At 47.1% G+C, this 133,276-nt stretch overlaps 2 protein-coding genes across 2 annotated transcripts; one reads left to right on the forward strand and one right to left on the reverse strand.

Moving 5' to 3' along the window:
• The first annotated feature begins 21,011 nt into the window (after positions 1 to 21,011).
• crip1 (cysteine rich protein 1) lies at positions 21,012 to 35,233 on the forward strand. Its single transcript, XM_033026624.1, has 5 exons — positions 21,012 to 21,243; positions 30,813 to 30,907; positions 33,000 to 33,057; positions 33,799 to 33,845; positions 34,764 to 35,233. The coding sequence occupies exons 1-4, from the start codon at positions 21,204 to 21,206 to the stop codon at positions 33,834 to 33,836; spliced, it is 231 nt and encodes a 76-aa protein (XP_032882515.1). The 5' UTR covers positions 21,012 to 21,203; the 3' UTR covers positions 33,837 to 33,845; positions 34,764 to 35,233.
• Positions 35,234 to 36,886: 1,653 nt separating this feature from the next.
• Positions 36,887 to 82,173, reverse strand: LOC116976739 (cysteine-rich protein 2-like). Its single transcript, XM_033026625.1, has 8 exons — positions 82,013 to 82,173; positions 50,003 to 50,097; positions 44,771 to 44,828; positions 44,242 to 44,385; positions 43,484 to 43,552; positions 42,342 to 42,436; positions 39,525 to 39,582; positions 36,887 to 37,591 (listed from the first exon to the last, which is right to left on the reverse strand). Exons 1-8 carry the CDS (start codon positions 82,053 to 82,055, stop codon positions 37,527 to 37,529), a joined length of 627 nt encoding a protein of 208 aa, XP_032882516.1. The 5' UTR covers positions 82,056 to 82,173; the 3' UTR covers positions 36,887 to 37,526.
• Positions 82,174 to 133,276: the final 51,103 nt, after the last annotated feature.

Genomic DNA, 133,276 nt, shown 5'->3' on the forward strand with positions numbered 1-133,276 from the left:
ACACAATTAGAAAATAATTCAAATACACTGTAGTGCAAGAAGTGCTGCATTGTATTCTTTTTCCAAGGTAAAAATAAGTCTGGTTTAAAAGTGGAAAGTGTTTGGGGAGATATGGGCCAAACGCAGGCAAATGGGATTGGCTGGTTGAGTTGGGCCGAAGGGCTGGTTTCCATGCTGTGTTACTCCATGACACTAATGGGGCTTTTTCACGGGGCGAGTTGACGCAAGATGTCACCAGAGTGAAGTGGTCGTGGTCCAGCACGAGTCTCGCACGATATAACAGGGGGTAGATAAAGAGTTCCCACGGTACTCGGCATTTCTGTTATTTGTGCGAGTGACTTGTCCGTCTCCCGAGCTTTCGCGTTAAATCTTGAATGAACATCGTGAACTACACGTGACACAAATGATGTAACTTTTTTTTCACACACTATAAATATCCTCCCTTGGTTGAATTGGCTCATTTGGAGACATGTTTTACTGTGTATGTGGGAGACACAGATGGACTGAGCACAGTACCTCGGTCTTACTGTGTGTGGGAGAGGGGGAGAAAGAGACGTACACTCACAGAGGCAGAGTCTCTCAGCCTGTGTAAGAGGGAGGGAGAGAGAGAGAGAGGCACACACAAGGTGGATGTGAAATCTCACCTGCCTGTTTCAGTGACAGACACCCGCCGCCAGTAAATGAAGACACCCCCATCTGTCTCCCCCTCCTCTCCCTCGACTATAATCTTTAAAAGGGACTTTAAAAGGGACTTTACTGAAAGGTTACGCATTTATCGACCACAGGCAGCATATCAGAAGGGTCTCGATATCTCTGGAGAAAAAGAATAGGCGATTCGAATCGGAACCCTTCTTCAGACATCCTAATCGGAATTGAGTCTGAAGATGTGTCTCATCCCGAAACATCAGCTATTTTTCTCCAGAGATGCTGCTTGACTCGCTGAGTTACTCCAGCGTTTTGTGTCTGTCTTCGGTTTAAACCAGCATGTGCAGTTCACTCCTTACACGGGTCTCTGGAGAACATTGATTGTTAGCGTTCCGGACCCTGCTTCGGAAAGGCATCGATCGCTAGTCGGCGAGGACTCCGACCTGTATCTCTCAAAGAAGTACATGTGAAAAATTTCTCACGGACCATAAAAATGCGTAACCTTTCAGTAAAGTCCCTTTTAAAGTCCCTTTTAAAGATTATAGTTATTTTCTTGAATCTCATTAACATAACTCATGAATAAGTTGATGTCCATATGCGGATGCAAATCTTTATTTTTATTTATTTTTTAAATTCAATCCCACAGAAGACAATTTTTACTCACCTTCTGTCCCCTCTGTCCAGCTTCCGGGTTCACCGTTCGCAGGAGTTCCCACGGTACCCGCAAGAGTTATTACGGATATCGCACTGGCCACTACGTTCATATAATGTTGCAATGTTCAACCACAAGTGTACAAGTCACTCTTGGAGAAATTCAAACTTTCTTGAATTTTCTCCCGAGTGACCAAGACACACGATTACCTGCCGTTAGCGCTACGGTGGTCCACGGTGGTCCACGAATGCCATACTGTTATCTCACGAGGTTCCCACGATGTTAAACTCTGGTTAACTCTTGCGTCAAGTCGCCCCGTGAAAAGGCCGCTTAACACACAACATCTTTGATGCAGCAGTGTCTAGTCAGCAGCCTGCGCAATGACACTATCCAGTGGTAACAATGCAAGAAGATTTATCTTCTCAGATTCCATGTTAAGAGTACTCCGCTCTCATCGCCAGTCTGATGGCATCGCCATCACCAGGGCATTATGTTTTCCCTCCTTTGGGTAGATTTTCCCTTACATTGTGGCGTGCCCTGCCTGCTCTGATTTTACTTCCATAAATAGTTTGTTGATGAGTAGGCAGACAATAAAAGGCAATAAAACTCTGGAGATCTCACATTGTCCAATGTTCATAAGTTCATGTGATTAGAGCAGAATTAGGCCATTTGGCTTGTCAAGTCTATTCTGCCATTCAATCATGGCTGATCTATCTCTCCCTCTCAAACCCATTCTCCTGCCTTCTCCCCACAACCCCTGACACCCGTACTAATCAAGAATCTATCTATGCCTTAAACATATCCATTGGCCGCCTCCACAGCCTTCTATGGCAAAGAATTCCACAGATTCACCAACCTCTGACTGAAGAATATCTCTAATCTCCCCTCCCCTGTCTCTCAGTCTGAAGAAGGGTCTCGACCTGAAACGACACCCGTTCCTTCCCTCCAGAGATGCTGCCTCTCCCGCTGAGTTACTCCAGCATTTTGTGACTATAACCAGTTTTCATGCATGGGGCAGCGGCGGTGAGAGTCAACAGCTTCAAAGTCCAGAGGTTGCATATCTCTGAAGAGCAGTCCTGGGCCCAGCATCAGGGTGCACTCACAAACAAACCAACATGTCACCGAATTCCCTATTGAACTTCTGCAATTCTAGTCGCACCACTGCAGGAAGGATGTGGAGGCTTTGGAAAAGGGTGCGGAGGAGGTTTACCAGAATGATGCCTGGATCAGGGAGTATTCCCTTCAGGGAGAGGCTGCACAGACTTGGATTTTTTCTCTTAAAATGCCACTGGCTGCAGGGAGACTTGAAAGATTACGAGAGGTGTGGATCAGTTACAGTCACAAACTCTCCCATAATGTAAACATAAAATACTGGAGAGCATAGCTTTAAGGTGAGAAGGACACAGTTTCAAGGCATGTTTTGACACAGTGGTAAGTGCTTGGAACATGTTGCTGGGGGCAGTGGTTGAGTCATATGCAATAGTGACATTTAAGAGACTTTTAAATAACCATGTGGATATGCAGGGAAAGGAGGGATATGGATTATGTGCAGGCATGGGCGGAAATCCCAGGGGGACAAGGGGGGGACACACGTCCCCCCCATGTTTTGAGTGGTGGGGGACAATCCCCCCATGTTTTGAAGTCCGGATTTTGAATTTCCGTGAAAAAAAAATCATTTAAAAAGCTCAACTTTCCGTGAGACAGTGGGGGTGGGACTGATGATCGATGGCGCCGATTGGACAAGAGAGACGTCGGTCAGCAGGCAGAGGGGGGGGGGGCAGGACATGATGATTTAGCGCGATGATTGGAGGAAGGAGATGTAGGTCAGAGGCGGATGTAGGGGGGTGGGACTGAGGATAGAGTACGTTGATTGGAGGAGGGAAACATCCTGGTGGAGCAAAGATCATAGAGCGGAGCTTGAATCGGCCCGTTTCCGGGGCCTTTCATCGCCCGGCGTGGCTTAAAACCGGCCGCGGGATCTTCCACCGCCCCGCAGTCAAATTGCTGCGTCGAGGCGATCGAGGCTCTCAATGTTGAAGCCCCTGCTGGGGCGATGGAAGATCCCGCAGCCGGCTTTAAGCCGTGCCGGGCGATGAAAGGCCCCGCAAACGGGCCGCTTCAAGTCCCACGATTCGGGGCGGACGAAGCTGCTGTTCCTGGAGTTCGGAGTCGGTCACCAACCAGGTCAGCTCCCGATGTTACCGTCCACAGGGCCCATGGCGTGCGTGCATGCGGCCACCAAGGAATTGTGTCCCCCCCCCCATGTTTTGATAGTGATTTCTGTCCCTGCAGGCAGACACGATTTGGTCTTGGCATCATGTTCAATACAGATATTGTGGTCGAACGGCCTGTTCCTGTGCTGCACTGTTCAATGTTCTCTGTTCTAGGCATATAGTAGAGAGCACACAGACTGGTTGCATCACGGGTAATGACCTCCCCTCCATTGAAATGATTGACGGGAAACATTGCCTCAAAAAGGCAGCTAATATCATCAAAGACGTACATCACCCTGCCCATGCTCTCATCTCACTCCCGCCATTGGGAAGAAGGTACAGGACCCTGAGAACACTGACCACCAGGTACAGTGGTGCAGCGGTAGAGTTGCTGCCTTACAGCGCGTGCAGCGCCGGAGACCCGGGTTCGATGCCGACTATGGGTGTTGTCTGTACGGAGTTTGTACATTCTCCCCGTGACCTGCGTGGGTTTTCTCCGAGATCTTTGGTTTCCTCCCACACTCCAAAGGCGTACAGGTTTGTAGGTGAATTGGCTTGGTATAAGTGTAAATTGTTCCTCGCGTGTGTAGGACAGTGTTAATGTGTGGGGATCGCTGGTCGCCGCGGACTCGGTGGGCCGATGGGCATGTTTCTGTGCTGTATCTCTAAACTAAAAACCACTTCTTCCCAGTAAGAGTCAGGTTCTTGAAACTTCAGCACAACACAAAGAACAACCCTACCTCAGCAGTGATTTACAATCGACATTGTTTCGGTTACTCAAAGTACTTCAGTTGCCACTGTTTTGGTCTGGTTGCCTAGCATAACTAATAATTAATTTTATTATTAATGATTATGTGCTTATTTGTTGCGTTATTGCGTTAATATGTCCGTAAAGCTGCAGAAAGCAAGTATTGCATTGTTCCATTCTCGTACTTGAGGCAATTAAACACTCTTGACTCTTGACGAGAGATGAATTTGTGGAATCATTGGGCTCCTACATTGCTTAACATCACCCAGCCCAATACATCACCCAGAGGAACTCATTGCCACGGAAGGCTGTGGAGGCCAAGTCAATGGATATTTTTAAGGCAGGTATAGATAGATCCTTGATTAGTATGGGTGTCAGGGGTTATGGGGAGAAGGCAGGAGAATGGGCTTAGGAGAGATAGATGGAAACATAGAAATATAGAAAATAGGTGTGGGAGTAGGCCATTCAGCCCTTTGAGCCAGCACTGCCATTAGATATGATCATGGCTGATCATCCAAATCAGCCATGATTGAATGGAGGAGCAGACTTGATGGGCTAATTCTGATCTAATTCTGCTCCTATCACTTATGATCTTATGACTCCTGACAGTCACGTCATTGTATGAGGCTAGGGGCCATCCATCCATGATCACACCAGCATTCCACAGCCACGACGGGAGGCTCCACTGGGTCGATCAGGGAATGAGTGAGGGTTCAGAACAAGAGGCTCCATTACAATGTCAAGACAGACACAAAAATCTGGAGTAACTCAGCGGGACAGGCAGCATCTCTGGAGAGAAGGAATGGGTGATGTTTCAGGTCGAGACCCTTCTGCAGACTCGACCCGAAACGTCACCCATTCCTGCTCTCCAGAGATGCTGCCTGACCCGCTGAGTTCCTCCAGCTTTTTGTGTCTATCTTCGGTTTAAACCAGCATCTGTAGTTCCTTCCTACACAATGTCAAGAGAGCCAAGAATGGACAGTTCTCCCGTACACTGTCTTGGTATCTGCAGGCAGACGTTATAGAGGTCTCTGCTTCTTTTTAACATGAGGTTGATCAGATGAGATAGTATTCCTGAGAAACCTTCTATCTCCAACATGAAGCAGTCACCAATTGGGAGTTTGGAGTCAATTCTTTACACCAGAGAGTGGCAGAGGTGGGAGCTCTCATCCCACCGAGGGACATGTCCCACCTCCTTACACTCTGGAGGGAATAACACCCCCCCCCCCCCCGCCCCCCCCGAATCGCCAGTCTGATGAAGTGTCTCGACCCGAAGCGTTCCCCCATTCCTTCTCTCCAGAGATGCTGCCTGTCTCGCTGAGTTACTCCAGCACTTCGTGTCTATCCCCGAATTCCTGATTGGTGACTGGTACCGGTATTTTCAGAAGCACTGTCTCACATTACCTGATCAAAGGCAATGTTAATAAAGGGAGTGCCCCTTAATCTGGCTCTGCTCTACCCTCCCCTTCCGCATGGGCAGTTTGAACTCTTAACCCTGTGGCAGAGGAGTGACTAGAATTAGTGGACCTCGGTGACTGTCGGTCACGGATTCACTGGGAAATACAGCATGGAAAGCGACCCTTTGGCCCACCGAGCCCACGCCGACCATCAAATACCCATTTGCACTAATCCCGGGTTAATCCCTTTTCTTATGTTCCCGCACATCTCCACCAAGTCCCCCCAAAGTCCACCCCTCACCTACACGTTGAGGGCAAGTTACATCAACCCGCATGTTCTTTGGGATGTGGGGGGGGGGGGGGGGGGGGGGGGAGTGAAGGGAAACCCACGCAGTCACAGGAACTTCCAAACTCCCCCCATGTTAAACAAATCTGGAATAGCGTGGACGGACCATTGGGTTGAGATGCAACACATGTGGGTCTCTGAAGGAAGGAACTGCTGATGCTGGTTTAAACCGAAGATAGACACAAAAAGCTGGAGTAACTCAGCGGGACAGGCAGCATCTTTAGAGAGAAGGAATGGGTGACGTTTCAGGTCAAGACCCTTCTTCAGACCTGTCTTGAGCCTGAAACGTCACCCATTCCTTCTCTCCAGCATTGTGTGTAGTCTACATGTGGGTCTCTGAAGCTCCTGGGTTGATGAGATCTACCTTCCTTATCAGATTAATTAAACTGACCGCTACAGAAGCCAAAGCAATGGCTCCCATAAATGCAGATCACCATTACAATGAACAGAACATTTGGTGGCCTCCTCCATTGTTGGAGTGAGGCTAATCGCAAATTGGAGGGAACAGCATCTCCTATTTCGCTTGGGCAGCTTACACCCCAGCGGTAAGAATATTGACTTTGCTAACTTCAAGTAACTTCTGCACTTCCTTCCCCACCCACGTTGCACCAGGTTTCCATTCTCACCCAGCAAACAGCTAGCAAGGGCCTGTTTCCCTTATCATTGTTACCTTTTTGCATACGTTTCATTCATTTGTTCTATGTCTCTCTACAGCACCGTCTATATCTCTCGTTTACCTCTCCCTTGACTCTCAGTCTGAAGAGGGGTCTCGACCCGAAACGTCACCCATTCCTTCTCTCCAGAGATGCTGTTTGTCCCGCTGAGCTGGTGTCTATACTCTGTGGTGAAAGCTCGGCCAAGCTGGCCATTCATGGGTGGTGGCGACAGGGAGCTAAGGGGTCATTTCTGGGCTTGTGTCCGCACCCAGATGTCCATGGAGAGGGAGCTCACAGTGTCCATGGCCAGTTTGGCCACTTTCCTTCATCACTGGTAGACACAGAGCTGGAATGCTTCATAGATAAGAGTTAAAAATGTTTTGGGTTGATACTTGTTTACATGTATACCCTTGATTTTGGACTGATATCTCCTTAGAATAGTGTTTTAGTTGTCATTAAGGAATAGATTGGGTAGATGCAAGTATCTCTTGCCTGGCGTAGGTGAATCGAGGACAAACGGACATAGGGGAAAAGATTTAATAGGAATCTGAGGGGTACCTTTTTCACACAAAAGGGTGTATGGAACAAGCTGCCAGTGGAGGTAGTTGAGGCAGGGACTATCCCAACGTTTAAGAAACAGTTAGACATGCAATTGGATAGGACAGGTTTGGAGGGATATGGGCCAAATGCAGGCAGGTGGGACTAGTATAGCTGGGACATGTTGGCTAGTGTGGGCAAGTTGGGCCGAAGGTTCTGTTTCCACACTGTATCATTCTATCTAGTACCTGTAATAACCGTGTTGAAGGGCCAGAGAGCACGTCAGCTTGTTGTCGCCAACTTACTTGCCAAGCATCTGTCTCCAATTAGATGGCTCCACGCCCCTGCGCTTTAAATCTATGGGCCGATCCTCAAAGACTCTTTGAAGTGCATGCACATATTTGTCAGGATACCCAGTGTTTTGTTGCCATGGTAACCGGGCGAGGCATAAACAACTGGCTTCAGATATTTACTTTGGGTGGCAACCTTGGGACCATTAACAAACTGCAGTTTTAACCCTGCAAGGACCCTTCAGTAACAGGAGGCAGTACGGTGGCGCAGCGGTAGAGCTACTGGCGTACGGTGCCAAAGATCCGTGTTTGATCCTGGCCACAGGTGCTGTCTGTTCTTTACTGTGCCAGAGACCCGGGTTCGATCTTGACTACGACTGCTGTCTGTACGGAGTTTGTACGTTCCCCCCATGACCTGCGTGGGTTTTCCCCGAGATCTTCGGTTTCCTCCCACACCCCAAAGACGTAAAGGTTTGTAGGCTAATTGGCTTGGTATAAATGTGAATTGTCCCTAGTGTGTGTAGGGTAATGTTAATGTGCTGGGATCGCTGGTCGGTGTGGACTCGGTGGGCCAAAGGGCCTGTTTCCACGCTGTATCTCTGAACTAAGCTAAACTAAAAGACTACAGAGAAATGTCAGAATGGCTATGGTGATTTTTTTAAACCAAGAAACCTAGCAAGAAATCCACACAACCCTCTGCCTTCTGTCAGTAAACCAGTTCCTAATCCATACCAGCAAGTCATTGATAACATCTTAATTTGGTTTAATTTAGAGTCCGCACCGACCAGCAATCCCCACACATTAACAATACCCTACACACTCGAGGGACAACTTTACATCTATACATTTATTCCAAGCCAATTAACTTACAAACCTGCACGTCTTTGGAGTGTGGGAGTAAACCGAAGATCTTGGAGAAAACTCACGTACGTCACGGGGAGAACGTACAAACTCCGTACAGGCAAGCACCCTTAGTCAGGATCGATCCCAGGTCTCTGGCGCTTTAAGTACCGCTACGCCACCATGCCACCCCGACCAGCCCACCGTGGGTAATCTTCTGGACCAACCTGCCATGGCGGACTTTATCATATGCCTCACAATAATCCATTGTCCGACCCTCTTGGATGAGAGACTGGAGATTACCTGAAATACATTATTGTAGAGAATGTGTGGCTAGGTAAGTACTTGAATCACCCAGACATGCAAAGCCACGGGCCAAGAACTGGGAGATAGGATTAATATGATAGGTTTGCATTGGTCAACATGAATGTGGTGGGCCGAATGGCCTGTTTCCACACTGTATGACAAAATAACATAATCCTACGAGGAAGAAGAACCTCGTTAAGTTGGTCCTAAATTGCCAACCCCACTCTTCATTCAGGAGTAACTATAGAGAGGACTGTGATTTCACCGAGGCAGCAATCCCTGCAGTACTCAGGGAGCTCGTCATGGGTTTGGTTTGTTGACTTAACATTTTTCACAAAGTCCTGGGGTGTGTCTCTACGTACATAGCAAGCAAAACAGTCAATCGTTCAGAGCCTTTTATTGTTACTTTAAATAAATGTTCCGTGTAACAAATCTCAGTCAACAGCAAACGAAAGAGGAACTCAATAAACCGCCACTCATGAGATCACTGTTCATTTTAAGATAGACACAGAATGCTGGGATAACTCAACAGGACAGGCAACATCTCTGGAGAGAAGGAACGGGTGACATTTCGGGTCAAGAACCTTCTTCAGACTGAAGAAGTAATTCAGCCAATCTTTCTATCAAGAGATGTCGCCTATCCTGCTGAGTTTCCCCAGCATTTTGTGCCTATCTTAGAAATTAACAGCGGGACACTGATTTACTCCAGCATTTTGTGTCTATCTTTGGTTTAAAGCAGCATCTGCAGTTACTTCCTGCGCATTTCACTGTTAATTCTTCTCAATTCAGCCCCGTCTAGATCACCCTTTCCCGAAAGACAAAGACAATCTCCAATGTCCAGGAATCAGCTAACCATTGCTGCTAATGCCAGATTCTGCACCGTTTCCAAGGCACTTCATTTAGTCAGGTACAGACACTGCATGTACACTGGGTGTGATCCCACCCATGCTCTGTCCAGCTGCAGCCAGATGTTGCAATAGTCCACCCATGCCCTTGACAGTGACTGTCATCGGTCTGGACACCAACAGGGGGCGCTGACCTGTGCGCGGCTGCCCAGCCTGCAGCTGTCTGTCTTTTCATCTTTTTTTTATTTTTAGTTAGTTAAAGTGTTTTTGTTTCTGGAGTTCTAGACTTTTTTATGTGGGGGGTGGGGGGGGGGCGGAAGGGGGAAACTGCCTTTCAGGGTCCCTACCTGGTCGGAGAGGCAGCTTTTCTCCGGGCTGGAGCTTCGACCCGTCCTCGCGGCCTACCAGCGGGCCTGGAGCGGCGTTTCCTGTCGGGCACTGCCCAGAACCACGGCTTCGGCAGCGGCACAGCGCTGGAGCGCTATCGTGGAGCGGGCGATGCCTTGTCCGGGTCGCCGCGCTGGAGCTCCGGTGAGCTGAAGACCGCCGAGTAAAACATCGCGGAGCTGCTGGTCTGTGGAGCGGCCAGCTGCGGGCGGCGGTGCCGAACTGTACACCAGGAGCCTGGGATCTCTAGATGAGATCGCCAGTTGTGGAGCTCACTGGAGGCCTTGTTGGCTTCGGAAGCCGCGGCCTCCAGTACGGAAGCGGCCGTTCCAGGGTTCCCAGGCCGCTGCGAGGATTCTCCCGACGCCGGAGCAACATCACCCGGCGAGAACGGCCAGGAACATCGGGCCTCCGTAGAGGCAACTGTGGAGGCCTCAATGGGCCCGACTATGGGTGAACTGGGGTTGGGGACTGGACCTTGTGCCTTCCCTCATGGTGGGAGCCATTGTGGGGGGATGTTCTTTATGTTTAAATCTCTTATTAATGTTATGTCTGTATTCTTTCTTTATGTGCTGCATTGGCAAGAAGCATTTCACTACACCTAGGTGTATGTGACTAATAAATAACCTTTGAACTTTGAACTTTGAGAAGCTGCAGATGCTGGAACCGTGTGTAAACACAAAATGCTGCAATGCTTTAGTTTAGTTTATTGTCACGTGTACCGAGGTACAGTGAATAGCTTTTGTTGCGTGCCATCCAGTCAGCGGAAAGACAATACATGATTACAATCGAGTCATTTACAGTGTATAGATACATGATAAAGGAATAACGTTTAGGGCAAGGTAAAGCCAGCAAAGTCAGATCAAGGATAGTCCGAGGGTCACCAAAGAGGTAGATAGTAGTTCAGCACTGCTCTCTGGTTGTGGTAGGATGATTCACTCTACACAAGATTAGCTCACCAGGTCAGGTGGTATTTCTGGAGGACATGGATGGGCAACATTTCAGGTCGGGGCCTTTCTTCCGTTGGCCTCTTTTAGCATCTGTTTCTCCAGTGTAGAAGAGACCGCATTGTGAACACCAAGTGCAATAGACTAGATTGGACGAAGTGTCCAAGTGTCCTGTCCCACTGACACGACTTTTCAGCGACTGTTTTCGACCTTCAAGCTCGAGGGCACTCGCCTGATAAAAACCTCGAGCTGGATCGACCGTCAGCGATGAAATTGCAAGCTGGATCAATCGCAACACACACACACACACACACACACACACACACACACACACACACACACACACACACACACACACACACACACACACACACACACACAAATACACACACACACACACACACACACACACACACACACACACACCAAGCCAATTAACCGACAAACCTGTACATTTTTGGAGTGTCAGAGGAAACCGAAGATCTCGGAGAAGACCCACGCAGATGTAAATTCCATGCAGACAGCACCCGATCAGGATCGAACCGGGGTCTCTGGCTCTGTAAGGCAGCAGCTCTACTGCTGCGCCACCGTGCCTGCCGCCTGATGAGGTTCCCACTGTAAGTGGCAGAAACCTGTCCTCCAGGGGTGACTTTGCTCTGGGGATTTGGCCCGAGTTATCACAATCTCCTTCAGGAACAACCAGTGTGGGCTTAAGGCGGCCCATGCCGGATTACGGTTCCTCTCCTTCCCCTCCAGTGCACGGGGTTGGCAAGGGAGAACACCACTGTTCTCCCGCAGAGGCGGCACTGGTCACGAGCCATGGGAGAATGAAGGAATGAATGAATGATACTTTATTGTCACATGTGACAAGTCACAGTGATATTCATTGTTTTGGTGCCCAAGGTATACAAAGAGTTGCCATGTAAAGGGCACCAAAAGTTACAAAGTACCCCGCGCCAGGCCTCCTTTGTTCTCAACCCCACCTCATGGTGGACCCCCCGCCCCCCACATCAGGTCCTCCTTTGTTTAGTTTAGTTTTGTTCAGTTTAGTTTAGAGATACAGCGCGGAAACAGGCGCGTCAGCCCACCGAGTCAGCACTGACCAGCAATCCCCGCACATTTACACCATCCTACAAGTGACAATTTTACACGTATGCCAAGCCAATTAACCAACATACCAATATGTCTTTGGAGTTTGGGAGGAATCTGAAGATCTCGGAGAAAACCCACGCGGCCACGGGGAGAACGCACAAACTCCGTACAGACAGCACCCATAGTTGGGATCGAACCTAGGTCTCTGGCACTGTGAGCGCTGTAAGGCAGCAACACTACTGCTGTGCCACCGTGCTGGAGGATTGTTCTCTCCCATCCCCCCACGCCAGTTCCTCCTCCTTGCCTGTGTCACCTGTCCCTTTCAAACACCACACCACTCAGAAGTGGGCCATTCTGCCCATTGCTCCCCTGATTGATCTGTGAACAGTCCTGGCCCACTCACCCACCTCCAACCGCCTTGCCCTGCTGTCTCCCGGCTATGACCCAGTTCCCTTTGGAAGAGTCCGATGGGCAGTCTGTCTCAGCACACCATCCCACGAGCAAAAATTCCTCCCCTGACCTCTTGCTGGTGACCCAGGCAGTGAAAATATTTGCTGCTCATATACTCAGCTTAAGCGGTTCCTGATGCTGCTATCCTGTGAACCGGCCCAGTACCTTGGGGATTAGGCATGGAGTCACCACTGGAGCTTTGTTTGATTGGCATGGTATAGAATGCTCCAGACCTGGTATAGAACGCTCCAGGCATGGTATTGAATGCTCCAGCCCTGGTATAGAACGCTCCAGGCATGGTATAGAATGCTCCAGGCATGGTATAGAATGCTCCAGGCATGGTATAGAATGCTCCAGGCATGGTATTGAACGCTCCAGGCATGGTATAGAATGCTCCAGGCATGGTATAGAATGCTCCAAGCCTGGTATAGAACGCTCCAGCCCTGGTATAGAACGCTCCAGGCCTGGTATAGAACGCTTCAGACCTGGTATAGAACGCTCCAGGCCTGGTATAGAATGCTCCAGGCCTGGTATAGAATGCTCCAGGCCTGGTATAGAACGCTCCAGACCTGGTATAGAACGCTCCTAGGTGAGGACAGCACCACTGACTCCATGGAAGGGACTGTTCACTAGATAGGTTGCAGCATTAAGGATGGGGCCATCCATGGATCCCAGCTAGGGATCTGGTCCCAGGGTCACAGTAGGGCCCACTCATGGGTGCCCCTGAGTGACGTGGTGGCAGGTCCTGGGGAAGGGAGCTTCGACTGATAAAGGGGTCAACCCTAGACTAGGATAGGATAGTCCGAGGGTCACCAAAGTAGAGAGCAGTCCTGAACTACTATCTACCTCATTGGTGACCCTCGGACTATCTGTGATCAGATTTTGCTGGCTTTACCTTGCACTATACATTATTCCCATATAATGTATCTTATACACTGTAAATGGCTGGAGTGTCAACATGTTTTGTCTTTCTGCTGATTGGTTAGCGCACAACAAAAGCTTTTCATTGTACATCGGTACACGTGACAATAAACTGTAACTGTAGATTTGGTGAAGGGAGAGCGGACTGGGTGCTGGGTGACGTTCGATCTGCTGGACTTGGTGGGACATCATGGCACTAACAAAGCCCATGTGAGATGATTGATCCTTCCCTGTAGGAGAGGATGTCTTGTATGAATTTGTCCACTGCTTGAACGAGAACAAGCAAAAAATCGTGTCAAGTGCCCCTTGAATGAGTTCAGCCCCCCACACCCGCCCCTATATCTCTGTTCCCATGTAGTTACTGTTGGGCAAGATTGGGGTGGTTGGGGTTGAGGTTGGTGGGTGGGCACACCCCACTCCACTACAGATGCAGGCAGGTGAGAAGGGGCAAGGCCAGGGCTCACGACAGCCAGTGTGGCCCCATCCCATCTCAGCGCAAGATTACAGACTAATCCTTCTGTTAATAATCAGTAGCAGTGAAGAACGCTCCGGGTGCGCAGGGGGTAGAGCCGCTGGGGGGGGGGGGGGGGGCTAAAGGGAACATCTGAAGATTTTGTTATGTTGAAATACAGCCACTAGGGGCACCGCATGAAGGCTGCCTCTGTCTACAGTCTGTCCATGTTTTCCATCTTTTTTTTATTTTTTAGTTTGTTTAAAAGTATGTTGAGGAGTTTTCTTTAGTTTTACTATGTGGGGGTGGGGGTGGGGGGGGGGGGGGGGGTAGGGTAAGGTGGAAACCATCTCCCAGTCACCTCCTGGCGAGGATGCGACTATTCTCCGAGTCACGTCCTCGCCCCCTTCCTCGCGGCCTACCAACTGGATTGGCGCGGTCTTTCCTGCCGGAGACCGGGGACCGGACCAGAGCTTCAGCAGCGGCGGCGCAGCGCTGGATACATCGCGGAGCGGGCGATGCCTCACCTGGGATCGCCGTTTGAAGCTCTGGAGTGCTGGGCCTGTTGCTTCAACATCGCGGTGCCTTAGGACCCTTTGCAGAGGGCCGCCAGCATGGGTCTCCGCTCGGCGCGGCCTATGGACTTCGGGAGCAGCGGACTCCGGTAGAAAGTGGCCGATTCGGAAGTCCAAGCAACTGAGGTTATTCTCCCGTTCCGACGTCGGAATTCCATCAACCCGGTGAGAAGGCCTGAACATCGGGCCACCCGTAGCGGCGACTGCGGGGGGCTCGGGAGGCCCCGACCACGGATGTACATCAAAGAACATCAAAGAGGAGGATGACTGAACTTTGGGCCTTCCCTCACGGTGGGAAAATTTGATTCCGCTGTGTGGGGATGTTTATGTTAAAATACTATCATGTTTTTTTTTTAAATTATTCGTATGGCAGTATGGTGACCCCAAATTTCACTGTACCAATTGGTGCATGTGAATCTCTTGAATCTCTCTCTTGAATACAGTCCGAAGCAGAGAGATACTGTGCACTCCACGGCCCAGCGCCCAGTCTCCAGCATCCCTGGTATGCTCTACAGGGCCAGAGAACGGAGGAGACAAGAGAATGCAGATGCCCGAATCCAGAGCAAAAAACAACCTGCTGGTCAGGCAGCATCTGTGGAGATAGAAGGACAGTCAACGTTTCAGGTTGAAGCCCTGCATCAGGATTGTCCCTCTGCCACCGCGGATGCTGCTCGACCTGCTGAGTTCCTCCAGCAGATTGTCCTTTAAGGCCCTGTCCCACTATGGCGACCATATTGGCGAGTTTAGGAGACTGTCATGGTCTTGTTGAATCGCCGAAAAGTTGGCATCTGGGTAGAAGACCTCCTACAACTATGGAGAAGACTAGCTTTGAATATCCATTGAAACGAGCTAAGGCGATATACTAAAGGGGCTGTCCCACTTGGCGACCTAATTGGCGAGTTTAGGAGAATTTGCAAAAATGTCACGTTGTAGACCTCCTTCGACTATGTAGAAGACCTCCTTCGACCTCCTTCGACTATGTTGAAAACTATCTTCAACTAGCTTCGTGAAAATTGGACACCGAACAGTGGAGAGTGAAGACGACCTCCTTCGACCTCCCTTTGACTACCTTCGATTACCTACGACTGACATGCCGACCTACTACTACCTACTACGACTAAACCTACGAGTAAATGAAGTATCGATTTTTTCCATGGCGACCTTTTTTTACTTGCGGGCATTTTTCAGCATGCTGTAAAATACGCCGCAACCTAGCTGAGGCCTCGAGCACGCGGGCACTACTCTCAAGCATGAAGGAGAGTTACAAAGGCCTCCTAGGACCTCGTGTCGACCATGCTGCGAGTATAAGGGCAAACTCGCCAGAACTCACGGATTAGGTCGCCCCTTTATCTACGACTGTCTTGACTACGTTCAATTACCTACAATAACCCACAATAACATGCCAACCTGCTACGACCTACTTCGACTAAACCTACGACTACAAATGTATCGATTTTCTCCCTGCCGACCAAATTTTGGTTGCAGAAACATTTTCAACATGTTGAAAAATGTTCCGCGACCATACTGAGGCTGCGAGTAGAAGCCACTATGCGGGAACTACTCTCGACCATGAAGGAGACTCACCAGAGACCAACTATGAGCATGTGTCGACCATGTTGCGAGCTTGTGGCGAGCGCAGAGTCTCCTAAACTCGCCAATAAGCTCACCATAGTGGGACAGGCCCTTTAATGTTCCAGGAAACACTGGGGAGAGTGAATGCTCACAGACTTTTTCCTCGTGCTCGAGTCAAGAGTCAAGAGTGTTTGCTCGTCATGTCCAAAAACGGAACAATGACATTTTTAGTTTGCAAACACACAACTCAATAGAAAACATGATCAAATAACAAATAACAGACACAAAATGCTGGAGTAACTCAGCGGGATAGACAGCAACTCTGGAGAGAAGGAATGGGTGACGTTTTGGCTTGCGACCCTACTTCAGGTCTGAAGAATGGTCATGACCCTAATTGTCACCCATTCTTTCTCTCCAGAGATGCTGCGTGAACCGCTGTGTTACTCCAGCATTTTCTGTCTTTCTTCGGTATAAAACCAGCATCTGCAGTTCCTTCCTACACAATCAGCTCCTAGTTTTACTGACGTTCAGAACAAGGTTGTAGTCCCGGCACCATTTCTGTGCAGGCACTCCCCGACTTATGTAATAGGTGAGATACGTAAACTCGCACTTATGTAAACAATTCACAATAGGTGGTCCTGTTTGCTGAATGACCTGTGTTGTTGCAACTCTCTGATCTTCCAGCAACACTGGGAAGTGAGACAAGGGTGGTGGTGGCGAGCAATTCCCAGCTGAGTTGCTAACATCTTCCACAAGGTGCAGCATGCAACAAGCCCTTCTTCACCAGAAGCTCCCTGTCTGGTTGACGTGGCTGTTGTTGGGGCTTATGCTGTAGGGACAGTTTGAATGGAGTACCATGGCGGCACAGCGGTAGAGTTGCTGCCTTGCAGTGCTTGCATGCCAGAGACCCGGGTTCGATCCCGACTACAGGTGCTATCTGTACCAAGTTTGTACGTTCTCCTCATGACCAGCGTTGGTTTTCACCCAGGTCTTTGGTTTCCGATCTTCGGTTTCCACACACTCTAAAGATGTACAGGTTTGTTGGTTAATTGGCTTGGTACAAATGTAAATTTGTCCCCAGTGTGTGTAGGATAGTGTTAATGTGCGGGGATCGCTGGTCGGTGCGGACTCGGTGGGCTGAAGGGCCTTTTTCCGCGCTGTATTTCTGAACTAAAAAACTAGAGCCAACCCCCACAAAATTCATGACTATGAACTCATAGGCTTTGTAAGAACCAATGTGGCAGGCCAGAGACCCGTTCAATCCGAGTAATGTCTTTGTGGAATTTGCATGTTTCCCTGTGCCCCTGTGGGTTTTCCCTGGGTGCTATGGTTTCCTACACACCCTAAAGTAGTGCGGGTCGGTGCCCCCGTGTGTAGGTGAGTGTAGAATCTGGGGGGAATTGATAGAGGTGTGGAAAATGTGGTCCCACAACACTCTGTGTTTCAGTGTCGATCTCACCCGATTATTCAAAGCTGCCTGTCAGACTGAGCACACACGCACACACACACACTGATGCGCACACACACACAAACACACACAAACAAAACTGACTATCACTAGACCAAAGACCAGCCCTCAGTGAGACACACCTATTCCCTGCAGAGTATTGTCAGGTGAAAAAACACTTAGAAATAGCACGTCAGCAGCCTTTGGAAGCACTAAAGCTAGGTATAGTGGACACAAGATAAGAAAGACAAGTCATCATCAGTAGGCTGGTGTCAATGGGTTCACTTTCAAGGTGACAGTCAGGGAAGGCGGGGACTGTATTGAGATCAGCAGCAAACACTGGGCCAAGTGTCACAAGAGACTGCAGCCACTGAGCTCTGGAGCAGAAAAGGGAGATCTGGTGTGTGTGATAGACCGGGCTACATCTACAACTCTCTGTAATCTCTTGCTATGTTGGGCAGAGCTGTTCCCAAACCAAGCTGAGATGCACCCCGACAGTATACGTTCTATGGTGCGCCTGTAGATGTTTGTGAAAGTCTCGGGTGACTTGCTGAATTTCCATAGCCTCCTCAGGAAGTAGAGGCATTGATGTGCCTTCTCAGCTGTTGTATTAATGTGGTTGGTCCATGATAGATCATTGGTAATATTGATGCTAGGGAGCTTGAAGTACTCAACCATTTCTACATATGCTGACTGGGGCATTACTCCAACATGCTTCCTGAAGTTAATATCTAGCTGCTTCATCTTGCTGACGTTGCAGGATAGTTTATTGTCCTGACACCATGTTACACAGTTTTCTATCTCCTTCCTGTACTCTCTCTCATCATTGTTTGTAATTCGACCCACCACAGCGGTAACGTCTGCAAACGTAGATGGAATTAGAGCTGAAATTGGCCGTACAGTTGTGAGTGTACAAGGAGTGGTGTACTGGGGACTGGGAGTGCAACCTTGCGGAGCTACAATGCTGGGAGTCATTGTGGAGGAGGTGTTGTCACCTATCTTCACTGATTGAGGTGTGTGGGTCAGGAAATGAAGGATCCCGTGGCAGAGCGGGTGATTCCTTGGTCCCCGAGTTTGGAGATGAATTTGAATGTGATTATGGTGTTGAAGGTATAGCTGGAGTTGTTAAATAGGAGTATAAGGTGGGAGTCCTTGTGGTCAAGGTGTTCCAGAGATGTTTAGAGCCAGGGGGACAGTGTCTGCTGTGGACCTGTTGCAATGGTAAGCAAACTGCTGTGGATCCAGGCTGGTTGGAAGGCTGGAGTTGATGTGCTCTATTAACAGTCTCTCAAAGCACTTCATGATGGTGGATGTCAGAGCCAACCTTCCCTTGCCAAAATCAATGATTAGTTCCTTGGTTTTGGTTGAGAGGTTATGGTTGTGGGCTGTTCTATCTCTCTCCTGCAACCTGACTCTTCACCACATGTGATTCAGCCAACAGCAGTGGTTTATCGGTGATTTATTGGAAGCTGTCTTTGGAGCTGTGCTTAGCCACACAGAGTGTAGAGCAGAGGGCCCAACCGATCAAGATCCTGCTGCAATCTTTTACCATCATCTTCGCTACCTACCACACCACCCACACCAGTGTCATCTGTAAACCAACCATCCACCATCACCCTCTGCTTCCTTTCACAAAGCCAATGTTCCATCCAGTCAGCTAGCTCTCCTTGGATGTAATGCGATCTAACCTTCCAGAGCAGCCCACCATGCAGAACCTTGTCAAATAACTTGCTGAAATCCAGAGATACGACGTCTATAGTTGTGCCCTCATCAATCTTTTTGGTTACATCTTCAAAAAATCAATCAAATTTGGGAGACACAATCTCCCACGTATAAAACGATACTATCCCTAATCAGCCCTTGTCTATCTGAGTGCATATGTATCTTATCACTCAGAATACTCTCCAACTACAGATGTTAGACTCACTGGTCTGTAGTTCCCAGGCTTTTCCTTGCAACCCTTCTTAAATAGAGGCACAATATTTGCCTCCCTCCAGTCATCCAGCACTTCACCTGTATTTAATGAAGACTCATAAATATCAACCTAGCAATTTCTTCTTTGCTGCTCCTCCTGTTTTTTTGTGTTCTTGTATTGTACTCAAAAAGGCTGCCAGCATCATCAAGGACCCACACCATCCTGGCCACTCACTCATCTCCTCGCTGCCTTCAGGTAGAAGGTACAGGAGCCTGAAATCTGCAACATCCAGGTTCAGGAATAGCTGCTTCTCCACAGCCATCAGGCTATTAAACTCAACTCAAATACAAGTTAAGACCGGTTAAGAAAGGGGGAACGGATGGAAAGAAAGCCTGATTCAAAGAGGAAGCGGGTTTTTAAGATGTTATATTTCATGCATCAATAATCGATGCAGCCGAGCATTTCCTGCAGTCGTTAATGTCGTTAGTTGGTAGTTGGTCAAAGCACATGCATGGCTGCATGTATGTTTACTGTCCCTGCAGGGGAGGTGACTTGTATAATTTTCCACACTCCCGACATTGCTGCATGCTTTCTCTGTGCTGTGAGCTCACTTGTGCTGTGAGCTCTAGGCCTGTGTATCCCGAGTCCTGTTCATCTGCACTGAGCTGCCTCTGAAAGGCATCTTCGGTGCGCTCTGGGGGTGGGTGGATGAGAAGGCCTCTCTTAACCACTGCCTAACTCACATGGGTACAGCTTTCCCATTGCTGTACCTCACTCCTAGAGTGGTCTGTTCAAAGATACACAGGTTTGTAGGTTAAACAAAACTCTGAACTTTAATAGCCCATTGCACATTATCTGATTATTTATGTGTGTGTGTATATATATTGATTGGTATATGATCTGTTCTGTATGTATTTATATTCTACTATATTCTGTTGTGTTGAAGCAAAGCAAGAATTACATTGTCCTATCTGGGACACATGACAATAAACTCTCTTGAATCTTGAATCAATTTCAATTCCCATCAATGGTTAGAGCCCCTTATCTAATTTCCCTTTTTAAATTTGGCTGTGGGTTTCTATTTTCATTTCCTTTGCAATTTATTTTGCATTTAACCTGACTTCTCGTGACAATCTGGTTTCGGGAGGGCTGTACAAAGTTCTTTGGTAACCTATTTTAAATAAAGCGAGCCGTGTGAACAAAGTTAACATTCAGCAGCCAGCAATGATGCCAGCAATATTACTCTTCCTCTGCCTTGAAATAGTGAGGTTACTTTTGCTACTATCCAATTTCTGAGATGAATTTGAAAATGTAATAAAATCTTGGCAATGGGCAGCTCTGCATCTATTACTCACGTTGCAGTGAGGAAGAGAAATCCAGTATTGGGGCCCAGTGATACTAAAGTGATAGCAATACAATTACCGGGATAATATGGGAGCTGGGAGCTAACTCGCAGCTAGTGGCGTGCCATTGTCTACAGCTTCTTTCTTGCACCTGCTGTCCATATTCATCTTTGTCAATGTTCTCAACATTTTACTTAATTGGCATGACTTCATTTCCGCACTTTCCACAATCGGTGATGGTTTCTAACCACCTTTCTGAAAGAGTGCCCTTTATTCCTGAGTTTCCCTTTCCCCTGACTCTCAGTCTGCAAAAGGGTCTCCACCGCTCTCTCTTGTTCGGAGCCAGTGTCTGTTGAACGCGGCCAGTATTGTGCTGGTAAACAGCTTCTACCGGCCGCAGCTTCACAAACCACTTCCTCCAACAACGCCCTCGGGCCGTGAGCCGGTCTCTGAGGAGTGGCTGGTTCTCTGTGCGTTGCAGGGACAGGCTCCACACACACACTGACAACATGTGTGCACTTGTCCCTGCCCACTATATAAACGCGGAGCCCGAGCGGCAGGTACTTTTGGAGAGAGACAGTGTGTGAGTTCGTTCCAGGCATAGGACAGCGCAGATTGTGGACCAAATATGCCCAAGTGCCCTAAGTGCTCTAAAGAAGTGTACTTTGGTAAGCAGACCCGCCTATCCTGCACGACTTCCATCAGTTCAAACTCAAATGTATGAATATGCTTCACCTTTCTTTCCAAAGCGTCTCAGTAGCATTTCTACATAACTTGTTATAACATCTCTCTTCGGTGTAATGTCTCTTCGGCGGTATCTGTTTATTTATAAATACATGAATAAACTTGCCTGTTAGAAGTTGTTTACTAGACCAATACATGTATTTATAAATATATTTATCATAAATGTATTTATTTAATTTATAAATGAATGTTCAATGTATGCATTTATTTTTGTTCAGAATTGCGTTTCTATGTTGTAAGTATCCAGATTGGTTTTCTGATTTATGGTGCTGCAATCTTTGTATTTTTATTTTTATTTAATGCGTTAATGGTTTAGGATGGGGATTAGTTGTTTCTCCGGCTGTTTGAGTAGTGGAGTTTTTTTTAACTGTGGTATCGTTTGCATTGCTGTTTGTCGATTAAAATCTCGCCTCGCATCGGTTTCGTGTTAAATGTATGAACGGGTGCTGCAGATTCAGTTGTTGTTTGTAGATCCTTATCCACTTTGTCGGGCGGGGCCTGCCGCCCACGTTTAACCGAACAAAGATAGTATCGAACTTGGACGTAAATGGTAATACAATCAAAAGAGTGAGGGGAAATTCACATAACTGAAAACAAGAGACAAGAGCGTTTTATGGTCATATGTCCCAGATAGAACAATAAAATTCTTGTGTAGGAAGGAACTACGGATGCTGCTTTAAACCTGAAATGCTGGAGTTACTCAGCAGCATCTCTGGAGAGAAGGAATGGGTGACGTTTTGGGTCGAGACCATTTTTCAGTGAGGCAAAGATAGACACAAAAAGCTAGAGTAGCTCAGAGGGACAGGCAGCATCTCTGAAGAGAAGGAATGGGTGACGTTTCGGTCGAGACCCTTCTTCAGTGAGGCAAACCTTCTTCAGAGTCTGGAGAAGTGTCTAAACCCAAAACGTCACCTATTCCTTCTCTCCAGAAATGCTGTCTGATATGCTGAGATACTCCAACTTTGTGCGCCAATCTTCACAATAAAATTCTTACTTGCAGTAGCACAACAGAATATGTAAATGCAGTACACAATATAATAAACGAGAAAAAAAGTGCAGTGTATGTGTGTGTGTATATATACACATAAAACAAACAATAATAGTGCAAAAAGACACATCCAATGCCTCCCAATATGTATTTCCAGGCTGTACTGTTTAATATCCTGATGGCTGTAGGGAATAAGCTGTTTGTGAACCTGGACGTTACAGTTTTCAGGCTCCTATATCTTCTTCTGGATGGCAGGGGTGAAATGATGGTGTGTGTCTCTGATGATGCTGGCTGCCTTTTTGAGGCAGCGACTCCTGTAAATCCCTTCGATGGTGGAGGGGTCAGAGCCGGTGATGGACTGGGCAGTGTTCACCAGTTTTTGCAGTCTTCTTCACTCCTGAGCATTCAAGTTACCAAACCAGGCCATGATGCAACCAGTCAATATGCTCTCTACTGTACACCTGTAGAAGTTCAAGAGAGTCTTCTCTGACATACCGAATCTCTGCAATCTTCTCAGGAAGTAGAGGCATTGGTGTACTTAATTTATAATTATATCAGTGTGCTGGGTCCAGGAAAGATCTTCATAAATATACATTCTTAAGAAATATGCATGCCCAGGAATTTGAAACAACAAAGAATTACTGAAAATGGGGAGGAAAAATTGTATATATGACTGACCGTTAACCAAGAACGTTCAAGTTTCCATAGACACTTTTTTTAATATAAAGACAATTTGATTGTTGGTTCTAGACAAACAAGTCTGGGAAATAAATAAAGGAAAACAAGATAACAGCTAAATTCAACAGGCTAAATGCGAGCAACATTCAGTAGATATCTTTAAGGCAGAGATAGATAGATTATTGATTAGTACGGGTGTCAAAGGTTATGGAGAGAAGGGGTTAGCAGGAAGAGATAGTTCAGGCATGATTGAATGACGGAGTAAATGATGGGCCGAATGGCCCAAATCTACTATCACTTATCTTATGATTCCTGGACCATTTCCAAATTGACAGGGTGGGGAATTGGGGGGCAGTGCAATCATCAGGTCATTAGCATTGAAGACACACCCTGACAAGTCATTGTGTCTGGGTGAACTTCAGACCTTACAAGTGGCGGCTAGTGTTCGAGATAGATGGTGTGTTTATATATCCCCAAATTTCCCAGATTCTGGGAAGGGCCCATTAAATTGGAAAATCTGTGAAAGCAAGTCCTTTGTTCAAAAAGGGAGGGAAAACTCCAGGCCAGTTAAAGGGCCTGTTCCACTTTTTTTAGGCGACTAGGCTGTCGCCGGGGTGTTGCCAGTATGGTCGTGAGTAGTCTCCTCATTCGCCCAAAGAGTCGTAGCATTTTTCTGGTCGCCGCTGGGTTTGAGATGTTCAAAAAATTTCGGCGACAGTGGGCTTGAAGCCAATGAGCGTAGCTTGACTTCTCCTGACGTAGGTGCTGTCGTAGGTTGTTGCCAGAATGACGTAGGTTGTTGCTGGTGCTGACTTCGATGAATTCCATTGGCGACTACCTACGTCAACTGGTGACAGGTACTACCTGAGGAGATGGTAGTACCTGTCTTCTCTGGCAGCTTGTTCCGTACGCCCACCACCCTTTGTGTGAAAATGTTACCCCTCAGATTCATACCTCTATGTTCCAAAGAATTAGGTGTTCCCCTCATTCCCCTATGTTCCCCTCTTCTTCTCTAGATGAGGCTCTCACCAGGGTCTCTTCTATACCCCGTAACTCTGCTCTCACTCTCCATCTCCCGCGGGATCCCACCACTGGCCACATTTCCCATCTCCTCCCCTTTTGGCTTTCCGCAGAGACCGCTCCCTCTGTAACTCCCTGGTCAATTCGTCCCTTCCCACCCAAACCACCCCCTCTCCTGGCACTTTCCCTTGCAACCGCAGGAAATGCTACACTAGACGCTTTACTTTCCCGCTTGACTCCATCCAAGGAACTAAGCAGTCTTTCCAGGTGAGGCAGAGGTTCACCTGCACCTCCTCCAACCATCTTTGCATCTGCTGCTACAGGTGTCAGCTGCTCTACATCGGTGAGACCAAGCATAGGCTTGGCCCAACACCTCTGCTCGGATCTTTTTTATATCAAAATATACTTTATTTGAGAAATAAGTATATACAATACATGATCCATATAAAACTCCCCATCCGAAATTCTCAGAGGCTATACATACATTCAATACAGGTTCACAATAACCAACCTGATCTCCCGGTGGCTCAGCACTTCAACTCCCCTTCCCATTCCGAATCCGACCTTTCTGCCCTGGGCCTCCTCCATAGCCAGAGTGAGGCCCACCGCAAATTGGAAAAGCAGCACCTCATATTTTGCTTGGGTAGTTTACACCCCAGCGGTATTAACATTGACTTCTCCAATTTCAGGTAGTCCCTGCTTTCTCCCTCTTTCCCCTCCCCTTCCCAGCTCTCCCACAGCCCATTGTCTCTGCCTCTTCCTTTCTTCTTCCCGCCCCACTCCCCCCCCCCCCAATAGTCTGAAGAAGGGTCTCGACCCGAAACGTTGCCTATTTCCTTCGCTCCATAGATGCTGCCTCGCCCGCTGAGTTTCTCCAGCATTTTTGACTACCTTCAATTTTCCAGCATCTGCAGTTCCTTCTTAAACAAGTTCTTAGGCATGTTTTTTTTTTAATGATCTGAATGGTGAGCTCCAATGTAGACGAGTGTGTGAATTATGCAGAAGGTCTGTGGGCACTGCAAGTCACTGGGAAACTTGACACAGTGTTGTTGCTTGTTGCTAGGGAAACTGAATGCAAAAGAAAGGAGACAGACACAAAAAGCTGGAGTAACTCAGTGGGTCAGACAGCATCTCTGGAGAAAAGGAATAGGTGACGTTTTGGGTCGAGACCCTTCTCCTGAGATGCTGCATGTCCGGCTGAGTTACTCCAGCTTTTTTGTGTCTATCTTCGGTTTAAACCAGCATCTGCAGTCCCTTCCTACACAAAAGAAAGGAGGTCTGGCTTCATGAAGGACCACTTCAGGACCAATCCCCGTATTGGTCTCTGCAATTGGGAAAGAATATGAATGTTTTGGAAGTAATGAACAGGCTGCTTTAAAGGAAGGGTCAGATAGGCCAGACTTGTGTGGCTGGTTTAGCAGAACGAAGGAAGATTTAATTGCAACAGAAGGGGCCTGGAGGTAGTTTGTGTGAAGAGGATGTAAATATACTGTGGGAGAATCTAAAACTGGGGGGGGTCACTTAAAAAAAAAAAAAACATGGTGCAGAATTTAATATAGAAATGTAGATGCAGAAGTAGGTATTTCAGCCCTTCGAGCCAGCATCGCCATTCAATATGATCATGGCTGATCATCTAATAACAGTACCCCATTCCTGCATTTTCCCCCATATCCCTTGATTCCTTTAGCCCTAAGAGCTAAATCTAACTCTCTTGAAAACATCCAGTGAATTGGCCTCCACTGCCTTCTGTGGCAGAGAATTCCACAGATTCATAACTCTCCGGGTGAAAATACTTTTCCTCATGTAAGCTTCACCACCGGCCCTTAATGGCCGCCTCGTCAGCAGTCTGTCTTGTCCCTTCTCTGTTTTTATTATTTTAATGTATGTCTTGAATGTTTGTTTTAATGTCTCTCTGTATGTTTTATGTGTGGGGGATCGGGGGAAACCTTCATCAGTCACTTACCTCAATGGAGATGCAATTTTTGTCCGTGTCGCATCTTCGCCCCCCCCCCCCACCTTTGCAGCCTACAATGTGGAGTGGTGCAGCCTTTCCTGGAGACCGGCTCGGAGCTTCAAGCAGCGGGTGCGGTGCGGACTAACCATCGCGGAGCCTGGGATGTTTTGGCGATGATCGCCAGTGTTGAAGCTCCGACCGCGGGGCCTGTAGACTATTTTATTTATTTATTTTTTTTTTTAATTAGAAGTACAGTAAATTACATTAATACACATCACATATATCTTATTACATTTGTTGTACCACTTCATTTTTTGAGCTTTAAAAAAGGTAGAAATAAAAGAAGTAAGGAAAGTGAGCAAGAGTCGTGAAGGCGCAGGAAAGTGTTGGGAGAAGAAAGCCCCTTAGGGAAGAAATTAGAGAAGGAAGTAAAGAAAGGAAATAAGACCCTAGAAAGAAAAGAAAAAAGGAAAAAAAAAAAGGAAAAACAATCGCTCTATTGTAACACAAAACTCTGCAAAAAAGGATATACCAACCGTGTTTTTATTTAAAATTTATTTTAGACCCCCCGTTACCAGATCCTGGTACCATTTATATTTTAAATTACTATTACACCTTATGCTTGTAATAGTTCCATAAATACAGACCACGTCTTTTGGAAGTGGTCTGCTTTGCCTGCTAGGAGGAGTCTCATCTCTTCCAAGTGTAGTGTTTCGAACATGTTTGAAATCCACATTTTTATTGTTGGTATTGGAGCATTTTTCCAAAATTTGAGTATAAGCTTTTTTCCCATTATTAGCCCGTAATTAAATAAGTTCTTTTGAAACACATTTAATTCGGGGTTACCTTCCGATATTCCAAAAATGATCCATTCTGCTTTTGGTACAAGTTTTATTTTAAATAATTTTGTGAAGATTTCACATATTTCGTTCCAGAATTTTTGAATTTTTATACAGAAAACAAAAGAGTGCGCTATGTTAACTTCTTGTGACTGACATTTATCACAAATGGGTGAGATATTGGGGAAAAGTTTATTTATTTTAGTTTTTGAATAATATAGTCTATGTAATGTTTTATATTGGATTAGAGTATGTCGTACGTTGATCGAGCATTTATGCACATATAGTAAGTGTTTATCCCAGCTCTCTTTTGAAATTTTTATAGCTAGTTCTTGTTCCCAGTCTCTTCTAATACCATCGGTTGTAGGTATTTCTATATTTAAAATAATGTTATATAAGTATGATATTAGATTTGCTGATTCAGCCTTTGTCTTCATGGCTTCATCCAATAAGTCTGGGGGCATGTTATGATAGTCTTTTGTGTATTTTTTCAGATAGTCACGGATTTGAAGATATTTAAAATATTGATTCTTTTTCAAATTATATTTGTTGTAATTGTTGAAATGATAATAATTTTCCTAATTCATACAAGTCTCCGAGCGTTTTGATTCCCATTCTTTCCCATTGTGTAAATGATTTATCTATAATTGAGGGTTTAAACAGGCCTGTGGACTTTAACACCATGAAGCAGCGGTCTCCAGTAAGAAGTGGCCGACTCGGGAGTGTTCCGATCCGTCCCGCCACCGGAGTTTCGATCATCCCGACGAGAGGGCTTGAACAGCGGACCATCAGCAATGGCACCATTCAAAGGCCCCGGCCACGGGTGAACAAAGGAGGAAGATGACTGAACTTTATTGCCTTCCATCACAGTGAGGAATGTGGATTCCACTGTGGTGGATGTTTATGCTAAACTTTATTTTATGTGGCTGTGTGTATTTTGCTTTTTTCTTGGTATGGCTGTATGGTAAGTCAAATTTCACTGTACCTTAATTGGTATATGTGACAATTAAATTGAATCTTGATATCTTGACTGCAGTGGGCTGCCACAATGCACAGTTAGACTAGCTTTACACCAGAGACAGACACAAAATGTTGGAGTAACTCAGCGGGACAGGCAGCATCTCTGCAGAGAAGGAATGGGTGACGTTTCGGGTCGAGACCCTTCTTCAAACTGAGTCAGGGGAGAGGGAGACAAGAGATATGGAAGGGTAAGGTGTGAAAACGAAGGACCAAAGGGGACAAAGATTAAGGAAAGTGTAGAATAGATTCTTGATGGCTTGGAGAAGGTGACAATGAGGTGTCCAAACATAAAATGTAATCAGGAAGACAGTCAAAAAACTGGTTGGAGAACTGGGATGGGGAGGGATGGAGAGAGGGGGAAAGCAAGGTTTACTTGAAGTTAGAGAAGTCAATGTTTATACCGCTGGGGTGTAAGCTGCCCAACTGAAATATGAGGTGCTGTTCCTCCAATTTGTGATGGGCCTCACTCTGACAATGGAGGAGGCCCAGGACAGAAAGGTCAGTGTGGGAATGGGAGGGGGAGTTAAAGTGTTTGGCAATGAGGAGATCAGGTAGGTCTAGGACCATGTGGCTCAGGGGTCACTTGTCCTGGAACTTGTGGTGTCTGACAATGCATAACCATGCAGTGGTATTAACATTGGTCTACAGCGCCTGGATCGAACCTGGGTCTCTGGCGCTGTAAGTGCTGTAAGGCAGCAACTCTACCACTGCGCCACCATGCCGTCCCTAATATATTACGGTGTTACGGCTACAGAGAAAGTGCAGAGATTTTAAAAAGTGCAAGGGCCACAATGAGGTAGATCGGAAGGTCGGAGATACATCCCTTATTTTATGGAACATCCGTTAACAGTGGACAAGGACTTGTGCTTGAGTCTGATGGTACATGCTTTTTTAGCTTCTGCCTTAACAAGCTGCTTTTAGGAAGAACCTTGGATAGGCATGTTAGGAAAATGATGAAATTTGGATTTAAACCTGCAAACTTTTGAAATCAATGTTAAGTTTTTTTACACTGAACATTTTTCTTGTTCATTATTTTGTTTACGGTGTTCTATGTTTACATGTGATTAAGCAAGATAAGCGCCTGTCCCATTTTCACGCCCTAATTCACGACCTCTGCCGAGTTTTCCCTTGACTCATACTTGCAGCATGGTCGTCACGAGGCCGTGATGGTAGTCGTAGGTACTCGTGGCATCAAGTAGGTCGGGGCGTTTTTCTAGCCTGATGAAAAATGTCCACGAGTAAAAAAGGTTGTGAATTAGGTTGTGAAAGTGGGACAGGCCCTTAAGAATGTCATTATTCTATCTGAGATGTATAACAATAAAACACTCTTGAAACGCCAGAAGACCCATTTTTTATTTTAAAACACAATTTAAGACCGGTTAAGAAAGGAGAAACGGAAGGAAAGAAAGCCTGATTCAAAGAGGAAGCGGGTTTTTAAGATGTTATATTTCATGCATCAATAATCGATGCAGCCGAGCATTTCCTGCAGTCGTTAATGTCGTTAGTTGGTCAAAGCACACGCATGGCTGCATGTATGTTTACTGTCCCTGCAGGGGAGGTGACTTGTATAATTTTCCACACTCCCGACATTGCTGCATGCTTTCTCTGTGCTGTGAGCTCACTTGTGCTGTGAGCTCTAGGCCTGTGTATCCCGAGTCCTGTTCATCTGCACTGAGCTGCCTCTGAAAGGCATCTTCGGTGCGCTCTGGGGGTGGGTGGATGAGAAGGCCTCTCTTAACCACTGCCTAGCTTGCATGGGTACAGCTTTCCCATTGCTGTACCTCACTCCTAGAGTGGTCTGTTCATAGACTGCGAGCGCGGCGTTGCACTTGGTCTAGTAAATTATAAAAGTGGGCTTGTCTGTATGGAGTTTGTACGTTCTCCCTGTGACCTGCGTGGGTTTTCTCTGGGTGCTCCTGTTTTCTCCCACATTCAAAGACACACAGGTTTGTAGGTTAATTGGCTCTGTGTAATGTAAATTGCCCCTAGTGTGTGTGGGATAGTGTTAGTGTGCGGGGTGATTGCTGGTTTTTGCAGACTCGGTGGGCCGAAGGGCCTGTTTCCACGGTGTATCGCTAAACTAAACTACTGTGCTACAGCTGTTGGTCAGGAAATCTCTCCCACTCCTTGTCCACCGATCTCCCATTTCGCTTTGCTTTAGTTTAGTTTAGAGATACAGCGTGGAAACAGGCCCTTCGGCCCACCGGGCCCATGCCAACCAGCGATCCCTGCACATTAACACTATCCTACGCCCACTAGGGACAATTATAAAAAAAATACAAAACCATTTACGAAGCCAATTAACCTACAAACCTGTACATCTTTGGGGTGTGGGAGAAAACCGAAGATCTCGGAGAAAACCCACGCGGTCACAGGGAGAACATACAAACTCCGCACAGACAGCACCCATAGATGGGATCAAACATGGGCCTTCAGTGCTGAAATCGCTATAAGGCAGCAACTCTACCGCTGCGCCACCGTGCCGCCTCTGGTCTCCGAAGATAGACACAAAATGCTGGAGTAACTCAGCGGGACAGGCAGCATCTCTGGAGAGAAGGAATTGGTGACATTTTTGGTCATGACCCTTCTTCTCAGTCACGGCTGGGGGACACGAGATATGGAGGGATAAGGTGTGAAAAAGACAGATCAAAGCAGACGATGTTCAAGTAAATGTAGAATGGTTCATTGTTGGCTGAGGGGAAGGTGGCAGAGACATACAATCATTAAAATTACTGATGACTGATTATAGGCAGAGACCCCGTGTTTAAGAAAGAACTGCAGATGCTGGAAAAATCGAAGGTAGACAAAATGCTGGAGAAACTCAGCGGGCAAGGCAGCATCTATGGAGCGAAGGAAGAGGTGATGTTTCCGGTCGAGACCCTTGTTGTTCAGCTCGGTGTGGGTTACTTTGGGCTTGGATGCCAGTTCCAGTTCTGAGGGTGGATGGTGATCTTGTGTACAGTGTTCCCTAAACATTGTGCTTATCTCTTGCAGCCGAGAAGGTGACGGCCCTGAACAAAGATTGGCATCGCGCATGCCTGAAGTGTGAAAAATGCAGCAAAACCTTGCCTTCTGGCTCCATCTCCGAGGTCAGCTGTTCTCTCATATATTATAAACGTTTTCATTATTTCCTTGTGACATAAACAAGGCGATTCATCCATTATCAATTCTGCACTGGCTCTCAAATCCCTTCAAAGTAGGGCAGCACGGTGGTGTGGCGGTAAGCTACTGCCTTAAATTGCCAGCGACCCGGCTTCAATCTTGACTAAGGAGGCTTGTCTGTACATTCTCCCCATGAATTGCGTGGGTTTTCTCCGGGTGCTGCAGTTTCCTCCCACATTACAGACGTTCGAGTAGGCTAATTGTCTTGGTAAAATGTAAATTGTCCCTAGTGTGTGCAGGGTAGTGTTAATGTGCGGGGACCGTCGGTCGGTTCAGACTCGGTGGACCTAAGGGCCTGTTTCCGTGCTGTATCTCTACATTAAACTAAATCTCCGCCTCACCTTAAACATGCATTCTTGTGTCAGATCACGCCTACCATGGGATACGGACTCTGGCAATCAACCTTTTCCTTGTCACCCATAACTTTCTAAACCTTTATCACGTAACCTCTCAGCCTCCATCACCGGGAATACAGCGGGATGGGTGTAAACTGTGGTTGATGGTTGGCATGGAAGGTGGGCTGAAGGGCCTGTTTCTGTGCTGTCTGACTCTCTGAAGGTCATACGTGATAGGAGCAGAATTAGGCCATTTGTCCCATCAAGTCTACTCTGCCATTCAATCATGGCTGATCTACCTCTCCCTCCTAACCCCATTCTCCTGCCTTCTCCCCATAACCCCTGACACAAACTCTATTTATCCCAAGAGAGAAATTGGTCTGCCAACAGTCATAAAACACAAGATACATGAAACATGAAATTAAAGTGATGAGTGTAATGTCCAGGATTGGGGATGTGCAATGATATGGGAGGGGTCAGTCTGCCCCACGACAGAAGGGTGAGGGGTTGTACAGTTTGATGGGGATTAGTAAACCCGCACTAATCCTGGGAGAGGGGGAATCGTCCACCCTCTGGGAGAAGCCGCGATGGTTCTGTGGAATACAATACAATACAATTTATTGTCATTTGAGCCTCAGTGAGGCTCAAACGAAATTCTGTTTCCACAGCCATACAAACAAAGACAATTTCCTAGACATACACACAATTTGATTCACACAAACATCCATCACAGTGAACCCACTGTGATGGAAGGCAAAGTCTTTTTTCTCCCCTGTTCTCCATGTCTCTCCCGATATCCAAGCCCCAGGCGGGCGTTGCTAAGTCCCACGGCCATTTTAGGCCGTGCCGGGCGATTTTCGGCCCCGCTCCCGGTCTAAAAATCACAATGTTGGAGCCCCCGGCGGGCGCTGGAATGTCCCACGGCCATGAAGCCGTGCCGGGCGATGTAGGTCCCCGCTCCGGGTCGTTCCAACCCCGCGACACGGGCTGGAGAAGTCGCGTTGCGGGAGCTCCGGGAAGCGGTCTCTCTCTCTCCCCCCGGACCCGCGAGCTCCCGATGTCCCAGTCCACCGGACCTGCGGCTGCGTTGCTGGAGCCTCCGAGCCCCAGGAGTCGAGTCGCAGCAGCGAGTCACCACCGCTCCCCACGCTCCGAGGCCGGCCAGCCCCACGATGGTGAGTAGTCCGCAGCTCCGCAGTCTCCCGAGCCCCCGGGTCGTTCAGGTTGGAGGCTCCACGGTGCTAGGCCCCAACGACAACGGAGACCCGACAGGGAAAAGGTCGGGTCTCCCGTACAGGGAAGAGATTTTAAACGGTTTCCCCCTGCCCCGCCCCCCACATGTACACATTTAAAACTAGTATTAAAAAAAACACCAACACTACATTTAACTAGACAAAAAATAAAAAAAGACAGATAGGCTGTAGGGGCCGCTGCAACGGGTGAGTCCACGGGAATCCGCCCTTGTTCAGCCGAACAACCTTTCCCCTGGGTGAGTGTTCAGCCGAACAACCTTTCCACTCAGTGCCGGGGTTCAGTGAGTGTGTTCCTCGATGTGCGCGTTAGACCTTCACGCCGCCCCCCCACCCCCCACCACCGGCGCGGCCTTGAGTTTGCCAGTCAGGAGCCCTCGACCTCTGTGCTTCTGGGAGATATCTGTGGCTGATTCCTCCTGTTGTTCTTGCAGCATGATGGGAAGCCGTACTGTACCAAACCCTGCCACCAGGCACTCTTCGGACCCAAAGGTAAGGCCTTTACTCAAACTCTAGCCTGGGAGAGAAGTTTGCAGCGAAGATAGACACAGAAAGCAGGAGTAACTCAGCGGGACAGGCAGCATCTCTGGATGGAAGGAAAGGGTGGCATTTTGGGGTCGAGACTCTTCTTGCATTTAGTGTAAGAGTCAGGAAGTCAAGAAGCGGCTTTATAGGACATTGGTTAGACCACATTTGGAGAATCGTGCAGTTCTGGTCGCCTCATTACACAAAGGATGAAAACTCTTTAGAGAGGGTACCGAGGAGATTTACCAGAATACTGCCTGGATTAGATAGAGTGTACAGATGCTGGTTTACACCGAAGATAGAGACAAAATGCCGGAGCAACTCAGCGGGACAAGCAGGAGAGAAGGAATGGGTGATGTTTTGGGTCGAGACCCTTCTTCAGATGGAGTCAAGGGAAAGGGAAACGAGAGACATGGAGAGATATAGCATACTGACGGAAAGATATGCAAAAAAGTAACGATGATAAAGAAAATAGGCCATTTTTAGCAGCATCTCTGGAGAGAAGGAATGGGTGACGTTTTTGGTTGACTCAAAACATCACCCATTCCTTCTCTCCAGAGATGCTGCCTGTCCCACTGTGTTACTCCAGCATTTTGCGTCTACTGGATTAGAGAGTATTAACTGTAAGGATAGTTTGGTCTAATTTTGGGGAAAGTAGATGAGCAGCCTCCCCACTCCCCATTGACGAACCTTCCTCTCTTTTTGCAGGGTTTGGACATGGAGGGGTAGACAGCCACAAGTACTAATGAACACAGGTGCGTGGAGCCTGGGCCCTCTTTCCCTGCTCTATGGCTCTAGTGGTCAGGCAGCATCTGTGGAGAGAGGACCAGCCAACATTTCAAGTCATTGGCATTTTCTGTATTGATGTTGGGTGTTTTGCAACTGTGGGATTCTGCCTTCTGTTGGCAAGGTGGGAAGATTAAGGCAATAGGTGGATGTGGGCCAGGGGCAGAGAAGGCCTGAAACAGGAGAGCTGTTTGAGGCTTGTGCTGCACAACGTTCACTCCTTGGGCCGCTGTGTGTGTGGAACTCCCCACCAGCAGCGGAGAGGGTTTGCTGACAACACGGGAGGATGACCACTGCAGTCCCTGCTCACTCTACAGCTGTCACTGCAGAGTCGTGCAGGGCTAGGTCCAAGGTTCCCCCAGTTGCCAAACACTTTAACTCCCCCTCCCATTCCCACACTGACATTTCTGTCCTGGGCCTCCTCCACTGTCAGTGAGGCCCAGTGCAAATTGGAGGAACAGCACCTCATATTTCACTTGGGCAACTTACACCCAGGCAGTGTAAGGCAGGAATATTGACTTCTCTAACTACAAGTAACCTTGGCGCCCCCCCTCTCTCTCTCTCTCTCTCTCTCTCTCTCTCTCCATCCCTTCCCCACCCAAGTCGTACCAGCTTCAAAGCTATCTTGTTGCGTTTCACTATCTGTAACTTGTTTTCATCTACCACGCAGCTCATGATCATCTGTTTCCTTTATCATTGTTACTTTTTTGCCCATCTTTCATTCATTTGTTCTATATCTACATCGTTTCCCTTTCCACTGACTCTCAGTCTGAAGAAGTGTCTCAACCAGACACGTCACCCATTCCTTCTCTCCAGAGATGCTGCCTGTCCCGCTGAGTTACTCCAGCATGTTGTGTCTGTCTTAATCGGACTCTTCTCCTTCCCAGATTCCCAGCTTGTGCTGAGTCCGGGGCGGAGGAGGAAGAGGAGGAAAGTGCGTTTTGGAACAATTACCTGCATTCAAGTTTTTCCCAGTCTCTGCAATCATGCAGTAATTCAGTGCAATAGGATTTCTGAAGAAAATGAACCAAAGTCCCGAGCAGAACCAAGACTCAGCAGTTTGACATTTCTTGGGGAGAGGGTGTGTGGGTGGATGGGGGCGGAAAACTATTATTTTCTGTCCATCTAGCCGTGATTATTGTGAACCTTGATAGAAATTTGTCCCGTTCTCCCCCCCCCCCCCCAAACCCCCGACCTTTCTGGACTCCAGCAGGCTTTCGGAACCCACTGTCAGTTAGCTGATGAAAGCACATTTCTGTGGCAAATGTCTACAAACTTAATTGTACAGTACTGATAAACTTCCATTAATTTGCTTGTTTTCACGTAAAACAAAAATAAAGCATCATGTTAAACCTGATGTAGTTTGTGCCTACGATCCCACTGTTCAATGGACCTTACAAGCCTGATTGCATTTCATCATCCACTGCCTCATTTATCTGATATTTCTTCCACTCACTGGCTTGCCTGCCAAATTTTTTCTAAATCAAAAACTCAACAGCCAGTGGAACTCAGTGGGTCAGGCAGCATCTCTGGAGAACATTCATGGGCCAGAAGGGTCCCAACCTATAAAGTCACCCATCCATATTCTCCTGAGATTCTGCCTGACCCACTGAGTTATTCCAGTACTTTGTCTTTTTTTTGGTTAACTAGCACCTGCAGTTCCTCCTGTCAGCTGGAGGAACTCAGCAGGTCAGACAGCATCTGTGGAGGGAAATGGGAAGGGGATGTTTTAGGTTGAGATTCATCTTCGGACTGATGGAGTTATGGGGGTTAGCTGGCACAGAGAGATGAAGGGAGGGGGTGGACCAAGTGGTTCTATGATTAATTGGAACATGCAGAAGTACAAACACACGGTGAAATTATTTTCTTACAAACATTCCAGTAGAGTATTGCCGAACCCAAGCACATCCCCGATTAGCAAATAGTCCATTGATCCAGTGTGCTAGAGACGCCATGTATTGGTGCCATTTTCAGAGTCCAGTCTGTGCTCTAGGTATTATGAGTGGTGCCCATTCCAGACAAACCCCAGCTGCTGCAGGGCCTCCAGCCGTCACCTTGTACGTGCGAGTCTACCCGTGAACCCGCGTCCCTCTCCTTGCCCGTCCACCTTTGTTCACCGGAGGTGCCTCCTGCAGCTGACCTCCAGGGTGCGGTCAGCCAGACCCTGGTTCCCTCACCTCCCCTCCTGCCTTGCTGGTCGCATCGGTTATTGTCACTGGCTCCATCTGCCCGGTCGCTGGCACCACTCGGCTCTGAGGGCTTCCCTTCCCAGGCTGCCGGGCGGTACGGTGGTGCAGAGGTAGACCTACTGCCTTACCGCGCCAGAGACCCGGGTTCGATACTGACTACGGGTGTTGTCTGTACAAAGTTTGTACGTTCACCCCGTGACTGCGCGGATTTTCTCAGATCTTCCGATTCCCCCAACACTCCATAGATGTACAGGTTTGTAGGTTAATTGGCTAGGTATAAATGTAAAAATTGTCCCGAGTGTAGGATAGTGCTAATGTGCGGGGACTGTTGGTCGGCACGGACTCTGGGCTGAAGGGCCTGTTTCGGCGCTGTATCTCGAAACTATACTAAATTGTGTCCGGTTCGACAGCTTCCCCCTGCAGGGCAGGTGTGTGGAGATGACAAAAGGGCTGCATTCGGTGGAATCCGATAAGGAAGGTGAGGAATAAAATGTACATGGACACAAAAAGCTGAAGTAACTCAGCGGGACAGGCAGTATCTGTTGAGAGAAGGAGTGACGTTTTGGTTCGAGACCCTTCTTCAGACTAACCAGGGGGAGGGATGGCATTGGGGAAGGGTAAAAATGGGGCACCCATTCCTTCTCTCCAGAGATGCTGCCTGTCCTGCTATGTTACGCCAGCGTTTTGTGTCTACCTTTGTCTACAGTTCTTTCTACACATGCTGTCTGACCCGCTCAGTTACTCCAGCTTCTTGTGTCTACACATGACCACCACAATCAGTTTCCCCCGCCCTGAGATTAAATGAATACAACAAAGACATCTCCAGAAATGTTTGGCATTATTTATTCTCAGTAAAAGATAACCCAATGAACTCTCATTAAATGCATATCAGGAGGAAGCTTCATTTTGTGGCTACATTTACAAAAGACGCATTCTTAAAGCTGAACTTTGCTGAATATAATACTGTAATTAGAGGCCCAGCGTTTCACGAGGGAGGGTGAAGACGCGTGGTGAGGGGTGATGAGGTTATACAGCTCTTCACAAGGAGAGGAGGACGCGTCTCGCCCTGGGAGAGGCATTGCACGCAGATCAATACAAGGTCACTGGCAGGCCAGTGTTACTGGGAGGGAGACACGTACCGATCCACCATCTTCACAAGGCACTGCCTTAGGCTTCCCACCAATCTCCACTGCAAGACCTTCAGGAAAATCCTTTAACACTTTCACCCGTGAAAGATCAGAGTCCAGTGATGGGGGAAGCAGTGACCCACCTCCTTCCCCCCCCCCCCCCACATACATTAAATACTAGTCAGTCAACGCACACTACAGTTCAAACTACAATTAATACCTGGGGTGGGCCTAGTTCAGGATTTCTAAGCTACTGCTGCCATGTGCCGCGAGCGAGCGTAGTGTCTGTGCATCAGCAATACTGGGCGGATTGGCCCAGGATCGGCCGTCCTTGTCACTGCTCCCCTGCCGCATCCACCTTCTCGTAGATGTAGCTGCCGACCACTCCGGTGTTGACACCTGTAATGACAGCGAGGACGTGAATGAGGGACAATGAAAGGCTACGACAATGCTACGACTCTCATTCTCAGTGCCCCTGAGCATACCATGTCCTCTTTACAACTCCAACTACATGTGTTGCCACTTTAAGCGAGCTCTGGACTTGTAGACTTGATGGGCTGATTGGCCTAATTCTGCTCCTATTACTTATGAACTTATGACACAGCCAGCAACATGGGCGGAAATCCTGGGGGGGGGGGGGGGTGGAGGATCCCACATCCCAAAGAGGTGAGGGACAATCCCCCCCCCCCATGGTTTGCAATCCAGACTTTATCTGACGCTTTCTAAGGGCTGAATCGACCCGTTCGTCGGGCCTTTCGGCGCCCGGCACGGCTTAAAATCAACCTGTTGCATCAAGGCGATCGAGGCTCCCGGTTGAAGCCCCCGCCAGCCGATGAAAAGCCCCGTGAACGGGCCGATTCAAGCCCCACGATTCGGGGCGGACGAAGCTGCTGTTGCTGGAGTTCGGAGTCGGTCACCAACTAGGTCAGCTCCTGATGTTACCGTCCACAGGGGCCCACGGCTGAAGCCTCGCGTGTGTGCACAAGCGTGGCCGCCAGGAAATTGTGTCCCCCCCCATGTTTTGATAGCGATTTCCGTGCCTGCCGAGCAGAGCTGGTTCAGTGCTGAGCTTGGGTGCTGTCTGTGTGGAGTTTGCATGCTCTCCACTGTGACTTTGTGTGGAATTCTCCCAGATGCTCCCACATCCCAAAGACATGCAGGAAGGTAGGTCTGAAAATGGCCCCTCGTGTACAAAACGCAGTAGAATCTGGGGGGAAGTTGATGTGAATATGGAGTCAATAAATTGGGATTAATACAGGATTAGAATAAATGGGTGTTTGATGGTCAGCACAGAGGGCCTGTACCTGTAGTCCATCATTTTACGACTTGATAATTCTATGTGAGAACAGATAATGGACAGAGTAAAGTTCTGTGGGTGGGCAGGATGTGCCACTTTTCAATTCACTGATGGGCAAGGTAGAAAACTAATGCAAACTAGCTGGACTTTATAAACCAGGACAATGGAGGGCAGAAGCAGAAAGGAAGATTACGTGATGTCCTCATGCCATAGTATGTGTCTGTTCACCATATTATAGGGTAGTGCGACAGGTCCAAAGAGGGTGCAGAACACACTCAGTGGAGGGATAGTACATTTCAGGAACAAAAGGGGGAGGGAGAGGGTAGAAGCCAGGAGAACCTACACATGCCCTTAGAACAGCAGGGCAGCGCTGTGGCGCAGCAGTAGAGTTGCTGCCTCACAGTGCCAGAGACCCGACTACAGGTGCTTGTCTGTACGGAGTTTGTGCGTTCTCCCCGTGACCTGCGTGGGTTTCTCCCCGTGACCGGCATCTCCGGTTTCCTTCCACACTGCATAGATGTACAGGTTTGTAGGCTAATTAGCTTGGTATAATTGTAAATTATTTCTAGTGTGTGTGTGTAAGACAGTCTTAATGTGCGGGAATCACTGGTCGGCGCGGACTCGGTGAGCTGAATGGCCTGTTTCCGAGCTGTATCGCTAAACTAAACTAAATTAAACAGCAGGAGAGAGGGGACTTAATCTCAGTGTTCCCAAGCACAGGAGAACTACAGGAAACAGTTGTTGCTGGAGAGGTGGAGGGATCCACAAGGCATAGGTTTAATAGGGAGCCAGGTGGTTGGGTGCAGCGAGCGGTCCCGATCTTGATCCTGACTGAAGCAGAAACAGCAGCAAACTCGGAAGGACTGGTTATCACCGGAGGAAGAATAAAAGATCTGGAGAATGAGACTAGATGGGGCTTCCAGCAAGGGATCGAGGGGCCAGGTGTCTTTCTTTTTTGCTGCAATGGAATAGATTGCACGTTAAGACTGCAGGGAAAATCTTGCCCCAGCGGTCTCTGGCAACTTGATCACTTACCCTTTGGTCCAAACAGGATTCCGTAGCAGGGCTTGTGACAGTAAGGCTGTCCGTCGTGCTGAGGGAAGACAACGGAAGACTGGCGTCAGTAAACAGCTAAACTGGCAGCTCCATTATAGGCACAGTGGTGCAGCGGGTCAGAGCGGCTGCCTCACAGCACCAAAGACCAGATTCAATCCCAACCTTTGGCGGGTTTGCACATTCGCCTTCACAGCGAGCTGGCACCCTCATCCCAAAGACATGTGGGTTAATTGGCTGTTGTAAACTGTCCCTGGTGTGTGGGTGAAGGATAGAATCTGGGGAGGGGGGTTGATGGGAGTGTGAGGAGAAGCAAAATTGGCGTGTTGATGATGTCGGCACGACCGCATTGGGCCGAAGAGCCTGTTGCTGTGCTGTACGGCTCTGTGACTGACTATCACGGAACCTAATCATCGCATCCTGTGTGTAGTCCAGCTGTTAATTTCCATTTGCTACGTGCCAGTGGGCATCCGGTGTGAAAGGGGCAGGCATACGAGGTGTACGCATGCTCGAACTGCGCACACACACACACACACACACACAGGGAGGCAAAGAGCTCCACCTGGTGGCATCAATTATATAACATGGTCTGACACAGGAGGGCTCAGTGCCATTATCAAGGACGAGTCAGACCCTGGCCACCCCTCTGCTCTTCCATCAGGCAATAGGTATAGAAGTGTGAAAACACAAAACTCCTGATCCCAGCTGGTATCAGGCAACTGAACCTTCCTACCACACCCAGAGAGTAGTCCTGAACTACTATCTACCTCATTGGTGACCCTTGGACTATCCATGATCTAACTTTGCTGGCTTTACCTTGCAACATACGTTATTCCCTTATCATGTATCTATACACATGATAATGTCACGATATGTCTGGCTGAATTGGAATCACGTGTTGTCTTTCCGCTGACTGGTTAGCACGCAGCAAAAGCTTTTCACTGTACCTCGGTACATGTGACAATAAACTAAACTGATTGCCACACCCCCGGCCCAGGCACCTGCAACAAAGCTCAGGCTATGGGAGCTATCTGAGGCAGGGCATTTTTATAGCCTGCTCTGTGATTAAGGAGGGCCAGCGGATTATAGACATACGGCATGCAAACAGATCCTTTGGCCCATCTCCTCCATGCTGACTAAGATGCAGTCTAACCCTATCCTGTTTAACCCACGTTTGGTCCATATCCCTTTCCTATTCATGTATCCGTTCCAATATAATTTAAAGCTGTATATGACCTACCTCTACCACTGGCTGCTTATTCCCTGTACTCACCACAGACAAAGTAGTTGAGCCAGGTATAAAAATTACATTTAAAAGAACATTTGAACAAGTGCATGGATAGTGAGGGTCTAGAGATATGAGCCAAATGTGAGTAGCTTAGATTGGACACCTTGGTCAGCATGAACAAATTTGGCCAAAGAGACTGGACTACAGTGATCGCAACATTTACTGAAGTGTGGATGGCCGTTGGCTCGCTAGAAGCGCATCCGCCCATTGACAGGCCTTGTTTTTGGTCCAGCTAGCCCCCTCCTCACCTGGCAAACCAGGTGGGGGAGACGGTTTAATCGCGACTATCCGACCATGGAGCAGGTAGCACGGGATTACATGGTACCCATGGCGGGGGGAACTTCCCCTAACCTGACATGAGAATGGCCGGGGAATGGAGTTGACTGAAAAAGAGCTGGAGTCTGCACTAAGTGCGTGGAATGTCTCTGTGTCTGTTCACCAAGAGACTGTAGGTTGGGGTCCGCTGGATGGAAACTGGCATTAAGATGAAAAGAGGTGCTGTGTGATTTATGTTATGCACATTAAATTAATGAACATTAACAGATCCATGAATTATATTCGGGTTGTTGGACTGACTGAGTTGTCTCGTTTACAGAAGAGCTTTCCACAAATTAAGACGGCTGTCATGTGGAGCAGGAAGCTTAATTCTCCTCAGTATTTCCACAATCGGCAGCCAGACTCAAGTTTGGAACTGCTGAATGCAAATAAATGGATTTATTGAACACTTAGTCCTGCCAGCAGCACATGCAGGAAAGAACTACAGATGCTGGTTTACACTGTGGACACAAAATGCTGAAGTAACACAGCACAACAGGCAGCATCTCTGGAGAGAAGGAATGGGTGGGTGACGTTTCAGGTCGAGACCCTTCTTCGGACTGGGAGTCAGGAGAGAGGGAGACTAGAGTTATGGAGGGGTAAGGTGTGAAAATAACGGCTCCATAAAACAACGCATCATCAAAGCAACCAATGATTAAGGAAATGCAGAATGGTTCATTGTTGGCTGAGGGGAAGGTGACAACAAGGCATACACTCAGCATAATTAATCAGGACAGTGAAACTAGTCGGAGAACTAGGGTAGGGAGGGACAGAGTGACAATAGACAATAGGTGCAGGAGTAGGCCATTCGAGCCAGCACCGCCATTCAATGTGATCATGGCTGATCATCCCCAATCAGTACCACGTTCCTGCCTTCTCCCCATATCCCCTGACTCCGCTATTTTTAAGAGCCCTATCTAGCTCTCTCTTGAAAGCATCCAGAGAACCCGCCTCCACCGCCCTCTGAGGCAGAGAATTCCACAGACTCGCCACTCTCTTTCAGAAAAAGTGTTTACTCGTCTCCGTTCTAAATGGCTTACTCTTTATTCTTAAACTGTGGCCTCTGGTTATGAACTCCCCCGACATCGGGAACATGTTTCCTGCCTCTAGCGTGTCCAAGCCCTTAACAATCTTGTGAGAGTGAGAGGGAAGACAAGGGTTACGAAGTTAGAAAAATCAATATTCATATCACTCACCTCTGCATGTCCACCTGGATTCAGAGTCTTATTGCAGCGTTCACATCGCAGGCAGGGCCGGTGCCAGTCTTTGCCCAGGGACGTCACCTTCTCAGCTGTGGATGGTAAGCAAAAGCAGTTTTTTACACAGCCCATTGCATACTATTTCAGCCACATTCACATTTTGTCTACTGTTACGAGGTACAGTGAAAAGCTTTTGTTGCGTGCTAACCAGTCAGCGGAAAGACATTACATGATTACAATCTAGTCATTCACAGTGTATAGATACATGATAAAGGAACAATGTTTAGTGCAAGGTAAAGCCGGCAAAGTCCGATCAAGTCCGAGGGTCACCAATGAGGTTAATAGTAGTTCAGCTGTGCTCTGTGGTTGTGGCAGGATGGTTCATTTGCCTGATAACAGCTGGGAAGAAACTGTCCTTGATTCTGGAGGTGTGCGTTTTCACACTTCTATACCTTTTGCCTGATGGGAGAGGGGAGAAGAGGGAGTGGCCAGGGTGCGACTCGTCCTTGAATATGCTGCCGGCCTTGCCGAGGCAGCGCGAGGTATAAACTGAGTCAATGGAAGGGAGGTTGGTTTGTGTGATGGTCTGGGCTGCGTCCACGATTCGCTGCAATTTCTTGTGGTTTTGGATGGAGCTTTTCCTAAACCAAGCTGTGATGCATCCTGATAAAATGTTTTCTACGGTACATGTGTAGAATTTGGTGAGGGTTGTTGGGGACATGCCAAACTTCCTAAGCCTTCTAAGGAAGTAGAAGCAAGGGGTCAAGCAAGGACCTAGACCAAGACTGGCCAAAGGGACTCACCGAATAGTGAAAGGCTTGGATAGAGTGGATGTGGAGAGGATGTTTCCATTAGTGGGAGAGTCTAGGGCCAGAGGTCAGAGCCCTAGAATTATAGGGTTCGGAGTGAGAGATAGATCCACTATAATTGAATGGCAGAGTCGACTTGATGGGCCGAATGGCCTAATTCTGCTCCGATCACTTAAGACCTCATATATCAGAGGACAAGGTCGTAAACATGGCTCCAGGGAGACCAAGCTGCCCGCCTGGTGCGAGATTCTCCTCAGTCCTGCCCAGATCATCTCTCAGGCTCTCCCCGGAATTCTACACTGTGCCGCCTGCACTGCGTGGTGGACTCACCAAAATAAACCTTCTTCTCACACCTGGGGCAGATGTTGGGCTCGCCAGCAAATGTGGTCATGCTTGAGGCTGCAGAGAGTTGGAAGAACCATGTTAGTCTCACTGTCGGCCAAAGTCACACAACATACAACAGTATAGCACAAGAAAGGGACAGGCAGCATCTCTGGAGAGAAGGAATGGGTGACGTTTTGGGTCGAGCCACTTCCCACTTCTTCAGACTGTAAAAGTCTTGTGTCTAAAGAAGGGTCTCGATCCGAAACGTCACCCAATCCTTCTCTCGGGAGATGCTGCCTGTTCTGCTGAGTTACTCCAGCGCTTTGTGTCTATCTTCGGTTTAACATCTGCAGTTCCTTCCTACACAAGAAAGGGACCTTCGGCCCCCAATGTCTGTGCCAAACATGACAAGGCTATCACTTATCTACCTGTACATGACTCATATCCCACCATTCCCTGCATATCCATGTGCCCCTGCCTACCCTCATTTAGCTTTGCCACGTGTACCGTGGTATTGTTCCTACTAGGGGAGAGGAATGAAAGTGACTGGACAAGGACTACATGAAGTGGAGGGTCATAACTTTGTACACTGAGTGGGTGAGATTGGGTATTCCCAGAAGAAACCCACGCCGTCACAAGGAGGACATGCAAACTCCACAGAGACAGCACCCGGGTGATTGTGGTGTGACTCTACTGGGGAGGATGGCGAGGGGTTGGTGTTGGGGGAGAGTTTAATGACCGGATCCCAGACCCTGCTCACTCACCTTTGCTCGGACCCCGTCCTGGTGCTATGGTTTTCGGCACAGTTGCCTTTGGCACGGAGTCTCCGGGAGCTGCCACGGGCTGTGTGCTGGATGCCAGAACAGGCTGGTCGTAGATGTAGGAGCCAAAACCACCAATGTTCACACCTAGAAACAGGAGGCAACGGTCTGTGGCTAGAACATAGCCAACGAAAGGGGGAGAATGGGGGAAGGGGGAGAATGAGGGTCAGGGAGAAGGGGTTGTCATAGGAGGAGGGGCAAAGGGTTTGGTGGAGAAGGGGGGGCCAAGGAGTCAGGGGGGCCAAGGGGTCGGGGGGGGCCAAGGGTCGGGGGGGGCAAAGTGGTCGGGGGGTTCTAGGGGCCGGGGGGGGCCTAGCGGTCGGGGGGGCCTAGGGGGGCCTAGGGGTCGGGCCTAGAGGTCGGGGAGGCCAAGGGGTCGGGGGGGCAAGGGGTCGTGGGGGCCAAGGGGTCACTAGAAGGTCTTTCTGTACAGACCTCGAGGGGCTCTGGTGGAGTTACAGCTCCCACTCACCTTTTGGCCCGAACAACGTGGCGTAGCACGGCTTGTGGCAGTAGGGCTTGTCGTCGTGCTGTGGGGCAAACACACAGTGTGAGAAGCTAATGATTCCTCCCGGCAGTACAGCCCCTCCACCCACGGACAACCCTACCCCCTCTACCCACAACCAATCCCACCCCTCCACGTTCGGCCTCACCCCCCCCCCCCCCCACCTACCCGCTCCACTCACAGCTGGGCCCCAGCTTCCTCCATCCACCACCTGCCCCACCCCATTTCTGGCCCCACCGCACCCTCCACCCACCCACTCACTGCCACCCTACCCACCCCAACCCTCCGTTCCAACTATCGGCCACCCGTCCTGCCCCTCCTCCCCTCCCACTGCTGGCTTCACACCCTCGCTACTCCATCATTCCACCTGCTATCTTCAATGTAAACCAGCACATGCAGTTCCTTCCGACAAATTCCCTGCCCTTCATGTTCATGGTGGCAGGTTTGTGAGATGTGGGGGTAGCCATGTTGTATGTGGGTGAGTAACTGCGGTGCATTCTGTAGAAGGTGCCCACTGCGCCACTAGTGCGAGCATGAATGTCAGGTCAGTAGAAGTGGGGTGCCAAGTCTCTGCCAGATACCCTCCCTTCCCCAAGGAAGGGGGTCAAGAGGAGAGACGGCCAGAGGGAAAGGGGGGGAGGGGGAAGGCTGCTTTATCCTGATGGTGTTGGGCTTCGCGAGAGCCGTTAGATCAGGCAAGTGAAAACCATTTGCTCCTCTGAATGTGAAACAGTCCTTCAAGAATACAGCAAGACCCAAACTAGGCATGGGCTGAGTGATGCCACAGGTAACATTTCAAGTCTAGATATTGTCATATGCACAAAGTTCAGGTACAATGAGAACCTTGCTTGTAGCAGCGCACATGAATACTGACTTAGGCAAAACATAAAAACAAATTATACATAAATTGCACTCATAATCTTGAAAAGAAAGAAGGCTGTGCAAAAAAAAAAACGTCATGAGTTAGACAATTAGAAAAACAAAAAGTCCATCGTAGTGCAAGAGGAGGTCTGCAGTGTTCCATTGCTGAGGTAGGATTAGGGTTGTGTGGGCTGTTCAGAGCCTGATAGTTGTAAGAAAACAGCAATTCCTGAACCCGGTAGTGTGACACTTCAGGCTTCTGTATCTCCTGCCCAAAAGTAGCAGTGAGAAGAGGGCATGGCCCAAATGGTGGGGATCCTTGATGATAAATGATGCCTTCATGGAAGGGAGGGCTGGGTCGAGTCCGCCACTCTCTGCAGCATCTTGCATTGCTGTGCATTGGAATTGTCGAACCAGGACATGATGCAACAAGCCAGATACCTTCTACAGTACACCTGTAGAGGTTTGTTAGAGTATTCGGTGACATGCTGAATCTCTTTAAACTTCTAAGAATCGGGACGTGGTAGGGTAGCTACCTTCAGTTTAGTTTAGTTTATTGTCACGTGTCTTAAGGTACAGTGAAAAGCTTTTGTTGTGTGCTATCCAGGCAGCAGAAAACAATGAATGATTACAATCGAGCCATTTACTGTGTATAGATACATGATAAGGGAATAATGTTTAGTTCAAGGTAAAGCCAGCAAAGTCCGATCAAGGATAGTCAGAGGGTCACGAAAGAGGTAGTTGTAGTCAGCACTGCTCTCCGATTGTGGCAGGGTGCGCCAGTTGCCTGATAACAGCTGGCATGTTATCTATGGATGTTAACGTCTTAGAATTTCAAACTGCTAACTTTGCCACGTTTATACCACAAAAGTTTCAAACAATGACCACCTGCATCAAGGAGAGTCCGATCACCCTCTCTGGAGACCATCGTAACATTCCCCACCATTAATATTCTGTGAGACAATTGGACTCCCCTTACAAATGGCTCCAGGAGCAGGTCACCAGCAGAGGGTGTCACAAGACATGAAATGGGGGAAGTAACAGAACAATAAAACTGCAAATGTGTTGCAGCTACTTACAGACATGCAAGCCCAGCTGTTACTTTGAACCATAGATTGGAGGTTTACCTTGCTCATGTGCAGATTATCAGACCTCGCTGAACACAGTCAATGCTGTTTACTTCAAACACCTGTCATAGATAGACACAAAATGCAGGAGTAACTCAGCAGGACAGGCAGCATCTCTGGAGAGAAGGGTCGAGACTCAAAACCTCACCTCTTCCTTCTCTCCAGAGAGGCTCCTGTCCCACTGAGATACTCCAGCATTTTGTGTCTATCTTCGGTGTAAACCAGCATCTGGAGTTCCTTCTTTAAACATTGAATCATAGAGCTGTACAGCACACAAACAGGTCCTTCAGCCCACCTTGCCCATGCTGACCAAGCTGGCATTTTAGTCTGGTCCTATTCACGGAGAGGATCAATCGGTGACCTGCTCCATGGGGAGGGGACAAGGCCGGTGGTCTATTCCCCAGGGATGGGAGTCGGATCCAAGATACACTCCACGAAGAGGAGATAGGATCAGTGATCCATTCAAGGGGGAGGGAATAGGAACAGTGATCAAGTCACCTCGAAACGGATCAGCCCAGTGATCCGCTCAAGAAGATAGGATCTAACCAGTGATCCATTCCACACGGAGGGAATTAAACCCGTGATCCAGACCGTGGAGAGAGGTTCACACTGGTGATGCTCTCCAAGGGAAGCAGTGGTCTATCTGATAACGCGGTGATCTACTCCTTGGGTAGGGACAAATTGCCGATCCACTCTGGTGATCCATTCCAGCGAGTAGGGACAAATTAGTGATCCACTCCGCAGAACTGAGAACTCACCAGCAATTAGTGAGTAGTGATGTGTTTACGGCAGGAACTGCTCACATGAACTTTTTGCAACTAAACAGTTGGCAAGTGGGAAGTGCAGGCATGAACCGAGTTACCAAGGCAGGAGGTGCCTGGAGCCCCGCAGCAGGCAGAATATCCACCCCGCTGGTCTTCCAAACCGTCACACATGCACGGGATGGACATGTCGGCCATAGGAAACGCAATTGGGAGCTGCAGAATCGTTGGTAGGTATCTGGAGAGGGGTGATGTGGATAGACACAAAATGCTGGAGTAACTTAACGGGGCACACAGCATCTCTGAAGAGAAGGAATGGGTGACGTTTCAGGTCGAGACCCTTCTTCAGGCTGGGGAGTCTAGAGATATGGTAGGGCAAGGTGTGTTGTTTTCACACTTTACTCTTCCATATCTCTCGTTTCCCTTTCCTCCCGACTCGTAGTCTGAAGAAGGGTCTTGACCTGAAATGTCACCCGTTCCTTCTCTCCAGAGATGCTGCCTGTCTCATTGTGTTGTCCAGCATTTTGTGTCTATCTTCGGTGGAAACCAGCATCTGCAGTTCCTTCCCACCCAAAATCAAAAGATGCTGAGCCCAATTGCAAAAGGCTCCCTCGCTGTGGGACCTGCTAACAGAGAAGCGGGAGGCGAGAGGGAATGGTGCCCCCTTGCAGAAATGCAGGTGGTGAATGGGCTGCCCATACATCACACTGCACCAGGGCAGCGCCAAGGAAAGCACATGCAGGGAACACTGGTATCGTGGAGAGGGGCAACACCGTGGCGCAGCAGGTAGAGCCACAGCTTCACCGCTCCAGGGACCCGAGTAAAATTCTGACTCCGGGGGATTTCTCCGAGTGTCCTGCTTCTTCTGCCTCCTACCTCCCAACAGGTTAATCTTTTGCTGCGAGTTTCCCCCATTCTGTAGGTGGGCGATGGAAACCAGGGGGGGTGCGAAGAAGACAGGTGAATGTAATATGGGTGTAAATGGGGGGGCTTGCTGGACGACTTGGACACGGCAGGCCAAAGGACCAATTTCTATGCTGCAGGACTCTGTGACTATGACCGTCCAAAAATCAAGGCAGTTCTCCCAAACATCAATCCTCCCTTTCATCCTCAACATTAGGAGAGGTGGATGGTGCTGAGCTTGGGAACAGTCTGTTCCCACCCAGACTCCACAGCTGGCTGGGTTTAGGTACCAGTTGTTCCTATCTCCACCACATCTGGCTGGGCTCAGGAGCCAGCTGTTGCTGACCAACTCTGCAGCTGCAAACAGAAGCAGGCAAGCTGGCAGCTGTATCTGCCACATGGACACGTCCAGTCCGTGTGGTACAGAAAGCTGCAGTGTTCAGGATGTGCACGTGCCGGCCTCATGGTGCAGCGATTAGTGCCGCTGATTAACAGCACCAGAGACCCAGGTTCCAATCGGACCTCAAGAGGTCTATGTGGTTTGCATGGTCTATCTGTGATATGGCATGTTGGCCTTCACAACAAGAGGTATAGGAGCAAAGAGGTCCTTCTGTAGTTGTACAGGCCCCCTCGTGAGACCACACCTGGAGTATTGTGTGCAGTTTTGGTCTCCAAATCTGAAGGACATTCTTGCTATTGAGGGAGTGCAGCGCAGGTTCACGAGCTTAATTCCCGGGATGGCGGGACTGTCATATGTTGATAGAATGGAGCGACTGAGCTTGTATTCACTGGAGTTTAGAAGGATGAGAGAGGATCTTATTGATACATATAAGATTAATAAGGGATTGAACACACTAGAGGCAGGAAACATGTTCCTGATGTTGGGGGATCCAGAACCTTAGTTTAAGAATAAGGGGCCACAGTTTAAGAATAAGGGGTAGGCCATTTAGAACGGAGATGAGGAAAAACTTTTTCACCCAGAGAGTTGTGAATCTGTGGAATTCTCTGCCTCAGAATGCTGTGGAGGCCAATTCTCTGGATGCTTTAAAGAGAGAGTTAGATAGAGCTATTAAAGATCGCAGTCAAGGGATATGGGGAGAAGGCAGGAACAGGGGGGGGGGGGGGGAGATACTGATTGTGGATGACCAGCCATGATCACAGTGAATGGCGGTGCTGGCTCGAAGGGCCGAATGGCCTACTACTGCACCTATTGTCTATTGTGACACACCTGGGTTTCCTACAGGCGTTTCAGTCACCTCCCATATCCTAAAGACGTGCGGGGCCGGTGGGTTATAAAGCTGCTATACTGTGTCTAATGTGGGTGGGTAAGGGGTGGGATCTGAGGAAGTAGATAAAATGCGAGAGGGAAGTAAATGGGTAATGGGACCAAAGGAGGAGCTGCAAGATCCAGCACAATGGGCTGACTGGCCTCATACACTGAGAGGAGATGGGTGTGAATGAGGGTTGCTGAGTGAGTGGTGTTGAGGGGAGGTGCTCCATCGCCAGCCCCCCTCTACCAGACCTGCGGCTCGGCGGAGTGTACTCACCGCGGCATGGCTGCCCGGTGATAGGATCTTGTTGCAGCGCTCACACTTCAGGCAGAACTTGTGCCAGTCCCGGCCCAGCGACGTTACCTTCTCGGCTGCAACAAGATAAGTGCCAGTCAATGAGAAGCTTACCCACTTCCAAAATAAATCTTTCACAAAAATATGCCTTGAAAGCCCAAGAAGATAGACACAAAATGCAGGAATAACTCAGCGGAACACGCAGCATCTCTGGATAGATGGAATGGGTGACGTTTCAGGCCAAGACCCTTCTTCAGACCCTCCTTCTGAAGAAGGGTCTCGACCCGAAACGTCACCCAACCCTTCTCTCCAGAGATGCTGCCTGACTCACTGAGTTACTCCAGCATTTTATGTCTATCTTCGGTGTAAACTAGCATCTGTAGTTCCTTCCTACACACCTAGAAAACACAATGGTGTTAGCACCTCCTCCTGTACCCTCTAAACTCATACGAAGCATAGATGAAGCGAGAGTCACAGCCCTTACCCGCATAGTAGGGAAGTCTAAAACTAGACGGCAGGGGATTGAGGGGATAGGGGAAAGATTTAAACGGGGTCTGAGGGGGGAAACTTTTCCACAAATGGATACTTGGATGGGAAAGGTTCAGAGGGACATGGATCAGGCACGGAGAATGGAACGAGCTCAGTTAAGGGCCTGTCCCACTTACGCGACTTTTTCGGCGACTGTCATAGGTCATTAATGGTTGCCAACATTTTTCGACATGTTGAAAATCCAGTGGCGACCAGAATAAGGTACGACTCTTTGGGCGACTACTCACGACCATACAGGCCACATGTCCGATGAACATCAACTGAATTTAAATGACATATAGTTGCCCTGGTGGAATCTGAACTCAACTCTCTGTACAGTTCACGCCAAACCTCCCATGTAGCAGCCCTGTGATTTAATTGCTGTGGATAGGATGTGTTTGGAGGGACATGGGCCAAACATAGGCAGGTGGGACTAGTGTAGCTGGGACAAGTTGTGGGTAAGTTGGGCCGAAGGTTGACACTGCAACAACTGACCATCAGTACCCACAGAATCTAATTACCCTTGACCCCTGAGGGACTGACAAACAAGGCCCAACACTTTACCCAAGGCTCAACAGTTGTACATGGCAACCAGCTGCATATATTAGTTGATGGGTTGTGACTGGAACTAGGAAGAGAACTCTCCTGATTTCTCTACCTTCATCACCCTTGCATTCCCTTTCTCTCCATCCATCCCCACCCTGGTTGTACTAGTTTCACTGTCGCCCTGGTAAGTTTCATTGCATGTGTAACTCATTTTCACAAAGCCCACAAGTAACAATAGCCTTTTTCCTTTATTGTCGTTTGTTCTATATCTCTCTATATCACCGTGTATATCTCTCATTTTCTTTTCCCCCGATTCTCAGTCTGAAGAAGGGACTCTACCCGAAACGTCACCCATTCCTTCTCTCCATAGCTGCTGCCTGACCTGCTGAGTTACTCCAGTTTTTTGTATCTATTTTCTGTTTAAACCGGCATCTGCAGTTCCTTCCTACATACGAGAAGTCTCCTACTCTCCCCATCGGGACAGGGATTGTTTTGCAGCTTGGGCCTTGATTTAATGTGCCTCCCCATCGGAGCACCATCTACTGATGAGGCAGAACATCTAGAATAGAAAGCGATGATGGGTGGTCTTCACCCTGTCCCAAAATCATCGGTAGCAGATTTATTTCAAACCGGCACAAAATGTCTTTCTATGTATAGAAGTATGGAAAAAAGGACTTTCAGTCATATTGTGGACATCCTTGGACTCAAAATAAGGCAGGTGCAACAGGACAAGGGAATGCACAATAACTGCAGTGTGGAGAGGCAGAGAGAGGGAGCATGGAGAGTGGGTGTGCTGATCATTAAACGGAGCAGTAGTTTTACGGAAACAGTGCAGTAATAGAGTCGGCACCGACCATCGACCCCCGCACATTAACACTACCCTACAGATACAAAGGACAATATTAAATTTACACCAACCCAATTAACCTGCAAACCTGTACGTCTTTGGAGTGTGTGAGGAAACCGATCTCGGTGAAAACCCTAACAGGTCACGGGGAGAACGTACAAAACGGTGTAGAGACAGCACCCGTAGTCAGGATCGAACACGGGTCTCCGGCGCTGCAAGTCAAGTCAAGTCAAGTCAAGTCAAGTTTATTTGTCACATACACATACGAAATGTGCAGTGAAATGAAAGTGGCAATGCTCGCGGACTTTTGTGCAAAAGACAAACAACCAAACAAATTATAAACACGATCATAACACACATATTCTTTTACATAATAAATAATGGAAGGAAATACATTCAGTAGAGTTAGTCCCTGGTGAGATAGGCGTTTACAGTCCGAATGGCCTCTGGAAAGAAACTCCTTCTCAACCTCTCCGTTCTCACCGCATGGCAACGGAGGCGTTTGCCTGACCGTAGCAGCTGGAACAGTCCGTTGCAAGGGTGGAAGGGGTCTCCCATGATTTTATTTGCTCTGGAGTTGCACCTCCTGTTGTATAGTTCCTGCAGGGGGGCGAGTGAAGTTCCCATAGTGCGTTCGGCCGTTCCTGCACTACTCTCTGCAGAGCCTTCTTGTCCTTGGCAGAGCAATTCCCAAACCAGATGGTAATATTTCCGGACAAGATGCTTTCCACCGCCGCTGCGTAGAAGCGTAGATGGAGGATCCTCGGAGACACTCTGAATTTCCTCAATTGCCTGAGGTGGTAAAGGCACTGCCTTGCCTTACTCACGAGTGCTGAGGCGTGTGATGCCCATGTCATATCCTCGGAGATGTGGACTCCCAGATATTTAAAACAGTTCACCCTATCCACAGGATCCCCATTTATCCTCAATGGAGTGTACGTCCTCGGATGATGTGCCCTCCTAAAGTCCATGATCAGCTCCTTCGTTTTTTTTATGTTCAAGAGGAGGCTGTTATCCTGGCACCAGAGTGCTGTAAGGCTGCAAATCTACCGCTGTGCCACCCTATGACTAATCCCCAGTACTAATCACTAATGTGGTTTACAAAATGGGATGGAATTCTTTCCTTTATTATTGAAGGGGCAGAATCTATAGGTCATCCCTGGGTTATGAACACCCCATACACACGAGCATTTGGGAGACCGGCGGGATGGAGGAGAATGGATTTGTCGGCTGCTGTGTGGCTGCAGGCATCTTCTGCTGGGTGGGAGCATTCGGGCGTGTCTTCTTTCCCCAAACCCTCCCTCACCCTTCTCTGAGCCGCCACAACCAGGGGGTGGGTTGAGGCTGCTGTTCCCAGGGCTGCTCGCTCTCCCGTCACAGCTGTGTCCGTAGTCCTCTCCCACAGAGTGTGGGGAGGTAGCGCAGTGCACAGAGTGCTAGAAACATGACACTCTTCTGGTCCAGGGCAGCACCAAAGACTGGAGCCTTGGGCACATTCCATGGGTTAGAGCCCAGATATTTGTTAACTAGGGTATGAGGTTCAGCGGAGACCAGGCCCACAGATCGGGGAGCCTTCCAGCAGGAAAAGGTCTGCGGGATGTGGAGGACTCAGGGCCAACTTCTGATGTGACGCTTTCTTTCTTTCTCCAAAGCAGAGGGAGGAGGTTGCAGCTCAGATACAGAGGGGAGAACATCTGCTATTCCCAGCCTTCCGCAATAACCTTTGTTTAGAAACTAAACCTCAGCCAGGATGTAGTCACTCATCGTCTCAAATAGCAGCAGACAAACTTTGCAAAAAGAACGGCGAGGAATAATGGAAGGAAATGCTGGGCAAGGCCAGAGTTCACCGCTCCAGACTCCATTGTTCCTGGACCAATACTCAGGAGAGGTCACATGCTCCCCTCTGGGTTAAGGGGGGGGGGGGGGGGGAGGAACGGTGGAGGTGGAGGCGGAGGAGGAACCTCAGCTCCTCTCTGATCCCTCAGTTCAGTTTATTGTCACGTGTGCCGAGGTACAGTGAAAAGCTTTTGTTGCATGCTAACCAGTCAGCAGAAAGACAAAACATGATTACAATTGAGCTATTTAAATGTCATAGTTAATATAAGAAATGTTGCCGTAGGAATAGAGATTTAAGAGTGCAGAGCGATTGTAATAAGTGTTTGTAGATCTGCTTCAGTGGCCAGCAGGCAAATAGTCGCCTGGGTTGGGTGTCATCTTGGATATGTTATGAGCTTACTTCAAATCTTAAACCCCAGATTCTGAGCCTCTGTTGAGCAAGAAAGACATAGCTTACATACTGTCTCAGCGCCTCATTATTTACAGAACTTAGAATGGTACAGCAGCGGAACAGGCCCTTCAGCCCACCGTCCTGTCAGCACATGGTCCCTATCGTACCTGCTTCTCTCACCTCCCCTGCATCGTGTTCTTTGCATCCACCACACTGTGTAAAAATAATCTTCCCTAAAGTTTTTCCCCTCCAGTATTTGACATTTCCTCCCTTGGAAAAAGTATCTGTCAACCCTTATCTATGCCTCTTATATACTTCTATCAGGACTTCCCTCAATCTCACACGCGGAAGAAATAATCCAACTTTGCCCAATCACTCCTTATAACTAATACTTGATAATCAAGACATCCAAGCCATTTACTGCACAGGCTTCCACTGTTCTAAGAAAATAACCCCACCTACATATCTGTATGCAGTTTGTACATTTTCACAGTGGGTTTTCTACGGGTGCTCTGGTTTCCTCCCACACTTCAAAGTCGTACAGTTTTGTAGATTCAGACACGGACCAGTCGGATCGAGGGTCTCGACCGGACCCAAAATGTCACCCATTCATTCTCTCCAAAGATGCTGCCTGTCCCGCTGAGTTACTCCAGCTTTTTGTGTCTATCTCAGGTTTGTACATTAAATGGCTTCTGTATATTGTAATTTATCCCCAGTGTAGGATGTAGGATACTGCTAGTGTACAAGGTGATCGCTGGTCAGCATGGACTCGGTGGGCCAAAGGGCCTGTTTCCGTGCTGTATCTCTAAAGTCTAAATCTCCACAGAGCTACAATTTTCAAGTTCCGGCAACATCATCTTTCATCTGCCCTACCCCCTCGCCAGTGCAGCAACGTCTCTCCTGTGATGTAGTGATGAAAACTGTTCACAGGACTCAAACCATGACCTATCTAGTTCTTTATACAGTATACAGATTATGTATACTCTGTGTACAGATCTAGTATAACCTTGCTGCTCTTATATTCTAGACCTCGGCTAATAAAGCACTTTCCCACAGCCTTTTAGCCTTCATTATCTGCTACCTTTTAGCCTTCATATCTGCTACATTTAAGTGTGGACATACGCAAGTTCACTCTGAACGTCCATAGATCCCAACACCTCTCCCATTTCTTATGTCGATCCATCTCCTTGTTGTGCGTCCCCATGTGTTTGCCTCAGACTACCCTGGATTAAATCTCACTTCTCATTGTCAGCTTGCCTGACCTGACCAGCTGAATCTCCCTGCAGCCTACAAAGCCTCCCTCTACACTGGCAACCTCACCAGAACATCTGTATGATCTGTGAATTCCACATAATATTCCCCTACATTTTGGTCCAAATCATTAATATTCACCATAAAAGCAGAGGACATGGTACTGTGATACCCCACCAGTAATAGTTTCCAATCACAAAAACACTCCTCAACCATCATCCTGTGCTTTCTGCCACTGAGTCAGTCTTGGGTACAATGAGCCACTCACCCTTGGATTCCACACCCTTTCACTTCTCTGACCTGTTTGACACACTGGGCCTTGATGAACACCTTGCAAAAACCCACATCATGCACTGCCTCACTTAGCTCTTTGAGGTAACAGGGGAGTCGATCAGATTCACCTGCATTTCTCTCAGTGAAGGGTTATACTGCTCCCGAGAACATAGTCCAGTAATTGGCCCAACTCTGGTGTGTACTCTCCTCCCTCTCTCCTTGCACAACAGTACAAGGCCAATTCTCCACCACCACTCCTGTAGCCGGAAGGAATTGAATCTGTAGTCAGAGCTTTAGTGATTTCCTCCATGCTTTCTATAACACCCTGGGATATATTTCACCTGAGCCTGGCACAGATCCCCTTTCACAGATACAGAATCCCTCCTGTTTTACCGTGTTTAGCTGGTCCAATATTTCATGCTTATCCTACTGAGCTGTAACACTGACATTACCCCGCTCTCCTGCATAGACAGCCACAAAGTGTACTTTGAAAGCTTCATAGGTAGACAAAAGTGCTGGAGAAACTCAGCGGGTGCAACAGCATCTATGGAGCGAAGGAAATAGGCAACGTTTAGGGCCGAAACCCGAAGGAAATAGGCAACGTTTCGGGCCGAAACAGAGTATGAAAGCTTCATACTCCTCACAGGGTGACCATATCTGGACCCTTATAACTTAGCTAATTGTCACTTGTACCGAGGTGCAGCTAACGGCTTTTGTTGCGTGTTATCCAGTCAGCAGAAAGACCATACACGATGCCAATCGAGTCATTCTGTGTATAGATACATAAGGGAATAATGCTTAGTGCAAGATAAAGCCTGCAAAGTCCAATCATGGATTGTCTGAGGGCCATAATTGAGAGCCTTTGGGACCTACGCTTTCCCAAGCATTTCTCTCGCTCTTGACAAGCTTATAAAACCATTCAAGATTTCCTTTGAATTTATTTGCCCGTGTATAATTTTTTAAGTCGTGGACCTTTAAAGAATTCAACATTGTTGAAGTAATGACATAAACCGCAGCCAGGCCTTTCAACTCTTAACAAAAGGATAATGTGGCCTCCTGTTCACTGGATAAATGGAACAACTGGACGGCAGCAGCTGCTTCGTTTTAGTTTATTTTAGTTTGGAGATACAGCATGGAAACAGGCCCTTCGGCCCACCGAATCCGCAACGACCAGCCATTCCCACACTAACACTATCCTACACACACCAGGGACAATCTTATTTTATACCAAGCCAATTGACCTACAAACCTGTACGTCTTGAGTGTGGGAGAAAACCGAAGATCTTGGAGAAAACCAACGCAGGGAGAACGTACAAAACTCTGTACAGACAAGCACCCGTAGTCAGGATCGAACCCGGGTCTCTGGCGCTGTAATGCAGTAGCACTACCACTGTGCCACCCTTCAGACAGGGCTTCAGACTAGTGAGCACACCCGTTCTCTGCTGGGATCAGGGGAGGAGAGGTCAGGACCTCCCTTTACCTGCATCCATCACGGGCTCAGAATGCCTCAATCTTCGACAGATATCTGCTAGCTGGGCTCTGCAAACCCAGCCCTCCCTCAAACCTCCTCCACCTCCCAGCCCCGGGTTCAGGGCTAAGGGGAGCATAAGCAAGGGCAAGCCCACCCCAGGTCTGACTCCTGTCATCGTGCACTGAGGGCTTTGGAATTATGGAAGAGCTTCATGGGATCTGTACAGCCTCCAGCACAGGGAAACCAGGAGTTTGAGTAAACGGTGAATCTCTCCCACTAGATTAATGGAAGAGGACTGCGTCGATGGGAATGCTGCATAAACCCATAAAACAGAAACAGGAACACAATTAGAATTGATCTCGGGCAAATGGGCATTCTGGTGAACATGGATGGTGTTGAATGGGATAGTGGAGGATGGAGTTAAAGGGAAACGGTTTCTTAAATGTGTGAGCATAGAGACAGAGGGGTGTAAAATGAGGATAAAAGCAATAGGTAGCAAGGTGAAAAGTAAAAGTGGCAGGCCGGCAAATCCAGGGCAAAAATCAAAAAGGGCCACTTTTCAACATAATAGTATAAGCGGTAAGAGTGTTGTAAAAACAAGCCTGAAGGCTTTGTGTCTCAATGCAAGGAGCATTCGTAATAAGGTGGATGAGTTGAATGTGCAGATAGCTATTAATGACTATGATATAGTTGGGTTCATGGAGACATGGCTCCAGGGTGACCAAGGCTGGGAGCTGAACATCCAGGGATATTCAATATTCAGGAGGGATAGACAGAAAGGGAAAGGAGGTGGGGTAGCGTTGCTGGTTAGAGAGCAGATTAACGCAATAGAAAGGAAGGACATTAGCTTTGAGGATGTGGAATCGATATGGGTAGAGCTGCGAAACACTAAGGGGCAGAAAACGCTAGTGGGAGTTGTGTACAGGCCATCTAACAGTAGTAGTGGAGTTGGGGATGGCATCAAACAGGAAATTAGAAATGCGTGCAACAAAGGTAAAACAGTTATAATGGGTGACTTCAATCTACATATAGATTGGGTGAATCAAATTGGCAAGGGTGCTGAGGAAGAGGATTTCTTGGAATGTATGCGGGATAGTTTTCTAAACCAACATGTAGAGGAACCAACGAGAGAGCAGGCTATTCTAGACTGGGTATTGAGTAATGAGGAAGGGTTAGTTAGCAGTCTTGTTGTGCGTGGCCCCTTGGGCAAGAGTGACCATAATATGGTTGAGTTCTTCATTAGGATGGAGAGTGACATCGTTAATTCAGAAACAAGGGTCCTGAACTTAAAGAAAGGTAACTTTGAGGGTATGAGACGTGAATTGGCCAAGATAGACTGGCGATTGATTCTTAATGGGTTGACGGTGGATATGCAATGGAAGGCATTTAAAGACTGCATGGATGAACTACAACAATTGTTCATCCCAGTTTGGCAAAAAAATAAATCAGGGAAGGTAGTGCATCCGTGGATAACAAGGGAAATCAGGGATAGTATCAAAACAAAAGATGAAGCGTACAAATTAGCCAGAAAAAGCAGCCTACCAGAGGACTGGGAGAAATTCAGAGACCAGCAGAGGAGGACAAAGGGCTTAATTAGCAAAGGGAAAATAGATTATGAAAGAAAACTGGCAGGGAACATAAAAACTGACTGCAAAAGCTTTTATAGATATGTGAAGAGAAAAAGATTAGTTAAAACAAATGTAGGTCCCTTGCAGTCAGAAACGGGTGAATTGATCATGGGGAACAAGGACATGGCAGACCAATTGAATAACTACTTTGGTTCTGTCTTCACTAAGGAAGACATAAAAAATCTGCCGGAAATAGCAGGGGACCGGGGGTCAAATGAGATGGAGGAACTGAGTGAAATCCAGGTTAGCCGGGAAGTGGTGTTAGGTAAATTGAATGGATTAGAGGCCGATAAATCCACAGGGCCAGATAGGCTGCATGCTACTTAAGGAAGTAGCCCCAGAAATAGTGGATGCATTAGTGATAATTTTTCAAAACTCTTTAGATTCTGGAGTAGTTCCTGAGGATTGGAAGGTAGCTAATGTAACACCACTTTTTAAAAAGGGAGGGGGAGAGAAAACGGGGAATTACAGACCAGTTAGTCTAACGTCGGTAGTGGGGAAACTGCTAGAATCAGTTATTAAAGATGGGATAGCAGCACATTTGGAAAGTGGTGAAATTATTGGACAAAGTCAGCATGGATTTATGAAGGGTAAATCATGTCTGACGAACCTTATAGAATTTTTTGAGGATGTAACTATGGTGGATAAGGGAGAACCAGTGGATGTGTTATATCTGGACTTTCAGAAGGCTTTCGACAAGGTCCCACATAAGAGATTAGTATACAAACTTAAAGCACACGGTATTGGGGGTTCAGTATTGATGTGGATAGAGAACTGGCTGGCAGACAGGAAGCAAAGAGTAGGAGTAAACGGGTCCTTTTCACAATGGCAGGCAGTGACTAGTGGGGTACCGCAAGGCTCAGTTCTGGGACCCCAGCTATTTACGATATATATTAATGATTTGGACGAGGGAATTGAATGCAACATCTCCAAGTTTGGGGATGGCACAAAGCTGGGGGGCAGTGTTAGCTGTGAGGAGGATGCTAAGAGGCTGCAAGGTGACTTGGATAGGCTGGGTGAGTGGGCAAATGCATGGCAGATGCAGTATAATGTGGATAAATGTGAGGTTATCTACTTTGGTGGCAAAAACAGGAAAGTAGATTATTATCTGAATGGTGGTCGATTAGGAAAGGGGGAGATGCAACGAGACCTGGGTGTCATGGTACACCAGTCATTAAAAGTAGGCATGCAGGTGCAGCAGGCAGTGAAGAAGGCGAATGGTATGTTAGCATTCATAGCAAAAGGATTTGAGTATAGGAGCAGGGAGGTTCTACTGCAGTTGTACAGGGTCTTGGTGAGACCACACCTGGAGTATTGCGTACAGTTTTGGTCTCCTAATCTGAGGAAAGACATTCTTGCCATAGAGGGAGTACAGAGAAGGTTAACCAGACTGATTCCTGGGATGTCAGGACTTTCATATAATAATAATAATAATAATAATGGATGGGATTTATATAGCGCCTTTCTAATACTCAAGGCGCTTTACATCGCATTATTCATTCACTCCTCAGTCACACTCGGTGGTGGTAAGCTACTTCTGTAGCCACAGCTGCCCTGGGGCAGACTGACGGAAGCGTGGCTGCCAATCTGCGCCTACGGGGCCCCTCCGATCACCACCAATCACTCACACACATTCACATACAGGCAAAGGTGGGTGAAGTGTCTTGCCCAAGGACACAACGACAGTATGCACTCCAAGCGGGATTCGAACCGGCTACCTTCCGGTTGCCAGCCGAACACTTAGCCTATTGATCTCACGTTTGAAGCAGTGGGTGGGTATCAGGGGCATAGCACTGGAGTGGTTCAGGTCGTACCTGGCTGATCGAACTTTCTGTGTCAGCCTTGGGGACTCTGTATCCTCCTCTGCTCCTCTCTCGTGTGGGGTCCCACAGGGCTCAGTTCTTGGCCCTCTCCTCTTTTCTCTCTATTTGCTCCCACTTGGTTCCATACTTAGGAAACATGAAATTTAATTCCACTTTTATGCAGACGACAGTCAGATTTATGTGCCTCTTAAAAAGAAGGATGAACACTCTGTCGGACTGTTACTTGAGTGTCTCAACGACATAAAGGCCTGGATGGCTCTGAACCTTTTAAAATTTAATGATAAAAAGATGGAAGTAATGGTTTTTGGTGGCACCACTGGGGCCCCCCCTGTAGATCTGGGCTCCCTGGCCCAGTATAACAAACCAAGCATCACAAACCTAGGGGTTAAATTGGACCCTGAGCTTAAATTTGACAGTCAGATTAAGGCTGTTGTTAAATCAAGCTTTTTCCATTTGAGGCAGCTGGCCAAAATAAAGCCAATTCTGTCAAGGCAGCACTTTGAGACGGTAATCCACGCCTTTGTTACCACTCGGCTGGATTACTGCAATGCACTGTATGTGGGGGTTAGTGGGTCCTCCATCGCCCGTCTCCAGATGGTACAGAATGCAGCTGTACGTCTTTTAACTGGCACACGTAAACATGAGCACATTTCGCACATTTTAGCCTCACTCCACTGGTTGCCTATTCAGTTTAGGATCCATTTTAAAGTTCTTTTATTTGCTTTTAAATCCCTAAATGGTCTTGCCCCGCCCTACCTATCTGAGCTTCTACACCCTTATACACCTGCCCGCTCTCTCAGGTCAGATAATCAGCTGCTCCTGAGTGGGCCAAAAACTAAGCGGAAGCTCAGAGGGGACCGTGCCTTTGCTGTGTCGGCACCCAAATTATGGAACGATCTGCCTCTCCACATTAAACAGGCCTCTTCTTTGTCTCTTTTTAAATCTCTTCTTAAGACCCATCTCTTCTCCGTGGCCTTTGATACCCAGTAAGATGTCGACTTTATTTGCTTGGTTTGGTTTCTTATTTTGATTGCTTTGTTGCGTGGTTATTGTTTTTTGCTCATGTTTTATGTCTTTTGATTTATTGTTGTACTTCATATGTGATTTATGCGCCTTATGTGAGCTGTTATGTTATGTTCTGTTATGTTGTCTGTTTATGATGTCTTGTTTGTTCTTCTGTACAGCACTTTGGTCAACATTGGTTGTCTTAAAGTGCTTAACAAATAAAGTTGGATTGGATTGGATTGGATTGTGCCATCTGTCGTCCCAAATGAAGAAAGACTGGATAGACTCGGTTTGTACTCGCTAGAATTTAGAAGATTGAGGGGGGATCTTATAGAAACTTACAAAATTCTTAAGGGGTTGGACAGGATAGATGCAGGAAGATTGTTCCCGATGTTGGGGAAGTCCAGAACAAGGGGTCACAGTTTAAGGATAAGGGGGAAATCTTTTAGGACCGAGATGAGGAAAACTTTTTTCACACAGAGAGTGGTGAATCTCTGGAATTCTCTGCCGCAGAAGGTAGTTGAGGCCAGTTCATTGGCTATATTTAAGAGGGAGTTAGATGTGGCCCTTGTGGCTAAAGGGATCAGGGGGTATGGAGAGAAGGCAGGTACAGGATACTGAGTTGAATGATCAGCCATGATCATATTGAAGGGCCGAATGGCCTACTCCTGCACCTATTTTCTGTTTCTATCAGACTGGAGGGCCTGTTTCAGTGCTATATGACTCTAGAGGGGCCCATTCACTGTTCAGTAAAGGTCCTGTCCCACTCGCGCATCATCATGCATCCGCACAGCCGACAGGAGCGCGTGACGTCATTTGAAGATGGACACAAAATGCAGGAGTAACTCAGCGGGATCGGCAGCATCTCTGGAGAGAAGGAATGGATGATGTTTCGGGATGAGACTCTTCTTCAGTCTGAAGCAGGGTCTCGACCCGAAACGTGAGCCCCAGGCCGAGTTCAGCAATCGTTTGCCTGCTTCTGTTGAAGGCGAGACGTTGCGTCATGCCAGGGTCTTGGGCCTGTCCCACTTTGGCCGTCAGTTACGTAACAGGCCGGTGGCGCGCAAAGATTTTGTTCAGGACGATGTCCACACTCCTCGGCACCACTCCATGCGCCCGTCCCGTGCCACCCACGCAGTACCCACACGCTAGCAGGTCGCGTAAATGGCGCTCGAATGACAGCCAAGTGGGACAGGCCCTTAAGACAATGACTGATCTTCTACCTCTTGAACTAAGCCCATGTCTCGATTCCTTTCACATCCAAAAACTTGCAGGAAAGGCAGGAGAGGGTTAAAAGAGACAGAGAGGGTGAGGAGGAGAGGGATAGACAAGTGTGGTGCTAACTGCTTCTATACCATGAGCTCCTTCTGTCAGCTGCTGCCCGACACAGCGGGAGACGGCTCCAAGCTAGAGCACACACCCTGGTGGCCACACACAGCCTTCCCCCAGCAACAGGTGTCCAGTCTTCTCAGACCTCCGGGCAGCTCCCCACCCACCCACGGGCACAGCAGGCAGCAACTCAATCCCCCTGGTGCCAGGGTCCTGTGCCAGACAGGGGCTGGGGAGGAACTGGGAAAATGCAGGACTCCCTAAGTCACGCTTGCTCACAGAAATAGCCCAACCCAATGAGACAGACTACTGTGTAGGAAGGAACTGCAGATGCTAGTTTACACTGAAGATACACAAAATGCTGGAGTAACTCAGCAGGCCAGGCAGCATCTCTGGATAGAAGGAACAGGTGATGTTTCAAATTGAGACCCTTCTTCAGGCAACTGGTGTGAAGAAGTGCAGAGAGAGCAGACTGTCGAGAGCAGCCTCCTACAGCTACCAATTATTCGCCCATCTCTTCCCTCAGCACGTGCAGGTCCGGTCCCACTGTCAGAGGGCATGATTACTCTGGACAGCGAGAAGAGGAGTGACCAGGATGTTGCCAGGGACAGAGTGGTTCATGTACATAAGTTAATTCTTGATAGGAGCATAATTAGTACATTCGGCCCATCAAGTCAACTCCGCCATGGCTGATCTCTCTCCTAACCACATTCTCCTGCCTTGTCCCCATAATCCCCAACACCCATACTAATCAAGAATCTATCTATCTCTGCCTTAAAAATATCCATTGACTTGGCCTCCACAGCCTGTGGCAATGAATTCCACAGAGTCACCACCCTCTGCCTAAAGAAATTCCTCCTCATCTCCTTCCCAACGGAATGTTGGGGGCCGTGGTGGGCTGACTTGTTTTTCCCCAGTAAAACGTTTGCCAAACGGAGTGCCAGATGGAGGGATACAAAATCTGAGGGGCATCGACAGGTTAGATCGAAGGAAACTTTTCCCATTAACAACTGTTTAGAGCAAGAGGGCATAGTTCAGGGAAGGAGAAAGATGTTTAGATGGGATCTGAGGAAGAATTATTTCACCTCAAAGTTGTTGGGATCTCAACACACTACCAAGAGTAACAGAGATGCTCATAACTCATTAAATATAAATATGAGAAAAGAACAAGTTAATTCCAAACTGTGAGGTGGTGAGGGTAGTGATGGCGGATGCTGTTTAATGTAGGTAAATGTGAGGTTATCCACTTTGGTAGCAAAAACAGAAAGGCAGATTATTATCTAAATGGTGTCAAGTTGGGAATAGGGGAATACAACGGGATCTGGGAGTCCTTATTCATCAGTCAATGAAAGTAAGCAAATAGGTCCTTCTGGAGTTGTATAGGGCCCTAGTGAGACCACACCTGGAATATTGTGTGCAGTTTTGGTCCCCTAATTTGAGGAAAGACATTGAGGGAGTGCAACATAGGTTCACAAGGTTAATTCCCGGGATGGTGGGATATTATGCTGAGAGAATGGAGCGGCTGGGCTTGTATACTGGGATTTAGAAGGATGAGAGGGAATCTTATTGAAACATGAGATTATTAAGGGTTTGGACACACTAGAGGCAGGAAACATGTTCCCGATGTTGGGGGCGTCCAGAACCAGGGGCCACAGTTTAAGAATAAGGGACAAGGCATTTAGAACGGATATGAGGAAAAGCTTTTTCACACAAAGAGTTGTGAGTGTGGAATTCTCTGCCTCAGGGGGCAGTGGGGGCTGGTTCTCTGGATACTTTCAAGAGAGCTTGATCGGGCTCTTAAAGATAGAGGAATCAGGGGATATGGGGAGAAGGCAGGAACGGAGTACTGATTGTGGATGATCAGCCATATCACATTGAAGGGCCGAATGGCACCTATTGTCTATTGGTTTAACCAAGTCCGTGTCAGGTTAAGCCTGAGGTTAGTCATGGCGGCCTGCCCTGCACCTGACATTCATCAGTGAAGGGGTAAGTTTCCTCGATATTCCTGCAGTGCGGTGCAAAGTGTTCTCTCCTGCACAGCTCCCTCATCTCATTTCTCATCTGCGCCAGCTATCAATAGCACCCACCCACGGTATCGCACACCAGAACAATATCACTTTGACAGGGATTGGGGTGGGAACCTTCCCTTGGCACCCTGTACCACTGCTTCATTATTTACACTGCTTTTCCTCAGCGCCAGGGCGGAGAAGGCTCTCAGCAGCATATTGTTTCAATCTACGTAATCCCATCTCCTCTCTCACACAAAGTGCTCTTTAATCAGCAGTCAGTAACCAGGCCCTGCTGCATTGTGTTTCCAAGTCTTACTCCCTAATCCCAAACTGGAGTCAAACAAAGGTCTAGGAATTTCAACACCAAGGCAGTGCCCAAAGTACAAGCGCTGTCATGGAACTTATTCGGCTTTTGATCAGACACAATCTTATTGAATGGCACAGCAAGGCAGGGGGACAAGGAGACTTTATCCTGACATTAATCCGTACTGTGTTGTGTGGCACTACTTCAGACTAGATCCAGCAGGTCAGAGTGTTACATCTATGAGGCATCATCAGCAGGAAGAATGTACACAGGCAGATTAGGTAACCTCAAGTCCTGGTAATGCTCTCAGTCCATGACTACACAAGCCAAGGGACCAACCCTGCATAATGAAGCGGATTTGATAAATCAACTTGAGGTTAAGGAGCCATTAGGAGGTAGTGACCATACTGTGGTAAGTTTTAATCTACAATTTGAGAAGAAGAAGGGTAAATTGGAAGTGTCAGTATTACAGTTGAACAAAGGGGACTATGGAGCCACGAGGGAGGAGCTGGCCAAAGTTGACTGGAAAGATACCTTAGCAGGGATGACAGTGGAACAACAATGGCATGTATTTCTGGGAAACATACAGAAGATGCAGGATCAGTTCATTCCAAAGAGGAAGAAAGATTCCAAGGGGAATAAGGGGCTGACAAGGGAAGTCAGGGACAGTATCAAAATAAACGAGAAGTAGTACAACATAGCAAAGAAGAGCGGAAAGCCAGAGGATTGGGTAATGTTTAAAGAGCGACAGAAGATAACTAAAAAGGCAATACGGGGAGAAAAGATGAGGTACGAAGGTAAGCTAGCCAAGATATAAAGGAGGATAGTAAAAGCTTCTTGAGGTATGTGAAGAGGAAAACATTAGTTAAGACAATAGTTGGACCCTTGAAGACTGAAAAAGATGAATTTATTGTGGGAACAAGGAAATGGCAGATGAGTTGAACAGGTACTTTGGATCCGTCTTCACTAAGTAGGACACAAACAATCTTCCTGGTGTACTAGTGGCTAGGGGATCTGGGGTGCTGGAGGAACTGAGAGCAGTGCATATAGCCCACTTCCCACTGTGGTACTTAGGAGCTACAGAACCAGCTTCACCTCTGACCAAGGTGTACAATGTAGTTATAGCACTGGGATCAACCCAACATTGCTTCACAAAAAGCAGGATGCCCACTCTCATGCTTCAAAGTGATGGAAGCCATTGTCAGCAGTGCATTCAAGTGACACTCACCAACAGCCTGCTCACCAATGTAAAGTTTGGGTTTGCCAGGACCACCTCCAACAAGTGAGTCTAACGTCATCATTCAATGGCATTACAATCACAGACGTATGAAAACCAGACCTTCAGCTCACCAAATCCATGCGAACCAGTGAGCATCCATTTACACTAGTCCAGCACTACTCCCATTTTATTGCTCCCACATTCCCATCAATTCCCTCCAGATTCTACCACTCATCTGCACACAAAGGCAAATTAAGTTATCACACCACACCTTCTTGGGATCTGGGAGGAAACTAGAGCACCGAGAGGAAACCTATGCAGTGACACGGAGAACATGCATAATCCATAAAGATGGCATCCGAGGTCAGGATTGAACCTGTGTCTTTGGAGCTATGAGGCCTCTACCAACAGCGCCACTCCATCACCCATCAGCAACTCATTTACCAGTGCGTTAGGGATCACTAACTAGAAACTCAACTGGATGGCTGTATAAATACTGTTGCTACAAAATCATCAAGATCAGGAGCTTGGTATCCCACATTGCAAATCTCACCTCCTGATACACCAAAGCCTTGCCACCATCTACAACGCAGATATCATGAGTGTGCTCCACTACTCCCCTCTTGACTGGGTGACTGCAGCTCCAGCATCTCAAGGAGCTCAACATCATCCAGGGATCACAACATTGGCACCCCGTCCATCACGGACACATTCAATCCCATCAATAGCGCAGTGACCGCAGTGTACACCAGCTACAAAATGTATTGCAATTGCTTGACCAGGCTATCACAACAGCACCTCTACTGGCAAGAAGGTCAAATGCAGCTTGTGAAGACCATCACCTCCCTCAAGTCACACACCTTTCTGACCAGTCCTTCATTATTGTTGGGTCTCAGTCGTGGAACTCCCTCCGCAACAGTGCTGTCACTTTCACCAGAAAGACAGCAGCCGTTGAATAAGGCAGCTTAACTTTCAGAAGACCATTTTGGCATTGGCAATAAATGATAGCCTTGCAAACAGTACAGGACCACAAACTATGGACGGATATGGTCCATGAGAAATCCTGAAACAGCATTTCTGTCCTGACCCTTATCTTACACACGGGTTGGGTGAATATTCCAAAGTGTGCTCCTCCCAGTCTTGGCCATTTCTTGTACAGTACATGCCTTAGACCAGTGGTTCCCAACCTTTTTTTAGTTCATGGCTCCCTTGGGCTCTATAATTTTTCTGTGCCCCCCCCCCATGACATTATTAGCGGAAAAAAAGTGGCTCCCTTCATTGAACCTGTGGCCCCCTAAATCCCCAAATTTTTCTGTGGCCCCCCCTGAAATGTGCCATGGCCCCAGATTGGGAATCACTGCCTTAGACTATTCTCAAACCCTTTAAAAACAAAGACAGAAAAACAGGAAAACCCAATCGTGTTTGACCCCAAATGAGGTACAACCTGCAGCCCTTTTGGTACAATGTGTAAAAGATCATAATTTAACCAGCTCACCAAGGAGTCAAATAAATAACTGGAAAACCATCTGATATGGACTGAAGTTGGCACCATGCCACACATATCAAATTCAGTGAATAAAGAAATCTACTGAGCCATGGTATCATACCATAACCTGTGATTAAGGAGGGGATCTCCAAGGAACAGAGTGAATAGTGGCATCGAGCCCAGAGATTTAGCTGCCAGTTTCATCATCCAGTGTGGTATACACTTACCAATGGAAAGGTGATTCACCTTGTCCATCGAAGTTAGCTCTGCTCACCCTAAACACCCTACCCCTCTCCATCGCCAGTTCTGCTGTTGCTTGACAACCAAGTCCTTCCCAATTGAAGCCAAGGAAAGAATTATACATCTGATCTCTCTCAAAAAGTGGGATATGGGCAGGCCAAGTGAATGGATAAGTGCTTGGCTGATGGAATCTCGTGTAGATAAATGTCGGGCCGCCGACTATTCTGGAATAAAAATAGAAAACTGAATTTTTTTTTAACAGCGAGGCCTAGGTGAACATACAGCAAGTCACTGAGTTAATATGCTGTTACAAAGGGCGATTATAAATGCAAACAATACGTATACCTTTATTGCAAAGAACATTTGAATGAAAGAGTAAAGTTGCTTTACTAACCACATTGAGATGAGATCTGGAAAATTGTGTCCAGGTTTGGATGTAAGGAAGGATATACTGTGATGATAAAAGGTGTACAGTGAATGGATTCCCAGTAGAGTGGCTCTGCTATACAAGCATAGTGACAGCAGACTGGCGCCGTACTATCTAGAAGAATGAGATGATCTCATCGAAATGTTCCAAATTCTTACAAGTCTTGCATAGGGTATGTACAGGGATGATGTTTCCCCTGGCTGGGGTATCTTGCACCCAATACCTGGTCGGAGTCTCAGAATAAGTGGTCGGCCATTCAAGAAAGATGAGAAGAAACCCCTTCTTCCATAGGGTGATGAATGCTTGGCATTCTCTGCCTGGAGGTTTGTGAAGGTTCAAATTCTGTGTGTATTTGAAGCACATTTCATACAAAGAGAACGTTGAGGATCGAGATGGGGTGAAAGGCACGTTGAGGGAAAAGAACAGCCAGCTCGCTGAATGAAACAGCTCACTCCTGCTGCTCCCCCCCTCTGACAGGGCACTTCAGTATTGATTCCACTGGGTCTTCCCCATCCCAATCTCTTAACCAGGTTACCCCAACTACCCCGTAGACACAAAAAGCTGAGTAACTCAGCGGGACATGCAACATCTCTGGAGAGAAGGAATGAGTGACGTTTTGAGTCGAGCCACTTCTTCAGACTGAACGGTCTCGACCCGAAACGTCACCCATTCCTTTTCTCCAGAGATGCTGCCTGTCCCGCTGAGTTACTCCGTCTTTTTGTGTATCTTCGGTTTAAACCAGCATCTGCAGTTTCTTCCTACACAAACCCAAACTACCCGCACTGATACACTAATCCTCACGCCCCCCCCCTCCTCTCTGAACCCCCCCCCCCCCCGCCACCCCCCCCCGCAGTACCTCGCCTCAACCTCCATCCACTCTGATCCCAACCTCCACCCATGTCGTGTCTTGAACACTCCCCTGTTCCCCCCTGACCTCCCCCTTTCCAATATGCAACGGTCTGTCCTCAACAGAGGCTTCACCCACTTTCCCCTCCACCTCCACGAGTTCTGGGTCCGCCACAACTTGGAGCTTTTCTTCCGTTGCCACCATGCTTTTTTCTATGGGAAGGATCCTCACCACCCAGTGATGACCTCTTTTCCCGTCTCCACCGGTCCCTCTCCTCTTGGACTCTCCCGGATAGCCTTCTACCCTCTTTATACCTTTCTATTTCTAACTGCCTGCGTGAAATCAACCATCTCAAATTTTCCACTCCCCTTATCTACTCTAACCTCATCCCCTCTGAAAGTACAGCTAGCAGAGCTGGTCCTCACCCTCAACTTCTCCTTCGACTCTTCCTACTTCCTCTAAATCCAAGGCGTAGCCATGGGCACTTGTATGGGCCCCAGCTATGCCTGCCTCTTTGTAGGGCACGTTGAATAATCTGTTCCAGGTTTTTTAATGCTAATCTTTGCTGCTTGTAATTATTTAAAGACAAAAATGGCAGATGACACAGATTCACCACCCTCTGACTGAAGAAATTCCTCCTTATCTCCTTCATCAAAGAACATCCTTTAATTCTGAGGCTAAGACCTCCAGTGTTAGACTCTGGCCCTAGTCTCTCCCACTAATGGAAACATCCTCTCTACACCCACACTATTCAAGCCTTTCACTATTCTGTACATTTCAATGAGGTCCCCCCTCATTCTGCTAAACTCCAGCAAGTACAGGCCCAGTGCCGTCAAATACTCGTCATATGTTAACCTACATTTTCCTGGGACTGCTCCCAGAGATGGGCACGGTGAGCTTGGCAGGGTTCTGAGATGTGTGTTGAGGAGTCCATGCAGGGGAAAGAAGCGGGGATTTGAGGGGGATGTTTTTGTTTCCTCCTCCCCTCTCACAGAGGCTGGCTGTAGTTTGGAATATAGTTTGGTGAGGTGATGAAGGCAACATTTAAGAAGCATCTAGACAAGTACTTGAATTACCAAGACAAGGAGGTATATGGATCTAATGCGGGTAATTGGAATTAGTGTAGGTACTTAAAAGGATGGCACGGATAAGGAGGGCCAAGTGGCCTGTTTTGTTTAGATGACTCAAAGTGGAGAGGATTCCAGCTCCGGGACAGACTGGCAATAGAAAGACAGCTGAAGAAGGATCTCAACCCAAAACATCACCCATCCCCTCACTCCAGAGATGCTGCCTGTCCTGCTGAGTTACTCGAGCATTTTGTATCTATCTGTGGTTTAAACCAGCATCTGCAGTTCCTTCCGACACAATGGAAAGACATTTTTCTGCATTGGGCAAGCGGCTGGACATAAAGAAGAGCCTGGGATGCCTTTCCTCTCTGAAGGTAACCTGCTGCTCTCAAGCAATGGCTACATTGGGATCTGCTCCCACCAGAAGGTGATAGCGACATTCCGCCCACTTGGCACTTCCAATACTCTTGCCAAACGGTTTAGCAAAGTGTGGAATGGTGACAGTAGCAGAGACCAAGGGAGTTAAAACATCAGGGTTAAGATTGACTAACCTGATAAAGCATTAGCCAGGTGAGCACTACCCTCAACATCTGTGCCCCTGGTTAAGAACATTAACCCAGGAAGCAGGAGTAGGATAATTGGCCTCTCAATCATGTTACATCCTTCAAGAAATAGACTGATTCTACCCCAAATAAGTTTTCCTGCTCTCGCCACCATATCCTTCAATTCCCCCAATATCCAGAAAACAATACAATCACAGGGAAAATGTACAAATTCCACACATATTCAGCATGTGAGGTCACGATTGAACCCGAGTCTCTGATACTGTGAGGCTGCAGATCTACCAGCTGCATCACTGTGCTACTATCGTCAATGTCAGCAAGACAAAGGACATAGTAATCGGCTTCAGGAAGCGAAGTGGTACACATCCCCAGTTTGCATAGACGGTGCCGAAGTAGAGAAGGTTGAAAACTTCAAACTCTTAGTAGTCCATTTCACCAACAATTTCTCCTGGATCGCCCATATTGAAGCAATGACCAAGAAAGCATACCAACGTCTCTACTTCCTTAGAAGGCTTAGGAAGTTCGACATGTCCCCTACAACTCTCACCAACGTCTACAGATGCACCATAGAAAGCATTTTATCTAGATGCATCACAGCTTGCTTTGGGAACAGCACCATCCAAGACCGCAAGAAATTGGAGGGAATTGTAAACGCATTTACACTGCCACTGCAAGGCCAGCAGCATAATCAAGGAAGAGTCCCACCCTGGCCACTCCCTCTTCTTCCCTCTCCAATCGGGCAAAAGGTATAGAAGTGTGAAAACGCACACCTCCAGACTCAGGAACAGTTTCTTCCCAGCTATTATCAGACAACTGAATCATCCTACCACAACCAGAGAGTGGTACTGATCTACTATCTACCTCTTTGGTGACCTTCGAACTATCTTTGATCGGACTTTGCTGGCTTTACCTTGAACTAAACATTATTATCTTATCATGTAACAATACACTGTGAATGGCTCAATTGTAATTCTGCTGACTGGATAGCACGCAACAAAAGCTTTTCACTATACCTTGGTACACATGACAATAAACTAAACTGAAACTGGGTGGAAAAATATCACCCCGGCTGATTACTAAATAATATGGTGATCATGAGAGGGAACATCCTCTAAAAGAACTGCAGATGCTGGTTTTAAACCAAATTTAGACATAAAATGCTGGAGTAACTCAGCGGGTCAGGCAACATTTCTATTCCTTTTCTTCAGGGATGCTGCCTGACCCGCTGAGTCTGTCCTCTAAATCTAATCTGTTGGACCCTGCAAAAATTGTGTAACTTCAACAAGATGCAGACTCTGTAGAACACAGCTCCAGTCTACTTTATCACTCCTTGCATGGTAAAGCCTGGAACCAGACTGGTAATTTTTCACTGCATTGCCTCTACAGCAAATATATCCTTTTCTAGGAAAGGAGATTAAGCTCTTGGTGCTGACTCACTAAGGTCCTGTATATGTGCAGTAGGGCCAATATACCATTTCACTCAAAGATAGACACAAGCTGCTGGAGTAACCTCATGGGACAGGCAGCATCTCTGGAGAGAATGAATGGGTGATGTTTTGGGCCGAGACTCTTCTTCAGACTGAGTCAGGAAAGAGGGCATCTAGAGATATAGAAGGGTACAAAGGCCATGTAAGGTGTGAAAAGGACAGATCAAAGCAGACAATACTCAAGGAAATGTACAATGCTCCATTGATGGTTGAGGGGAAGATAACGAGGAACAGACGTGGCTGTGGTAGCGAGTCTGGATAAAAACATGGTGGTAGAGCTGAAGAGCAGCTTTTGACTCTCTGGTGGCTTGCTTTCAGTGACTATTCAAACTAAACCAAAGTCCCTTTGTATAATACCTGATTCTCACCATTAAATTGAGAAACGAGAACACGCCTAAAGAGGGAACCATGCCGATCCCGGCCCCTGCTCGCCCCAAGGACCGGAGAGAGTCGAACAAAGGATCGGTGAACGCACCGGTTACAGGGGGCAGTGCAATGCCTCGACAGTGGAGTGGGCCGCTGGTGGCCCTACAACAGCCTGGGGCTCAGCTGGACCAGGTAATGCTCGAAGAGGCCTAGCACATGCACCAGCCACCGCCTGCAATGGCACAGAGCGGCGGAGGACACCAACGGCTACACTTGGCCAGACCGACCCTGCAATAACGCCAGGACAATGGGCCTTGATGGCCAGGTTAACAATTCTATACCTATGACAACCTGAACTTGAAAATTGTGCCAAATCTGCCGATTCTGTATATTGTCCCAGTGTACTACCACTATACACTTGTACCATATCTGAGATGCTTATCCAAGATGTATCTAAGTGCTTATGATGTGACAAATAAAGTAGCAAATAAATAATTCTTCTGTGGATAGGCAAAAAGGACAGCTTCACAAGAATATCAGTCCTCCCTTGCCCTCCACCAGCAGACCAGCCAGTGTAGTGCAGACTTAAAGGGCCAAATGGCCTCATCATCCCTGTCCTCAATTCTCTGCTTGTAGCATATTGAGTGCACTCAGTCTGTCTTGAGTGCAAGAGCCAAATTGTTGGCCTAACCTTTCCTTGCAGATGCAAATGGACCTGCAGTGCCATTCCAGCCATACCCTGAGCTGTATTAAGATGGCATTTAATAAGGAAAACATAACTGACAGAATGGAGGGAAAAAATTCAACTCCTGCAGATGCTTGACACAGGAAGCTTAGCGAGCCTCAGCAACGCCAAGCTGTTTCAGCAGTATTTATAATGTCCAACACCCCAGCAACGAGACACCGAAAGTTCATCCCTCTTCCTGCACAATGCCGTCTTGTGTATTCCTTCCCACTGGAAACTGAGATGGAAGCAGAGATTCCCAGTGGAATAATGAAAAGCACGCCAGCTCCAGTCACGAGGGGAGCACATGACAGGTGGGTGATGAAAGCCCCCTTGTATACTTCCCTGCCAATCTGGCAGCCTGCCCCGCACACACTCCCCACCCTCAGCATCTCAGCAGCCACGCCAGAGTCAGTTTATACGCAAAACCCAATACTTCTGTGGGGAAACTCTGGCAAGTTAATTCATAAAATAACCATTCCTTAAAATTAACACTTCACACTTTCCCCTTCTTTGTAACTTTTCTCTGACCCAGAGATTCTGTTTCAAATAGGGCGCTCATTGTAAAAGCCTTGGAGAGCACAGTTTGCTTAGGGCACAGTGATGTAACATGTTAATCCTGAAAACCAATCAAGTACCAACAACATCAGCCATACTAAACTGTGAACAACGCTGCACTCACATACATCGGTGGATTATTAATTTAATATTCTGTCTACATGATACGTCAGCACACTTCTTCTGTCCCACTCAAGGGAGGCGCAGCAGCAGAGCTACTGCCTTTCAGCACCAGAGATCCGGGTTTGATCCCGACTACAGGTGCTGTCTGTACGGAGTTTGTGACCGTGGGGGTTTTCTCAGAGATCTTTGGTTTCCTCCCACATTCCAAAGACATACAGGTTTGTAGGTTAATTCGCTTGGTATTAATGTAAATTATAGTGTACGTGGGATTGTGTTTGTGCGCGGGGATCGCTGGTCGCTGCTGACTCGGTGGGCCGAAGGGCCGTTTCCGCGCTGTATCTCTAAACTAAAAAAAACTAAAACTAACTTGTCAATGACTTTCTGCTTAGCTTCCTGATTTATCCAATCATTATAAAAATAGAGATGACGAGATTAACTAAATATTCAGAGTTTCCAATGGTATTTATAATCCACTGGACCAGGCATAATCCGTTTCCTGCATTACAGTGTGTCTGCCCCAGAAATACATAATTGTCTGTGAATCCCTTTGGGACCTTCTGGGTCAAAAGACTTGGTAAAAATACAAATTCTGTCTTCCTCTGGTGGTCTGTTCCAACAGGAGCTACTGCTCTCACAGTTTTCGATGTAAGGGGAGAACTGTCTCTGCACTTGGATACGATCACGGGGAAAGAGCTTCTGAAACAAGCTTATGCTTCACGTCCTCGAATATCAGTGCTGTTGTGTGGCATAACTCAGCTCCGACACTCCCCAGCTACAATAAAAGAGCTTGAGAACATGCCAAACTGTGATTTACAGGTCATCCACCTGTAATTGTATCCTGGTTTTCCTCTCAACGATGCTGCCTGATCTGAGTAGTTTCTGCGGTATATTATTTCAGACTTCCAGCACATGCTGACTGCATCTCACAGTTCCATTATGTTGTGGTTGCTGGTTACATTTCCTTCTAACGGCCCTCATTCATCGCCTCTACTTACACTCAAGTTCCATTATGATTAATTCGAGGGCACCCAAAACAATTACATCATCTCACAGCCTTGATTTCCACCCTAACTACAGACATTCCCTCAGTTCACTCCGTCCCTCCCTCTGTAACTCCCACTTTACACGTCCACCTTTGCTTTTTCATAGCATCCCACTGGACTTCAGGATACCCTAATCTATTTGCAAGTAATGAAGGATCTCAATACAACTCTTGTTTTAACATAGAAAAGCCACTTCAGTCAGCATACACTCTCATCAGAAGCAGTGGCAGGTAACTGATACTGGTTACAGGATTAATCAGCACTAAGACTGGGAAGAGGTTCCTACTCTTCCTTTAATTAACTTTTACTTTAGTTTAAAATGCAGCATGGAAACAGGCTCTTTGGCCCACCGGGTCCATGCCAACCATCGACATTTCAGGTCGAGACCCATCTTCAGACCCCGACCCGAAACGTCACCCATTCCTTCGCTCCAGTCATGCTGCCTGTCCTGATGACTTACTCCAGCATTTTGTGCCCATCTCCAGTGTATACCAGCATGTGCAGTTCTTTCCTATACACAATGCCAACCATCGATCTAGTTCTATATTATTCCAGGTACACAAAATTGCTGGAGGAACTCAGCGGGTGCAGCAGCATCTATGGAGCGAAGGAAATAGGCGACGTTTCGGGCCGAAACCCTTCTTCAGACTGATGGGGGGTGGGGAAAGAAAGAAGGAAAAAGGGAGGAGGAGGAGCCCGAGGGCGGGCGGATGGGAGGGTGGGAGGAGACAGCTAGAGGGTGAAGGAAGGGGAGGGGACAGCACAGGCTAGCCAAATTGGGGGAATTCAATGTTGATGCCATAAGGGCGCAAGGACCCCAGACGGAATATGAGGTGCTGTTCCTCCAATTTCCGCTGTTGCTCACTCTGGCAATGGAGGAGACCCAGGACAGAGAGGTCGGATTGGGAATGGGAGGGGGAGTTGAAGTGCTGAGCCACCGGGAGGTCAGGTAGGTTAAGGCGGACTGAGCGGAGGTGTTCGGCGAAACGGTCGCCCAACCTACGCTTGGTCTCACCGATGTAAATTAGCTGACATCTAGAGCAGCGGATGCAGTAGATGAGGTTGGAGGAGATACAGGTGAACCTTTGTCGCACCTGGAACGACTGCTTGGGACCTTGAATGGAGTCGAGGGGGGAGGTGAAGGGACAGGTGTTGCATTTCTTGCGGTTGCAACGGAAAGTGCCCAGGGAGGGGGTGGTGCGGGAGGGAAGGGAAGAATTGACGAGGGAGTTGCGGAGGGAGCGGTCTTTGCGGAAGGCAGACATGGGGGGAGATGGGAAGATGTGGCGAGTGGTGGGGTCACGTTGGAGGTGGCGGAAATGGCGGAGGATTATGTGTTGTGACTTTTTACCCACTTTCTCATCCTATCCCTACACATAAGGAGCATTTTTTTTTTACAGAATCCAGTTAATGTCTTTGGGATGTGGGAGGATACCAGAGCACCCAGAGGAAGCCCATGCATTCATAGTGAGAACATTCAAATGCACGCAGATAGCACCGAAGGTCAGAATTGAACCCAGGTCTCTGTTGCTGTGAATAGACATAAAATGCTGGAGTAATTCAGTGGGATAGGCAACATATCTGGAGCAGGAATGGGTGACGTTTTGGGTCGAGATCCGTCTTCAAACTGAGAGTCAGGGGAGAGGGAAATGAGAGATATAGACAGATATAGAACAAATGAATGAAAGATATGTAAAAAGCAACAATGATCAAGGAAACAGTCCACAGCCAACAATGGTCTATTTCCTTGATCATTGTTACTTTTTGACATATCTTTCATTCATTTGTTCTAAATCTCTCTTTATCACAGTCTATATCTCGCGTTTCTCTTTCCCCTGATTCACAGTCTGAAGGGATTTGACCCAAAACAACACATATTCCTTTTCTCCAGAGCTGCTGCATGACCCGCTGAGTTACTCCAGCTTTTTGTGTCTATCTTTGGTTTAAACCAGATCTGCAGTTCCTTCCTACACATAAACCCTCTGGCTTCTGTTCAGGAATACTACTACTACATCAAAACCATCTGGGTTATATGGTTAATTCCTTGGTTTAAATTTTCGCAGTACAGGTGCCTATGGGAATAGGAGTTGTAAATGAACACGTGGAAGAACAGGTTGCAGGGATATAAACCCGGCAGGGGGATAGGATTGCTCTGTGACTAGATGGGCTGAATGATCTCATTCCTTGCCAGCAGAAAGCACGAGCGAACGTTTATGAAGTTCACTCACAAAGGTGACTGCTGATTAACAGCGACAAGCTGTACCAAACTGCAGCAGCAGCAGCTCAGTGGGACTGCAGAAACCCCATCACCACCAAGGTGTCCAACCCTCCCAGATGCTGCGTGTGATTTACAGCCCAAACAAAGCTGATTTCACAGGCCAATGAAGCAGGAGGCCAACTTCATCTTGAAACTCTGCCACACCTAAGCTGAGGCCCTGTCTGGATTTAAAACACAGGTTTAACCCCTCGAGTGCAACAACACTAATAATCTTTCCTTTTCTTTTCAAAAGGACCTGTTTTTCTTTGGCAGTTACACGCAGTAGAATTGCTCTGTTCTGGTAAAAGTGATTGCAGCTGTGTTCTAGCTGTGAGTGTAGTTCCAGCTGATTGACTGGCAAGGATAAGCAACACTCAGTAAAATAAAATTCTCCGTTTATCACCTAGGATTAATGGCTTTCATTCTATTCGCCATGGAACAGCTCCTGCCCTCAGTCAGCTCCCCTTCCCACCATTCACAACCCTCCTGGGATTTCCCTGTTAATATTCTCACACTCACAAGTAACAATACTTTCCTGGGAGCCAGATGAAAATTGACCTCCCTTCACGAGTAATCAAAGAGTCTCACAGCAGAAGGAAACAGCACCAGTGAATGGATTACTCTGATGGATACGCAGACTAAATGGACAAGCAATCCATAAAATACAGTGACTCCACTATAAATGTTATTTGCTCCGCCGGCACTTATCACGATTGAATAGTCAATGAATTCACAACTTTCCAAGTCAGAGGCAAAAACCTTTCAAGTGCGTCAGGGAGATAAGTTCATGTTCATAAGTTCTAGGAGCAGAATAAGGCCATTTGGCCCATCAAGTCCACTCCACCATTCAATCATGGTTGATCGATCTTTCCCCTACCCCCCACCCACCCCCCCCAAACTCCATTCACCCCACAACCCCCGACACCCATAGTAATCAAAAATCTGTCAATCTCCTTGGAGATCCACCTTCTCCCTTCAAAAAGCGTCACCCCTGAGTAAATGGTCGGTTTCTTGTGGCTGAGAGCGATGAGTTAGTGTCATTGTGATACAGTGTGGAAACAGGCCCTTCGGCCCAGCTTTCCCACACTGGCCAACATGTCCCAGCTAGACTAGTCCCACCTGCCCACATTTGGCCCATATCATTCCAAACCTGTCCTATGCACCTATCTGTCTAACTGTTTCTTAAACATTGGGATAGTCCCAGCCTCAATACCCCCTCTGGCAGTTTGTTCCATATACCCACCACCCTATGTGAAAAATATACCCCTCATATTCCTATTAAATCTTTTCCCCTCCACCTTAAACCATTGTCCTCTGGTCCTCGAATCACCTACTCTGGGCAAGAGACTGTGCATCTACCCGATCTATTCCTCTCATGATTTTATATATCTCTACAAGATTACCCCACATCGTCCTGCGCTCCAATGAATAGAGTCCCAGCCTAATCAACCTCTCTCTAGAGCTCCGACTCTCTAGTCCTGGCAACATCCTTGTAAATCTTCTCTATACCCTTTCCAGCTTGCAGTGCTGTGGCCAAGTCTTGTAACCACAGTCAGTGCCCAAGGTTTGGGTCCATCTTACACTCTTTCTGCCATCTCGTTTAAATGCAGCGACCACATTTGAACTGTTACCTGATGATGTCAACCAGTTGCAGCGAATGAGCTGCAGCAGAAGGGGCTTGAGGGAGGAAAGACCTGTGGTGTGCACTGGGATTGGTGATCTGGAGTCACCTGAATCTGCAACATCCACCACAGCTCCGTCCCAGCTGCATTCCAACATTCAAGTAATGTGGGACGACTGAGTCCCGACCTGAAACATCACACATTCCTTCTCTCCAGAGATGCTACCTGTCCCACTGAGTTACTCCAGCATTTTGTGTCTCTACCAGTAGTATGAAATGTATACACATTCTGGCTGATAACTGCTTTGTCCAAAAAGCATCCTGTGCCCCGGTTAACCCACTGCTTCCTCCAGGGTTCCCCATCTCTGCGTTTTATCATTACTTCTATCTGGTAGTTTGCTGCAGTCCTTTAACAGTGGCAGGATCTGACAGTCCTACGCATAGCATCACAAATCGTAGCTCATAAAAAAATGCCAAGTTGGCACATTGTCGCTCCCCAGAATTTGCTTGCTTGCCAATCTAGCGTCAATAATCGACAGGACAAGTTTGTGACTGCGCCCACTCCTCTGCCTCTGGTTGGTTTGCAATGTGAAAAATAAAAACAGCAGTGCCAATAAGTGGCCAAGTTATACCCACGCTGGAACAGATGAGGGAATCGTTTTTGAATAAAACACTAGCAGCTTTGCTGCAGAGCTGGTCAGAGTGAGTTGGTACCAGGGAGCATGGGAACAATAAGCTCCATAGTACTACACTGAGGTTGGAGTTAGAGCAAGTGCACATCCAACATATCCCCACTGGCATGCAAGTGCAGTGAAGGGAAAAATACATAAACAGCCACCGCAAGAGGTGCCCTGAGGCATTGATACAAAGAGAGATGAAATTAGACTGCTTGAGAACTCATTTCCTGAGCAGCAATACAAGACGGGGCTGGTAAGAAATTACGACAATGTAGAAAATTGCATTCTATTAACACACAATCAAAAGGCTGGCAGTCCGTCAATCCCAATTTAGCATCAGTGGCATGAGGTGGCACTTGGTCAGCACGTGTGTGTCATTATTTACTTTTTATTTCCCTGCTGTGGATTCTTGTTTCTTCTACTGAGACTTTTAAAAGTTAACACTGTCCTTTCAGGCATCACATTCCAGGTCACAACTCGCTGACTAAAATAAATTCCACATCTTCTGCCACACTCCTTTGCCAATAACACACACAAGCTACATTCACAGCTATCTTGCTCAAACCTCTGGCAGTTATTGCCACAAACCCCCAAACACACAGCAAAAACCAGACTGCCCCAATGGACACAGGCATTGCACAAAGCACGAGCGCAGCGGACACTGACATGTAATTGTTCAATAATATGATCACATGAATCCCATTAATTCCCTGGTCATAGTTGTGTCTAAGAGGGAGAAAATAGCCAGGGTGTGACAAATTATCTCAGAAAACAATATCCTCCTTCAACCAAATCAGAAGAGTTTAATAATACATGGCTAGTCACATTACTGAAAGCACAACTTTAATTCTCTCTTTGCAAAGAGAATCAGATAATGACCTCCAGATCCCTGCGAATGAGCTGCCCCATCAGCCTTATTGGAGGGGAATATGTCGAGGCTGTGGGTAGAGGACTGGTGATCATCGCTTTTTCACAGGGGCCGTGACCCGCTCTGCACTGAATGATTCCAAACAATTCTCCTCAATGAACCGCAAGCTTAAGCTACCTAATTTCATCAGTGCATCGCCAAACGAGGGAAACAAAAGCGGGGCAATCATTCATTAGTTTTACTGGAGTGAATTATTTATTTTCTCTCTCCAATGTAACAAAGGGGACAAAATCAGTAAATGACAGGTTGCTTGAACAGTACAGTCAGATCCAGACTGCTGAGCCTCTCTCTCTTCTTCTCCCCCCACCCCCCTATCTCTCTCTCTCTTCTTCTCCCCCCCTCTCTCTTCCCCCCCCCCCCTCTCTCTTCTTCCCCTCTCTCTACCCCCCCCCCCCTCTCGCTTCTACCCCCCCCCCTCTCGCTTCTCCCCCCCCTCCTCTCTCTCTTCTTCTCCCACCCACCCTCTGCTCCCCTCCTCTCGACAGCCAGGCAGAGGGATCTGGCACAGTGGTGACCCCACCCAGTGCATGAGAGGCGACCGCTCCCAAGCTAACCCGTTCAATTAACGATGCTGCAGACACAGAGCCAGCAGTGCTGTCGACACCAGTAGCTGCAGCTACCACTCGGCCAGCCGGCTACATACTTGCACTCTCCCGATACAGCAAACCCGACCCCGCCCCGCCTAGGGGGGGGGGGGGGGGGGGGGGAGCGCAACTCGAGCAAGTGGTGCAATGAAGCTCAACCGGGAGCAGGTGGAGATGAGGGAGCGCACACCCCAGAGGCAATCGGGGGTGATGGAGCGCACTAGGAACAGTTAATAGCAAAACAAGGGAGCGCACCCGGGCAGGAGATGGGAGATGAGGGAGGGGGTGTGTGAGGGAGCGCCCCCAGGAGGGGATGGGAGATGAGGGAGCGCACTAGGAAAGGGAGATGAGGGGAGCGCACTGGGGATATGAGATGAGGGAGCGCACTGGCAATAGGATGTGAGGGAGCGCACTGGGAATGGGATGCGATGGAGCACATTGGGAATGGGAATGGGAATGGCCAAATGAGGGAGCGCACGGGGAATAGACGAGGGATCTGCATCTGTTGGGGGGGGAGACAGCGGAGTCGCTCACCGAAGTAGACGGTCTTGTCGCACTTGGGACATTTGGACGCCATCCTAGCTGCTGCTGCTGCTGCTGCTGCTCTCGAGCCTCCCTCCACTCACTGACTGACTCTCGCGGTCGCCGCCGCCACGCGGGCTTCACCAACGGACGCCGCTCGCGCTCCCGACGCCCCGCCCCGCCCCCAGAGCCCGCCCCCTCCCGCCGCCCATTGGACAGCGTCACCCCGCCCACCTCCGCCGGTTGGTCCAGCCCCCGTCGATCACCACGCCCCGCTTTTCCATTGGCTTCCACCCCCGTCCATCACATCGAGATGTCCCGCCCCCTCCTCCCTGGTCCATCTGGGGACCCTCCTGCTACAAACTTGCTTAATATTCAGTATATCTGGTATTTAAGAATTATTTGTTTTACTGTGGTGGTGGGTTTGTTGGTGTTGTTTTGTATTGTACATATTATTTGTGTAAATAGTTGATTACATTTATTTTTGGAAGAAGAAAAACAACCCTCCTCCTGCTGTTGCTGTGATCTGTCCCTTCCACAGAAAAATAGGTGCTGGATGAGGCCATTCGGCCCCCCGAGATAGCACCGCCATTCAATATGATCATGGCAGATCATCCAAAATCAGTACCACGTTCCTGATTTTTTTCTCATATCCCTTGATTCCTTTAGCCCCAAGAGTTAAATCTAACTCTCTCTTGATAACATCCAGTGAATTGGCCTCCACTGCCTTCTGTGGCAGTCAATTCCACAGATTCACAACTCTCCGGGTGAAAACGTTTTTCCTCATGGCCTACCTCTTATTCTTAAGCTGTGACTCCTAGTTCTGCTCCCCCAACATCGGGAACATTGTTCATGCATCTACCCTGTCCAATCCTCTAAGAATTTTATATGTTTCTATAAGCTCCCCTCTCACCCTTCTAAAGTCCAGGTGGAATCACACCTTACCTTTCCTTATCTCCAGTCTCCCTCTCCCCTGGCTCTCAGTCTGAAGAACCCATTCTTTCTCTCCAGAGATGCTGCCGGTTCCGCTGTTACTCCAGCATTTTGTGTCTATTTTGGGCGTAAACCAGCACCTGCAGTTCCTTCCAATACAAAGAAATCTGCAGCTGCTGAAATAAAGTCTGAAATAAACCCTTTATTGCCCCGCGTCTCATTTGATCTGTCGTTTTCGCACCTTGCCCTTCCATATATCTGTATCTCCCTCTCCTATGACTCAGAAGAAGGGTCTCGACCCGAAATGTCATCCTTTCCTTCTCTCCAGAGGGGCCACATGAGTGTGGGGTGAAATTGTGTAATTTGTCTAAATATCATGTAACGACAAATTGAATGTATTCCGAAGATGTCTGAATAATATTTTCTGCATTGTACATATTTTTACGATAAGGTTCATTTCGATTGTTTTTAAATCTTTTTCTCAAGAGATGCTGCCTGTCCTGCTGTGTTCCTCCAGCAAATTTGTGTCGATTTTCGGTGTAAACCAGCATCTGCAGTTCCTTCCTACACATCCTCCTCGTCCCCGCCTGCTCGCCCCGCTCACTCCCTTTGTTCCCAGCCTCTATTAACGCAACTCACACAATGCTCTCGGCAGCATTTGGCATATTTGCAGCCAGAGCATCGGTCACAGGCAGCAGAGTGCGGTTTAATCTCGAGTTTTCGCCTCCTCGGAATGCAACGAGAAAAATCGCCGAGAGCAGAGCTTGCGTATTGAGGAAGTTGTCAAATATGATTTGGCGCATCGCTGCACTATAGACTAATTGGTAACATCCAAATAAATGTGCATTCACATTTATGCAGATAATGGCGGTGGATAGTTGTCTCTGGGGCTGGATCGCAAATGCAGCGTTGATGTCTTTGTTGGAAATAACCGAGCATAGTAACAATCAAAGTGTTCAAATGTAAATAATTTGGTGTACATATAGTGGCTGGTGTACATATGGTGTACATATAGCTGCTAAATTTGTATAAGATATTTACAAGCAGTTGAATAAGGGGTGGGAATTAATAAGCTTTGGCTTCTTCCTGCTCCTTTTCGGACATATGATTTCATTTATTTATAGATATTGTTTATGACACTTTATAAATAATTTTGTTTTGTTTTTTTGTATGCTGTTTCACACTTGCTTTTTATTCTTTTATTCTGTTCGAAATAAATAATAATAAAAAAATAAAATTAAAAAAAAGATCCTATAGCGAGCTCCGAATAGGATCAAATAGGATCTTTGGTAACAATCAGCAGCAAACACTGAGCTTCGATGTGTTGAGCGAAACCCTTTGTAAATGGAATGCAGAAAAGAGGAAGCTTTTTGTTCCGGGTGGGAAGTTGGAGGAAAACGATGCAATTGTGAGTGCTGGAGAAGAGTGAGTCCCCTGGGAACGAGAGGACTGAATAATGAGGATGGAACAGCACGGATGGGAGTCAGTTTGACCTCTGCAAGCATGTTGTGGTCAATTCTCAACTCTCAGCACCACATTGAAGAAAACTCGCGAAAGCCCCGGAGAAGGCGCAGGAGATTCCAAACACGAGCAATTCTAAACACAATTCTAAACTGCAGATGTCTACAAAAAAGGCCACAAAAAAATCATTTATAGAGAAGAAGGGTCCAAACCATGCTGCCTGGCCCGCTTGGTGTCTTTAGCACTTTTCATAAGCAATTCTCGGTGGGTGAAGAGCATTGGTGAGCAGTAGGTAGACAGTATTTGGACGTACAGCCATACAGCGTAACTGCAACGCTTTCAAGTGGCAACTGTGAGACAGGAAACAGAAAGATTGTGGGCTTTGATTGTGGGTGAGAGGGTGGGATGGCCCGGTGCTACGAGCTAGCTTCTGGACCCAGGATACATTCTCTGGGCATTCCTGATAATATTGGGAGTGCACCATATCACAGCACGATAGAGGGACAGCGGTACTCTTCACACCCACGGCTGAGATGCACATTGGTTCAACCTTCGGAGAACTTTGTTCGCATGAGTTCAAACTGAGGCAGGAGAATTCCGTCTCTGGGAACCCCTCGGGAAACCACATTAGACACTCACGAAATCTCGGCAAATCCTCAGACCCTCAGGAGACCCTCTGAATATCTGGGCAGACCTGCGGGAATTCAGGAGACCCTCGCACCCTTGGGAGACTTTCACATGCTAAGGAGACCTTCACACTCCCAGGATAACTCCAGGAGCCCATTGATAGACCGCAGGAGCCCCTCAGGAGACCAGGCACCCCCAGAGAACCCTCACACCTCCACAAGACCCATAGAACCCTGGAGAGACCCCCTCCCCCTCTCCCAGGAAACCTCCGAGTCCAGAAACCCACACCCCCACCTAGATGGTAGAGAAACCCTTTTATCATTTCATGCCTGATCAAGAATTGTTCCTCTGATCAGGGGCTCATTGCAATTGAGTTTCTCGTGCAGATCGTGCAACCAAGGTTCTCCACCATCAAGAAACATGTCCAGGAATCTTCCTTAATATGGAATGAGAGTAACATTCAGAATCTACTCCAGGTTACTGGCCTTCAATGTGCTGCAACAGTGAAGAAAATCTCTGGCAGAAAAAGCCTTGCTGGGCTGGAGAAGGATTACCCCATTCCATCTACTTAATCTATGCTACAGCAAATCAGACAAAATAACTATGGACCATTTACACTCTAAGACTTCCCACTTCTCCCCTCTCTTCAGGCAGAAAATACACAGGAACAACTTCTTCCCCACTGTTATCAGATGACTGAACTTGACTGACTACTGAACTACTCATAAGCCATTGTTCCAATCTCCCAACCTACCTCAATGTAGTCCTTGCACTTTTTATATATATGCACTACTTCTGCAACTGTAACACTATAAAGCTGCAACACTATATTATTTTTCTTTGCACTACCTATTGTATTTATGTATGGCCTGAATGTATTCATATCAAGTATGATCATGTTATCCATTGACTTGGCCTCCATAGCCTTGAATTCTATGCAATGAATTCCACAGATTCACCACCCTCTGGTTAATGAAATTCCTCCACATCTACTTCCTAAAGGAATATCCTTTAATTCTGAGGCTATGACTTTTAGTCCTAGACTCTCCCACGAGTGGAAACATCTTCTTCACATCCACTCTATCCAAGCCTTTCACTATTCGGTATGTTTCAATGAGGTCCTTCCTCATTCTTCTAAACTCCAGCGAGTACAGGCCCAGTGTCACCAAACGCTCATCATATGTTAACCCACTCATTCCATCCAAACCAGGGCATCGGAGATGAACTCATTCTTTAGGGAACGGGGTTTCCCTCTTCAACTATAGATGAGGCTCTCACCAGGGTCTCCTCTATATCCCGTAGCTCCGCTCTCACTCCCCATCCCTCCACTCGTAACAAGGACAGAGTCCCCCTTGCCCTCACCTTCCACCCCACCAGCCGTCACATACAACAGATAATCCTCCAACATTTTCGCCACCTCCAACGGTATCCCACCTCCAACGGTATCCCACCACTGGCTACATCTTCCCATCTCCTCCCCTTTCGGCTTTCTGCAGAGACCGCTCCCTCCGTACATACCTCCCTGGTCAATTCGTCCCTTCCCACCCAAACCACTCCCTCCCCTGGTACTTTTTCTTGCAACTGCAGGAAATGCTACACTTGTCGCTTTACCTGCCTCCTTGACTCCACCCAAGGACCCAAGCAGTCTTTCCAGGTGAGGCAGTTCACCTGCACGTCCTCATCTATTGCATCCGCTGCTCTAGGTGTCAGCTGCTCCACATCGGTGAGACCAAGCATTGGCTTGGCGATCGCTTCGCCCAATACCTCCGCTCGGTTTGCACTAACCAACCCAATCTCCTGGTGGCCCAGCACTTCAACTCCCTCTCCCATTCCGAATCCGAACTTCCTGTCCTGGGCCTCCATTGCCAGAGTGAGTCCCACCGCAAATTGGAGAAACATTACCTCAGATTTCGCTTGGGCAGTTTACACCCCAACGGTATGAACATTGACCTCTCCAATTTCAGGTAGTCCTTATTTTCTCCCTCCTTCCACTCCCCTTCCCAGCTCTCCCACAGTCTACTGTCTCTGCCTCTTCCTTTCTTCTTCCCGCCCCCCCCACCTCCACATCAGTCTGAAGAAGGGTCTCGACCCGAAACGTCACCTATTCCTTCGCTCCATAGATGCTGCCTCACCCGCTGAGTTTCTCCAGCATTTTTGTCTACCTTTGATTTTTTCAGCATCTGCAGTTCTTTCTTAAACATTCCTGGGATCATTCATGTAGAGCCAGCACATTCTCAGATATGGTGCCCAAAATTGCTCACAATACTCCAAATGCGGCCTGACCAGCGCCTTATAGAGCCTCAGCATACATCCCTGTTTTAGTATTATAGACCTCTTGAAATAAATGCTGGCATTGATTTGACTGGACTGCACACAACATTTTCCACTGTATCTTGGTACGTGGCAACAATAAACCAAAATTGACAAGTGTGTTTTAACTTGTAGTGTCGGGCAGAGGAGAGAACCGTGGGAATGACTGTGATAGGGCCTAGCACAACAAGGTTGCCAAGGTAACAGTTACATAAAAGCACTGGCGGATGGAGACAAATATAAAAAGAAACAAATTGAAACAGGTGCACCATATCTGTGGGGAGAAGGGGAGGTTCAAAGATTGAAATTGTTACAGACACAGGGCCTAACATTAACTCTGGTTATATTTCTGGAAAATTGTTATCACGTGACACCAACATTTTCTGAAATCATGGAGCCAACAGACCTAGATACCAATCAGACCACAATGTTAATTTAAAACCACCATTGCCAAATTAGAGCTGAATGCTCTATCTAACAACATAGCATAATCTTTCCCAGCTGTAATAATTTCAATGATATTTAAGGAGATTGTCAGCTATTTGTGGAGTGGCTCCTGTTCAGCAATGATTTGATTAAATGATCTGTTTCAAAGATTTTAAAACATTTAATCCTGCTACTGTTCAAGTGGGCAGATGTTAAATTGTAGGGGGAGGGGGAAGTATGAGAACAGAAGGGAATATCTGCAGAAGGCACAGAGCAACGTTGTCAAGGTAACAATTACTGAAAATAATAGCAGATAGAGCAGAAAAATTAAAAGAGATAATAGAAGTACATCCGCATATCTCTAGAGAGAGAGAGAGGGGTGGGAGGAAGAGGTGAGAGAGAGCGAGAGGAGAGAGGTGGTAGAGAATAGAGAAAGCGAGGGGAGAGAAGAGAGGAGAGAGCAAGAGGAGGGAAAGAGGAAGAGGGGAGAGAAAGGAGAGTAGAAAATAAAAGAATGGAAGATTGGAGAAAGGAGAGAGAGAGAAAGAAGGAAGAGAGATGAGAGAGGATAAGAGAATAGAAAATGGAAGAGTGAAAGGAGGGGAGAGAGGAAGAGGGGGAGAGATCTGGCTTTTAAAGTCATTGCATCCTTTAGTTAAGCCACAGAAACCAGGGGTGGAAAGGTAAGGGATTAGTGGAGAAATGGGGGAAATTGTTTGGCCCAGTGGGTGGGGTCTGGAACTCAAGCTAGGTCTGGAAGGATGTTGTTGGCAGGAACCTCATTTCAGTTTGACAAACCACCGTGGAGGTGTACTTGAAGAGGAGGGCCACAGACCTCGTGCTGAGAGGCTTCCACTCAACAGAAGATAGGGTCTGAAAGGGTTTCAAACCGAAACGTCACCCATTCCTTCTCTCCAGAGATGCTGTCTATCCCGCTGAGTTACTCCAGATTTCTGTGTCCATCTTCGGTTTCAACCAGCATCTGCAGTAGCTTCTTACACATTCCATTCAACATATTTCACAGGCCTACTTCTGTGCAGTGGATGATCTGTGATCCCACCAAGGATGGGCATTGAATGTTGTCACCAGCACCAGCACCCCACGGGAAACAGGGAACCAGAGCCTGGAGCATATTGGATTGTGGTGTCCGGGTAGGAGTTCAATTGTTCCTAGGGACACAGAGTGCACTGGTTCCAGTCAGTGCAAGGGGGCAAGGCTGAGATTGGAGCGAGACCAAGTGCAGGCTCGCCGATCATTTTGCTGAACACCTCTGCTCAGTCCGCTTAAACCTACCTGATCTCCCGGTTGCCTAACACTTTAACAGCCCCTCCCATTCCCACACTGACCTTTCTGTCCTGGGCCTCCTTCATTGTCAGAGTGAGGCCCAGCTCAAATTCGAGAAACAACACCTCATATTTTGCTTGGACAGCTTACACCCCAACAGTGTGACTCTGACATCAAGTAACTCTTGCTTTCCCTGTCTCTCCATCCCTCCCCTTCCCAGTTCTCCGACCAGTCTGACTGTTCCCCTGGTTATGTTTTATGTTTGTTTGCTTTGTTGTTAACTTCTCCCAGCTAACAATGATCTATTCTACGTTTTCCTTGAGCTTTATCTCTTTTGATGTCTCGTTGTCACACCTTACCTTTCCTTATCATTGTCTCCCTCTCCCCTGACTCTCAGTCTGAGGAAGGGTCTCGATCCGAAACCTCACCCATTCCTTCTCTTCGGAGAGGCTGCTTGTCCCGCTTAGTTACTGCAGCATTTTGTGCCCTTCACGACATGTTCCATTGAATAAACCATGGGATAATTCATATCCAACGTGAAGGACAAATCTCTCAACCAGAAAGCTTCATCACTGCGCCCTCATCAGCAACTGATCTTTAGAGCTCTTTAGAGAGATACAGCGTGGAAACAGGTCCTTCAGCCATACACTAGTTTTGTGTTGCCACACTTTCACATCTTGCACACTGGGAGCAATTTACAGAAGCCAATTGACCAACAAACCTGCATGTCTTTGGAATGGGGGAGGAAATTGGAACATGTGTAGGAAGGAACTGCAGATGCTGGTTTACACCGAAGATAGGCACAAAATGTTGGAGTAACTCGAGACCCTTCTTCTCGACCCCGAAACGTCACCCATGCCTTCTCTCCAGGGATGCTGCCTGTCCCGCTGAGTTACTCCACCATTTTGTGTCTATTTTCAAGGTAGTGGGAGCTGCAGGCCACTCGACTACCAGGCCCAGGGCTGTGGTCGGCAGGCACACATTCCTGAACCGGGAAGGAGGGGAGTAGGTTGGGAACGCTACCAACTCCCAGGCTACTCCCAGCGGACTCATCTTCCACACATAAGCTCACTTCACATCCCAGCCCTGGTCCCGTCTCCTTCCCAACTGCCGGCAGCCCTAGCCCGTCCATCATCAGTCCTCCTGGCACTGTGTAACTCAACTCTGGCTGATATGAATAATTACACTGAGCTGTTCGACGTAAAAAAACACCAAAGGTTCCTATTAATAAATCACTTGTGGTAGGTTTGTTATGACACAGAACATGAATTAGTAAAACCATCTACACTGGATGAAAGCCATTGATAAAACTGCCTATTATCTTCAGACACTGTTAATAAAGCTTGAGACCAAAATAACTCGCAATAAAAGCATCTTGCTGCCTGCAGTAAGTGTGCATTTGGGATTCTATTTTGACAGTATCTGTATGAATGCATCATTTCTAAATAGATTGGACTGCATTAAAATGCAAGGAATATCAATTCCCTTTATAAGGAAGGGTAGGAAGGAACTGCAGATGTTCAATTAAACCGAAGATAGACACAAAAATCTGGAGTAACTCAGCGGGTCAGTCAGCATCTCTGGAGAGAAGGAATAGGTGATGCTTTGGGTCAAGACCCTTGTTTAGAAGTCTGAAGAAGGCTCTTGACCCGAAATGTCACCTATTTCTTTCCTCCAGAGATGCTGTCTGACCAGCTGAGTTACATTCAGCTTTTCGTGTCTATCTTCCCTTCATAAGGAATATCAGTTTGCTGAGCTCTCTTTTCGTTGCTACTGTTGGGCGGGAGGTACAGAAGTCCCGCATCACCAGGTTCAATAACAGCTACTTTCCTACAACTATCAGGTTCTTGAATTAATCTGAATCCTCGCACAGATGAAGTTCTGTGTCCTTGTTACTTCCATTGTTTTATCCTGGAGCTGGTCAGCATGGAGGAGCACTGGCTCAATCACTGAGAGGGGGAGGTGAGTTATAGCACATTGCTCCTATACTCATGTTTGGCCCCGCCATCAAAAGCACCTAAATGTTTTGTTTTGTTTTGTTTAGTTCAGTTTAGTTTATTGTCACGTGTACCAAGGTACAGTGAAAAGGTGTTGTTGCGTGCTAACCAGTCAGATGAAAGGCAATACATGATTACAATCGAGCCATTTACAATGTACAGATACATGATAAGGGAATAAAGTTTAGTGCAAGGCAAAGCCAGCAAAGTCTGATCAAGGATAGTCTGAGGGTCACCAATCAGGAAGATAGTAGTTCAGGACTGCTCTCTAGTTGTGGCAGGATGATTCGGTTGCCTGATAACAGCTGGGAAGAAACTGTTGGGAAGAAAGGGAGGTGGGAAGAAAAGGAGGTGTTTGTAGAAATTACCTAAAATTAGAGAATTCAATGTTCTTATCGTTGGGGTGTAAGCTGCCGAAGCGAAATATGAAGTGTTGTTCCTCTAATTTGCATGTGACCTCACTCTGGCAATGGAGGAGGCCCAGGACAGAAAAGACGGTGTGGGAATGGGAAGGGGAGTTAAATTGGTTAGCAACCAAGATATTCAGTATTCCTTGGCAGATCGAGCGTTCTACAATATCTGAACACCTGGCAGACAACATTCTGGAGAAAGGTCCTGTCCCGAAATAGCATCTGTCCACTTCCACCACAGATGATGCCTGACCTGATGATTTCTTCAATTTTTTTGCGCGATTCCAGCATCTGCAGTTTCTTGTGTCTTTACACATACACTTTCTCTCGTACACTCACACAAACACACACGCACTGTTCACCCACACACATGCTCACAGACTTTCATACAAACACACATGCAGAATTACACCCAGCTCAACTACGTGCACATTCACATACACAATCACGCACGCACAGACTCACATGTACATTCACATGCACGCACACACTCACATGTACATTCACATGCACACGCACACTCATATACACTCACATATACGCACACATACTCACATATACGCACACACGCACACATACGCACACACACGTACACACACACATATACGCACTTGCACACACACACACAAACAGTAATGCACTCACACATTGAGGTTGGCTGAAAATAACACAGCTCTGCTCATGTTTAGCTCATTTATTATCCTTCCCCAAAACTGGTGTTCCATAAAGCCATAAGATTTTTTATATATTTTAAAAATAAATGTATTCATAATAAAATATATATATATAAAACAAAAAGTGTGCAAACCCTGAATACATTCTTTGTGTCTGTACATTCAATTTTGCTAGTATTACCCCCAGTGTTAGCACATTCCTTATTCTTTACACATCGGACCTTTGCCATTCATCTGTCTACCGCCCCCCCCCCCTCCCCACCCCCCCCCCCCACCCCTCCCCCCCCTCCCCACCCCCCCCCCCCCCCCCCCCCCCCCTCTCCACAAACAACAATCCTGCGCTACAACAAATTGAGTATGAGGATGCAGATGGTGCTGAGGACTGCAGCAGACATGATTATTTATTTATAGGGCACACAATGGGTAATATGACCTACCTCTCAGGCATCTGCTGCTACACACATATTGTGTCTGTCCAGGTGAAACAATTATTGCCAAGTCCCCGTACTTTCCTTATTCTCTGCATTAATTGCTGCCCATCTCACCATTGTTCAGTCTCTGGAGCTAATCCTCTCCACTCTTTGTTTGTTCCTTAAGGTATTCCCCTTAAAATTGCTCTTTCACAAAGCGTTTATTGTATTGTATTGTATTGTATTCAATTTTATTGTCATTATCTCATAAGAGACAACGAAAGGGATTTTCCTTACAGTCCAGTAACATAATAATAAATAATAAATAAATAAAACATATTAAAAAAAAGCACAAACACAGAAGTCCACGACACAACATAACCCCACAGTGGCACCAAAGTTGAGGAAGGTACCATAGTCCAGCCAGCCTCCCCGCCGATCTTCCCAGATGTTCACCCGTGGTCGGGGCCTCCCGAGCACCCACAGTCGCCGCCACGAGCGGCCCGATGCTCAGGCCCTCACGCCGGGATGATGGAACACCGACACTGAACCCCGACGGAGAACATTCTCAGCGGTCTAGACCTCCAGATCAGCCACCTCCCACCGGAGTCCGCAGCCCCCGAGTCCACAGTCCTTTGCCGGGCGGAGTCACAGGACTCCGCGATGTTGGTCAGCGCCGCCCGTGTTGGGAGCTCCGCGAACCACAGCTCCGCGATGTCGTTGCAGCAGGCCCAGCACCCGGGGCTCCAACGGCGATCCCCGCGATGTATCCAACGCTGCACTGCCGCTGCTGCTGGAGCTCTGGTCGGTCCTGGCAGGAAAGGCCGCGCCAATCCAGTAGGTAGGCCACTGGTGGGGGGGGGCGAAGATGTGACTCGAATAATAGTCGCATCCTCTCCAGGAAGCGACTGAAGGACGGTATCCCCTTACGACTGTACTGCTAGACTTAACAACAACTTCATCAACAAGATGACACAACAGTGGTGGGTCTCATCAGTGACAATGATGAGTCGGCGTACAGGATGGAGGTGGAGCTGCTCACAGGATGGTGCAAATCCCACAACCTCATTCTCAACGTGGGAAAAACTAAGGAGATGGTGGTTGACTTCAGGAGGGCGGGAAAACAACACCATACACCTCTGCACATCGATGGGGCTGATGTGGAAAGGGTCAGCAGCGTGAAGTTCCTAGGACTCCACCTGTCAGATGACCTGACGTCCACGACCAACACCACAGCACTGGTCAAGAGAGCCCAGCAGCGACTACACCCTCTCCGAAGACTACGGAAAGCAGGTCTCCCCACTACACACCTACGAACTTTTAATAGGGGGACAATCGAGAGCACATTAACCTACGGCATCACTTCCTGGTTCGGGAGCTGCAAGGCGTATGAACGGCACCAACTAGACAGGATTGTGAAGACCGCCAGCAGGATTATTGGTGCTCCACTCCCTTTCCTGCTGGACATATATAGGAAGAGATGTATCAGCAGAGCCATCTCCATCATCAAAGACCCCTACCACCCATCGGATCACATATTCTCCATCCTGCCATCTGGGAAGAGGCACAGGAGCATTAGCTGCAAAACCAGCAGGATGCTCCTCAGCTTCTTCCCGCAGGCTATAAGACTGATAAACGGACTTTGCCCCCTGCCAAAGTATCGCGCACCAACCACCAACCTGGACACACTGCAGCAGAGCCACTGTCGTGCCGCTGCCGATCGGAACGCCTGTTGATGTTTAGTAGAGAGTAGAGTGTTTAATTTGTTCATGATATATGTATTTTTATTTCTATTTATTTTTTACTGCACACTGAATGGACACTGGTTGAGCAACGTTTTTTTGTTTCCTCTGGGTATGTGAGTACTCAGGAAAATGACAATAAAGATATACTATACTATACTATACTATACTATACCGTACCCTCTTCCCCCACATATAGACATTAAAAAAAACACAGAAAGCGCTCTTCAACATAACAAAAAAACAAAACGATACCGGACTGAAGGCGGAGGCAGCTCGCACCAGCGCCACCGGATGTTCTGTTTATCACCTGTGTTGGTGTGGGCTGCAGTATTAGAGAGTGTGGGACAGAGTGTGAATGCACCAACAGCGTGAACGCACAGACGGTGTGACCTCACAGATGTTGTGAACTCACCAAGTGTGAACTCACAGGCAGTGTGACCTCACAGACGTTGTGAATTCACCTACAGTGTGAACTCACGGATCGTGTGAACTCACCAACAGTGTGATCTCACCAACAGTGTGAACTCACCAACAGTGTGAACTCACTAACAGTGTGAACTCACAGACAGTGTGACCTCACCAACAGTGTGAACTCACAGACAGTGTGACCTCACCAACAGTGTGAACTCACCAACAGTGTGAACTCACCAACTGTGTGAACTCAGTGTAAGCTCACCAACAGTGTGAACTCACCAACAGTGTAAACTCACCGGTAGTGTGAATTTACCGACAGCGTGAACTCACAGTGTGAACTCACCAACAGTGTAAACTCACCGACAGTGTGAACTCACCCACAATGTGGATTCCCCAACAATGTGAGCTCACCGACAGTTTCAATTCACCGGCAGTGTGAACTCACCAACCATATGATTGCACCAACTGTGTGAACTCACCAAAAGTGTGAACTCACCGACTTTGTGAACTCACCAAGAGTCATGCGTCAAGAGTGTTTTATTGTCATATGTCCCAGATAGAACAATGAAATTCTTACTTGCTGCAGCACAACAGAATATGCAAACATAGTACACTGTAAACAATATAATAAACGAGGGAGAGAAAAAAAAGTTCAGTGTATATATATATATATACATACTCACATCTATATATATATATATATATATATATATATGTGAGTATATATACACATATATACACATACACACATACTTAAAAAACAAACAATAATAGTGCAATAATAATAATAGTCTATTGTAGTTCAGAGCTCACCGACAATATGAACATCTGTGATCATTTATCAGTGTCTGTCCCCACCTTCACTGAGTCAGGCCTGGTGTCTATGTTGGGACGACAGATGGCACAATGGGCTAAGTGTTCGACTGGCAACCGGAAGGTAGCCGGTTCGAATCCCGCTTGGAGTGCATACTGTCGTTGTGTCCTTGGGCAAGACACTTCACCCACCTTTGCCTGTGTGTGAATGTGTGTGAGTGATTGGTGGTGGTCGGAGGGGCCGTAGGCGCAGATTGGCAGCCACGCTTCCGTCAGTCTGCCCCAGGGCAGCTGTGGCTACAGAAGTAGCTTACCACCACCGAGTGTGACTGAGGAGTGAATGAATAATGCGATGTAAAGCGCCTTGAGTATTAGAAAGGCGCTATATAAATCCCATCCATTATTATTATTATTATGTTGGTGTGAATTTCTGTCGCGGGGCATGGTCCTGATTCTCCTCTTCTTCCCATCACGTCTCCCACTTGCGGCACTCTTACCTCACATTCCCATCCATGGTGACAGGAATCCAGTAAAACCCATCTTCACACATCTCTTCACCTCACCTGCAGGGCACCATAAAGCTCATCCAGTGCCCTAGCCCCACTCCTCTACTCCCTCCCCTCCTCTCTCCATCCCCCTCTGGGATCTTGGCACTTGCAGCTGAGAATAGAATCCTCACTCATTCATTAAATACTTTAATTAATGGGAATTCTTCAATTTGTACAGTCCCATCTGCTCCTGATGGACAGTATGCTGCAGGTTCATATTTCAACATTACAAAGATCCCACAGTGAGCATCGAACTGATGTCTGGAGAAGCTTCCTTTCCCTATTGCAAGATAATGTCCCAAGGTCACTGAGAAAATGGAACCGGCACAGGAGAGGAGGCATAGATCAGCCATGTTCACATTGAGCGATGGAACAGTTTCAAGGGGCCGAATGGTCTACTCCTGTCCAGTTTCCTCATTCTCCTGTGTTCTTAGAGTCACAATCATAGAGTGATACAGCGTGGAAATAGGTCCTTCGGCCCAACTTGCCCAATGTTGCTTTAATTTTTCAATAGTCCCAGCCTCAACCACCTTTTCTGGCAGCTCGTTCGATACACCCATCACTTTGTGTGAAAAAGTTACCCCTTAGATTCCTATTAAATCTTTCCCCCTTCACCTTAAAGCTATGTCCTCTGGTTCTTGATTCCCCTAATCTGGGCAAGAGATTCTGTGCATCTACCTGGTCTATTCCTCTCTTGATTTTAGACACCTCTATATGATCGCTCCTCATCCTCCTGCGCTCCAAGGAATAGAGTACCAGCCTACTCAACCTCTCCCTATAGTTCAGACCCTCAAGTCCTGGCAACTACCCTCGTAAATCTTCTCTGTACCCTTTCCAATTTTTCAACATCTTTCCTGTTACCTGGTGCCCAGAACTGTACCCTAAATGCGCCCTCACCAACATCTTATATAACTGCAACATGACCTCCCAACTTCTATACCCAATGCTCTGACTGATTAAGGCCAATGTGCCAAAAGTCTTTTTGACCCTATCTATCTGTGACGCCATCTTCAAGGAACGATGCACCTGTACTCCTAGATCCCTCTGCTCTACAACACTCCCCAGAGCTACCATTCACTGTGTAGGTCCTGGCCATGTTAGACTTCCCTAACTGTAACATCTCACATTTCTCTGTATTAAATTCCATCAACCATTCCTCAGCCCACCTGGCCAACCGATCAAGATCCTGTTGCAATTTTTCACAACTATCTCCACTAGGCGCAATATCACCCACTTTTGTATCATCTTCAAACTTGCTAATCTTGCCATGTAGATTCTCATCCAAATCATTGATATAGATGACAAACAGTAACGGGCCCAGCACTGAACCCAGAGGCACACTATTAGTCACAGGCCTCCAGTCTGATAAGCAACCTTTCACCATCACCCTCTGCTTCCTTCCATGAAGGCAATTTTCTATCCATTCAGTTATCTTTCCTTGGATCCCATGCGATCTAACCTTCCAGAGCAGCCGACAATGAGGAACCTTGTTGAATGCTTTGCTGAAGTATTAAAAGCTCTCCTGATCTTGGTAGCAATTTTTGAATTTGTTACTGAATCGTTACCTCTGTTTGAGTGACCATAAACCAGGTCATGCCCTCTTCTCACTGCTACCGTTGGGCAGGAGGACAGAATCCTAAAGTCCCACACCACCAGGTTCAAAAACAACTACTTTCCTGCAAACATCCGGCGCTTGAAGTGACGTGCACAACACTAATCCAACAACAACAATGTCGTGAAGCAAGAGTCCTGCTAAATGCAATTTTACAAGGGCTTGGTGCAAGCACATATCTGGTCAAGGTTCAAGCTAGAGTGATAGAGGATGGGAACCAGAGTAAGCTATCAAATGGAAGGACTGATGGGAAGGTAGAGGTTATGACAAGCAAGTCTCATAATGTCATAAGGTCATAAGTGATAGGAGTGGAATTAGGCCATTCGGCCCATCAAGTCTACTCCGCCATTCAATCATGTCTCATCTATCCCTCCAAACCCCATTCTCCTGCCTTCTCCCCATAACCCCTGACACCCGCACTAATCACGAATCTACCTCAAACAAACGACAGGCAAGAAGAGGTTAATGGACATGATGAAACTGATGGTCTGAAGTGTGACACAAAAAGCTGGAGTAACTCAGCAGGTCAGATAGCACCTCTGAAGAAAAGGAGTGGGTGACGTTTCGGGTCGAGACCCTGCTTCAGACTGAGAGTCAAGGGAAAGAGAAATTACAGATATAGTCGTTAGAGAGATTAAGAACAAATGAATGAAAGATATGCAAAAAAGTAATGATGATAAAGGAAATGGTCCATTGTTAGCTGTGGGCTAGGTGAAAATGAGTTACACAGACAATGATACTCACCAGGGCAACAGTGAAACTAGTACCACAACTAGGGTGGTGGTGGAACAGAGATGGAGGAGATGCAAGGTTTACTAGAAGTTAGTGAAATCATGATTCACACCACTGGGCTGTAAGCTGCCCAAGTGAAAAACGAGGTGCAGTTCCTCCAATTTGCGTTTGGCTTCACTCTGACAATGGAGGAGGCCCAGGACAGAAAGGTCAGTGTGGGTCTGAAGTGTGTTTACTTCACAGTAAGTTTGTGGAAAATGTGGATGGGCTTAAAGCCTGGATCAGTAACTGGAATTGGGAGATTGTGGCCTTATGGAGGCTTGGTTGCGAGAGAGAGACGCAACTGGCAGCTCACCTTTCCAGAGTTTTGATGCTTCTGATGTGATAAGAGGGAGATAAAAGAGGTGGATGAGTTGCTCTACTAATCAAGGAGAATATCATGGCAGGACTCAGAGAGGACATACTGGAAGCTTTGTCCACTGAGACAATATGGGTATAGCTCAAAAATAGGAACGGTGAAAGCACTCTAATGGGAATTTACCATAGACCTCCCCCAGTAGCCAGAGTGGAATGAGCTGTTATTAGGCAACTGAATCATCCTACCACAACCAGAGAGCAGTGCTGAACTACTATCTACCTCATTAGTGACCCTCGGATTATCCTGGATCAGTCTTTGTTGGCTTTACCTTGCATTAAATGTTGTTTCTTTATCATGTGTCTACGGACTTTGAACGGCTGAATTGTAATCATGTATTGTTTTTCTGCAAGCAAAAAAAACTTTTCCGCTGTACCTCGGTACACGTTACAATAAACTAAACTGAAACTGAGTAGAGGAACAGATATGTAGACAGATTACAGAAAGATGCAAAAGCAACAGAGTTTTCATAGTGGACAACTTTAACTAACCCAATATTGACTGGAACTTGATCAGCGCCAAAGGCTTAGACAGAATTTGTGTGGCACATCTGAGAGGTTCCTTGAAACGGTGTGTGGATAGTCCAACCCAAGAAGGGAACATGCTGGACCTCGTGTTGGGAAATGAGCCTGGCCAGGAGACTGGTGTTTCAGTGGAAGAGCATTTTGGGACAGTCACTGCCTCAGAATTAAAGGGCGCTCTTTTATAAAGGAGGTGAGGAGGAACTTCTTTAACCAGAGGGTAGTTAATCTGCAGAACTCATTGCCACAGAGGGCTGTGGAGGCCAAGTCAGTGGATATTTTTAAGGCAGAGATAGACAAACTCTTGATTATAACGGGTGTCAAGGGTTATGGGGGAAGGCAGGAAAATGGGATTAGGAGGCAGAGATCAGCCATGATTGAATGACGGGTAGACTTGATGGGCCGAATGGCCTAATTCTACTCCTATAACGTGAACGTGATCACTCCCCAAGTTTTAAGATTATTTTCAATGGGGATAACTCTGGACTTTGGAGGAAGGGACATAATTAGGATAGGGCAGATTACAATGTTAATATGCTCCTGAAGCTTACCCCCCTAGTCTGGTTCAGTAAAAACACTGACTCATGCACTGGACCAACTAATCTTTATTTTTATAACGAACAGCAAATTCCCCTATACGATATCTAAACCACCACAGGTTCGAACCTTGTCTCTGCCTGGCCAAGCTCTTCAGCCTCATGCAAGCAGACACTGCCCAAAAGGTAATGCAGTCCCAAGTGCCCTTCCAGAAGATCGACACCGATCTAAAATGGGGCTACCTTTTATAGGTCCACGAACCTTGAGGGGCCAAACTACATAGGGTCCCTTCACAATCCAATCAAACATATCAATTACATCAATACATTATTGACAGTTCCCCAATCCAATTACAGAGAGTCTTAAACAATGTTTCTTGCAGAAGCTTTTGGAAGGAAGCTAGTCAACTGAATAATGCAACATTTACCCTGAAACACAAAACAATTCTGCTAGGGCTTAACACTTTGGCCAATCAACAAACAACAGGGTAACTGTCTTGCAACATTAGTTACATTATTTACAATCCCTGTGCAGCAATCCAATCAAACTCATGCATTTACAATACCTTGGAGGTCCTCTGCAAGATTTTCATACATACCAACAATTGCAGAGATACTTACAGCTTTCTTATCTGAAGCACTGATCTGGGATCTTGACTTCCCGGCACCAGCCAGCAGCCCGTGGCTTCTTATACAGAATTCACCAAAAGGCCTTGTGAATGCATGAATCCTCTGCTTTATTTTGGCTCTATTTTAGCTCTTTTTTGGCCAGGATTTTCAACAACATTATTAGGCAGGACCTAAGGAGAGCAAATAGGAAGTAGTTGTTATTAAGTAAGTCCACATCTGACAGGTGAGAGTTGTTTAAAGGCCAGATAATTGGACGAGAACCAACATGTTCCATTAAGGAGGTGGGATAAGGATGGCAGTGGAACCTTGAATGACTAAAGAGTTGGTAAATTTGGTCAAAAAGGAAAAGGAAGTGTATGTCAGATTTAAGATGATATCATGCAGGGCCTCTGAGAAATATAAAGTAGGAAAGAACTTAAACAGGCGATTAGAAGGAGCAATGACATATCTTTGGTGAGTAGGATTGAAGAACATTTCCAAACTTTTTACATCTACCTTAAAACAAAAGTGTAACCAGGGAGAAGGTAGGATCTGAAGAAGGGTTTCGACCCGAAACGTCACCCATTCCTTCTCTCCAGAGATGCTGCCTGTCCCGCTGAGTTACTCCAGCTTTCTGTGTCTAGAAGGTTGGATCAGTCAAGGATAAAGGAGGAAGATTATGTTTGAAGTCAGAGGATGTACGCTAGGTACTGACCCGTCCTCTCACCAGCTAGAGTGCAGTCCTGACCTCCCATCCACATCATTGGAGACCTTTGAACTACCTTTAATCAGACTTGATTTTGCAGTAAATAATATACCCATCATCCCGTATCTGTACACTGTGCATAGCTTGATTGTAATCATGCATAGTCTTTTCGTTGAATGGAGAGCTCGTAACAAAAAGGCTTTTCACTGTATCTTGATACATATGACAATAATAAACTAAACTAAACTACTAAATGAGTACTTTGCACCTGTATTAACTATGGAGAAGGACATGGAGGGCATTTGGATATACTGGTCCATGGGAATGCAAGAGGTGTAATAGCGTTCGCAGTGACTAGTGGGGTGCCGCAAGGCTCAGTGCTGGGACCCCAATTATTTAAGTTCAAGTTCAAGTTCAAGTGAGTTTATTGTCATGTGTCCCTGTATAGGACAATGAAATCCGTGCTTTGCTTCAGCACACAGAACATAGTAGACATTTACTACAATACTGATAAGTGTGTCCATATACTATAAGTGTGTCCATATACCATTTACAATATATATTCACGATTTAGACAAAGGAATTAAATATAACATCTATAAATTTGCGGATGACACAAAGCTGGGTTGCAGTGTCAGCTGCGATGAGGATGCTATGAGGTTGCAGGGTGACTTGGATAGGTTGGGTGAGTGGGCAGATGCATGGCAGATGCAGTATAATGTAGATAAATGTGAGGTTATCCACCTAGGTGACAAGAACAAGAAGGCAGATTATTATCTGAATGGTGTCAGATTAGAAGGGGAGGAGCAACGAGACTTAGATGTCATTGTACATCGGTCAATGAAAGTAAGCATGCAGGTAGAGCAGGCAATGAAGAAAGCAAATGGCATGTTGGCACTCATAGCGAGAGGATTTGAATATAGGAGCAAGGAGGTCCTACTGCAGTTGGACAGGGCCCTGGTGAGACCGCACCTGGAGTACTGTGTGCAGTTTTGGTCTCCTAATTTGCGGAAGGATATTCTTGATATTGAGGGAGTGCAGCGTTGGTTCGCCAGGTTAATTCCCAGCATGGCAGGACTGACATATGATGAAAGAATGGATCGACTGGGCTTAAATCACTGGAATTTGGAAGAATGAGAGGAGATCTTATAGAAAGATATAAAATATTATAGGACAGGCTAGATGCAGGAGAAATGGTCCCGATGTTGGGGGAGTCCAGAACCAGGGGTCACAGTTTAAGAATAAGGGGTAGGCCATTTAGGACTGAGATGAGGAAAAACTTTTTCACCCAGAGAGTTGTGAATCTGTGGAATTCTCTGCCATGAAAGGCAGTGGAGACCAATTCATTGGATGTTTTCAAGAGAGAGTTAGATATAGCTCTCAGGGCTAATGGAATCAAAGGATATAGGGAAAGCTTTTCACTGTACCTCAGTACAGGTGACAATAATAAACTAAACCAAACCAAACATTACCCACGTGTAGTGACCTCTCACCACTGGTGGGATTGACAAGAGGTGCTACCTCAAAAAGGCAGATAATATCACTGAAGGTCAACACAACCCTAGCCACACTTGCATCACACTGCTACTATCAGGAAGAAGATATTGGATGCTGAATTGGATATTGGTGACTTCCAGGTTCATTGCTAACATCCTTCCTAGCCGCCATCAGGCTCTTCCCAGGGCGGAAATGTCAAAGACTAGAAGGCGTGCGTTATGCTTGCCTCGGGGTATTAGGTATAAAAGTCAGGAGTAGGCTGGGTCTCTATTACATGAAGCGTAGGAGGATGAGGGGAGATCTTATAGAGGTATATAAAATCATAAGAGGAATAGATCGGGGAGATGCAGAGTCTTTTACCAAGAGTAGGGGAATCGAGGTCCAGAGGACATAGGTTCAAGGTGAAGAGGAAAAGATTTAATAGGAATCCGAGGAGTAACTTTTTCACACAGTATGGAACAAGCTGCCTAGAGGAGGTAGTTGAGGATCGGGACTATGCCATCGTTTAAGAAACAGTTGGACAGGTACATGGATAGGACAGGTTTGGTGGGTTATGGACCAAGCGCAGGCAGGTGGGACTAGTGTAGCTGGGACATTGTTGGCCGGTGTGGGCAAGTTGGGGCGAGGGGCCTGTTTCCACACTGTACTACTCTGTCATGTTGCAGCTTTATAAAACTTTGGGGAGGCCACTTTTGAAGTGTTGCATGGAGTTCTGGTCACCCCATTACAGGAAGGATGTGGAGGCTTTAGAGAGGGTTGAAAAGAAGTTCACCAGATACTGCCCGGATTAGGGATATTAGCTATAAGGAGAAGTCGGAAATACTTGGAAATTCTTTGTCTGTGGAATTGGAGACCGATGGAGAAGTTTATAAAATGATGAGAGACACAGATAGGACAGGCGGTCATAATAGTATTCCCAGGGCGGAAATGTCAAAGACTAGAGGGCATATTGTTTAATTCAGAGTTGGGAAGTTTAAGGGAGATGTCAGGGACAAGAGGGTGGCGGGTGCCTGGAATGCACTGCAAGGGGTGGAGATGGAAGCAGAAAAGACAGTGATAATTAAGAGGCTTTTAGTCAGGCGTATGGGATATGCAGCGAATGGGGTGATATAGATCACATGCAGGCGGAGGATATTAGTTTAAATTGATATCATGGTCGGTGCAGACACGATGTGCTGTGGGCCCTATTCATGAGCTGTAGTTTAGTTTAGTTGATAGATACAGCACGGAAACTGGCCGTTCGGCCCACTGAGTCCGCGCCGACCAATGATCCCCGCACATTGACACTACCCTACGCACACGGGGCAATTTTACATTTATACCAAGCCAATTAACCTGCAAACCTGTACTTCTTTAGAGTGCGGGAGGAAACCGAAGATCTCGGAGAAAACCCACGCAGGTCATGGGGAGAAGGTACAAACTCCGTACAGACAGCACCTGTAGTCGGGATCAAACCCGGGTCTCTAGCGCTGTAACGCAGTAGCTCTACCGCTGCGCCACCGTGCCACTGTATTGTTCCATGCTCTAACTACTCTTCCCAAATCCATCCTGTTGTTCCAGTTTCCAGTCCACCCCACTGCTTGTACCAAACTATAGCGGAGGAGTGGGAGTGAGATGGTCCTGGAGGGGCTGCTCCTCTGGCTCTTGTGTACATTCCCTTTTAATCAATTAATTAATTAATTGATTCCGTTTTATTTGTCATATGTAGGTTAACACAGGGTCAACGGTACAATGAAATGTGTTTGACAAGACAACGTGTCTTGTCCTGGACCAGCCAACACTTTGCTCGAAGAATACTTTCTATTTTTATTCCCAGCTTCCTGTCCTTTAGTCCCAGAGTTTCAAAATGTTGCACAAAGCCTTATAGCAGTGGAAAACACGATCATTCATCATTTCCAGTCCTCAAACCTCCCCAACCCTCTCGGCTGCACAAATCCTGGGCTGGCTCCCGGACAGCCAACAATAATAAAGCATTTCTGTGCGATTGCCAGGAATTCCACCCTGGAATGCCTTCGTTCCGGAGGAGCTTGGAGCTCAGCTGAGCATCAGCCCAGTGGCTTCACTGCCCAGCCCACACCCCACTGGAGAACCTGCCCATTGACCTGGTGTCCAAAGTGAAGAGTGCTTGGTCTCAGTCACAGCGCCCTGCACTCTCCTGCATTCACCCTGGGACAAGCAGGGGAGAGCTCTGTGAACCACAGCAGCTCTCCCATTTCACGGCTGTTCCTTCCTCTACATCGCTAGGGCTTCATTTATAACAAAACACGTCAAAAGCCATTTCCTCAGCTTAGGTGTTCTGATTAATGGCAGTAAATGCCGTTGGAGTATTTCTCCACGTTGCGGGCGTAGCCGGACTGAGTAAAGTGGGTGAGAGTGATGCTGACAAATGAAGTGAGAATGGGCCAAGTCCAGCAACAGTTCTTCAGTGTTAACATCATCCAACAGCATTGGGTGCCAGTGCAAGGTAACTTCCTCTCTTCCCAGCAACACAGCCATAGCACAATGAAGCCTTTTGACCCACTGCCACACTCTGAGTCATGTGTGCTGCCATTGCAGGGCACGGCTAGGGAGAGGATAAGGCCACAAAAACTCTCCAGCCCATTCTACCATTTTATCGGGATGCACCGCAGCTTGGTTTGGGAACAGCTCCATCCTAGACTGCAGGAAATTGCAGCGAGTCGCGGACGCAGCCCAGACCATCACACAAACCAACCCTCATTGACTCCATTGACTCCATTTATACCTCACGCTGCCTCTGCAAGGCCAGCAGCATAATCAAGGACGAGTCACACCCTGGCCACTCCCTCTTCTCCCCTCTCCCATCAGGTAAAAGGTATAGAAGTGTGAAAACGCACACCTCCAGATTCAGGCACGGTTTCTTCCCAGCTGTTATCAGGCAACTGAATCACCCTACAACAACCAGAGAGCAGTCCTGAACTACTATCTATCTCTTTGATGACGGGGCTACCTGAAGTGAGAGAAATCGATTTTCATGCCACTTGGCTGGTGACCAAACGCAGACTGTACGATCGTTTTGCGGAACACCTTCGCTCAGCCCGCGTGAACCAACATGATCTCACATTTGCTGGACACTTTCATTCTCCTTACCAATCCTACACAGAACCTTCTGTCGGTCTCCTCCATTGTCAGAGTGAGGCTAAACGCAAATTGGAGGAACAGCATCCCATATTGCAGCTTGCAGCCCAGTGGTATGAATATTGATTTCTCTCACCAGGTAGTCCCAGCATTCCCTCTCTCTCTATCCCTCCCCAACCCAAGTCACACCAGCTTCTCATTTTCACCCAACAAACAGCTTCCAATGGCCTGTTTCCTTTATCATTGTTACTTTTTTGCTTATCTTTCATTTACAACTCCCTTCGCTAGATTGCTTATCGTGTGTCCAGGTCTACATCTCACTTGGTTTCAATATTTTAAGCCCAATGCCCAAATATTCATTGGTCTATTCTCCGTCAAAATGTATGTGACCTGTCCTCGAAGATAGACACAACATGCTGGAGTAACTCAGAGGGATAGGCAGCATCTCTGGAGAGAAGGAATGGGTGACAAAACACTTCTTCAGACTTATAGGGGAGGGGGAGACACAGAGATATGGAAGGGTAAGGTGTGAAGGCGAGAGATCTAAGGGGACATAGTTCAAGGAAGATATGGAGTAGATCACGTTTAGCTAGGGGAAGCTAACAACGAGGCATACAAAGATAAAATTTAATCAGGACAGTCAGACTGGTCGGAAAACTGGGAGGAGGGGCTGCTGTCTCTGCGGAAATGGCAGTGTTCAGTCAGTGAATACCAGATATTGGGAATCTTGGATCGGATTGCGAGAGGAAGGGAACATCCCATTCCAAGACTAAGGCACCCAGCAGGGAGTGTCCAGGCTCTCTCTCTCTTTCTCTTTCTCTCTCCCTCTCTCTCTCCCTCTCTCTCCCTCTCTCTCTCGCTCTCTCCCTCTCTCTCTCTCACTCTCACTCTCTCTCTTTCTCTCTCTCTCTCTCTCTCTCTCTCTCTCTCTCTCTATCTCTCTCTCTCTCTCTCTCTCTCTCTCTCTCTCTCATCGAAACACCAGGAATCCATGTTGGCCACAGGTGGTTTTGGGTGGAGAGGCAGCACTGCCCATGCAAAACTGGCCAAGAAGCTGAGGGGCTGAGGAAAATCTGGACTGAATCCCAGCCCAAGTGCTTGCCACACCTTTTAAATTTCTGCGCAATTTCCTTGGCGTCAACAGTCAGTTAGCGGAAATGTTTATCAGTTTCTGCCTGTCTCGATGAATTGCTTTGGAAGTGGTGGGAGTGAGGGCAGGAATGTTGCACTTAATTGAAGACAAATTATCAACCAAAGCAAAACAAGAAGTAGGGTTTTCCCATTTAACTGTTCAGCTGCTGCCTGCGCCGGCGGCAATGGTGTGAGAGGCAGCAGCAGGACTTCATCAGTTTTGCCCTGCAGCGGTTCACTGCAAGTGCGTGGAGATCCAGTAATTCTGAGGGCCGTGATCTCAGGCCTGGCTCAGGGGGAGCTCTCTAACCTGGGCATCAGGCTCCATAGAAGGGCAGCACGGTGGCTCAGCAGTAGACTAGCCCCCTCACAGCGGCAGTGACCCAAGTTCGATCCTGGCTACGGGTGCTTGTCTGTACAGAGTTTGTACTTTCTCCCCGTGACCTGCATGGGTTTTCCTGTTTGAAGAAGGGTCTCGACCCAAAACGTCACCCATTCCTTTTACCGTATCCAGAGATGCTGCCTGTCCCGCTGAGTTACTCCAGCATTTTATGTCTATTGGTGGAAATGTGTCAGCCTCGATAACAATCAGCACGGAAGCACCTCAAGGCTGCATGCTCAGCCCCCTGCTGTACTCACTCTATACTCATGACTGCGTAGCCGGTCATAGTGTGAACTTCATCATCAAGTTCGCTGACGACACCACTGTTGTGGGACGTATCACTGATGGGGACGAGTCAGAGTATAGAAGATAGATCGACCGACTGACCAAATGGTGCCAGCACAATAACCCGTCCCTCAACACCAGCAAAACCAAGGAACTAATTGTAGAGTTTGGAAGGGGTAAGATGGGGACCCACAGTCCCGTTTATATCAACAGGTCGACGGTGGAAAGGGTCAAGAGTTTCAAATTCCTGGGCGTGCACATCTCTGAAGATCTCTCCTGGTCCGAGAACACTGATGCAATTATAAAGAAAGAATATCAGCGCCTCTACTTCCTGAGAAGATTACGGAGAGTCGGTTTGTCAAGGAGGACTCTCTCTAAACTACAGGTGCACAGTAGAGAGCATGCTGACCGGTTGCATCGTGGCTTGGTTCGGCAACTTGAGCGCCCAGGAGCGGAAAAGACTACAAAAAGTAGTAAACACTGCCCAGTCCATCATCGGCTCTGACCTCCCCTACCATCGCGGGGATCTATCGCAGTCGCTGCCTCAAAAAGGATGGTAGCATCATCAAGGATCCACACCATCCTGGTCACACACTCATCTCCCCGCTACCTTCAGGTAGAAGGTACAGGAACCTGAAGACTACAATGTCCAGGTTCAGGAACAGCTACTTCCTCACAGCCATCAGGCTATTAAACTCGACAAACAAAACTCCAAACATTAATAGCCCTTTATCTGTTTATTTGTACTTTATCTGTTTATTTATCCATGTGTGTATATATTTATATAAAGGTATATGGCCACACTGATCTGTTCTGTATTCATGCCTACTATATTCTGTTGTGCTGAAGCAAAGCAAGAATTTCATTGTCCTATCTGGGACACATGACAATAAACTCTCTTGAATCCTGAATCTTGAATCTATCTTCGGTGTAAACCAGCATCTGCAGTTCCTTCCTACACATGTTCCAATTTCCTCCCCCATTCCAAAGACATGCAGGTTTGTAGATCAATTGGCTTCTGTAAATTGCCCCCAGTGTGTAAGATGTGAAAGTGGGATAACATAAAACTAGGACCTGTTTCCACGCTGTATCTCTCTAAAGAGCTCTCAAGATCAGTTGCTGATCCTCGTGTAGTTGATGAGGGTGCAGTGATGAAGCTTTCTGGTTGAGAGATTTGTCCTTCACGTTGGATATGAATTATCCCATTGTTTCTTCAATGGAACATGTCGTGCAGGGCACAAAATGCTGCAGTAACTCAGCGGGACAGGCAGCTTCTCCGAGGAGAAGGAATGGGTGAGGTTTCAGGTCAAGACCCTTCCTCAGACTGAGAGCAGAGGGGGAGACACGGAGATATGGAAAGGTAAAGAGTGAACACCAGACATCAAAGGGGAAGAAGTTCAAGGAAAATGGAGAATAGATCATTGATCGCTTGGGGAAGGACAACGAGGTATACAAGAATAAAGTTTAATCAAGAGGACAGTCAAACTAGTCGGATGGGGGAGGGATGGAGAGAGAGGGAAAGCTAATCCAGCATTTTGTGTCTATCTTCGGTGTCAATGAGCATCTGTGGTTCCTTTCTACACATGTGGTGAAAGACAACTGCTTTGCAAGTGTACTTCAGGAGGGAAAGCTGCCAACTTCATCCACTCCAGCTTTGATATGACCCCTGTCTCACTTGACATCCCGCTGAGAAATATATCATCCATCTTTCATCATGGCTGGGTGGGTCTGCCCTGCGTTCCAATCCCATTGACACCAGGAGGTGGTGCCAGGCCCGAGGCTCCATGTAGGAGCAACCCGCCTTCATTCCAGTAGCCTGTCACTGACCCAAAGCAGCGGCTGAGGCCTCTAGAGGGACAAGGAATGTCATCTGGAAATAGCTGGTTATCTGCTGGGAATGCAGGGAACTGAAGGACTCTTGATAAGCCGTGACGTTCAATGACTGCAGAGAGATTTTTCCATCGGGAATTGGCCCACAAATAGATTCCCTTCTGAAGCAGCTTGGAACTAAAGTTTGCTTCATGTTTCTTTGCTTGGGACTTTGCACCTGGCTCTGGCACAAGCCTCCACACGTGTCCATTGTTACCATGGGAGGTGGTCTCAGAAAGGAGTATGCTCCTCAAACTGCAGGAGCATCTTAGACAATGCAGCTCACCCCCTCCATGACACACTGGTCAACCTGAGGAGCACCTTCAGCAACAGACTGGTTCCACCAAGATTCAGCACAGAACTACACAGGAGATCCTTCCTCCCTGTGGCTATCCAACTGTACAACTCCTCCCCCTTCTGTCAGTGGGGTAGACTGAATCCCTCCCCCCACCCCCCCCCCCCCCCCCCCACCCCCCCCTCCCACCTCCCTCCCCAATCTTTGCACACATCCCTCCATCCTGGACATTCCACCCGATAATTTATTTTCATGTTTGTGCAATATTAAAATCATTTTGTGCAATATTGAAAACATTTTTCACACAGTGGTGAATGTCTGGAATTCTCTGCCACAGAAGGTAGTTGAGGCCAGTTCATTGGCTATATTTAAGAGGGAGTTAGATGTGGCCCTTGTGGCTAAAGGGATCTGGGGGTATGGAGAGAAGGCAGGTACATGATACTGAGTTGGATGATCAGCCATGATCACATTGAATGGCGGTGCAGGCTCGAAGGGCCGAATGGCCTACTCCTGCACCTATTTTCTATGTTTCTATGTTTCTATTACACATATGCTGTGGAATAACTGGCCACTTAAATTTCATTATTATTATAATGCCTTGCAACTGTATATTTTGACTGTTGGCAGACCAATTTCCCTCTGGGATAAATAAAGCTGTATTGTATCATATCAGCAAACTATTTTTGATCTTGGCATGCATTTCAGTGGAAGATGCTTGATAGTCAGTACAGATAGAGGAGCATGTAGGTATATTTATGCATCTCTCATCCTCCAGAGAGACGGGGAACTAGCATAATCAATACCACACACGGCTCTTTACAATAAAATCTAATGCAAAGGTGTAAAGTTCACATATATATGCCCTGGGTATATGACCATTAAAATTACATAACAAGCTGTGATCTCCACGACACAATTTCAACAGCAACCAGAAATGAAATGAAGCTAATCTTCTTTCCGACCAGTTAATTTATGTACTGCTTCCAAAGCAGAATGGTGTTCATCATCACAGAATTCGATTCAATGATTCTCGAGTAAAGAACACACCGCTGGAGGAACTCACCGGGTCAGGCAGCAGCAGGTGAGAGGGGCAAAGGTTAAACCAAATATTTGGGGCACGTTTTGACCCAGAGACTGCTTGTGCGCGTGGAAGATACTGCCAGGGTGGGTGGTGGGGGTAGAGGTGGACAAGTTGGCATTTAAGAAGCTTTTGGATAAACACATAGTTGAGCAGATAATGGAGGGATATGGATGATGTGTACGCTCAGGAGATTAGTTTAACCTGGCATTATATTCAGTATGGACATTGTGGGTGAAATGTGTGTTCTGTGCTGTCCTGCTCGGTGTTCTGTGATCTATGAGGAGTTTGTTGGCTGAGAGATTTGTTCACCCAGCACCACTTCAATGCACAGATACAAAAAGCTGGAGTAAAGGGCCTATCCCACGATGCGAGTTTAACCAAGAGCTCTCCCGAGTTAAAAAAAAAATCAAACTCGTGGTAAGTACATAGAATGTAGCTAGCGGGTACGTCGGAGCTCGTGGATGTCTCGTAGCGCCTCGTAATGCTAACGGCAGGTACTCGGGAAATGCGGAAACTCATGAAGTTTTTTCAACAGTGTGATAAGGTACCACAAACTTGATTTTTTTTAAACTCGGGAGAGCTCTTGGGTGAACTTGCATCATGGGACAGGCCCTTAACTCAGCGGGATGGGCAGCATCTCGAAATGGGTGATGTTTCGAGTCCAGACCCTTCTTCAGACAGTCAGAGGAGAGGGAGACATAGATATGGAAGGGTAAGGTGTGAAAACGACAGATCAAAGCAGGTGATGATAAGGAAATGTAGAATGGATCATTATTGGCTGAGGGGAAGGTGACAAGGAGGTATACAATCAGTAAAATTAAGAAGGAGGATAGTGAAACTAGTCGGAGAACCAGGGTGGGCAAGAGACGGAGAGAGAGATATTTTGCTTGGGCAGCTTACAACCCAGCAGTATAAATGTTGATTTCTCCAACTTCAAGTAACCTTGCTTTCCCTCTCTCTTCATCCCTCCCTCCCTAGTTCTCCGACTAGTTTCACTGTCCTCCTGGTTAATTTTACTGAGTGTGTGCCTCGTTGTCACCTTCCCCTCAGCTAACAATGAAACATTCTACATTTCCTAGATCTCCATCTGCCCTGATCTGGCATTTTCACACCTTCCCTTCCATATCTCTATTCTCCCTCTCCCCTGACCTGAAACGTCACCCATCTCTTCTCCCCAGAGATACTGCTTGTCCCGCTGAGTCCAGCATCTTTTGTGTATCTTCGGTGTAAACCAGCATCTGTAGTTCCTTCGTACCCGCTCCAATGCATGGTGTGTAGGAGGAGATGATAACCCCACGGCCTCTGGTTGAGATATTCAGGGAAGATCCCTCCATCTTCGGGTCGTATCAGATAGAGTCATAGAGTCATAGTGATACAGTGTGGAAACAGGCCCTGTGGCCCAACTTGCCCACACTGGCCAACATGCCCCAGCTACACTAGTCCCACCTGCCTGCGTTTGGCCCATATCCCTCCAAACCTGTCCTATTCATGTACCTGTCTAACTACTTCTTAAACATTGGGATAGTCCCAGCCTCAACTACCTCCTCTGGCAGCTTGTTCCATACACTCACCACCCTCTGTGTGAGAAAGTTCCCCCTCTGTTTAAATCTTTCCTCCTTCACCTTAGACCTATGTCCTCTGGTCCTCGATTCACCTGCTCTTGGTAAAAGACTCTGTGCATCTACCCGATCTATTCCTCTCATGATTTTATACACCTCTATAAGATTACCCCTCATTCTCCTGCGCTCCAGGGAATAGAGTCCCAGCGGACTCAACCTCTCCCTATAACTCAGACCCTCTAGTCCTGGCAACATCCTCGTATATCATCTCTACATTTTCCAGCTTGACAACATCTTTCAGTCACACTCCACACTACCCGAGTGCTCCAGACATTGTAAACGTGGTAACAAAATACAGGATTTCTCTCCTGCTTGACAATGCCAATGCGCGGGGGCCTATGATGTAAAACTGGAGCCCAACACCGCCGGATCTGCTGCCAATGTAAGCCCAGGAGCAGACGGGATTCCAGCTGCTTCTCCTCTCTGGGACTGAAGAGACTAGTGCCGGTGGCCAATGCCTCAGCCCTGAATCAGGCTGAAAGCTCTATTTGTGAGGCAGTCTTTGCGTCAACCCACAGCTGTGAGTGGGAGCAGCCAGGCAGATGCTGGCTTTGTGCAGAAAGCTAAGCTCCTTACAGCTCAAAAATTAAAGTAGAAACATTTGTCACAGGCCCTCAATGCTCCTTTCTACTTTTCCAAGGCGTGGTCGTTTCAAAGACGCCGTTCCTTAATTTCCTTAATCACTCCAATGCAGTCACAGAGTGTGTAGGAAGGAACTGCAGATCCTGGTATAAACCGAAGATAGACACAAAATGCTGGAGCAACTCAGCGGGACAGGCAGCATCTCTGGAGAGAAGGAATGGGTGGCGATTCAGGTCGAGACCCTGCTTCAGATTGACAGAGTTGCAGACTTTGAGGAAGGCTAGTAAAGGATACAGCAGGGTGGAGATCAGTTACATATGTGGCGGATGGAGTTTAATGCAAAAGAGTGTGAGGGTGATGCACTTTGGGAAGTCGAATGTAAGTGGAAAGTACACAATTATTGGCATGACCCTTTATAGCTTTGATCTACAGCGGGATCTTAGGGTCCAAGCCCATAACTCCCTGAAGGTGGCAACACAAGTAGTTAGAGCGGTGAAGAATGATATGCTTGCTTTCATAGGTCACAGCATTGAGTATAAGAGTGAGAAAATCGCGTTACAGCTTTATAAAACTTTGGTTAGGCCGCAATTGTAGTATTGTGCGCAGTTCTGATTGCCCCATTACAGGAAGAATGTGAAGGCTTTGGAAAGAATGCAGAAGAGGTTCACCAGAATGCTGCTTGGATTAGAGGATATTAGCCATAAGGAGAGGTTTAACAAACTTGGATTGTTTTCTCTGTAGTTTAGGCTGAGGGGAGGGAGACCTGATACAATTGTAAAATGATGCGAGGCGTAGATAGAAAAGATATTTGGAGCCGTTTCCCTCCAGGTGGAAATGTCAAAGACTTTAACGGGTGGCACGGTGGCGCAGCAGTAGAGTTGCAGCTTTACTGCGCTCACAGTGCCAGAGACCCAGGTTCAATCCTGACTACGGGTGCTGTCTGTAAGGAGTTTGTACGTTCTCCCCGTGACCGCGTGGGATTTCTCCGAGATCTTCGGTTTCCTCCCACACTCCAAAGACGTACAGGTTTGTAGGTGAATTGGCTTGATATAAATGTAAAGTGTGTGTAGGATATGCGCGGGGATTGCTGGTCGGTGCGGAGCGGAATTGGTGGGCTGAAGAACCTGTTTCTGCACTGTATCTCTAAACTAAACTAAGAGGGCATAGCTTTAAGGTGAGAGGGGTGTGCAGGGCAAGTTTTTTACACCTGGGTGCCTAGAACAAATTGCCAGAGGTAGTGCAGGAGGCATAGCAGACAGATATTTAGATAGGCACGTGGATATGCAGGGCCTAGAGGGATACAGATCATGTACAGGCAGAGGAGATTAGCTTCATGAGATCATGTTCTGCACGGGCAGAAGGACCTGTTCCTGTGCTGTACTTTTCTATGTATCGGAAGGAACTGCAGGTGCTGGTTTACACCAAAGATAGACACAAGATGCTGGAGTAACTCAGCAGGAAGGGCAGCATCTCTGGAGAGAAGGAATGGGTGATATTTCTGGTCGAGACCGTTCTTCACACCCTAAACATCACCCATTCTTTCTCTCCAGAGATGCTGCCTGTCCCACTGAGTTACTCCAGCATTTTGTGTCTGTACTTTTCTATGTTCTCAGTGTACAGTGAAGTAATTCCACTGCTACACTGCAGTATCGTGACTGCACAAGTATTTTGTGGCTTAAGTGAGGATCTAACAAGAACGTTGGCTCAAATTCCTGTCTCCTCAGCAAAGTTGTTAAGTGGGTGCCAGAGTTCCTGATGCGCTCCGAGGCTGTGACCACTCCTCCCAGAGTCAGGAGATGGTGTGCTGGAGTCCCACCCCAGGGAAGGTGGTGAATAAGCCTTCCCTGCAATGTAATGGGAATCAAATATTTTTGGCGACTGCCGGCATAACTGACGTATCAGGTCACCGAAATATTCGTGGCATGATGTGGCGTGACGCGGCTTGATGATGTATGACGCGTGGTGTTTTTTCTCATGTCGCAACATTTTTTTTGTCGCCGCTGCATTTTGAAATGTTCAAAGTCTTTTGGCGACCCTGATATGACGCCGGCAAACGGTGAAAAAATCGCCAAGTGGGACAGGCCCTTTAGGTTGTTGAAGACGCATTATAACAAGGACCTTGTCTGCCCTCTGAGCACAACATTGGTACAGTCAGAGAACAGCAAAGGTGGTTAGTTTAGTTTAGTTTACTTTAGAGATTAAACGTGGAAACAGGCCCTTCGGCCCACCGGTTCCCCTCCGAACAGCGATCCCCGCACCTTAACACTATCCTACACTCACTTGGGACAATTTTTACATTCTCCAAGCCAATTAACCTACAAATGTGTACGTCTTTGGAGTGTGGAAGGAAATCGAAGATGTCGGAGAAAACCCACGCAGGTCACGGGGAGAACGTACAAACTCTGTACAGACAGCACCCGTAGTCGGGATCGTACCCGTGTCTCATTCGCTGTAAGGCAGCAACTCTTCCGCTGCGCCACCGTGACCGCAGTGGATGAGATTCAAAGAATGATGACGTGTGTGGATTCTCTAGAGCTGTCAAGACCACCTGTAGCCCTGGTAACTCTATAAGGTTTAGAGGGATATTGGCCAAATGTGGACAGGTAAGACTAGTGTAGATGGGGCACCTTAGTTGGCAAGTTGGGCCGAGTGGCCTGTTTCCTTGCTGTATGACTCCATGGCACTTTGGCACGGTGGAGTGCCTCAGCCTATTTATAAATTGGATCACCGTCATGGAGAAATCACGGCACTGTCACAGCATATCCTGAGTTCACTGCATTCCCAACGGATAACAACCCCTCTGAAGATAACATTCCTCATCACAAGAGAAGCATTAACTTTAACTCAGCAATGACGTGCTGGAGGGGACAACTCATAAGTGTTCACAAGAGATAGGAGTAGAATTAGGCCATTTGGCCCATCGATTCCATTCAATCATGACTGATCTATCTCTTCGTCGCAACCCCATCCTCTTGCTTTCTCCCCATAACCTCTGACACTCGTACTAATCAAGAATCTATCTATCTCTGCCTTAAAAATATCTATTGTCGTGGCCTCCACATCCTTCTGTGGCAAAGAATCCCACAGATTCACCACCCTCTGATTAAAGAAATTCCTCCTCATCTCCTTCCAAAAGGAACGTCCTTTAATTCTGAGGTTATCACCTTTGGTCCGAGACTATTTCCACCCACTAGTGGAAACATCCTCTCCACATCCACTCTATCCAAGCCTTCACTATTCTGTACATTTCAACGAGGTCCCCTCTCATTCTTCTAAGCTCCAGCGAGTACAGGGCCAGTGCCATTAAACTCATGTGTGGAAGTTCCCTACTACTGAAGGGGTTGGTTTTCCACATGAGCATTGGAGGTTGGCAGCTACTCTGGGGGAGTGGACGGGGTGGGCGGACTGGACAGTGGAGCTGCCCTGTTCCAGGTTTCAGGGATCTGGGCAACCATGCGCCCAGTCCCCTAAACCGACTATGCTCCACCCTGGAACTTCCACCCTTCCCCTCTAACGTAAACCATTCCCCATATCAACTATCACCCATTCCTTCTCTCCAAAGATGCTGCCATTCGTTCCCGCTGAGTTACTGAGTATTGGCTGGAAGTAGGTGAGTCAGAGAGAAGGAAGATTTGAAAAGAGCGGCAAAGGCCCAGGTTCAAGTGTTTACCGTGAAGGTCGGAGAGAAGCAGCAGCCAGAAGCAGCGAGAGCGAGTATTGGCTGGAAGTCGGTGAGTCAGAGGGAAGAAAGATTTAAAAAGGGCGACAAAGGCCCAGGTTTGCGTGATTTACAAATTAGCCCTAAATTAATTGATTAGGTAACAGATAAAAAAGTGCAGTTGTAGCGGAGCGGCCTTGTTGAGGTGAAGTGCCTTGGTGATTAAAGTGTGAGTCTTTGGCTTGAGAGTCTTCAGCTCGAGAGTCTTCTTCGGTGAGGAGGCTGATGCAAGGTGGCTACACTTGATTCGAAATTTGTGATATTTTTGTCCACTGAAGAAATGGGTCTCTGGGTAGTGTTGCAGAGCAGAGGGATCTAGGAGTACAGGTGCATGGTTCCTTGAAGGTCGAGTCGCATGTAGATAAGGTGTCAAAAAGGCTGTTGGCACTTTGGCCTTCATCAGTCAGGGTATTGAGTATAGAAGTTGGGAGGTCATGTTGCAGTTGTATAAAATGTTGGTGAGTCTGCATTTAGTGTATTGTGTTCAGTTCTGGGCACCATGATATAGGAAAGATATTGTCAAGCTTGAAAGGATTCAGAAAAGATTTATGAGGATGTTGCCAGGACTAGAGGGTGTGAGCTACAGGGAGAGGTTGAGTAGGCTGGGTCTCCATGGAGCGCAGGAGGATGAGGGGAGATCTTATAGAGGTGTATAAAATCATGAGAGGAATAGATCGGGTAGATGCACAGAGTCTTTTGCCCAGAGTAGGGGAATCGAGGACCAGAGGACATGGGTTTAAGGTGAAGGGGAAAAGATTTAATAAGAATCCGAGGGGTAGCATTTTCACACAAAGGGTGGTGGGTGTATGGAACAAGCTGCCAGAGAAGGCAGTTGAGGCAGGGACTATCCCATCGTTTAATAAACAGTTAGACAGGTACATGGATAGGACAGATTTGGAGGGATATGGACCAAACGCCAGGCAAGTGGGACTAGTGTAGCTGGGACATTGTTGGCCGGTGTGGGCCAGTTGGGTCGAAGGGCCTGTTTCCACTCTGTAGCACGCTAGGACTCTATCTAGATCCCTACATTCACTTGAGGGGGCGTGATTTTGTAACTGTGTCAGGGGCAGGTTCCCGGGCTGACGTGATCTAGGATGGCCTGCAACTGGATAATGATCGGAACCCGGACTATTCACACCATGAATCAGGCAGACAATATGTCACGGCCCAGTGGCACAGTGATGCGAACAAATATGTGAAACGTTGAAATGATGCTTCAAAATGAACAGAAGGTCAAATTCCTCCACTCAGGGGTCAGTTGAGGATCAACAAACTTGGCTTGAAGAAACCGTTCAGAAATGTATGAATGGTTTGGTCACGTAACGTCTTACATACCTCTGAGAGAGAGGGCGATTCGGACAGGGTGAAGTAAGGGTGAAAAGTGAGCACAGTTTTTGACAGAGGGTGTCTGTCAGCTGCTGAGGACCACACGATGCAATATGACAGTGTTCAACTGGAAGATTAGGTACAACAGGGCGCATGGTAGTGCAGTGGTAGAGTTGCACCCTCAAGGAGCTGTCCCACTGCGGCGACCTAATCTGCGAGTTAAGAAGAGTGTCTTCGACCTTCAAGCTTGAGGGCACTCTCCTGGAAAACCTCGAGCTGGATCGACCGTCAGCGTTGAAACCGCGAGCTGGATCGATTGACCGCACACACACACACACAAACACATCGCAAAGGCGAGGGCCAGGGAAAGTGGGGGAGCGCTGTCTGAAATTCACACCCGCGATGAAGAGGAAGGAAAGACGTGGTGCACCGTGTAAAGTAAGTCCTTTAGAGAACGCGGAGGGGGGTGGGGGGAGAGAAGGTGAGAGAGAAGGGGAGAGAAGGGGAGAGAGGGGGAGAGAGGGGGAGAGAGAGGAGAAAAGGGGAGAGAAGGGGAGAGAAGGGGATGAGAGGGGGGGGGGGAGAAGGAGGGGAGACGCTTTTAAGAAGTATAATAAAGTTTAGCTGGCATTTTATCTACCGGTCGGTTTTCTTGGGACCTGAAAACTCCAATGAGCCATTCAAAATGCCCGGTCAGCGAAGGAGATGGCCTATGGCTGCCCTTGACTGCCTGTAACTACATAGCTACCCCACTCCACTGTACTACGAGTTAAAAAGAACCATACCAACCAAATTTTACTCGCGGAAAATTTTTCAATATGCTGAAAAATTTCCGCAACCTAGCTGAGGCCACGAGTATTCGGAAACTTCCCTCGAGCATGAAGGAGAGTTCCAATGACCTCATAGGACCTCCTAGGACCACGTTGCGAGGGCAAACTCGTCTAAACTTGCAGATTAGGTCGCCGCAGTGGGACAGCCCATTCACAGCGCCAGTGACCATGGTTCTATCCTGGCTACGGGCGCTGTCTGTACGGAATTTGTACGCTCTCCCCGAGACCTGTGTGGGTTTTCTCCGAGATCTTCGGATTCCTCCCACACTCCAAAGATGTACAGGCCTCTAAGTTAATTGGCTTGATATGAATGTAAATTGTCCATAACGTGTGTAGGGTGGTGTTAATGTGCGGGGATCACTGGTCGCCGCAGACTCGGTGGGCCGAAGGGCCTGTTTCTGCGCTGTATCTCTAAACTAAACTAAACTAAACCAAACTAAACTAAACTAAACTAAACTAAACACTGCTGCAATCAGGCGTTTGGTGCTTCTGCCTCACAGCCCACAGATAGACACAAAAAAGCTGCAATAACTCAATGGGTCAAGCAGCATCTCTGGAGAAAAGGAATAGGTAGGTATGTTGCAAAGCCTACCTGAAGCGTCGTTGAAAATCTGCCGCTGCGTGTGTGCGCGATTTTGGCGCCGTTTAGAGGGGGCGGGTTTAAAACGCGATTTTCTCTAGGCTGTTCAAATCGAAGATGTTCAGCCTAGTTAATTATTAACGAAAAATCGCTGGAAGACCTCGTCGCAAAACTATTATTAGTTTTAAAGGCCTCGTATAATAGTTATAGTAGTTTAAAAATCAATCTCTAAACCCGCGACCGCCAGCAACCGCAGGGTCTCATAAAGCAGACAGCTGAAGGTATGCTGTATATTTTTACATTAAAAAGGGCTTCTAAAGATCCCTTTATACAAAGTTTAATATTGCGAGTAGCTCATTTTGGGCCCATTATATCCCGCAGTATTTTTCTGGGCATTTGAGGCACAAATCTACCGCAATGTGAACGTTCTAAACCAGCGCGTTCCACGGGAACCCACTAGAAAGCTGATTTAAATGGGCATTTATTTACAGCAATTGAACACTGAATTCCTTCCATTTGGCCTATAAATTAATGTAAATGAGATTTAAAAATCATGTTTTATTGTGAATTATTTGTGAATATTATTTGGACATTTAGGCTATTTAAAAATGTTAATCATTTATTAAGAAATGGATAGATGTTTAGATCTAGTAATTGAAGTCTGAAATTAGCTACAATTAGGTAACTAACTAATTATATGCTTTAATTTCAGGTCATCCAAGTAAGATTATTTTATATTTGTTTCAGAATGCTTCAATCTATGATAACTGAAAATTTCATTCAGTTCTCTTAATTTTTAAGAAAGTTATGGGCTTTTGACTGTTCACGATCACAGCTTTTTTGTTATGTCCATAGAAAATCAATAGGGAACAAGATGCTCATTTCCGAGTATGAAAATGGCCATAACTTTTTAAATACTTGAGATATGAAAGTGAATTAGGTGTCAAATTAAACTTATTTTTATGCTTTATCTGATGGGATAAATTATAGACTTGATTTTTAAAATCTCAAAATTTTGTAACATTGCTAGAATAGGTGACTGGAAAGTAATAGGAATTCCTGACCAGCTTGAGTTACTCCCACTTCTTGTGTCGATCTTCGGTTTAAACCAGCATCTGCAGTTCCTTCCTTCGCAGCTCCGGAGTCCAAGGTTCAATCCTGACCTCCGGTGCTGTCTGTCTGGAGTTTGCACGTTCTCCCCTAGTGCAAGATAAGGTCCAGTAAAGTCCAATTAAAGATAGTTTGAAGGTCTCCAATGAGGTAGATGGGAGGTCAGGACTGCTCTCTAGATGGTGGGAGGATTTTCGAGTTGCCTGATAACAACTGGGATGAAACTGTCCCTGAATCTGGTGGTGTGTATTTTCAAACGTCTGTAACTCTTGTCATGGAAGAAGGGAGGAGGGAGTGACTGGGGTGAGAATGGTCCTTGATTATGCTGCTGGCCTTGCCAAGGATGCTTGAAGTGCAGATGGAGTCAATAGATGTGTGATGTCTGGGCTTGTGTGATGGTCTGGGCTGTGACCATAACTCTCTACAACATCTTGTGGCCTTAGATGGAGTTGTTGCCAAACTAGTTGAGATCATTGGGAGCTTCGAGTTCCGAGGCATCCATATCACCACCAATCTAACCGGGCCCTACATGATCAAGAAAGCGTTTCAGGGTATTAGCATTCATCGGCATCTGAGAGAATTTGCAATGATTCTCTCAAACTGTTACAGGTGCTCTAGAGAAGGTATTCTGATGGATTCCACCTGGCACGGTACCTGCTCTGCTGTCGACCTCCAGAACCTGCAGAGAGTGGTGAGGACGGCTCAGCCCATCACAGGCGCGTCCCTTCCTTCCATCCAGTCTATCTTCATAGATAGACTCAAAAAACTGGAGTAACTCAGCGGGTCAGACAGCATTTCTGGAGAAAAGGAATAGGTGATGTTTTGGGTCGAGACCATTCTTCAGTCTACTTCTTCTTTTCGTGTCCATCTTGTTACAAATGTTGATCTCGCTGTCATCGTCCGTCCTGAAAAGGACGCAAGCCTCCGGCGACAATCAGTGGAAGCCATCACTTGTCGCAATAGATGATGGTGATAGCAGAGTTAGCTCAGGATACTTCCAGATTCCAGCCCCACGATGTGGACGCTTCTGCTATGGGGCCATTCTTCAGACTGACGAAGGGTCTCGACCTGAAACGTCACCTATTCCTTTTCTCCAGAGATGCTGCCTGTCCCGCTGATTAACTCCAGCTTTTTGTATCTATCTTCAGTTTAAATCAACATCTGCAGTTCATTGCCCGCACACGTGTAATCATGTATTACATTATCAGGGACGACAGATGGCACAATGGGCTAAGTGTTCGGCTGGCGACCGGAAGGTAGCCGGTTCGAATCCCGCTTGGAGTGCATACTGTCGTTGTGTCCTTGGGCAAGACACTTCACCCACCTTTGCCTGTGTGTGAATGTGTGTGAGTGATTGGTGGTGGTCGGAGGGGCCGTAGGCGCAGAATGGCAGCCACGCTTCCGTCAGTCTGCCCCAGGGCAGCTGTGGCTACAGAAGTAGCTTACCACCACCGAGTGTGACTGAGGAGTGAATGAATAATGCGATGTAAAGCGCCTTGAGTATTAGAAAGGCGCTATATAAATCCCATCCATTATTATTATTATGTATAGTCTTTTAGTTGACTGGATAACACGTACACAGTGCATCTTCCGACACAATGCATCTTCATGTTGTATTGCTTCAGGAAGGCTGGAAGTATTGTCAAGAATGCCTGGCACCCTGGCCATTCATTTTTCTCTCTTAGAGTCATAGAGTGTGGAAACAGGCCCTTCTGCCCAACTTGCCCACACCGGCCAACATGTCCCAGCTACACCAGTCCCAAAAGCCTGCGTTTGGTCCATATCCCTCCAAACCCTCCCTCTATATCTCTATCTAGGGCCATGATTCATATCCCTCCCTCTCTCTTCTACTTTCGGGGAGAATATACAGGAGCCTGAAAGCCTGAACTTTGAGACATAAACACAGCTTCTTCCCTGCAGTAGTCTGACTCCTGAACAAATCACCTTTCTCCTGCTTCCCAGATGTGCTGCTATGAACTTTTAATCTTAACTCCATCTCATTCAGTTATTCTGTCATTGTACTTCCATATTTTTTTTTGCACTAGTTCAGATTCCACTATATCTTGCGCCTGTCTGCTGTTTTGCACTCATTGTGGTATTTATTGTTGAATCTAGCATCAGTCTGAAGAAGGGTTTCTGCCCGAAACGTTGCCTATTTCCTTCGCTCCACAGATGCTGCTGCACCCACTGAGTTTCTCCAGCACTTTTGTCTACCTTCAATGTTCCAGCATCTGCAGTTCCTTCTTAAACTCTTACATACTTTGGTTGAGTTTAATTTAGATATCCAGTGCGGAGGCAGGCCCTTCAGCCTACTGAGTCCACACTGACCAGTGATCATCCCGTAACTAATACTATCCTACACACACTAGGGACAATTTATAATTTTACTAACAAAGCCAATTAACCTACAAACGTACGTCTTTGGAGTGTTTGAGGAAACCAGCGCACCTCGTGAAAACCCATGCAGTCACAGGGAGAATATACAAACTGCATTCAGACTGCAATGTAGGTTCACAAGGTTAATTCCCGGGATGGCAGGACTGACATATGTTAATAGAATGGAACTGCTGGGCTTGTATACTCTGAAATTTAGAAGGATGAGAGGATATCTTATTGAAACATATAAGATTATTAAAGGTTTGGACACACTAGAGGCAGGAAACATGTTCCCGATGTTGGGGGAGTCCCGAACCAGGGGCCACAGTTTAAGAATAAGGGGTAAGCCATTTAGAACGGAGATGAGGAAAAACCTTTCACACAGAGGGTTGTGAATCTGTGGAATTCTCTGCCTCAGAAGGCAGTGGAGGGCAATGCTTTCATGAGAGAGATAGAGCTCTTAAAGATAGCGGAGTCAATGGATATGGGGAGAAGGCAGGAACTAGGTACTGATCGTGGATGATCATCCATAATCACAGTGAATGGCAGTGCAGACTCAAAGGGCCGAATGGCCTACTCCGGCACCTATTGCCTATTGTCTATTGTCTATAATGTGACCAATCATACAGGTCTAAAGCATTGTTCCTATCGCTGGAACCAGAGCTACACCAACAACAATGAACAAGCTCGGTCAATTATTCATTATAACATGAACAATGAAGACATTGACTGATGAAGTGAGGCTGGAAATTTAGTTGTACATTTATTGCAACTTTGGATTTAGCACCTCCATGGTTTAATATTTAACCTCACAATCACCTTCAAATTGGAACAAGAACAAATGAACAACTGAAGCAGCTGACAATCTCTGGAAGTGAATGGATTAAATGCAGAGAGACAGTGGTTGGGGAATAAAGAAGAAGATGATTTCTCTACCTTCAAATAACCCTTGTCTCTCTCAATGCCTCCCCCATCCTAGTTCTCCGACTAGTTTCACTGTCCTCCTGATTAATCTTACAGTTTGTATGCCTCATTGTCCACTTCCCCTCAGCTTCTTCTTATCGAGTCCACACACAAGATTAGAAGTTGTTCAGCCAGAGCTGAACACATTTCTCGGCATCTGCATATAATGGTATCTATCTTGTTGCTTCTTGTGCTTCTTGTGCATGGTGGTGGAAAGATTGGTGGAAACAGGGCCGCGACGTGAACGCTCTTTCCTTGACCCCCCTCCCCCCTCAGCTAACAATGTACCATTCTACACCTTACCCTTCCATATCTCTAGTCTCCCTCTCCCCTGACTCTCCATCTGAAGAAGGGTCTTGACCCGAAACGTCACCCATTCCTTCTTTCCAGAGATCCTGCCAGTTCCGCTGAGTTACTCCAGCATTTTGTGTCTATCTTTGGTGTAAACCAGCATCTGCAGTTCCTTCACAAACATTTTGTCTGCTTGGAAGTCCCTGTCTTGAAGTCAAACACTCTCTAATGCTCTCCAATCTTGTTATCTGCACATATAAAATTCTTAGTTTAAATCTTTTTATTTGAATTTTGAATTTAACAGCAATTTGCATACATACAATGATAACAGACAGTGATAATCAGGACATAATTGTACAACAGTATGTAAACGACCCTCAAAACCCTTACCCTTACCCTTACCCACCCTCGCCACCCGGGAACAAACAACACTCACATACGTACACATCCACACAAATACGATAATAAAAAAAAATAAAAAAAAAAAAAAAAAAAAAAAAAAAAAAAAAAAAAAAAAAAAAAAAAAAAAAAAAAAAGAGGAATAAATAAATAAATAAATAAATAGATAAATAAATAGATTGTGGGGAGGGAGGGGGGGGGGTGGGGTTGAGGGGATAGCAGCTGCAATAAGACAGAGCTGTGATAGAGGACACTCAGTCCTCTTCCGAGTCCGGAAACAAGTTAAGAGAGTTAACAAGTTCCAGGAAAGGGTTCCATGTATCTAGGAATGTCTTGGTAGAGCCTTTGAGAGAGAACCTAAGTTTTTCAAGCTTTAAGTTGTAGAGCACCTCCTTGATCCAGCGGGCGTGTGTCGGGGGACAGGTAAGTCTCCAGTTAAGCAAAATCAGTCTCCGGGCTAACAGGGTTGTAAAAGCCAGGACCCGCTTCAACGCAACAGAGAGGTTGGTGTTGGGGGGAATACCAAAAATAGCTGACAGTGGGTTTGGAGGAATAGTCTGGCCATAGGCTCTGCTTAGCACGTCGAAAGCACTCCTCCAAAAGGTTGCTAGCTTAGGGCAAGACCAAAACATATGACTATGGTTGGCAGGGGATTGATTGCATCTGTTGCAGGTGTCTTTAACAGCGGGGTATATTCTAGATAATCTTGCGTTTGTGTAGTGGACTTTGTGAAGGACTTTGCATTGGATTAGGCCATGACGGGCACATATGGAGGAAGAATGGATCAAATCCAAGGCAGAGTCCCATTGCTGGTCTGTTAGTTTCATATTCAGCTCGCCCTCCCACGCAGCTTTTAATGAGGTATGAGGTTTCAATATAACCGACCCTAATAAGTTGTACAAAAAAGAGATGCATTTCTTCCGGTTGGGATCTAGAGCTAGGATGGAATCGGTCAGGGTTTCAGGGGGACGATTTGGGAAATGGGGGAATATCTTCTTCACAAAATTCCTAATCTGGAAAAAACGAAAAAGGTGGGAGTTTGGGAGGCTATAGTTGTGCGAAAGCTCTGCAAAAGACGAAAAAATACCATCCTTGTATAGGTTTTTGATACTACTGATGCCATTACTATGCCAGGTTTTGAATGCGGAGTCTGTACTTGAAGGATTAAAGATGTGATTTTTAAGCAGTGGGGTCAAGATGGAAGGGCCTTGTAAACCAAAGTTTTTCCTAAATTGACTCCATATCTTGAGCGAGAGGGACGCAATTGGGCCTGCACCCGCAGATGTTATAGAAAGGGGGAGTTGAGAGCATAGGACAGACCGCAACGGGAGATGTGAACTCGCCTTTTCCATGTGTACCCAGGTCGGTAGGTGGTCGCAATCATCATTCATCCAGTACAGGATTTTTTGCAAGTTAGCAGCCCAGTAGTATCGCCTAAAGTCAGGAAGTGCCAAACCGCCGTCACTCTTAGGAGACTGTAGTAGCGTCTTTCGAATTCTGGCCGGTTTGCTACCCCATAAAAATTTAGATATTCTCCTTTCTAATTTATCAAAAAAAGATTTAGTGATAAATATAGGAACATGCTGGAAAAGGTACAGGAATTTGGGTAGGACGACCATCTTGACCAGATTTATCCGGGCCACGAGGGATAACGGTAAGACTGACCAGCGGTCAAAGTCTCTTTCAGCTTTCTCAACCAGAGGCTGGAAGTTTGTGCGGAACATATCAAATATAGGTATTGTGATAAAAACGCCGAGGTAGCGAAATCCTTCCTCCGCCCATTTGAATGAGGTTAAAGAGCGAGGGAGCTGCTTAGCCAATGAGTTAATCGGTAATAATTCACTTTTTTGGTAGTTAAGTTTATAACCAGAGTACACCCCAAACCGTTCTAAAATATTCATAATCACAGGGAGAGAGCTGACTGGATTCGAGATGTACAGGAGCAGGTCATCCGCATACAATGAGACTTTATGAATTGTGTCAAACCGTGTAATACCTTTAAAGCCCTTCTCTGAGCGTAACCAGACCGCCAAGGGTTCTATCGCGACAGCAAACAGAAGTGGTGATAACGGGCAACCCTGCCTGGTACCTCTCCGAAGGGGGAAGTGGGGCGACAGTGTGTCGTTTGTTTGTACTGAGGCCACCGGGGACGAATATAATAGACTGACCCAATGAATGAAACTATTGCCAAGGCCAAACCTGTCCATCGCCTCGTATAGGTACTTCCACTCGACCCTGTCGAAAGCTTTTTCGGCGTCGAGGGAGACCACTATCTCTGGGGTCTCACTACTTGGTGAATGGATGATGTTAAGGAGACGCCTGGTATTGTGGGAGGACTGTCGGCCTGGCATAAACCCTGTTTGATCTAATGAGATAATAAAGGGCATCACTTGTTGAAGACGGAGCGCAAGAACTTTAGAGAGGATTTTGAGGTCCACATTCAAGAGTGAAATTGGTCTATAGCTGCTACAAAGCAGAGGATCTTTCTCCTTTTTAAGAATTAGGGAGATAGTAGCCAACGACAAGGTGGGCGGTAGGCGGCGATGTAAAAACGCCTCATTGTACATATCTCTCAGGACTGGTGCGAGGAGAACAGAGAAAGCTTTGTAATATTCTACAGTGAAGCCGTCAGGGCCGGGCGACTTTCCGCTTTGCAGCGATGTGATGGCTGCTTGGACCTCAGTGACAGTTATGGGACCACCCAAGACTTTCGTGGCTTCATCGTCAATTCGGGGAAACATCATACTATGGAACATGTCATCTGCAGTGGGAGGACAATCGGAAGTGTATAGCTCAGCGTAAAATTTAGCAAATGCTTCATTAATTCTAAGAGGATCGGTATGAATCTCCCCTAAGCTGGATCTAATGGCTGGAATTAGCCGTGAAGTCGCCTCGGTTCTGGCCTGATGGGCCAAAAGCTTCCCAGCTTTATCCCCAGATTCAAAAAAGTGTTGCCTAGATTTAAGCAGTCGTAACTTGGCTTTATTGGTAGACATGAGGTCAAAGTCTATTTGTAACCTAAAGCGTTCTTTATAAAAATTAGGGTCTGGGTCAGATGCGTATTTATCATCAATGTCCTTTATTTTTCGTAACAGGTCTGCCATTTGGGACGTCTCGGCTCTTTTCAGGTTGGAGACAAAAGAGATAAGTTGGCCCCTAATATAGGCTTTTGAAGCTTCCCAGAGTATACCTCTTGCTATGTCCGGCGAGTCATTCAGCTCAAAATATAAGGTGATTTGGGAGTGCAGGAATTGCATGTAGTGAGCCTCTGCTAGTAATGAGGAGTTGAACCTCCACTGTTTAAAGGGGTTAGTTCGTTTACGAAAGTGAAGATCGAGGGAAGTCGCAGCGTGATCTGATATCACGATACTATGATACTCGCTGGATTTGATTTTGGAGAGCAGTCTGTTATCTAAGAGGAAGAAGTCTATACGGGTATAGGTACGGTGCACGTGGGAAAAAAATGAAAATAATTTAGTCGTGGGAAATGTATGTCTCCATGGGTCAGTGAGCCCAAGTTGTTTGGTAAAAGCATGCAAAGTCCTACCTGATTTAGTTAAAGTGGAGGCTTTGTTCGAAGATCTGTCCAGTATAGGGTCTTGGACCAGATTAAAATCTCCACCCACAATGATGTGGTAATTTTCAATGTTTGGGAGAGATGTGAAAAATTTGGTTACAAATGAGCTGTCATCCCAGTTGGGACCGTAAATACTGGCCAATATGACAGGTGTGTCTTGCAGTTTGCCAGAGACCATGACAAAGCGGCCAGCAGGGTCTTCCACCATTTTCTGTGGTTCGAACATAACGTTTTTACGAATCAGGATAGCAGTACCCCTAGCCCTATAATTAAATTTTGAATGAAATAAGTGGCTAATCCAGCCTCTCTTAAGCCGTGTTACCTCTCTGTTGCGAAGGTGTGTCTCTTGAATAAAAAATATATCGCCCTTAAGGTATTGCAAGTGGGCCAAGATCTTATCAGTCTTAGTAGGACCCCCCACTCCCCTCACGTTCCAAGAGACAAATCTAAGAGTGCCGTTTGTGTTGGCCATATTTAGCTATATCCAAACGAGTGGGCAGAGCGCTGTAATACTGCAGATTGAAATGGAAGAGCGCATCGAAGCCAGCTGCTGAGAGTGGGGGTGTGGGTGGTAAAAGGGGAAAACAAAAAAACAAAACAAAAAAAAATACATACATACGTATACACACAACAAACGGTCGTGACACATATCACTTAACCATCTTTCAAACCTGAGTCCCCGGACCTGAGGTCCCCAATGTCCCAACCGAACCTTGAGTGCACATTGCACCAAGGTACGTTGTCCTCGCATCCGCATGGAGTAGTCCGATCTTAACTCCCAATATTTCCACATCCCAAAGCAGCAAAGTCGCTCAATATCAGTAAAGTAACATAAAATGAATATAACTATAATAATGATAACAATGATAATAATAATTTGAGAAATGGACAATAGAAAATAGAAATAGAAATAGAAATAAAGTGAAGTAAACCTAAATGAATAGATACAAAGTTAAAATAATAGCCTTGGTAGTTGTACTACCAATGACATTGCTAACACTAATGGTAATAATAGTAGTGATGATAGTAATAATACAACAAGACAAATTAACAAAATTAACAAAATAGTGATACTAAATAAGTAAGCCAACGTATAAGTGAAACAGGAATAGCTTCCTTTGGTATAACATAGTATAACTTAAAGTTGGTAAGGTATAAAGAAAGAGTTAGCATTAGAGAGATTAACAAGTGGCAAACTGGATTCTTGGATTAAGGCGCAGGGCAGAAGAACATCAATTAAGTTTTGTTAAACAAAAACGCTGTAAGAGTTAATTGGTGTAACGCAGCCTTGACTATAATGAGTTCTTATCAGCCCCAGACAGTCCGCTATTAAGACTAGTGTAAACAAACCATTCAAATGCTGGCCAGCTGCTAAAAGCAAGAAGGCAGAGATCAAATAATGAACCACAATGTGGGTCCCTTTAGCCCTATTTTATAGCATGTACAGGGGAAGTATAATTACACATAAACATTAAAAGGAAAAGTTGGTAAGACATAGTCATTGATATAACAGCAAGGCCGAGCGCTAGCAGTGGCTAATTGCTAAGGGCAGTCAGGCTAAAGTTAGCCCATAATGTAACCCATAATGTAACCGTAGATTAACTGGATCCCTGTGCCATTCGGATGTAAACGTACCGCGCAGAGTCAGTCATCTGTGGGTCCCGGTCTGCATCAACGGTAAGATGAAATGAAAGCCTGAGCATCCTCGGGAGATGTTAACCGTCGCCTCTTTCCCTCCCCGGCCATGATGAACAGCTTGGCCGGATAATGAAGGGAGGGTTTGAGACCCAGGTTGTACAGCTCCTTCATGACGTCTCGATATGCAGAACGTTGTTCAACTATCTCGGGACAGTAATCTTCAAAAATGTGAATCGGGATATCTTTGTACTTCAGCTTACCCCTCTGCCTCCGAGCCTCACGCACCACCAAATCGCGGGTCTGGAATCTATGGAAGCAAACCACAACTGCTCTGGGTTTCCCACCAGGGCTTGGTTTGGCTGCTAGCGTGCGATGGGCTCGGTCTAGCTCCGGGGCTGATTCCAGTATGCGTTCGCCAAGTGTCTCGAGCAGGAGTTGAGAGAAAAAAGCTGTTGTTTGGGGGCCTTCGATGTTCTCGGGGAGGCCAACTATCCTTACGTTATTTCAGCGACTCCTGCCTTCCAGGTCGATAAGCTTAGACTTAAACTTGGCATTCTCTTCGATGACCGTAGTTAGCATTATCTCCATAGCTCGCATGTCTTGGCTGGTGGTATCTGCAAATGTCTCTAATGACGAAAGACGCTGTTGTTGATCTAGAATAGTGGTCTGGATATTGTCCAGCTTTGTTTCCAGCTTGGTGAATGCTGCGTTAAACTCTGCCAGTAGCGATGCCTTGTGCTCTGTTAACAAGGCTGCTAGCGTAGCCGTGATGGTGCAGGTCGACGAGTCTTCAATATTTTGCTCCTCTTTCTTTCTTCTGCCTGCCATATTTACGATGTGGAGGAGTGCTGTCGATGGTGTTAAATATTTATGGTAGTTTTAAAACTTCGGCTGAGCTGTAATAACAGTTGAAGGTTAACAGATTGGGAGCTTGGAAAAAGTGCGACTACTCCAGCTTGTTGCTCCGCCTCCTCTCTGCACATATAAAATTCTTAAGGAATTGGACAGGCTAGATGCAGGAAAAATGTTCCTGATGTTGGGGGAGTCCAGAACCAGGGGTCACAGTTTAAGATTAAGGGGTGGGCCATTTAGGACTGAGATGGGGAAAAACATTTTCACCCAGAGAGTTGTGAATCTGTGGAATTCTCTGCCACAGAAGGCAGTGGAGGCCAATCCACTGGATGGTTTCAAGACAGAGTTAGACATTGCTCTTAGGGCTAATGGAATCAAGGGATATGGGGAGAGAGAAGGAACGGGGTATTGATTTTGGATGATCAGCCATGTTCATATTGCATGGTGGTGCTGGCTCGAAGGGCCGAATGGCCTACTGCTGCACCTGTTTTCTATGTTTCTATGTTTCACCGGAATCAAAAGCGGGATAAATGATTCATCTGAAAGTGTAGGAAGGAACTGCAGATGCTGGTTTATGCTGAAAATAGACACAAAATGCTGGAGTAAGGTGTTAGTTTTCATCCAGTGAAATCACCACCAGTAATCCCAGTCGCAATGCACAGGAATCAGGGAAGCACATTGCATGGTAGGGTACACAAGCATGTACTTGTCTGGGGATCACTTGCCTTCAAATGCGCATCCCCAAAAAGCAACCTAAAGGGCCTGTCCCACTATACAAGTTTACCCAAGAGCTCTCCCGAGTTTAAAAAAAAATCAAACTCATGGTAAGTAGGTACAATGTACGTAGCGGTATGTCGGAGCTCGAGACGTCTCTTGGCGGCTCGTGATGCTAACGGCAGGCACTCGGGAAACGCGATAAGCTCGTGAAATTTTTTCAACAGTGTGAATAATTTCCAAGAGTTAAAAATATACTCGCGATGAAGTACCACGAGTTTGATTTTCTTTTAAACTCGGGAGTGCTCTTGGGTAAACTCGTATAGTGGGACAGGCCCTTAATCATTAAATGCCTCAACAGTCCTAGGCAGGATTTTCTGGTATGTGCTGTCATAGTCTAATCAAATCTAGTCGAGTCAAATCAAAAAGGGCCACTTTCCAGCATAATAGTATAAGGGGTAAGAGTGTTGTAAAAACAAGCCTGAAGGCTTTGTGTCTCAATGCAAGGAGCATTCGTAATAAGGTGGATGAGTTGAATGTGCAGATAGCTATTAATGACTATGATATAGTTGGGATCACGGAGACATGGCTCCAGGGTGACCAAGGCTGGGAGCTGAACATCCAGGGATATTCAATATTAAGGAGGGATAGACAGAAAGGGAAAGGAGGTGGGGTAGCGTTGCTGGTTAGAGAGCAGATTAACGCAATAGAAAGGAAGGACATTAGCTTTGAGGATGTGGAATCGATATGGGTAGAGCTGCGAAACACTAAGGGGCAGAAAACGCTAGTGGGAGTTCTGTACAGGCCACCTAACAGTAGTAGTGGAGTTGGGGATGGCATCAAACAGGAAATTAGAAATGCGTGCAACAAAGGTAAAACAGTTATAATGGGTGACTTCAATCTACATATAGATTGGGTGAATCAAATTGGCAAGAGTGCTGAGGAAGAGGATTTCTTGGAATGTATGCGGGATAGTTTTCTAAACCAACATGTAGAGGAACCAACGAGAGAGCAGGCTATTCTAGACTGGGTATTGAGTAATTAGGAAGGGTTAGTTAGCAGTCTTGTTGTGCGTGGCCCCTTGGGCAAGAGTGGCCATAATATGGTTGAGTTCTTCATTAGGATGGAGAGTGACATCGTTAATTCAGAAACGAGGGTCCTGAACTTAAAGAAAGGTAACTTTGAGGGTATGAGACGTGAATTGGCCAAGATAGACTGGCGATTGATTCTTAGTGGGTTGACGGTGGATATGGAAGGCATTTAAAGACTGCATGGATGAACTACAACAATTGTTCATCCCAGTTTGGCAAAAAAATAAATCAGGGAAGGTAGTGCATCCGTGGATAACAAGGGAAATCAGGGATAGTATCAAAACAAAAGATGAAGCGTACAAATTAGCCAGAAAAAGCAGCCTACCAGAGGACTGGGAGAAATTCAGAGACCAGCAGAGGAGGACAAAGGGCTTAATTAGGAAAGGGAAGATAGATTATGAAAGAAAACTGGCAGGGAACATAAAAACTGACTGCAAAAGCTTTTATAGATATGTGAAGAGAAAAAGATTAGTTAAAACAAATGTAGGTCCCTTGCAGTCAGAAACGGGTGAATTGATCATGGGGAACAAGGACATGGCAGACCAATTGAATAACTACTTTGGTTCTGTCTTCACTAAGGAAGACATAAAAAATCTGCCGGAAATAGCAGGGGACCGGAGGTCAAATGAGATGGAGGAACTGAGTGAAATCCAGGTTAGCCGGGAAGTGGTGTTAGGTATATTGAATGGATTAAAGGCCGATAAATCCCCAGGGCCAGATAGGCTGCATCCCAGAGTACTTAAGGAAGTAGCCCCAGAAATAGTGGATGCATTAGTGATAATTTTTCAAAA

This window comes from Amblyraja radiata, chromosome 9 (genome assembly GCF_010909765.2).
Source record: "Amblyraja radiata isolate CabotCenter1 chromosome 9, sAmbRad1.1.pri, whole genome shotgun sequence".
Lineage (NCBI taxonomy): Eukaryota > Metazoa > Chordata > Chondrichthyes > Rajiformes > Rajidae > Amblyraja > Amblyraja radiata.

Coding starts and splice junctions, on each gene's coding strand:
- crip1 (XM_033026624.1), top strand. CDS start 21,204: ATGCCCAAGTGCCCTAAGTGCTCTAAAGAAGTGTACTTTG. Junction 21,244..30,812: donor CTCTAAAGAAGTGTACTTTG/GTAAGCAGACCC, acceptor TATCTCTTGCAG/CCGAGAAGGTGACGGCCCTG. Junction 30,908..32,999: donor CTTCTGGCTCCATCTCCGAG/GTCAGCTGTTCT, acceptor TTGTTCTTGCAG/CATGATGGGAAGCCGTACTG.
- LOC116976739 (XM_033026625.1), bottom strand. CDS start 82,055: ATGGCGTCCAAATGTCCCAAGTGCGACAAGACCGTCTACTTCG. Junction 43,553..44,241: donor AGGACGGGGTCCGAGCAAAG/GTGAGTGAGCAG, acceptor AACTCTCTGCAG/CCTCAAGCATGACCACATTT. Junction 37,592..39,524: donor AATCCTGTTTGGACCAAAGG/GTAAGTGATCAA, acceptor CTGTCATTACAG/GTGTCAACACCGGAGTGGTC.